The sequence below is a fragment of the Ranitomeya imitator genome, chromosome 2 (assembly GCF_032444005.1).
Source record: "Ranitomeya imitator isolate aRanImi1 chromosome 2, aRanImi1.pri, whole genome shotgun sequence".
Lineage (NCBI taxonomy): Eukaryota > Metazoa > Chordata > Amphibia > Anura > Dendrobatidae > Ranitomeya > Ranitomeya imitator.
This window is the reverse complement of record NC_091283.1, coordinates 278,343,701-278,485,101: the sequence shown is the minus strand read 5'-3', so window position 1 is coordinate 278,485,101 and position 141,401 is coordinate 278,343,701. Positions and strand designations below refer to the sequence as shown.

Genomic DNA, 141,401 nt, shown 5'->3' with positions numbered 1-141,401 from the left:
GGCGACCGCAAAAAAAAAAAAAAAAGTAAAGTGTAATTCTCTGTCCTCTGATGTGATCGAACATCAGAGGACAGAGAAATAGGGGGATTCGGGGACCCTACAATACTCACCTGTGTCCCTGGATCCTCTTCCTGCTCCTCCTGGCCCGCCGGCAGAAGAACATGGCGGACGCATGCCCAGTGCGCCCGCCATCTGTCTCCATCTGCTGGCCGGCAGGAGAACAGCAGTTGGGGCTAAAATTAGGGTTAGGTTAGGGGTAGGGTTAAGGGTAGGGTTAGGGTAGGGGTAGGGTTAGGTTAGGGGTAGGGTTAGGTTAGGGGTAGGGTTAGGGCTAGGGTTGGGGCTAAATATAGGGTTAGGGTTGAGGCTAAATTTAGGGTTAGGGTTGGGGCTAAATTTAGGGTTAGGCTTCTTTCACACTTACGTCGGTACGGGGCCGTCGCAATGCGTCGGCCCGACATACCGACGCACGTTGTGAAAATTGTGCACAACGTGGGCAGCAGCTGTAGTTTTTCAACGCATCCGCTGCCCAATCTATGTCCTGGGGAGGAGGGGGCGGAGTTACGGCCACGCATGCGCGGTCAGAAATGGCGGATGCGACGTACAAAAAAACGTTTCATTGAACGTTTTTTTGTGCCGACGCTCCGCCAAAACACAACTGATCCAGTGCACGATGGACGCGACGTGTGGCCATCCGTCGGCAATACAAGTCTATGGGCAAAAAACGCATCCTGCGGGCACATTTGCAGGATCCGTTTCTTGTCCAAAATGACGGATTGCGACGGAATGCCAAACGACGCAAGTGTGAAAGTAGCCTTAGGGCTAGGGTTAGGGTTGGGGCTAAAGTTAGGGCTAGGGTTGGGGCTAAAGTTAGGGTTAGAGCTGGGATTAGGGTTAGGGTTTGGATTAGGGTTGGTATTAGGGTTAGGGTTGGCATTAGGGTTACGCTTGGGATTAGGGTTAGGTTTGGGATTAGGGTTAAGGTTAGGGTTGTGATTAGGGGTGTATTGGGATTAGGGTTAGGTTTGAGGTTAGGGTTGAGATTAGGATTAGGGGTGTGTTGGATTTAGGTTTATGGTTAGGGTTGACATTAGGGTTGTTTTGGGGTAAGGGTTGTGATTATGGTTAGGGTTAGTGATTAGGATTATGGATCAGGTTGGGATTAGGGTTAGGGGTGTGTTGGGGTTAGGGTTGGAGCTGGAATTGGGGGGTTTCCACTGTTTAGGTACATCAGGGGGTCTCCAAACACGACAGCCAATTTTGCGCTCAAAAAGTCAAATGGTGCTCCCTCACTTCTGAGCTCTGCCGTGCGCCCAAACAGTGGGTTACCCCCACATATGGGGCATCAGCGTACTCGGGATAAATTGGACAACAACTTCTGGGGTCCAATTTCTCTTGTTACCCTTGTGAAAATAAAAACTTGGGGGCTACAATATCTTTTTTGTGAAAAAAAAAATATTTTTTATTTTCACGACTCTGCATTCTAAACTTCTGTGAAGCACTTGGGCATTCAAAGTTCTCACCACACATCTAGATAAGTTCCTTGGGGGGTCTAGTTTCCAAAATGGGGTCACTTGTGGAGGGTTTCTACTGGTTAGGTACATCAGGGGCTCTGCAAACGCAACATAATACCCGCAGACCATTCTATCGAAGTCTGGATTCCAAAACGGCGCTCCTTCCGAGCTCTGCCGTGCGCCCAAACAGTGGTTTACCCCCACATATGCGGTACCAGCATACTCAGGACAAATTGGACAACAACTTTTGTGGTCTAATTTCTCCTGTTACCCTTGTGAAAATAAAAATTTGTGGGCAAAAAGATCATTTTTGTAGAAAAAATGCGATTTTTTTTTTCACGGCTCTACATTATAAACTTCTGTGAAGCACATGGGGGTTCAAAGTGCTCACCACACATCTAGATATGCTCCTTAACGGGTCTAGTTTCCAAAATGGTGTCACTTGTGGGGAGTTTCCACTGTTTAGGCACATCAGGGGCTCTCTAAACGTGACATGGCGTCCGATCTCAATTCCAGCCAATTCTGCATTGAAAAAGTCAAACGGCGCTCCTTCACTTCTAAGTTCTGCGGTGCGCCCAAAAAATGGTTTACCCCCACATATGGGGTATTGGCGTATTCAGGAGAAATTGCGTAACAAAATTTATGGTTACATTTCTGTTTTTACACTTGTGAAAATAAAAAAAATGGTTCTGAATTAAGAGGTTTGCAAAAAAAAGTTAAATGTTCATTTTTTCCTTCCACATTGTTTCAGTTCCTGTGAAGCACGTAAAGGGTTAATAAACTTCTTGAATGTGGTTTTGAGAACCTTGAGGGGTGTAGTTTTTAGAATGGTGTCACACTTCATTATTTTCTATCATATAGACCCCTCAAAATGACTTCAAATGTGATGTGGTCCCTAAAATAAAATGGTGTTGTAAAAATGAGAAATTGCTGGTCAACTTTTAACCCTTATAACTCCCTAACAAAAAAAAATTTTGTTTCCAAAATTGTGCTGATGTAAAGTTGACATGTGGGAAATGTTATTTATTAACTATTTTTCGTGACCTATCTCTCTGATTTAAAAATTTTCGCCATATTTCCGTTTTTTTCATAAATAATCGCAAGTAATATCGAAGAAATGTTACCACTAACATGAAGTACAATATGTCACGAAAAAACAATCTCAGAATCAGCGGGATCCGTTGAAGCGTTCCAGAGTTATAACCTCATAAAGTGACAGTGGTCAGAATTGCAAAAATTGGCCTGGTCATTAAGTACCAAATTGGCTCTGTTACTAAGGGGTTAAGAGGTAAACAATTACCATTTCTCACAGAAATCTCAGACTTTTACTTATAGAAATACTGGATAAATATCATTTCAACATTAGATATAGAAATATTTCTAATTTTATAAAACTGCCTTTTTTTGCATAGAAAAACTTTATGCCTTTCCTTGTTTCATTGTATGCCTTTGCTTGTTTCATTTTATGCATTTCTAAAGTATTGTAAAAATGTAATATGCTGTTGGTGCATGCTGGCAGGACTGTCGGTAGGGTATGCGGCTCTGAAGCCCCCCCCCCCCTCAGGCCTGCCTCCGGTGTCTGAGGTTTCGGTGTCCCGGACCAGAGATCATAATACCGTCCTTGAATTGTGAAGGACACGGCAGCCGATCCTGAGAAACATCCAAGGTGGGAATGTCCCATCATGTCGAAGAGAGTCTGCTAGATCCAGGCCTAGCAGACCAGTGCTGGTGGGTTCATGGATGCCAGCAGGGAGCTGGCCTAAAGGAAGGTCTCGTCTTTTCCTGGTGGGTCGGAGAGTTGTCCCGTCGTTTTTTTGGACAGAACATTTCCAAAACAACCAAATTTGAACAGATCTCTTGGGAGGTAGACTTTAGTCCTCTGTTGCAGAAGCGAAGTACTCTTCTTAACTGATAGGCGCAGAGTAGGACGCACTAGAAAGTTGGCGTGCATGATTGTTCAGGGCGCTGGCGGTGTGGACCGACCACCAGAGAAGGCCTAGACCAAAGCCTGGATATTTTAAGAGCAAGGTCACAGGAGCCTCTGGAAAACGTGGAGGCTGCATGAATAGGAAGGTTTCCTCAGGAGACGTCCACATTGCTCAGGGGAAAACTAGGACACATTTTTCCTGTGTTTTGTTTTTTTTTTAAAGTAGTCCCCTTACTGCCTCGTAGGATATACCAGTCCTTAAGATCACAAATCCTTTTTCGCAGAGCGATGATGAAGATGGGCATGGAATAACCTGGACGCAGAGAGGCGAGAGGGTAGGGCGATTCGTGGCATGAACGGTCCTCCGGGGAACCCCAAACACTCTTGATGTGTTAGGGCCTTGCCTCGTAGACCACAGATGATATGGTAGTGACAACTCTAGGTGGGAGATTAGAGTGACAATTCCACTGTCGCCCTCAAAAGCCATATCTGGGAAGAAAAAAAAAAATTAAAAAGAAAAATCGTTAATAAAAAAACCTCCCAAAACCTAAGGCCTAAACTGGGCTGGGCGGTCCAGACCCATGTCTTCCTCCTACTGACATTAAGTTAAAACGGATTAGCTTCATGCTAGTTGGTGGTGTACCCTCCTCTACAGGAAATACCTAAAAAATTTTTTTGCATAGCATAAGCAGCATACACCCATTTTTTTTTGTGTACCCCAATGAAGCATTAGCTCCCCCACATCAACCAGAAGGCCACACAGCAGAACCTCGCTCCCACAGTCAGAAACCTCCACCTCACATTAACCAGCGGACCCCGCAGGATAAACACAAAGCCCACCAGACATTCCCTCCCACAAGCGTAAATCCCCATATGACGCCCCCTGCCCCCAACCATAAATCCCATCAGACACCCCCCCCAATCGGATGCCACCCCAGCTCAACCCCCCAGCATAAACCCCCATCGGACGTCCACCCCTCCTTCAAGCATTACTCCCATCGTACACCACGCCCACCCAATAATAAACCCCCACCGGACGGCCAAACCCCCACAGGACGTGGACCCCCCCATCCAGCACACACCCCCATCCAGCACACACCCCCATCCAGCACACACCCCCATCCAGCACACACCCCCATCAGACGCGGACACCCCACCAAGCACAAACCCCCCATCGGACGTCCACCCCCGACCCAGCCTAAACTCTTATCGGACGTCCACTCCACCCAGCCTAAGCCCTCATCAGCCTCCCAAACCCAACCCATAAGCAGGTCGCCCCCCAATAAAGGGGATCCCTCCGTAAGCGGCAGGTCGCCTCCCCACGTCCCACCACAGGCAGGTCGCCTCCCCACGTCCCACCACAGGCAGGTCGCCTCCCCACATCCCACCACAGGCAGGTCGCCTCCCCACGTCCCACCACAGGCAGGTCGCCTCCCCACGTCCCACCACAAAGCAGGTCGCCTCCCCACGTCCCACCACCACATCCCACCACAGGGGTCCCCCAATAGCCTGCAGCAGGTCTCCCCCCACATCCCACAAGCAGATAGCCCTCAAATCCCACAACAGGGGTCCCCCCCAATAGACAGGTCACACCCCCCCAAACCGAACCACAAGCATGTCACCCTCAAACCCCACCACAGGTCTCCCCCACTAAAAGGGGTCCACCCCGTAAGCAGGTCACCTCCAAACCCCACCACAGGGGTCCCCCCAACAGCCAGCAGGTGCCCCCCAAAATCCAAGCACAGGGGTCCCCCACAATAGTCAGCAGCAGCAGGTGCCCCCCAAAATACCACCACAGGGGTCCCACCACAATAGCCTGCAGCAGCAGGTGCCCCCCCCAACAGCCCACCACAGGGGGTCCCCCACAACAGCCAGCAGCAGTAGGTGCCCCCCCCAAATCTCACCACAGGGGTCCCCCCACAACATCCCACCACAGGGGTCCCCCACAACAGCCAGTAGCAGCGGTTACCCCCCAAAAAGCCCACCACGGGGTCCCCCACAACAGCCAGCAGCAGCGGTGCCCCCCCAAGAGCCCACCACGGGGATCCCCCACAACAGCAGCGGTGCCACCCCCCAAAAAGCCCACCACGGGGGTCCCCCACAGCAGCAGCGGTGCCCCCCCAGAAAGCCCACCACGGGGGTCCCCCACAGCCCACCACGGGGGTCCCCCACAAAGCCCACCACGGGGGTCCCCCACAGCCCACCACGGGGGTCCCCCACAACAGCGGTGCCCACCCAAAAAGCCCACCACAGGGGTCCCCACAACAGCCAGCAGCAGCGGTGCCCCCCCAAAAGCCCACTACGGGGGTTACCCACAACAGCCAGCAGCAGCGATGCCCCCCAAAAAGCCCACCACAGGGGTCCCCCACAACAGCCAGCAGCAGCGGTGCCCCCCAAAAAGCCCACCACAGGGGTCCCCCACAACAGCCAGCAGCAGCGGTGCCCCCCCCTAAAAGCCCACCACGGTGGTCCCCCACAACAGCCAGCAGCAGCGGTGCCCCCCTCAAAAAGCCCACCACGGGGGTCCCCCACAACAGCCAGCAGCAGCGGTGCCCCCCCAAAAAAAGCCCACCACAGGGGTCCCCCACAGCAACAGCGGTGCCCCCCCCCACAAAGCCCACCACGGGGGTCCCCCACAGCAACAGCGGTGCCCCCCCCCACAAAGCCCACCACGGGGGTCCCCCACAGCAGCAGCGGTGCCCCCCCACAAAGCCCACAACGGGGGTCCCCCACGGTGGTCCCCCACAGCAGCAGCGGTGCCCCCCACAAAGCCCACAACAGGGGTCCCCCACGGTGGTCCCCCACAGCAGCAGCGGTGCCCTCCCCCACAAAGCCTACCACAGGGGTCCCCCACAGCAGCAGAGGTGGCCCCCCCCACAACAGCCGGCAGCAGCGGTGCCCCCCCCACAAAGCCCACCACGGGGGTCCCCCACAGCAGCAGCGGTGCCCCCCCACCACAGGGGTCCCCCATAGCAGCAGCGGTGCCCCCCCCACAAAGCCCACCACAGGGGTCCCCCACAGCAGCAGCAGTGCCCCCCCCCCCCACAAAGCCCACCACGGGGGTCCCCCACAGCAGCAGCGGTGCTCCCCCCCACAAAGCCCACCACGGGGGTCCCCCACAGCAGCAGCGGTGCCCCCCCACAAAGCCCACCACGGGGGTCCCCCACAGCAGCAGCGGTGCCCCCCCACACAGCCAAGCAGGTCGCCCACCACAGGGCCTCCCCCCGAATAGCGAGCAGCAAGTAGCATTTTTTCACTCTGAAACCACTAACCTCCATGTGCCATAGCGTCCACAAGCTAGAATCCTGCTGCTTTACTTTGCCGCCTTCATGAATGCTAGAGTGTATGGGCTCCTTCCAGGTGTGACGTCATTTCCGGGGGCGTGTCCTATCGGGAGGGGGCGTGTTTTCAGTCACATGAAGGCGGCAAAGCAAAGCAGCAGGATTCTAGCTTGTGGACGTCATGGCACATGGAGGTTAGTGGTTTCAGAGTGAAAAAATGCTACTTGCTGCTCGCTATTCGGGGGGAGGCCCTGTGGTGGGCGACCTGCTTGGCTGTGTGGGGGGGCACCGCTGCTGCTGTGGGGGACCCCCGTGGTGGGCTTTGTGGGAGGGGCACCGCTGCTGCTGTGGGGGACCCCCGTGGTGGGCTTTGTGGGGGGGGCACCGCTGCTGCTGTGGGGGACCCCCGTGGTGGGTCACCGCTGCTGCTGTGGGGGACCCCTGTGGTGGGCTTTGTGGGGGGGGGCACCGCTGCTGCTGTGGGGGACCCCCGTGGTGGGCTTTGTGGGGGACCCCCGTGGTGGGCTTTGTGGGGGGGGCACTGCTGCTGCTGTGGGGGACCCCCGTGGTGGGCTTTGTGGGGGACCCCCGTGGTGGGCTTTGTGGGGGGGGCACCGCTGCTGCTATGGGGGACCCCCGTGGTGGGCTTTGTGGGGGACCCCCGTGGTGGGCTTTGTGGGGGGGGGGGGCACCGCTGCTGCTGTGGGGGACCCCGTTGTGGGCTTTGTGGGGGGAGAACCGCTGCTGCTGTGGGGGACCCCCGTGGTGGGCTTTGTGGGGGGTCACCGCTGCTGCTGTGGGGGACCCCTGTGGTGGGCTTTGTGGGGGGGGGCACCGCTGCTGCTGTGGGGGACCCCCGTGGTGGGCTTTGTGGGGGGGGGGGCACCGCTGCTGCTGTGGGGGACCCCCGTGGTGGGCTTTGTGGGGGACCCCCGTGGTGGGCTTTGTGGGGGACCCCCGTGGTGGGCTTTGTGGGGGACCCCCGTGGTGGGCTTTGTGGGGGGGGCACCGCTGCTGCTGTGGGGGACCCCCGTTGTGGGCTTTGTGGGGGGGGGGGCACCGCTGCTGCTGTGGGGGACCCCCGTTGTGGGCTTTGTGGGGGGGGGGCACCGCTGCTGCTGTGGGGGGCACCGCTGCTGCTGTGGGGGACCCCCGTGGTGGCTTTGTGGGGGGGGGGCACTGCTGCTGCCGGCCGGCTGTTGTGGGGGACCCCCGTGGTGGGCTTTGTGGGGGGGGGGCACCGCTGCTGCTGTGGTGGGCTTTGTGGGGGGGGGGGGGAGGGCACCGCTGCTGCTGTGGGGGATCCCCGTGGTGGGCTTTTGGGGGGCACCGCTGCTGTTGTGGGGGACCCCCGTGGTGGGCTTTTTGGGGGAGACTGCTGCTGCTGGCTGTTGTGGGGGACCCCCGTGGTGGGCTTTTTGGGGGGGCACCGCTGCTGCTGGCTGTTGTGGGGGACCCCTGTGGTGGGCTTTTTGGGGGGTGGCACCGCTGCTGTTGTGGGGGATCCCCGTGGTGGGCTCTTGGGGGGGCACCGCTGCTGTGGGCTTTTTGGGGGGGCACCGCTGCTGCTGGCTGTTGTGGGGGACCCCTGTGGTGAGATTTTGGGGGGGACCTGCTGCTGGCTATTGTGGGGGACCCCTGTGGTGGGATGTTGTGGGGGGACCCCTGTGGTGAGATTTGGGGGGGCACCTACTGCTGCTGGCTGTTGTGGGGGACCCCCTGTGGTGGGCTGTTGTGGGGGGCACCTGCTGCTGCTGGCTATTGTGGTGGGACCCCTGTGGTGGGATTTTGGGGGGCACCTGCTGGCTGTTGGGGGGGACCCCTGTGGTGGAGTTTGGAGGTGACCTGCTGCTTACGGGGTGGACCCCTTTTAGTGGGGGAGACCTGTGGTGGGGTTTGAGGGTGACATGCTTGTGGTTCGGTTTGGTGGTGTGTGACCTGTCTATTGGGGGGGACCCCTGTGGTGGGATTTGAGGGCTATCTGCTTGTGGGATGTGGGGGGAGACCTGCTGCAGGCTATTGGGGGACCCCTGTGGTGGGATGTGGTGGTGACCTGCCTGTGGTGGGACGTGGGGAGGCGACCTGCCTGTGGTGGGACGTGGGGAGGCGACCTGCCTGTGGTGGGACGTGGGGAGGCGACCTGCCTGTGGTGGGACGTGGGGAGGCGACCTGCCTGTGGTGGGACGTGGGGAGGCGACCTGCCTGTGGTGGGACGTGGGGAGGCGACCTGCCGCTTACGGAGGGATCCCCTTTATTGGGGGGCGACCTGCTTATGGGTTGGGTTTGGGGGGGCTGATGAGGGCTTAGGCTGGGTGGAGTGGACGTCCGATAAGAGTTTAGGCTGGGTCGGGGGTGGACGTCCGATGGGGGGTTTGTGCTGGGTGGGGTGTCCGCGTCTGATGGGGGTGTGTGCTGGATGGGGGTGTGTGCTGGATGGGGAGGGTTCACGTCCTGTGGGGGATTGGCCGTCCGGTGGGGGTTTATTATTGGGTGGGCGTGGTGTACGATGGGAGTAATGCTTGGAGGAGGGGTGGACGTCCGATGGGGGTTTATGCTGGGGTGGCATCCAATTGGGGTGGGTGTCTGATGGGATTTATGGTTGGGGGCAGGGGGCGTCATATGGGGATTTACGCTTGTGGGAGGGAATGTCTGGTGGGCTTTGGGTTTATCCTGTGGGGTCCGCTGGTTAATGTGAGGTGGAGGTTTCTGACTGGGGGAGCGAGGTTATGCTGTGTGGCCTTCCGGTTGATGTGGGGGAGCTAATGCTTCATTGGGGTACACAAAAAAAATGGGTGTATGCTGCTTATGCTATGCAAAAAAAAAATTTAGGTATTTCCTGTAGGGTACACCACCAACTAGCACGAAGCTAATCCGTTTTAACTTAATGTCAGTAGGAGGAAGACATGGGTCTGGACCGCCCAGCCCAGTTTAGGCCTTTGGTTTTGGGAGGTTTTTTTATTAACGATTTTTCTTTTTAATTTTTTTTTTCTTCCCAGATATGGCTTTTGAGGGCGACAGTGGAATTGTCACTCTAATCTCCCACCTAGAATTGTCACTACCATATCATCTGTGGTCTACGAGGCAAGGCCCTAACACATCAAGAGTGTTTGGGGTTCCCCGGAGGACCGTTCATGCCACGAATCGCCCTACCCTCTCGCCTCTCTGCGTCCAGGTTATTCCATGCCCATCTTCATCATCGCTCTGCGAAAAAGGATTTGTGATCTTAAGGACTGGTATATCCTACGAGGCAGTAAGGGGACTACTTTAAAAAACAAAACACAGGACAAATATGTCCTAGTTTTCCCCTGAGCAATGTGGACGTCTCCTGAGGAAACCTTCCTATTCATGCAGCCTCCACGTTTTCCAGAGGCTCCTGTGACCTTGCTCTTAAAATATCCAGGCTTTGGTCTAGGCCTTCTCTGGTGGCCGGTCCACACCTCCAGCGCCCTGAACAATCATGCACGCCAACTTTCTAGTGCGTCCTACTCTGCGCCTATCAGTTTAAGAGTACTTCGCTTCTGCAACAGAGGACTAAAGTCTGCCTCCCAAGAGATCTGTTCAAATTTGGTTGTTTTGGAAATGTTCTGTCCAAAAAAAAAAAAAAACGACGGGACAACTCTCTGACCCGCCAGGAAAAGACGAGACCTTCCTTTAGGCCAGCTCCCTCCTGGCATCCATGAACCCACCAGCACTGGTCTGCTAGGCCTGGATCTAGCAGACTCTCTTCGACATGATGGGGCATTCCCACCTTGGATGTTTCTCAGGATCGGCTGCCGTGTCCTTCACAATTCAAGGCCGGTATTATGATCTCTGGTCCGAGACACCGGAGGCAGGCCCGGGAAGGGGGGGGGCTTCAGAGCCGCATACCCTACCGACAGTCCTGCCCGCATGCACCAACAGCATATTACATTTTTACAATACTTTAGAAATGCATAAAATGAAACAAGCAAAGGCATAAAATTAAACAAGGAAAGGCATAAAGTTTTTCTATGCAAAAAAAGGCAGTTTTATAAAATTAGAAATATTTCTATATCTAATGTTAAAATGCTATTTATCCAGTATTTTCATACCATGCACTGTCCTCCCTCCCCCACTGCATCTAGTTCATTCTCTGACTTTGAAGCAGTTACAGAAGAAGAAGTAAGCAGGCTCCTTGCATCTTTTCGCCTGACCACTTGCACCAGTGACCCCATTCCGTCACATCTCCTCCAGTCCCTTTTCCCGGCTGTCATCTCTCACCTAACAAAAATATTCAACCTTTCCCTCACTTCCAGTATTTTTCCCTCCTCATTTAAGCATGCCATCATACATCCATTACTTAAAAAACCATCCCTCGATCAAAACTGTGCCGCTAATTATAGACCTGTCTCTAATCTTCCCTTCATCTCTAAACTCCTCGAACGCCTGGTCCATTCCCGTCTTACCCGCTATCTCTCAGATAACTCTCTTCTCGACCCTCTTCAATCTGGCTTCCGCTCTTTACACTCTACTGAAACCGCCCTCACTAAAGTCTCTAATGACCGACTAACAGCTAAATCTAATGGTCACTACTCCATGCTAATTCTCTTGGATCTCTCTGCAGCATTCGATACTGTGGATCATCAGCTCCTCCTCACTATGCTCCGCTCCATCGGCCTCAAGGACACCGTTCTCTCCTGGTTCTCCTCCTATCTCTCTGACCGATCCTTCACTGTATGTTTTGCTGGTTCCTCCTCCTCTCACCTTCCCCTTACTGTTGGGGTTCCTCAAGGATCAGTCCTAGGCCCCCTCCTCTTCTCGTTGTATACTGCCCCTATTGGACAAACAATCAGTAGATTTGGTTTCCAGTACCATCGCTATGCTGACGACACCCAATTATACACCTCTTCTCCTGTTGTCACGCCGACCTTTTTAGAAAACACCAGTGATTGTCTTACCGCTGTCTCTAACATCATGTCCTCCCTCTATCTGAAACTAAACCTGTCAAAAACTGAACTCCTCATGTTCTCTCCCTCTACTAACCTACCTTTGCCTGACATTGCCATCTCTGTGTGCGGTTCCACCATTACTCCAAAGCAACATGCCCGCTGCCTTGGGGTCATACTTGATTCTGACCTTTCATTCACCCCCCACATCCGATCACTGGCTCGCTCTTCTCACCTGCATCTCAAAAACATTTCTAGAATTCGCCCTTTTCTTACTTTCGACTCTGCAAAAACTCTTACTGTCTCACTTATTCATTCTCGTCTGGACTATTGTAACTCTCTACTAATCGGCCTCCCTCTTACCAAACTTTCCCCGCTCCAATCTGTCCTGAATGCTGCTGCCAGGATCATATTCCTCACCAACTGTTACACCAATGCCTCTACCTTGTGCCAGTCATTACACTGGCTACCCATCCACTCCAGAATCCAGTACAAAACTACTACCCTCATCCACAAAGCACTCCATGGCTCTGCACCACCCTACATCTCCTCTCTGGTCTCAGTCTACCACCCTACCCGTGCCCTCCGCTCCGCTAATGACCTCAGGTTAGCATCCTCAATAATCAGAACCTCCCACTCCCGTCTCCAAGACTTTACACGTGCTGCGCCGATTCTTTGGAATGCACTACCTAGGTTAATACGATTAATCCCCAATCCCCACAGTTTTAAGCGTACCCTAAAAACTCATTTGTTCAGACTGGCCTACCGCCTCAATGTATTAACCTAACGATCCCTGTGTGGCCTATTTAAAAAAAAATAAATAAAAAAAACCTATTGTTTTTATTTATTTTTTTAAAATAGGCAATCAGGTTCCTCGCATCATGTTCTCATTCACTTTATGCAGTTAATAGCCCTCTGTGTCTGTACTGCTACATACTTGGGCAGTTAACTGGTTCATGCAGCTTTACATGAACACCCGAGCCTTACACTATGGCCGCTCCGAATAACTAAAGCAATTGTTACCATCCACCTCTCGTGTCTCCCCTTTTCCTCATAGTTTGTAAGCTTGCAAGCAGGGCCCTCATTCCTCCTGGTATCTGTTTTGAACTGTATTTCTGTTATGCTGTAATGTCTATTGTCTGTACAAGTCCCCTCTATAATTTGTAAAGCGCTGCGGAATATGTTGGCGCTATATAAATAAAAATTATTATTATATAGTATTTCTAGAAGTAAGTGAGATTTCTGTGAGAAATGGTAATTGTTTGCCTCTTAAACCAGTTTTGAATGTAAATAAAACATTGCTCTGATTAAGTCTCCACATTGTATTTGTCTTAAATTTCATGCGTAGGGCAGGACAAGCCCATGATGTATCTGTGTAAAGCTAGGTTCACATTGCGTTAATGGGTTAACGCTAACGAACTGCGTTGCACGGCGAAAATGTCGAAATTAACGCCGTGCAACGGGTCCATTAGCGCACCCATTGACAGCAATGTTACTTTTAGCTGAAGCGCATCACTAGCGCATGCCATTTTCGGCACGCGCTAGCAATGTGCCGTTCTTTTGTGACGGACCTCGGACGCTGCTTGCAGCGTCCGTGGTGCGTCCGAGGCCCGTTCCTCTCTACCGCAGATCGGGGAGGGTGAACGCCGACCCTCTAGAAACACTGCGTTAGCGCAATCTGTAGCGCTATGCGCTTAACGGATTGCACTAACGCAATGTGAACCTAGCGTAAGACGTAAGGTGCTATAATAACAACCTTGGGCTGGTTTCACACTATCATTCGGCAGGGCTGTGGATGGCAGCCTTCTTCCTCAGTTAAGCCCCGCCCAATGCCGCACCTCTTCCTTCAGTTCCGCCTACGTCTGCATGCGTCCTGCATCTGCATGCGTCCTGCATACCCTATCTTTAACATTGGGTACGCAGGCCAAGCGGATGCCTCTGCATGTGTTGTTTTAACGCTGCGCCGACCGCAACAAAATGCAACATGTTGCGTTTGGCGCAGTTCAGCGCATCGTCAAAACACGTGCCTGTGTACCCAATGTTAAAGATAGGGGATGCATGCAGACGTAGGCGGAGCTGAAAGAAGGTGTAGCAGTGGGTGGGGCTTAACGGAAGAAGAAGGCTGCCGAACGCTGGTGTGAAACCAGTCTTAGACAGGTAAACCACTTTTGAAACAATGTTCGCTTGTACAAGCATTTAACCCCTCAGTGACGGGGCCAATTTTTCTCTTACCCCATGACGGCACTAACGAGAGAGAGAGGGATCCGCCCTCAGGGACAGGAAACCCACAGGTTAAAAAGGCGGGACCTCTCCTCCACCTCAGTTCGGTTTCCTGTCCCCGACGGGGATCCCACAACTCACCATCCAGGAGTCCAGGGACCATCGGGCCGAGTTCAGGCAGCGGGGGGCCCTGCCACGGTTCAGGTGGATTCCTCCCTGAAGGCGCGTTCCGGGGTCGGCGGGCCTCGTGGATATGCGCGGAGGGGAGGCAGTGAAGAGGTTACCGAGCCTGCCTCTTCTCTTTTCAATGGAGTGGTCGGTAATAGGTAGCGGCGGCTACCTGGAGGTTTCCTCCGCCGGTCCATGAGGCGCACAGGGGGTGGTGACGCCGGTCACCGACAAGCGGCAAGACGCAGATTGCAGCGGCGGCTGCAGAAGCTCCGTCCCTCCTGTGAGCCGGCAAGTAGTGAGCGCGCGCGCGAGGTCCGGCAACTTACTGCGCAGGCGCTGGGGTCACTTCCGGGGTCGGCGCAAGGTACCTCTGGGTAAACCGGAAGTTACCTGGCGCCGCTCTGTCAGCATAAAAAACGGAAAAAAAGGGGCATACCGCTGCTCAGTAATTACCACCATGAGTGGAATAGAGCAGTCGGTGGAAGAAATTTCACAGGCCCCTGTGACAAAGAATCCGAAGGAGCGCCGTTCGTCACGGAAACCTACGCAGCGCAGCAGCTCAGGATCCCAGCGCAGCAGAGGCTCTGGTGGATCCAGGAGGGAGACGGTGGTTCAAGTGGAGGAGGCATCCTCAAAGCCACAGCCGGTATCTTCCTCACATTAGGAGGGTAAGTGACCTCCGTGAAAGTGTATATTCTAATAGGGGTTTATTGTTTCCTAGGGAAAGAAATGCCAAGGGAAAAGTAAACATAAAGTGTGCCCACTTTGTTCAGCAGATTTGCCAGATTCGTGGGTTAAAAAACTCTGTGCGTCATGTATTAAGAACACCATTGATGAGGAGGCACCAAGTTTCACATCTGAATTAAAAGATTTAATTAAAACCCAAGTAGCAGACGCATTAAAAAGCGTAAAAAACCGTAAAAGAAAACATAAAGAAAAATCTCCAGATTACAGCTCCAGCGAGGGAGATAGTACGAGTGGGGATTCTGATAGCTCTACAGCTTCATCATCCTCCTCCGCATCTTCAGAAAGCGGTCGCAACTGTTTCCCAATAGATGAAACGGATGCGTTGGTGAAAATGGTTAGGGCGACAATGGGTCTGGCAGATACTCGTTCCAAAAAATCTGTACAAGATCTTATGTTTAGTGGCCTGGAACAAAAGAAGTACAGAGTGTTCCCATTAAATGAAAAAAATCAAGCCCTTATAAAAAAGGAGCAAAAAAGTACTATTAACACCCAAAAGGAAATACCCATTTGATGACCCAGCCTGCGCCTCATGGGGAAAAGCGCCAAAATTAGACGTCGCCATCGCGAAAGCCTCTAAAAAGTTCGCTCTGCCTTTTGAAGATATGGGGACCCTCAAGGATCCTATGGATAAAAAGGCCGATGTCTTCCTAAAAGGGTCCTGGGAGGCCGCCAGCGGGGGGCTAAAACCCGGTATAGCTGCTACGTGTACAGCTAGAGCACTAATGGTCTGGCTGGATCATTTAGAGACTCAATTAAAAAATAAAACCCCGAGAGAGTCTATACTAGACTCCGTGTCAGCGATGAAAGGGGCCGCTGCATATTTAGCAGATGCCTCAATAGACTCAGTTAGACTGACGGCAAGATCGGCTTCCTTCTCAAATGCGGCTAGGAGAGCATTATGGCTAAAGTGCTGGCCGGGGGACCTGCAAACTAAAGCTAAGTTGTGTTCCATTCCGTGTGAAGGTGAATATTTGTTCGGTCCCACCCTAGACGATGTCCTCGAAAAAGCGGTTGATAAAAAGAAAGCCTTTCCGGGATTCCTAAATCAATCTTATAGGCGGCCCTTTCGAGGAAGGAGGTTCACACAAAGACGCCCCCCAAAAAATCAAAAGGAGGGGTGGGAAGACAGAAAATTCAAAAGAGGAGGTTTCATGTTCAACAAGCCGGATAATAAAAAACAGCCACAATGAGGGTGTGCCCCAGGTAGGAGGGAGACTGACCCACTTTCTTCCAACCTGGGAAAAAATTTCTGGAAGTGCCTGGACTCTAAACATCATAAAGACGGGCCTAAAACTAAGCTTTCACACAATGCCACACAATCAGTTTGTGGTCACACCACGAAGAAAGTCAGAGATCGAGCAGCTGAGCATCCAGAGAGAAGTTCTCAGTCTTCTGGAGAAGAAAGTCTTACAGGAAGTTCCACAACAGGAAGAGACGAGGGGGTTTTATTCTCCACTCTTTCTTCGAACAAAACCGGACGGAACTTTCAGAGTAATTATAAATTTAAAACAACTAAACAGATACCTGGTAATAGAAAAATTCAAAATGGAGACAATAAAATCATGTGTCAGATCCCTTATCCCGTCTTGTTTCATGACTGTTATAGACTTAAAGGACGCATACTATCATGTGCCAATCCATCCGGATTTCCGGAAATATCTCAGGGTTGCAGTAATGATACAAGGGGAACTGAAACATTACCAATACAAGGCTCTTCCGTTTGGTCTAGCCATTGCCCCGAGAGTATTCACAAAATTAATGGCGGAAGTAATGGCCCATATAAGGGAACAAAACATATTGATTGTGCCTTATCTGGACGACCTCCTAGTGATGGGCAGTTCCTCTCTACATTGCAGCCAGCAACTAAACAGAGTGATGGTAGCCCTATCGAATCTAGGATGGTTTCTGAACCTGGAAAAATCCAGGCTTATCCCATCTCAAGTACAGTTGTACTTGGGGATATTAATAGACTCAACAAAGCAAGAGTGTCGTCTGCCGGAAGAAAAAGTATCCAACATGATACATCTAGTGAATCAGTTGAGTATCTCTCCTCTGATCTCTCTAAGGAGAGCCATGTCCATACTGGGGTCAATGACATCCTGTATCCCAGCGGTACAGTGGGCTCAGAGCCACTCGAGAGATCTCCAGTGGGAAATACTAGAGGCGGTATCCCACGCAGGAGGAAATTTAGAAAAGCAATTAAAAATATCCTCTCGGACAAAAACTTCCTTAGCTTGGTGGACAGACCCGTCCAATCTCAGGAGGGGGGTTCCATGGGTATGGCCGGTCTCGATAATCCTGACCACAGACGCAAGCCCTTGGGGGTGGGGGGCCCACCTAAACAGGCAAATTGCCCAAGGTCCTTGGTCAGTAGAAGAAAAAGACCTTACTTCAAACATGAAGGAGCTTTTAGCAGTTCAGTACGCCATCAATCATTTTTTAACTTCCCTCCGTTCCCACCACGTGAGAGTACTGACGGACAACAGGGTGGTAGTAGCATATTTAAACCATCAGGGAGGGACGAGGTCTCAATCCCTAATGAAAGTGACAAATTTCATCATGTCACAAGCAGAAGCCAACTTGTCCTCCCTGACAGCCCTTCACATAAAAGGGTCAGAAAATCAAACTGCAGATTTTCTAAGCAGAACCCAATTAAAACAGGGGGAATGGGAGTTAAATACAAGTATATTCAAACGCATAGTGGATCTTTGGGGGGCCCCGGATATAGATCTATTTGCAAACAATCAAAATCGGAAAACGGAGGCCTTCTGCTCGATAGATCCTCGGGGGAGTCCAGTGGCCATAGACGCGTTGTTAATTCCATGGAAATTCCATCTAGCTTATGTGTTTCCTCCGATAGCTCTAATTCCCTTAGTCTTGAAGAAAATCAGGGAAGACAGAGCCAAAGTGATACTGATAGCTCCGTTCTGGCCGAAAAGAGTATGGTTCCCATGGCTACGCCTAATGTCCATAGCGGATCCATGGGTACTCCCAGATATCCCAGACCTTCTGCATCAAGGGCCAGTGAATCACCCTCAAATAAAAAGTTTGCACATGACGGCCTGGCTTTTGAAAGGGAACTGTTAACAAAAAGGGGGTTTTCTTCAAATCTAATTTCTACCCTGCTGGCCAGTAGAAAACCTATAACTACCAGAGCCTACGGCAAAGTCTGGAAAAAGTTCCTCTCCACGTCAGGAGTTATCCTATCAAATCAGATGCCAATTCAGGAAATCTTAGAATTTCTTCAAAAAGGTTTAGAGAAAGGCCTAGCAACAAATACTCTGAAGGTTCAGATTGCAGCATTGGGTGCCCTTTACAACCAGGATTTGGCGGGGAATCACTGGGTAAAAAGATTTGTTAGAGCATCTACTAGGTCCAGACCAGTTATACATCTCACCGCTTCTCCCTGGGACCTGAACCTAGTCCTTTCAGCACTAACTAAAGCGCCGTTCGAACCTTTATCTCAGGCTTCACTAAAAATAATATCTTGGAAAACCTGTTTATTGGTGGCCCTAACCTCAGCTCGCAGGATTAGTGATCTGCAGGCCTTATCAGCCTACCCACCTCTAACACAAATATTAGATGACAGAGTAATCCTCAAAACTGACCCTTCTTACCTTCCCAAAGTGGCGTCAAAATTCCACAGATCTCAAGAGATAGCGTTACCATCTTTTTGCCCCAATCCAAAAAACAAAAAAGAGGAGGCTCTACACACTCTAGATGTAAAGAGATGTCTAACACACTATCTATCAGCCACAAGGGAGTGTAGAAAAGGGAGGGCTCTGTTTGTCTGCTTTCAGGGACCAAATAAGGGTCACAAGGCATCGAAAGCCACGTTGGCGAGGTGGGTAAGAGATGCCATCAAGATGTCATATACCTCTTCCGGAGAACAAGCTCCGGACACAATTAAGGCCCATTCAACCAGGTCGGTGGCAACCTCTTGGGCTGAACGTGGTGGAGCATCAATAGATCAAATATGTAGAGCAGCCACTTGGTCTTCCCCCTCTACATTCTTCAAGCACTATCAGCTTAATCTATCTTCTCCCTCAGACTTAACTTTTGGTAGGAGAGTTCTTGAGGCAGTAGTCCCACCCTAAAATTTTTCATTCTTTGAAATTCTCTCGTTAGTGCCGTCATGGGGTAAGAGAATATCGTAGTTACTTACCGATAACGGTATTTCTCTGAACCCATGACGGCACCTGTATATTCCCTCCCTTCACGTATGGGTGTCCACACTACTTATAAATTAAGTCACGAGGTGTGCAAAAAAAAAAAAAAAAAAAAATGTGTGTGTATATATATATATATATATAGAGGAGCTTATATAAGTTATACAGTTATATTTTGTTGTGTAAAAATAACCAATTAAGTTACAGCAGAAATTCCCTGCAAGGCTCTGTAAACCAACTGAGGTGGAGGAGAGGTCCCGCCTTTTTAACCTGTGGGTTTCCTGTCCCTGAGGGCGGATCCCTCTCTCTCTCGTTAGTGCCGTCATGGGTTCAGAGAAATACCGTTATCGGTAAGTAACTACGATATTTTAAATCTGACCAGTGTCACTTTATGTAGTAATAACTCTGGAATGCTTAAACATATTCCATTGATTTTGAGGTTGTTTTTTTTCCTGACATATTGGACTTTATGATAATGGTAAACTTGGGCTAATGATAAACTTGGGTTAATATGTTTTGCTTTATTTTGTAAAAATATCAGAAATTTTAAAAAATAGAAATTTTCAATTTTTTAATGATTTTCCCTTTAAGGCCGGAGTCACACTAGAGAGGAATACGGACGAGTGCTATGCGAGAAAAAAAAAATTGCATAGCACTCAGACCAATGTTAATCTGTTGGGCAGCTCCCATCACATTTTTTTTTTTTTTTCACGGCCGTATTATATGTGCGAGTGAAATTGCACTATGCTGCGATTTGCACCGTATATCAGCAGAGAATCCCCAATGAAAGTCTGTTTATGCAAGAAAAACTCATACCACACGGGCCATCAGTGTGACTTGCGAGAAATACGCAACGGTGTCCTTTTAAAGGCTTGCAATTCAGGTGCAGTGTACAGTAAAATCACACTGACAGCTTGCAATAATTACAAATAGTTAATTTGTCAGCTTCTGTCAAATCATTGCAGGATAGGAGACATGGTTTACAAACAGTAAACCATTGCAGAACGGTTAGATTTATATAGGTCAGTGACTAATACGGTTAGTAGTATGTGTCTGTGTGTGTGTAAAATTTGGGACCTGTATGTATTTAATAAAAATGTTTTCACTGAAAAAACTGGCGTGGGCTCCCACACAATTTTCTGTGCCACAGAGGGAAAGTCAGTGACAGGACAGATATTATAGCCTAGAGAGGGACCATGGTTATTGCCACCCCAGAGAAGGTGCATCTGTAAGATGCGCCAATTCTGGCACTCAGCCTCTGTTCTCACTGCCCTGTAGCGGTGGCATATGGGGTAATAAGGGGTTAATGTCACCTTTGTATTGTAAGGTGACAGTAGGCCAGCTTACTAATGGAGAGGTGTCTGATAGATGCCTCTCCATTACTAACCTGTGGGCTTGATGTTACTTGACAATAAAATGGTGACATCAACCCCACAAATCTGAGCCCCACTGCTACAGGGCAAGTGGGAAGAGCGAGGCTAAGTGCCAGAATTGGCAGATCTATAAGATGCGCCATTTCTGGGATGGCTGAGAGCTGATGGTTTTTAGCCTCTGGGGCTGCCAATATCCATGGCCTCTTCACAGACTATTAATATCAGCCTACAGCTATTATAGGGGGACCCCATGTCAATATTTTGTGTCCCACTGTAAAATAGCCAGTTAAGGCTAAGCAAACAGCTGTGAGCTGATATTAGTAGCCTGGGAACCTTTATGGTTATTGGCTCCTTTCCAGAATATTAACATCAGCTGTCAGCTTTCCCTCTGCTGGTTATGAAAATTATGCCGTGCTAGATATAGACACTGACATTCACAGCAGCGCGTCCGCCCCGATGCTCTTTTCTGACTCCTTTCTCAGGCCCCCAAAAAAGTGTTAACTAAGTACCCTTTATTTTCTTGCACTGTAGCCGTTCACTTACTACAGGGTATTCAATCATTGTTTCTGTCCCCCCCCCCCACATAAAGTACGACCACTATCTATATGCCTTTATATACAGCATTCTAGAATGCTGTGTATATATAGTAGGCCCACTGCCTGTATACCCTTATATACAGCATTTTATAAAGCACGACCACTATCTGTATGCCCTTAAGACTTGCCTAGCCCCATACAATGGGCTTCGCTAGTCTTAATCCGGTGCCTTCTCCTCTTCTATCACCGTCCTTCTTTCTTTGAGTCGATGACGCGTCCTATGTCATCCACACGGTGTCTTCCATCGTGATCCTGTGCTAGGCACTTCTTTCTGCCCGTTGCAGTACTTTGCTTTGTGCTCGGCCGAGAAGTGTTCCTGCACAGAAGCGTGATGAGGGAGGTTGTGTGGATGATGTAGAGCACATCATCCACGGGAAGGACTGTGCCGGATGAAGACCAGCGCCAAACATAACACCGGACCACCCCGTAGGTGAGTATAAGAAGTTATTTACATTATGCACATTGGCTTAGGGACATACCGTATATACTCGAGTAGAAGCCGACCACCCCACACCCCCCCCTAATTTTGCCACAAAAAAACTGGGAAAACTTAATGACTCGTGTATAAGCCTTAGGGTGGAAAATGCAGAAGCTACTGGTAAATGTCAAAAATAAAAATAGATACCAATAAAAGTAAAATTAATTGAGACATCAGTAGGTTAAGTGTTTTTGAATATCCATATTGAATGAGGAGCCCCATATAATGCTCCATAAAGTTTATGATGGCCCCATAAGATGCTCCATATTAAAATATGCCCCATATAATGCTGCACAAATGTTAATAATGGCCCCATGAGATGCTCCATAGAAACTTTTGCGCCATACAATGCTGCATAAAGGTTGATGGCCCCATAAGATGCTCCATAGATTTTACTCCATAGATTATGCCCCATGAGATGCTCCACACATTATGCCCCATTTGCTGTTGCTGCGAATAAAAAAAAACAAAAAACACATACTCGCCTCTCTTCGCTCAGGCCCCTGGCACTTTCCACTGCTGCGCGCTGCTCTGTCTTCCATCCTCTGCACTGACTATTCAAGCAGAGGGCGGCGTGCACACTAACTACGTCATCGTGCCCTCTGACCTAAACAGTCACAGCCAGAGGACAGAGCGGCCCGCAGCGGTGGAAAGGGGAGAGGTGAATATCGCGCAATGCTCACCTCCCCCGTCATACTCACCTGCTCCCGACGCGGTCCCTTGCAGCTTCTCACTGTCAGATGGTCTCCGGGAGTCGGCAGCGTCTTCCTATGTTCAGCTGTCACGAACAGCTCATTAAAGTAATGAATATGCATCCATATTCATTAATGAGCGGTTCCACTTGACCGTTGAACAAAGGAAGAGCTGCCCGGAGACCATCGGACATGCAGGGACCGCGCCGGGAGTATGTGACAGCCGCCGCTCCACCTCCCTCGCCGACAATGACTTGAGTATAAGCCGAGAGGGTCACTTTCAGCCCAAAAAAGTGGGCTGAAAATCTCGGCTTATACTCGAGTATATACGGTATGTACGGTACAGCACTGTAGAAGGGTGTGTATAAGGGCATATAGGTTCTGGTGGTACTATATATGGGGAAAACCTGGTGACAGGTTCCCTTTAAGAAACCTATGGAACTAGGTAAAAAATAGCATTTTTTGGATGGTGAAAAACTTGTAATTTAAATATTGATGAAGGCTGAGCTGCAGGTGGTCTGTGTCTCTTCATAAGTTTAAGGCCGGGGTCACACTAGCGTAGAATACGGACAAGCGCTATGTGAGAAAACATCGCATGGCACTCGGACCAGTGTTAATCTATGGGGCAGATCACATCTGTGATTATTTTTTCATGCCGAATCGGCACATGAGAACAATCGCAGCATATATACCTGACAGGGGCCCATACATTCTGATATCATCAGTAATACATACCTGACAGGGGCCCATACATTCTGATATCATCACTAATATATACCTGACAGGGGCCCATACATTCTGATATCATCACTAATATATACCTGACAGGGGCCCGTACATTCTGATATCATCAGTAATATATACCTGACAGGGGCCCATACATTCTGATATCATCACTAATATATACCTGACAGGGGCCCATACATTCTGATATCATCACTAATATATACCTGACAGGAGCCCATACATTCTGATATCATCACTAATATATACCTGACAGGGGCCCATACATTCTGATATCATCACTAATATATACCTGACAGGGGCCCATACATTCTGATATCATCACTAATATATACCTGACAGGGGCCCATACATTCTGACATCAATAATATATACCTGACAGGAGCCCATACATTCTGACATCAATAATATATACCTGACAGGGGCCCATACATTCTGATATCATCACTAATATATACCTGACAGGGGCCCATACATTCTGATATTATCAGTAATATATACCTGACAGGAGCCCATACATTCTGATATCAATAATATATACCTGACAGGGGCCCATACATTCTGATATCATCACTAATATATACCTGACAGGGGCCCATACATTCTGATATTATCAGTAATATACTCCTGACAGGGGCCCATACATTCTGATATCATCAGTAATATATACCTGACAGGGGCCCATACATTCTGATATCATCACTAATATATACCTGACAGGAGCCCATACATTCTGATATCATCAGTAATATATACCTGACAGGGGCCCATACATTCTGATATCATCAGTAATATATACCTGACAGGGGCCCGTACATTCTGATATCATCACTAATATACACCTGACAGGAGCCCATACATTCTGATATCATCACTAATATACACCTGACAGGAGCCCATACATTCTGATATCATCACTAATATATACCTGACAGGGGCCCATACATTCTGATATTATCAGTAATATATACCTGACAGGAGCCCATACATTCTGATATCAATAATATATACCTGACAGGGGCCCATACATTCTGATATCATCACTAATATATACCTGACAGGGGCCCATACATTCTGATATCATCACTAATATATACCTGACAGGGGCCCATACATTCTGATATCATCAGTAATATATACCTGACAGGGGCCCATACATTCTGATATCATCACTAATATATACCTGACAGGAGCCCATACATTCTGATATCATCAGTAATATATACCTGACAGGGGCCCATACATTCTGATACCATCACTAATATATACCTGACAGGAGCCCATACATTCTGATATCATCACTAATATACACCTGACAGGAGCCCATACATTCTGATATCATCACTAATATATACCTGACAGGGGCCCATACATTCTGATATTATCAGTAATATATACCTGACAGGAGCCCATACATTCTGATATCAATAATATATACCTGACAGGGGCCCATACATTCTGATATCATCACTAATATATACCTGACAGGGGCCCATACATTCTGATATCATCAGTAATATATACCTGACAGGGGCCCATACATTCTGATACCATCACTAATATATACCTGACAGGGGCCCGTACAGTCTAGTGTCTTCACCAGTGAGCTGACTACACTGTATGGGCTGCAGTCAGGACCTGGCAGGAGCCCATATATTCTGCTGGTTTTAATAATTTATACCTTGAAGGAGCACATACATTCTAGTGTCATGTATGGGCTGCAGTCAGGGCCAGGCAGCAGCCCATAAAGTCTGCTATCTTCAAGAATATATACCTGACTGCAGCCCATACACTCTAGCATCTTCACAGTGAGCCGGCTAGAGTGTATGGGCTGCAGTCAGGACCTGGAAGGAGCCCATACACTCTAGGCTCAACCCTCCACTATGGCTTTTCTGTGTGCACAGGACCTGTGATGAGGTCACAGGAGGGGAGGAGTCAGAGGTCACATGATCAGGGTCCTCAGGGTATGCAGGACTCTGCTGGTTGCCATGGTGCTGGATGAGGGGAAGTACTGTATATGTGTGGGGTCAGGAGGGGTTTACAGTGTGGATGTAGCAGAGCCGTTTGTGTACGAAGTGTACATTTGCGACGTCTCTTTATTAATCTACTAGCTGAAGAGCCCGGTGTTGCCTGGGCATAGTAAATATCTGTGGTTAGTTATAGCACCTCACTCATACCTCCCAACTTTCGAGGAAGGGAAAGAGCGGCAATTTTTAGGCCACACCTCTGACCACACCCATTTCACAACTAGCCACGCCCCAACCATACCCATTTAGCACTTCTGATCACAATGTTTCGTAAACAATAATTATAAACAAAAAAATATGGCCACACACGACGCTCCATACTGTACAATGGCCACACACGACGCTCCATACTATACAATGGCCCCACACGACGCTCCATACTGTACAATGGCCCCACACGACGCTCCATACTGTACAATGGCCACACACGACGCTCCATACTGTACAATGGCCACACACGACGCTCCATACTGTACAATGGCCACACACGACGCTCCATACTGTACAATGGTCACACACGACGCTCCATACTGTACAATGGTTACACACGACGCTCCATACTGTACAATGGTTACACACGACGCTCCATACTGTACAATGGCCACACACGACGCTCCATATTGTACAATGGCCACACACGACGCTCCATACTGTACAATGGCCACACACACGACGCTCCATACTGTACAATGGCCACACACGACGCTCCATACTGTACAATGGCCACACACGACGCTCCATACTGTACAATGGCCACACACGACGCTCCATACTGTACAATGGCCACACACGACGCTCCATACTGGACAATGGCCACACACACGACGCTCCATACTGTACAATGGCCACACACGACGCTCCATACTGTACAATGGCCACACACACGACGCTCCATACTGTACAATGGCCACAGTATGGTCTTTTTGCCCCCTCTGCGTGGTTGTTTGTAGGGTTTTGTGTTGACCGCAAAGCAATCTTTCCTATCTTCGGTCTGTTCAGTAAGTTGGGCCTCACTTTGCTAAATCTATTTCATCTCTGCGTTTGTATTTTCATCTCAACTCACAGTCATTATATGTGGGGGGCTGCCTTTTCCTTTGGGGTATTTCTCTGAGGCAAGGTAGGCTTATTTTTCTATCTTCAGGGCTAGCTAGTTTCTCAGGCTGTGCTCGAGGCGCATAGGACTGGTCAGGAGCGCTCCACGGCTACCTTTAATGTGGTTGGATAGGATTAGGGATTGCGGTCAGCAGAGTTCCCACGTCTCAGAGCTCATCCTATGTTTTTGGTAATTGTCAGGTCACTTTGTGTGCTCTGAACTTCAAGGTCCATTGTGGTTCTGAATTACCTGTTCATAACACCTCCCACACACACGGCTCCACTCCGTACACCTTGTACACTCGGCTCTGCTCCGTACACATTGCACACACACGGCTCAGCTCCATACACCTTATATACACACGGCTCCGCTCCATACACATTGCACACGCTGCTCCACTCCGTATACCTTTACACACATGGCTCTGCTCCGCACACCTCGTACACACGCTGCTCCGCTCCGTACACCTCATACACACACGGCTCCATACACGTCTTACACACACGACTCTGCTCCATACACCTTTCACACGCTGCTCCGATCCATACACCTTGTACACACACGGCTCTGCTACATTACAGTGTCAGACTGTCACAGGGGCTTTGGTTTAGCCCTTTTTATGCGGGGGGGGGGGTAGCAGCCACAATAGCGTTGTGTTGTCACCCTCTCCCAGGGAGCTGCAGCTGCTCCTCCTCAAATGCACTGACTGGAGACAGACGTGTGTCAGCAGAGGCGTAGCTAGAGCTTTTGCCGCCCGGGGCTGATCCCGAGTTTGGCGCCCCCCCCCCCATCCCCCCCCCCCCCAGCTCAATACACACAAAGGTTACCAAAAATGGTTTTCCTGTTTTGTAGAACTTAAACTGGGCCTAATGGTGTCACCCCCACATGCCACACCTGTGACTTAATACCACCACACCATGACCAGGCCACATAGTGACCGAATAATACTACATACAAGGGACAAATACCACCGCACCATTTCCAGACCACATATTACCACCACATAGTGACTGAATACTACAATACTGATCAGTAATAAAAAAAAAACCACAATACTATCACCATAAGTGCCAGTATTCACAGGAGATCTGTACTTAGTATGCAGTGTCTGTGTAGAGGTAATACAGAGATCACTGGTGACATTATACACAGGACCTCTATATAGTATACAGTGTATAGTGTCAGTGTATAGGTAACACTGACTCACCAGTGACGTCTCTAGGTGAAGTCCTTCATCTTTCATCCAGCACAGACCGCCATCATTCCTTCCAGCCAGGACTCGTTTCTGCAGGAAATAACACAGTTATCTCGAGCTCCGCTTGCAGAACACATTACTTAATTTTTCACAACTTCTACATTACACCACATGAAGAAAAAAAGGTGATATAGTGTCACTCTGCACAGTAACAGGACCGCCCCCCCATTTAAAACAGTATACTCAAAAAATAAAATAAATACATCACTGCAGTAATAATATCCCTTAATTATCCCCTATGGTAATAATATTCCCCACCCTGGCCCCGTTTATCTCATTCCTGGCTCCAGCCATATGTTGTCGTATCCTGCCCTCATGAGTATCCATTCTACCCCATATGATCTCCCCATCCTGCCCCACCAGCCTCCATCGTATCCGTCCTGCCCCATGATCCAATCCTGCCCCGTGTCTCCAATCATGCCCCGTATCTACATTCTGCCCATGCCTCAAGTCCTGCCCCCAGTGTGTCCAGCATATTACCCCCATGTTGTCCAGCAATCTGCCCCAGTGTGTCCAGCATATTACCCCCATGTTGTCCAGCAATCTGCCCCAGTGTGTCCAGCATATTACCCCCAGTGTGTCCAGCAATCTGCCCCAGTATGTCCAGCATATTACCCCCAGTGTGTCCAGCAATCTGCCCTCAGTGTGTCCAGCAATCTGCCCCAGTGTCCAGCCTTTCCCCAGTGTGTCCAGCAGTCTGCCCCAGTGTGTCCAGCATATTACCCCCAGTGTCCAGCATTGCCCCAGTGTGTCCAGTATATTACCCCCAGTGTGTCCAGCAATCTGCCCCAGTGTCCAGCATTGCCCCAGTGTGTCCAGAAGTCTGCCCCAGGGTCTCCAGCATTGCCTCAATGTGTCCAGAAATCTGCCCCAGGGTCTCCAGTATTGCCCCAGTGTGTCCAGCAATCTGCCCCAGGGTCTCCAGTATTGCCCCAGTGTGTCCAGCAATCTGCCCCATGGTCTCCTGTATTGCCCCAGTGTGTCCAGCATTCTGCCCCATGGTCTCCAGTATTGCCCCGGTGTGTCCAGCAATCTGCCCCATGGTCTTCAGTATTGCCCCAGTATGTCCAGAAATCTGCCCCAGGGTCTCCAGTATTGCCGCAGTGTGTCCAGCAATCTGCCCCAGGGTCTCCAGTATTGCCCCAGTGTGTCCAGCAATCTGCCCCATGGTCTCCTGTATTGCCCCAGTGTGTCCAGCATTCTGCCCCATGGTCTCCAGTATTGCCCCGGTGTGTCCAGCAATCTGCCCCATGGTCTCCAGTATTGCCCCAGTATGTCCAGAAGTCTGCCCCAGGGTCTCCAGCATTGCCTCAATGTGTCCTGAAATCTGCCCCATGGTCTCCAGTATTCAGTGTGTCCAGCATTCTGCCCCATAGTCTCCTGTACTGCCCCAGTGTGTCCAGCATTCTGCCCCATGGTCTCCAGTATTGCCCCAGTGTGTCCAGCAATCTGCCCCATGGTCTCCTGTATTGCCCCAGTGTGTCCAGCATTCTGCCCCATGGTCTCCAGTATTGCCCCGGTGTGTCCAGCAATCTGCCCCATGGTCTCCAGTATTGCCCCAGTATGTCCAGCATTCTGCCCCATGGTCTCCAGTATTGCCCCAGTGTGTCCAGCATTCTGCCCCATGGTCTCCAGTATTGCCCCAGTGTGTCCAGCATTCTGCCCCATGGTCTCCAGTATTGCCCCAGTGTGTCCAGCATTCTGCCCCATGGTCTCCAGTATTGCCCCAGTGTGACCAGCAATCTGCCCCATAGTCTCCTGTATTGCCCCAGTCTGTCCAGCAATCTGCCCCATGGTCTCCTGTATTGCCCCAGTGTGTCCAGCAATCTGCCCCATGGTCTCCTGTATTGCCCCAGTGTGTCCAGCAATCTGCCCCATAGTCTCCTGTATTGCCCCAGTGTGTCCAGCAATCTGCCCCATGGTCTCCTGTATTGCCCCAGTGTGTCCAGCATTCTGCCCCATGGTCTCCAGTACTGCCCCAGTGTGTCCAGCAATCTGCCCCATGGTCTCCAGTATTGCTCCAGTGTGTCCAGCATTGCCCCAGCCCCAGACAGTCAGACATAAAGAAAAAAAAAAAAAAAGTAAAATCCTCACCTCTCCCGTTCCCAGCGCAGGTCCGGTGCAGTCAGCGTCTCTCCGGCTCTGCGACGCTCAGGACAGAGAGGCAGAGCGGCGCGCACAGTAGTGACGTCATCGCGCCCTCTGCTCTGAGACGTCGCAGAGTCAGAGGACGCTGCAGCTCCCGGCGCCGCAGGAACCAGGAGAGGTGAGTATAGAGCGGGGGGCGGGGGCGGGGGCGGGACCCGGGGGTGGGGGGAGCTGGCCCTGGTCGTGGCGGCGGACGGCGCCGCCCGAAGATTTAAAGGGGCGTCTTTTTTTTTTTTTTTTTTCATCTTCTTCTCCTGCAGCGCCGGCCGCCCCCAGCATTGTGCCGCCCGGGGCGGACCGCCCCCCCCGCACCCCCTTCCTACGCCACTGTGTGTCATGGATCTCACTCACACTGATCTGCAGATAACACAGCAGTGAGCACTGAGCAGCCGAGGCAAACAGAGGAGGCTGTGAGTGTGTCCGTCCCTCCCTGCTCAGCCCCACTCATTCCAAGCACCATTACACTAGCCAGGCATTATAATTAGCAGCTCCAGTCCACTCACACTGGTCTGCTGCTTACAGTGCCGCCAGCACCCAGGCTGTGTTCGGCTGTTACCACCTCAAACTAGAAGTGAGTCCCCTCTCTCTCAGGAACATGGGGAAGGGGCGTGGCCTAACAAAAGGGGGTGTGGCGGAGTTCTCCTGCTGTCTCCCGGGATGAGAGCGTCCTGCGCTGGACAGCGGGGCACAGAGTCAAATCCGGGAAAGTCCCGCACAAAGAGGGACGGTTGGGAGGTATGCCTCACTTCTATTATTTTCCCATCACGCCTCTCATTTTCTCCCTCACTCCTCCTAACACTTGTCATTTTGACCTCACATCTGTCATTTTCCGATCACTCCACTATTTTTCCTCACTCCTCTCATTTTGTACTCACACCTTTTCATTTTCACCTCACACCCCTCATTTTCACCTCACACCCCTCATTTTCACCTCAGTATATACATGTTTGTCATCTCCTGTAAATAGTATATACCTGCAGTATGTCATCTCCTCCTGTATATTGTATATACCTATGTGTCATCTCCTCCTGTATATAGTATATACCTGTATGACACTACCCGGAAACAGCTGGCGTGCTGGGACCTGGCTGGGCAAGAGGGAGTACCCGTGCCAAAGATACTGCTGGGAAACAGCTGGCGGTGCTGGAACTCAGGGTAAATACAATAAACAGAGTGTAGCCAGAGGCCTAATTGGAACAAGTTTAAAATCAGTAGTAGTGTGAATGTGGACAGAGCAGAAGAAATTGCCAGACCCACAGCAGGGGATCAGCTGACGTTACTGAACCCCAATAACACTGGAGCATGTGTTGACTGTGCAGACGGCACTTCTGAGCAGCAACTGGCGGTGTTGGAGCCCAGTGATTACAGTTTAGGTGGTAGAAACATGAACACAACAGGAGACCTGGATACTGTTGCCAACAAATTATTTAATCTGGAAGAGGACTGGCAAATTCCTGCGAGATCCAGGCCTTGTTCATCTTCAGAAAAGTAAGCCGGTCAATGTTATCGGAGGATAGTCGCATGCGACGGTCTGTTAGTGGCACCACCTGTGGCACTAAAGACGCATTCCGATAGTACACTAGCAGCAGGGCAAGCCAGCACCTCCAATGCATACTGGCTAAGCTCTGGCCATGTATCCAGCTTAGAGACCCAAAACTTGAAGGGGGAAGAGTCATCTGGGAGTACACTGAGAGGGCAAGACATGTACTCTGTCACCATCTGACGGAAACGTTGCCTCCTGCTGACTGGAGCCGTCTGCGATGGTGTAGACATTTGTGGCGGGGACACAAAACTTTGCCACATTTTGGTCATAAATTTTGGTCATACTGGTCTTGCCTTGTGCTAAGGCGCTGCTTCTGCTGCCTCTTTGTGTAGAGCTTCCTCCACTGCCTCGACGCACTGAGCTGCTTTGTAAAGCACTAGCAGCACTGCTCTCGGGTGGAATGGAGAACATGGTGGAATGCACCAGTGTGTCTTGGTACTCCCGCATTTTACGCTCTCGATTCAACGGTGTTATGAGGCTTTGTAAGTTCTCCCGGTAGCGAGGATCTAGGAGGGTGGACACTCAATTATCAGCCGTGTTGAGAATGTGGGCGATGTGGCGGTCGTTTCTTAGGCACTGCAGCATGAAATCAACCATGTGCTGCAGACTGCCAACTGGCCAAGAAACGCTGTCGCCTGCTTGAGGCGTCATCTCTGCCTGCTCTGCATCACCCCACCCTCGCTCTACATACTGACTACTAGAGCATTGTGTAACTCCCTCCTCTGGACAGATGTCTTCCTCCTCCATTGACTCCTCCTCATCCTCCTCACAAAGTGTCCCCTGCCTAGGCCTTTGTGAGGAAACACATTGCGCAGACTGTCCAGAAGCAGATGGCATTTGTCACTGCTCATCCTCCACCTCTTCCAAAACCTCCTCCCTTAGTGCTTGCAGTGTTTTTTTCAAGCAGGCAGATAAGGGGGATTGTCATGCTGACTAGTGCATCATCTGCACTCGCCATCCGCGTGGAATCATCGAAGGCATGCAAAATGTGGTAGATGTCCTTCATAGAGGCCCACTCAGTGGTGGTGAAGTGTGAACGGCGCGCAGTGCGACTTGTTTGCGCATGATGCAGCTGGTACTCCATTACTGCTGCCTGCTGCTCACACAACTTCTCCAACATATGTAACGTTGAATTCCACCTGGTGGGTAGGGAAGGCTGAATCGGCGCTGCAGAGCTGCAATGCGCGATCTTGCCATGCTGGAATGCCGCAAGTGAGCGCACTCTATGCGGACCTTGTGCAGCAGTGCATCAAGATCTGGATAGTACCTCAAAAAACTCTGCACGACCAAGTTGAGCACATGTGCCAGACATGGGATGTGAGTGAGGTTGCCTAGGCCCAGAGCTGCCACCAGATTTCGGCCATTGTCACACACTACCATGCCTGGCTGGAGATTCGCTGGCACAAACCACACGTCGCTCTGTGCCTGATGGCATTCCAGAGCTCCTGCGCTGTGTGGGTTCGATTCCCCAAAGAAATTAATTTCAATACGGCCTGTTGACATTTGGCCATGGCTGTGCTCAGGGCCGGCTCCAGGTTTTCGAGGGCCCCGGGCGAAAGAGTCTCAGTGGGCCCCCCCCCCCCTTTAACACATACCCCGATTTATGATGCACAGATACGGCAGAGAAATGTATAGTACAATGCCAGATTTCACTTCTTACATGAGTGGCAGCTATTGTAGATTCTGCAGTGTATATATACAGGAGGAAAGGTGCTGTGCAGTGTATATATACAGGAGAGGTGCTTTTCTGTTTTGAGTTTTTCTATGAAACAAAGACTTTTCTACATAAACAACGTTGTTTGGTTTTGCGGCCCCGACAGATCTGTGCTACAAAGTAACAGGCGGCTCGGGCATTAATGAGGGACCTGATGCTGAATCCTTTCCACAAACCCTAATGACCCAATTAGTGCCCCGTCATTAGAAGCTCATTAAACGCCTCCCTGTCCTGAGTAGTCATGTACAGTATGGGGGGATCCTGCAGCTCACCCCCTGACTGCTCCATACCATACACTGCCCTCTGTCGCGCTCACTATTATCCTGTGCATTTCTCCGTCATCGTTACCCCATGTTACACTTGTCACCCCCCACTACAGAGTAGCAGAGCAGCCAATGTCACCCCCTCCCGGACCCTAATGGCAGCAGGAAATGTCTGCTCCTCCATTGGGTTGGAACCTGATTTAAAGGGACACTGTCACCTGAATTTGGAGGGAACAATCTTCAGCCATGGAGGCGGGGTTTTGGGGTTTTTGATTCACCCTCTCCTTACCTGCTGGCTGCATGCTGGCTGCAATATTGGATTGAAGTTCATTCTCTGTCCTCCATAGTACACGTCTGTGCAAGGCAAGATTGCCTTGTGCAGGCATCTACTACGGAGGACAGAGAATGAACTTCAATCCAATATTGCAGCCAGCATGTAGCCAGCGGGTAAGGAAAGGGTGAATCAAAAACCCAAAAACCCCGCCTCCATGGCTGAAGATTGCTCCCTCCAAATCCAGGTGACAGTGTCCCTTTAATCAAGGAATAATGTGGATTTGTTGCCGGTGGCTGCAGGGGAAGGGTTAAGTGATGCCATGTCCTTGGTGGGAGCAGTGGCAGCTGCTGGGACCTGGACAGAGACAACCAATGTTGCTGTGACTGCACAGTGTGATATGGAGGAGAGAAGCTGAGACTCCGGAGCAGAAATCACCTACATGCCAGCACTGGGCAGAGTCCCTCCAGTCACCAGCCTGGGGCCACGGGGCCCCAACCTACAGCCCACAGCTCAGATTTATCCATGGCAGCAGCTCCCCTTCCTCCTGGCATCTGGTTAACCCCATTTATGCGGGTCGGATTGTTATCTTTAAGGTTCAGCAATAACCTTCATACAGATGGGAAGGGGTTAAGCTTCTTCCTACCCCACTGGTGCAGGTTTGGTGCAGCATGCATGTATTCTGGGTGAGCTGGGTGGCTGCAGGCTGCACCCCACCAGCTGCTCCTCCAGACATCACCCACACTTTTAGGCAGCGGAGACAGACAGCAGCAGACTGAGCCACAACTGCAACCACTGCTGGATACCATAGCACTCACTCAGGCACTGCTAGGACAGAGCTCCTCCGGAATCTGCCTGATAAACTTCAGCACTGTCTGCAGCCACCCAGGGGGGAGAGCAGAGAACGTGCTCTCTCCGCCCACAATGTCACACTGGCTGCCTTCTGTTAACCCCTATGTGTGCCTGCCTGGCTGCACTGACTGAGGTGGAAGATGCTTGTGTCAGAGCTGGCACATAGGGGTTAAGAGAACGCAGCCAGCAGTGACTTTGTGGGGGGAGAGAGCATGTTATCTCCTGCTCTGCTCTCCCAGCTGTATCTATGACAGCATTAGTGGGCCCCCCTCTCTCCCCAGGGCCCCGGCATTTGCCCGCTGTGCCGGGTGCTGACGCCGGCCCTGGCTGTGCTCATATCGGTCGTAACAGGTAAGCGTTCACGGGTCCAGCGTCGGACTGGAGCACCTTGGGCCCACCAGAGAAAATCATTCTTGGGGCCCACTATGTAGCTACATAGAAATAGATACAAGACCACCAATTGTGCGGTAAAAAGCGCTAATATCAGGGTATAATATAAGGTAGTTCACGTCTTAATAATGTAGCAAGGGTTGAGGTAGCCCCCTCATAAAATATAATGCAGCAGTCCCCTCTCATAGAATATAATGCAGCACCCCACAAAATATAATGCAACCCTCAGGTATGACGCAGTCCCCACCATAGAATATAATGTAGCACCTCATAGGGTATAATGCAGCCCCCCCCCCTCCCCCCATATAGTGGCTTACAATATAGGCAGCAGCAACACAAACCGGAGTGTATAGCCCAAAATATACCCGTCCTAATAGACCCAGCATGGATACTATAAAAGCCTGGCAGAGACCGTGAACGCCACTGAGCTATATAGAGTTATACCAGGGCAGCATCTTTATTATTGTTTACCTGTTTACTTTGTTATATTGCTACTTGTCAGAGTTTGTTCTGCCGTTACCCTTCCTGTTACCAGCGTGAACATCTACATTAATAGTGTCTGGTGACAATTTAGTGAATATTACATGCACAGCCTTGTTCGTTTGGTGTCCCCTACGGTCTATTTTGCTTTTTTATTATGTTATTTTTAAATTTATTTAATAAACACTGATTTTAACCTTTATGGGATCTCTTCTTCTTCCCATATGACAGTATATGGGATTATGTTATACCATTTCACAACTAGTCACACCCATATCCACGTCCCAACCGCAGCCATTTAGCACTGCTGATCACACTGTTTTATATACAATAATTATAAGCAAACAAAAATATAGCCACACAGTGCTCCATACTGTATAATGGCCACACATGATGCTCAATACTGTATAACGGCCACCACACATGATGCTCCATACTGTATAATGCCCGCACATGATGCTCCATACTGTATAATGACCGCACATGATGCTCCATACTGGATAATGTCCATTGGCCACACATGATGCTCCATACTGTATAATGACCGCACATGATGCTCCATACTGTATAACGGCCACACATGATGCTCCATACTGTATAGTGTCCATTGGCCACACATGATGCTCCATACTGTATAACGGCCACACATGATGCTCAATAGGTGCATACTAAAACCCTATGTGGCAAATTTACCTATGCCTATGGTAGATATTTTAGTCGTATTCATCTCTGCCTATTTTAGATTTTTTTTTACCGTTTCATTTTCTTAATTTAGTTTTCCTTTCCACTTCACTCCATTTGAAGCAGAGTAACCAATTTATTTACATATGTATTTATTTGACATAAAGTTGCAATACATGAATGTAGGGGTCAAATTTTTTGGAAACGGAATAACGGTTTTGAGCTCCGTTTTTTTTATTGGAATATGTTCATATTAGTACAACAAAGTTATCTTCCAAGTTTCATTAGGATCTTTTTAGGGATTCAGTAGTTATGCGCCATTTTCTGCCATACCTATGCCCAGTGTGTTATCACGGTTGGAAACGGAAAAACGGTTTTGAGCTCTGTTTTTTTTATTGGAATATGTTCATATTAGTACAACGACGTTATCTTCCAAGTTTCATTAGGTTCTTTTTAGGGATTCAGTCGTTATGCGCCATTTTCTGCCATACCTATGCCTACAGTGTTATCATGGTTGGAAACAAAAAAACGGTTTTGAGCTCCGTTTTTTTATTGGAATATGTTCATATTAGTACAACAACGTTATCTTCCAAGTTTCATTAGGATCTTTTTAGGGATTCAGTCGTTATGCGCCATTTTCTGCCATATCTATGCCTAGTGTGTTATCACGGTTGGAAACGGAAAAACGGTTTTGAGCTCCGTTTTTTTTTATTGGAATATGTTCATATTAGTACAATGACGTTATCTTCCAAGTTTCATTAGGTTCTTTTTAGGAATTCAGTCGTTATGCGCCATTTTCTGCCATACCTATGCCTACAGTGTTATCATAGTTGGAAACGGAAAAACGGTTTTGAGCTCCGTTTTTTTTATTGGAATTAGTTCATATTAGTACAGCAACGTTATTTTCCAAGTTTCATTAAGATCTTTTTAGGGATTCAGTCGTTATGCGCCATTTTCTGCCATACCTATGCCTAGTGTTATCATAGTTGGAAACGGAAAAACGGTTTTGAGCTCCGTTTTTTTTATTGGAATATGTTCATATTAGTACAACAAAGTTATCTTCCAAGTTTCATTAGGATCTTTTTAGGGATTCAGTAGTTATGCGCCATTTTCTGCCATACCTATGCCCAGTGTGTTATCACGGTTGGAAACGGAAAAACGGTTTTGAGCTCTGTTTTTTTTATTGGAATATGTTCATATTAGTACAACGACGTTATCTTCCAAGTTTCATTAGGTTCTTTTTAGGGATTCAGTCGTTATGCGCCATTTTCTGCCATACCTATGCCTACAGTGTTATCATGGTTGGAAACAAAAAAACGGTTTTGAGCTCCGTTTTTTTATTGGAATATGTTCATATTAGTACAACAACGTTATCTTCCAAGTTTCATTAGGATCTTTTTAGGGATTCAGTCGTTATGCGCCATTTTCTGCCATATCTATGCCTAGTGTGTTATCACGGTTGGAAACGGAAAAACGGTTTTGAGCTCCGTTTTTTTTTATTGGAATATGTTCATATTAGTACAATGACGTTATCTTCCAAGTTTCATTAGGTTCTTTTTAGGAATTCAGTCGTTATGCGCCATTTTCTGCCATACCTATGCCTACAGTGTTATCATAGTTGGAAACGGAAAAACGGTTTTGAGCTCCGTTTTTTTTATTGGAATTAGTTCATATTAGTACAGCAACGTTATTTTCCAAGTTTCATTAAGATCTTTTTAGGGATTCAGTCGTTATGCGCCATTTTCTGCCATACCTATGCCTAGTGTTATCATAGTTGGAAACGGAAAAACGGTTTTGAGCTCCGTTTTTTTTATTGGAATTAGTTCATATTAGTACAACAACGTTATCTTCCAAGTTTCATTAAGATCTTTTTAGGGATTCAGTCTTTATGCGCCATTTTCTGCCATACCTATGCCTACAGTGTTATCATGGTTAGAAACGGAAAAACGGTTTTGAGCTCCGTTTTTTTTATTGGAATTAGTTCATATTAGTACAACAACGTTATCTTCCAAGTTTCATTAAGATCTTTTTAGGGATTCAGTCGTTATGCGCCATTTTCTGCCATACCTATGCCTAGTGTTTTATCACGGTTGGAAACGGAAAAACGGTTTTGAGCTCCGTTTTTTTTATTGGAATTAGTTCATATTAGTACAACAACGTTATCTTCCAATTTTCATTAAGATCTTTTTAGGGATTCAGTCTTTATGCGCCATATTCTTCCATACCTATGCCTACAGTGTTATCATGGTTGGAAACGGAAAAACGGTTTTAAGCTCCGTTTTTTTTATTGGAATATGTTCATATTAGTACAACAACGTTATCTTCCAAGTTCCATTATGATCTTTTTAGGGATTCAGTCGTTATGCGCCATTTTCTGCCATACCTATGCCTAGTGTGTTATCATAGTTGGAAACGGAAAAACGGTTTTGAGCTCCGTTTTTTTTATTGGAATTAGTTCATATTAGTACAACAACGTTATCTTCCAAGTTTCATTAGGATCTTTTTAGGGATTCAGTCGTTATGCGCCATTTTCTGCCATATCTATGCCTACAGTGTTATCATGGTTGGAAACGGAAAAACGGTTTTGAGCTCCGTTTTTTTTATTGGAATTAGTTCATATTAGTACAACAACGTTATCTTCCAAGTTTCATTAAGATCTTTTTAGGGATTCAGTCTTTATGCGCCATATTCTTCCATACCTATGCCTACAGTGTTATCATGGTTGGAAACGGAAAAACGGTTTTGAGCTCCGTTTTTTTATTGGAATTAGTTCATATTAGTACAACAACGTTATCTTCCAAGTTTCATTAAGATCTTTTTAGGGATTCAGTCGTTATGCGCCATTTTCTGCCATACCTATGCCTAGTGTGTTATCATAGTTGGAAACGGAAAAACGGTTTTGAGCTCCGTTTTTTTTATTGGAATTAGTTCATATTAGTACAACAACGTTATCTTCCAATTTTCATTAAGATCTTTTTAGGGATTCAGTCTTTATGCGCCATATTCTTCCATACCTATGCCTACAGTGTTATCATGGTTGGAAACGGAAAAACGGTTTTAAGCTCCGTTTTTTTATTGGAATTAGTTCATATTAGTGCAACAACGTTATCTTCCATGTTTCATTAAGATCTTTTTAGGGATTCAGTCGTTATGCGCCATTTTCTGCCATACCTATGCCTAGTGTGTTATCATAGTTGGAAACGGAAAAACGGTTTTGAGCTCCATTTTTTTTATTGGAATTAGTTCATATTAGTACAACAACGTTATCTTCCAAGTTTCATTAGGATCTTTTTAGGGATTCAGTCGTTATGCGCCATTTTCTGCCATACCTATGCCTACAGTGTTATCATGGTTGGAAACGGAAAAACGGTTTTGAGCTCCGTTTTTTTATTGGAATTAGTTCATATCAGTACAACAACGTTATCTTCCAAGTTTCATTAAGATCTTTTTAGGGATTCAGTCTTTATGCGCCATATTCTTCCATACCTATGCCTACAGTGTTATGATGGTTGGAAACGGAAAAACGGTTTTAAGCTCCGTTTTTTTTATTGGAATATGTTCATATTAGTACAACAACGTTATCTTCCAAGTTCCATTATGATCTTTTTAGGGATTCAGTCGTTATGCGCCATTTTCTGCCATACCTATGCCTAGTGTGTTATCATAGTTGGAAACGGAAAAACGGTTTTGAGCTCCGTTTTTTTTATTGGAATTAGTTCATATTAGTACAACAACGTTATCTTCCAAGTTTCATTAGGATCTTTTTAGGGATTCAGTCGTTATGCGCCATTTTCTGCCATATCTATGCCTACAGTGTTATCATGGTTGGAAACGGAAAAACGGTTTTGAGCTCCGTTTTTTTTATTGGAATTAGTTCATATTAGTACAACAACGTTATCTTCCAAGTTTCATTAAGATCTTTTTAGGGATTCAGTCTTTATGCGTCATATTCTTCCATACCTATGCCTACAGTGTTATCATGGTTGGAAACGGAAAAACGGTTTTAAGCTCCGTTTTTTTTATTGGAATATGTTCATATTAGTACAACAACGTTATCTTCCAAGTTCCATTATGATCTTTTTAGGGATTCAGTCGTTATGCGCCATTTTCTGCCATACCTATGCCTAGTGTTTTATCACGGTTGGAAACGGAAAAACGGTTTTGAGCTCCGTTTTTTTTATTGGAATTAGTTCATATTAGTACAACAACGTTATCTTCCAAGTTTCATTAAGATCTTTTTAGGGATTCAGTCGTTATGCGACATTTTCTGCCATACCTATGCCTAGTGTGTTATCATAGTTGGAAACGGAAAAACGGTTTTGAGCTCAGTTTTTTTTATTGGAATTAGTTCATATTAGTACAACAACGTTATCTTCCAAGTTTCATTAAGATCTTTTTAGGGATTCAGTCGTTATGCGCCATTTTCTGCCATACCTATGCCTAGTGTGTTATCATAGTTGGAAATGGAAAAACGGTTTTGAGCTCCGTTTTTTTATTGGAATTAGTTCATATTAGTACAACAACGTTATCTTCCAAGTTTCATTAAGATCTTTTTAGGGATTCAGTCGTTATGCGCCATTTTCTGCCATACCTATGCCTAGTGTGTTATCATAGTTGGAAACGGAAAAACGGTTTTGAGCTCCGTTTTTTTTATTGGAATTAGTTCATATTAGTACAACAACGTTATCTTCCAAGTTTCATTAAGATCTTTTTAGGGATTCAGTCGTTATGCGCCATTTTCTGACATACCTATGCCTAGTGTGTTATCATAGTTGGAAACGGAAAAACGGTTTTGAGCTCCGTTTTTTTTATTGGAATTAGTTCATATTAGTACAACAACGTTATCTTCCAAGTTTCATTAAGATCTTTTTAGGGATTCAGTCGTTATGCGCCATTTTCTGCCATACCTATGCCTAGTGTGTTATCATAGTTGGAAACGGAAAAACGGTTTTGAGCTCCGTTTTTTTTATTGGAATTAGTTCATATTAGTACAACAACGTTATCTTCCAAGTTTCATTAAGATCTTTTTAGGGATTCAGTCGTTATGCGCCATTTTCTGCCATACCTATGCCTAGTGTGTTATCATAGTTGGAAACGGAAAAACGGTTTTGAGCTCCGTTTTTTTTATTGGCATTAGTTCATATTAGTACAACAACGTTATCTTCCAAGTTTCATTAAGATCTTTTTAGGGATTCAGTCGTTATGCGCCATTTTCTGCCATACCTATGCCTAGTGTGTTATCATAGTTGGAAACGGAAAAACGGTTTTGAGCTCCGTTTTTTTTTATTGGAATTAGTTCATATTAGTACAACAACGTTATCTTCCAAGTTTCATTATGATCTTTTTAGGGATTCAGTCTTTATGCGCCATATTCTGCCATACCTATGCCTATGGTAGTTTTTTTTCTAAAGTTGAATTTTTTAAATCTTTTTTTCCTTTCCACTTCACTCTATTTAAATATAAATTAGCGGAGGTTAAACTTTAATTGCGTTTTCAACAAGGCAAACCCATACATTTCTATATAGTAACTTAAAATTTGAAATAAACACTGAATCCCTAAGAAGATCTTGATGAAACTTTGAAAATAAGTTTGTCATTAATATGAACTTTTTCCAGCAAGAAAAACAGAGCTTAAAAATGTAATTCTGTTTTCAACAATGTTAATTCATACATTCCTATATAATAACTTTACATTTCAAATAAACAGTGAATCCCTAAGTATATCTTTATCGAAAATGTTTGCCTTAAGGTACCTTCACACATAACGATATCGTTAAGGATATCGTAGCAACGTCACGCTTTTTGTGACGTAACAACGATCCCGCTAACGATCTCGTTATGTGTGACAGCGACCAACGATCAGGCCCCTGCTGGGAGATCGTTGGTCGTTGGGGAATGATCAGGACCTTTTTTTGGTCGCTGATCACCCGCTGTCATCGCTGGATCGGCGTGAGTGACGCCGATCTAGCGATGTGTTCACCTGTAACCAGGGTAAATATCGGGTTACTAAGCGCAGGGCTGCTATGGGGGCCAGAAAAATACGGATTACACACGGACCAGCAGTGTGACTTGCGAGAAATACGCAGCGGTGTTCTATAGAAAAGCCGGCAATTCAGTGCGGTGTACAGTAAAATCACAGTGACAGGTTAGAATAGAATAGCTATGATAAATGTCTACACATAGTATGTGTGTGTATATATATATATAGATATACTGTATATACACACACACACACACACTAGATGGTGGCCCGATTCTAACGCATCGGGTATTCTAGAATATGCATGTCCACGTATTATATTGCCCAGCCACGTACTATATTGCCCAGCCACGTACTATATTGCCCAGCCACGTACTATATTGCCCAGCCACGTACTATATTGCCCAGCCACGTAGTATATTGCCCAGCCACGTAGTATATTGCCCAGTCACGTAGTATATTGCCCAGCCACGTAGTATATTGCCCAGTCACGTACTATATTGCCCAGCCCACGTAGTATATTGCCCAGTCACGTAGTATATTGCCCAGCCACGTAGTATATTGCCCAGCCCACGTAGGATATTGCACAGCCATGTACTATATTGGCCAGCCATGTACTATATTGGCCAGCCATGTACTATATTGGCCAGCCATGTACTATATTGCCCAGTCACGTAGTATATTGCCTAGCCACGTACTATATTGCCCAGCCCACGTAGTATATTGCCCGGCCACGTAGTATATTGCCCAGCCACGTAGTATATTGGCCAGTCACGTAGTGTATTGCCCAGCCACGTAGTATATTGCCCAGTCACGTAGTATATTGCACAGCGACATAGTATACAGCACAGAGCCACGTAGTATATTGCCCAGTCATGTAGTATATTGCCCAGCCACGTAGTATATTGGCCAGTCACGTAGTATATTGCCCAGCCACGTAGTATATTGCCCAGTCACGTAGTATATTGCACAGCGACGTAGTATATTGGCCAGTCACGTAGTATATTGCCCAGCCACGTAGTATATTGCCCAGCCAGGTTTGTCACATTTTAAAAAATAAAAATATACTCACCTTTCTGAGGGCCCCTTGTAGTCCACGGCAGCTTCCGGTCCCAGGGTTGGTATGAGAGCAGGACCTGCGATGACGTTGCGGTCACAGGCAATATACTACGTGGGCTGGGCAATATAGTACGTGGCTGGGCAATATAGTATGTGGCTGGGCAATATAGTACGTGGGCTGGGCAATATAGTACGTGGCTGGGCAATATACTACGTGGCTGGGCAATATACTACGTGGCTGGGCAAAATACTACGTGGCTGGGCAATATACTACGTGCCTGGGCAATATACCACGTGGCTGGGCAATATACTACGTGGGCTGGGCAATATTCTACGCGGCTGGGCAGTATACTACGTGGGCTGGGCAATATACTACGTGGGCTGGGCAATATACTACGTGGCTGGGCAATATACTACGTGACTGGGCAATATACTACGTGGACATGCATATTCTAGAATACCTGATGCGTTAGAATCGGGCCACCATCTAGTATATCTACATATATATATATGCCTATTCTATGTGTACACATTTATTCTACCTATTCTACTGTAAGCTGTCAGTGTGATTTTACTGTACACCGCACTGAATTTCCGGCTTTTCTCTCTAACACCGCTGCGTATTTTTCGCAAGTCACACTGTTGGTCCGTGTGTAATCCGTATTTTTCTGGCCCCCATAGACTTTCATTGGCGTATTTTTTGCGCAATACGGTGACAAACGCAGCATGCTGCGATTTTCTATGGCCGTAGAAGACCGTATAATACGGATCAGTAAAATACGGCTGATAGGAGCTTGGCCATAGAGAAGCATTGTACCGTATGCAATCCGTATTTTATGAACCGCTCATACGTCCGTAAAACTCGCTAGTGTGAGGTCGGCCTAAGGCAAAAATTTTCGATAAAGATATACTTAGGGATTCAGTGTTTATTTCAAATGTAAAGTTACTATATAGAAATGTATGGGTTTGCCTTGTTGAAAACGCAATTAAAGTTTAACCTCCGCTAATTTATTTTTAAATAGAGTGAAGTGGAAAGGAAAAATAGATTAAAAACATTCAACTTTAGAAAAAAAACTACCATAGACATAGGTATGGCAGAATATGGCGCATAAAGACTGAATCCCTAAAAAGCTCCTAATGAAACTTGGAAGATAACGTTGTTGTACTAATATGAACTTATTCCAATAAAAAAAACGGAGCACAAAACCGTTTTTCCATTTCCAACCGTGATAAAACACTAGGCATAGGTATGGCAGAATATGGCGCATAAAGACTAAATCCCTAAAAAGATCCTAATGAAACTTGGAAGACAACGTTGTTGTACTAATATGAACTTATTCCAATAAAAAAAACGGAGCTCAAAACCGTTTTTCCGTTTCCAACCGTGATAACACACTAGGCATAGGTATGGAAGAATATGGCGCATAAAGACTGAATCCCTAAAAAGATCTTAATGAAACTTGGAAGATAACGTCGTTGTATTAATATGAACTAATTCCAATAAAAAAAACGGAGCTCAAAACCGTTTTTCCGTTTCCAACCATGATAACTCTGTACGCATAGGTATGGCAGAAAATGGCGCATAACGACTGAATCCCTAAAAAGATCATAATGGAACTTGGAAGATAACGTTGTTGTACTAATATGAACTAATTCCAATAAAAAAAAACGGAGCTTAAAACCGTTTTTCCGTTTCCAACCATGATAACACTGTAGGCATAGGTATGGCAGAAAATGGCGCATAACGACTGAATCCCTAAAAAGATCCTAATGAAACTTGGAAGATAACGTTGTTGTACTAATATGAACATATTCCAATAAAAACAACGGAGCTCAAAACCGATTTTCCGTTTCCAACCATGATAACACTGTAGGAATAGGTATGGAAGAATATGGCGCATAAAGACTGAATCCCTAAAAAGATCTTAATGAAACTTGGAAGATAACGTTGTTGTACTAATATGAACTAACTCCAATAAAAAAAACGGAGCTTAAAACCGTTTTTCCGTTTCCAACCGTGATAACACACTAGGCATAGATATGGCAGAATATGGCGCATAAAGACTGAATCCCTAAAAAGATCCTAATGAAACTTGGAAGATAACGTCGTTGTACTAATATGAACATATTCCAATAAAAAAAACGGAGCTCAAAACCGTTTTTCCGTTTCCAACCATGATAACACACTAGGCATAGGTATGGCAGAATATGGCGCATAAAGACTGAATCCCTAAAAAGATCCTAATGAAACTTGGAAGATAGCGTTGTTGTACTAATATGAACTAATTCCAATAAAAAAAACGGAGCTCAAAACCGTTATTCCGTTTCCAACCGTGATAACCCATTAGGCATAGGTATGGAAAAATATGGCGCATAAAGACTGAATCCCTAAAAAGATCCTAATGGAACTTGGAAGATAGCGTTGTTGTACTAATATGAACTTATTCCAATAAAAAAAAACGGAGCTCAAAACCGTTATTCCGTTTCCAACCGTGATAACCCATTAGGCATAGGTATGGAAAAATATGGCGCATAAAGACTGAATCCCTAAAAAGATCATAATGGAACTTGGAAGATAGCGTTGTTGTACTAATATGAACTTATTCCAATAAAAAAAAACGGAGCTCAAAATCGTTTTTCCGTTTCCAACCGTGATAACACTGTAGGCATAGGTATGGCAGAATATGGCGCATAAAGACTGAATCCCTAAAAACATCCTAATGAAACTTGGAAGATAACGTTGTTGTACTAATATGAACATATTCCAATAAAAAAAACGGAGCTCAAAACCTTTTTTCCGTTTCCAACCGTGATAAAACACTAGGCATAGGTATGGCAGAAAATGGCGCATAAAGACTGAATCCCTAAAAAGATCCTAATGAAACTTGGAAGATAACGTTGTTGTACTAATATGAACTTATTCCAATAAAAAAAACGGAGCTTAAAACCGTTATTCGTAATTCTTACCAAAGTGATGATGGGAGAGCCTGGTGTTGCAGCTTGACTTCAGTAAGGTACAGTCACACATAGCGACGCTGCAGCGATATAGACAACGAGCTGATCACTGGAGCGTCGCTGTTTATGTCGCTGTAGAGACGTCAAACAGAACGATGCAGGAGCGATCCAGTGACGTAACGGCGACTCGCTTATTGTTCTCGCTCCATGTAAAACATTGCTGGCGTAGTTGTTTTTGATGTCAAACATGACGATACACGCCGATCTAGCGACCAAATAAAGTTCCGGACTTCTAGCTCCGACCAGCGATGTCACAGCGGGATCCAGATCGCTGCTGCGTGTCAAACACAACGAGATCGCTAACCAGGACGCTGCAACGTCACAGATTGTTGTCGTTCTCGTTGCAAAGTTGCTGAGTGTGACGGTACCTTAAGATATGCCCCAGCCGGCATGTCCACTCTGCATTCTGTGGTTGCTGGGTACTGGATGTGTGAGAGGAGGGTTTATAAACTATCTCAAGGTAGACAATATTAGGCGGATAGGTTCTCATTGCGTTACAGCAATCCGTTTAGCGCTAAGCGCTAGCGGATTGCGCTAACGCAATGTCTTTTTAGGGGTCGCGTTAAATGTCCCCGCTAGCGCTAGCTGCAAGCAGCGTCCGAGGCGTGCCACAAAAGAACGGCACATCGCTAGCACGTGCCGAAAATGGCACGCACTAGCAATGCGCTTTAACATTGCTGGCAAAGGGAGCGCTAACGGACACGTTGCACGGCGTTAATTTCGCCGTGCAACGTTGTCTGTTAGCGCTCACCCGAAAACGAAATGAGAACCTAGCCTTAATATTATCTCACTCAAAACATCCCCCTCCCTCTCTCAATTCAGGTACACAGAGAAGGGAGTTGTAAGGCTATGTGCACACGGTTTTTTTCTATAAAAATGCGATAAAAACGTGAAAAAAATGCTTACATATGGTTCCCAATCATTTCAATGTAATCCGCAAAACTTGTGCAAATGTTGCGATTTTTTTCCGCGAAAAAAAACAAATCGCGGAAAAAAAAGCAACATGTTCATTAATTCTGCGGAATCGCTGATTTACCGCACACTGTAAAAAATCTACCATAGGTATAGACAAATATGACTAAAAAAATCTACTATAGGCAAAATCTACCATAGGCAAAATCTACCATAGGCAAAATCTACCATAGGCAAAATCTACCATAGGCATAGGTATAGACAAATATGACACATAGGGTTTTAGTATTTTCCTGCTCAATACTGTATAATGACCCCCCTCCTGTATGCATGGCTCATCTCCCTCCTATCCCATATACATAGCTCATATTACCCCCCCCTGTATGCATGGCTTATATTCCCCCCTGTATGCATGGCTTATATTCCCCCCTGTATGTAAGGCTCATATTCCGCCCCTGTATGCATGACTCATAGTCCCCCCTGCATGGCTCATATTCCCCCCTGCATGGCTCATATTCCCCCCTGCATGGATCATATTTCCCACCTGCATGGCTCATATTCCCCCCTGCATGGCTCATATTCCCCCCTGCATGGATCATATTTCCCCCCTGCATGGCTCATATTCCCCCCTGCATGGCTCATATTCCCCCCTGCATGGCTCATATTCCCCCCCTGCATGGCTCATATTCCCCCCTGCATGGCTCATATTCCCCCCTGCATGGCTTATATTCCCCCCTGCATGGCTCATATTCCCCCCTGCATGGCTCATATTCCCCCCTGCATGGCTCATATTCCCCCCTGCATGGCTTATATTCCCCCCTGCATGGCTCATATTCCCCCCTGCATGGCTCATATTCCCCCCTGCATGGCTTATATTCCCCCCTGCATGGCTCATTTTGCCCCCTGCATGGCTCATATTCCCCCCTGCATGTCTCATATTCCCCCCTGTATCTGTATGCATGGCTCATATTCCCCCCTGCATGGCTCATATTCCCCCCTGCATGGCTCATATTCCCCCCTGCATGGCTCATTTTGCCCCCTGCATGGCTCATATTCCCCCCTGCATGTCTCATATTCCCCCCTGTATCTGTATGCATGGCTTATATTCCCCCCTGCATGGCTCCACACCTGCTCCTGCTCGGGCGCCGGCTTATGTCCTCCTTCATCCCCCCGTCCCCCCATCCCTCATACTCACCTGTCTTCCCACTGCACGGCCGTGCCAACATCCCTCGCGCTCTGTCCCGACTCCAGGCGGCGGCGCCGGCGCAGCACCTTCTTCCTGCTTGAGCGGTCATGTGACACCGTTCATTAAGATCATGAATATGCGCATATTCATGATATTAATGAGCGGTGTCACGTGACAGCTCGTTCAGGACGAGCTGCAGTGCAGACGCCGAGACCATCGCTGGAGCAGGGTGAGTATTCAAGGCGGGCGGCGGCGGCGAGGGAGGGGGCCCTGGAGCGGGGGAGGCCCTGCCAGCAGGTGTCAGTGCCAGGGCCACACATGATGTTCCATACTGTATAGTGTCCATTGGCCACACATGATGCTCCATACTGTATAATGACCCCCCTCCTGTATGCATGGCTCATCTCCCTCCTATCCCATATACATAGCTCATATTACCCCCCCCCCCGTATGCATGGCTTATATTCCCCCCTGTATGCATGGCTTATATTCCCCCTGTATGTAAGGCTCATATTCCGCCCCTGTATGCATGACTCATAGTCCCCCCCGCATGGCTCATATTCCCCCCTGCATGGCTCATATTCCCCCCTGCATGGCTCATATTCCCCCCTGCATGGATCATATTCCCCCCCTGCATGGCTCATATTCCCCCCTGCATGGCTCATATTCCCCCCTGCATGGCTCATATTCCCCCCTGCATGGCTCATATTCCCCCCTGCATGGCTCATATTCCCCCTGCATGGCTCATATTGCCCCCTGCATGGCTCATATTCCCCCCTGCATGGCTTATATTCCCCCCTGCATGGCTCATATTCCCCCCTGCATGTCTCATATTCCCCCCTGTATCTGTATGCATGGCTTATATTCCCCCCTGCATGGCTCCGCACCTGCTCCTGCTCGGGCGCCGGCTTATGTCCTCCTTCATCCCCCCGTCCCCCCATCCCTCATACTCACCTGTCCCACTGCACGGCCGTGCCGACATCCCTCGCGCTCTGTCCCGACTCCAGGCGCCGGCGCAGCACCTTCTTCCTGCTTGAGCGGTCATGTGACACCGTTAATTAAAATCATGAATATGCGCATATTCATGATATTAATGAGCGGTGTCACGTGACAGCTCTTTCAGGACGAGCTGCAGTGCAGACGCCGAGACCATCGCTGGAGCAGGGTGAGTATTCAAGGCGGGCGGCGGCGGGGGAGGGGGCCCTGGAGCGGGGGGAGGCCCTGGAGCAGGGGAGGCCCTGCCAGCAGGTGTCAGTGCCAGGGCCCACCGGAGGATCCTCCGGTTCCCCGGTGGGCCAGTCCGAGCCTGCACGGGTCCATGTGGAGGTAGACCGTGACGGCTCCTGCAGCGCTGATTCAGAGGAACTGGAGTATGAGGAGGAGTCAATGTGTACAGACTGGATTCCTGCCATCCTTGGAGTTGGCAGAACACGTACAGCGCCACTGTCAAGATCTGTACCCAGCTCCACAACATTTACTCAATGGGCAGTGAGGGAAAGGTATTGTCCCTGTCCATGCTTACTGGTCCACGCATCGGTGGTCAGGTGGATCTTGCTACTGACAGCGTTTAATAGCGCATGTTTAATTTTTCCCACCACATGCTTTTGCAGGGCAGGGACGGCCTGCCTGCTGAAATAAAAGCGGCTGGGCATGTTGTATTGTGGCACTGCCAATGCCATGAAGTTACGGAAGGTGTTAGTCTCCACCAGCCTGAATGATAGCATTTCAAGGGACAGTAGTTTTGCAATGGCAGCATTCAGAGCCTGTGCTCTGGAGTGGTTTGCCGAGTATGGGCGCCTTTTCTCCCATGCCTGTGCTACCGATGGCTGTAGACTGGCCTGGGAGTGTGAGGATGACTGGGAACGTGGTGCTGTGGGTGTAATGACACTGTGTCTCTGTACAACAGTGCCAGAGGTTCCTCCATGGCAATCCTGTGAGGAAGCCGAATCAGCTGACTGTGAGCTGGAGGAAGAGGCTACAACACGAGCTGAAAAGGTGGTAGGTGGCGCTGTAGGTTGCCCTAGGTCTTCAGTGTGTCTTTGTAACTCCACCACGTGCTTGGTCCGCACATGTTTCCACATATTTGTGGTATTGAGGTTGCTGACACTTTTCCCTCTTTTCACTTTCTGATTACACAGCTTGCATTTGACAAAGCAAATGTCATCTGCAAGTGTGTCAAAAAAGGACCAGGTACTGCAAGTCTTGGGAGCACCCGTTTTGGGTTTTGGAAGATGCATGCTCCTAATGGATGCCGAAGTGGAGGCTACAAGCAACCAAGTCTGCCCCCTCCCTCTCCCTCCTTTTTGGGCCGTTCGGGGAATCTCTTCCTCAGAGCTGCTTCCACCACCTTCCTGTACCTCACGCCATGATGGGTCAAGGACCTCATCATCTACACTACCCTCTTCAAACAACTGCTTCTCCTGGGTAGTCTCAACAGTACAATACGCACCAGAAAGTGGCACCTGAGTCTCATCATCAGATGCGTACCGAGGTGTGCTGACCATAGGCACTGGCCCACCCGCCTCTTCAGATTCAGAGAGACAAAGTGGTTGCGCATCTCTGTATACTGCCTCTTCTTCAAATTCTAGAATGCTGCTTGGCTGCCCCCCTCTTTCCAAGCCAAGAGATTCAGAGAACAGAAGTAGAGATGGCTCCTGTCCAGGGCTTTCTGACTGCCTGGGCAACTTGGCAGGTGGAGAAGAGACAGATGGGTGCTCTTCAGTGCTCAGGACCTGAGAGGATCTGGAACTAATTGAAGTCGATGCGTTAGCTGCCATCCATCCGACAACGGCTTTAATTTGTTCGTCCCGCAGCAGTGGGGTATGGCGAGCTCCTACAAAGCTACTCATAAAGGACTGTTCCCTGGTAAAACTGGGGGATGCTGAGTCACTGGTGCCCGCAGCAGGCACAGAATCCCCACATCCTCTCCCTGCAGAAACTCAACGCCCACGACCACGTGCCTTGCTCCCTGCCTTCTTCATCTTGGTAGACTGATAAAGATAGGCAGAAAAGTACTAAGGGCTTAGTGTGCTTATTCCTGAACAGCTGCTAACAGGTATAAGAAACACTAACTTTGTAAAGTGTGCGCTAGACTTTAATATGAGCTAATGTGGCCTACACAACTGTAAAGCGGAGTGTTTGGTGAACTTTATTAACTTTTTTTTTTTTCACAAAAAGACACTGGATGTGCCCAAAGATATAAAACCGATAGCATCACAAACTTTTTGTAGCTATTACAATGCAGGAAGGTAACCTACAATGCAATAGATGAGGCTCCAAAAATATGCTAATACTAATCTGGCTGGGGCTGCAGGGCACAAGGCTGCAGAAAGGCTCCTCTATCTACTCCTATATAGTTTTTTGCAAGCTATCTAGCTGGATACGGATGGAATCACACTAATAGGAGAAAGCAGGAAAAATGAGCAGCACTAATGCAAAAAAGGACAATGTATGAGGCAGTGATGCACGCTGAGCGGACTACACCGGAGGTGGCTGCAGAACACACTACAGCGTGAGCTGCACTCACACACAGAAGACCTTGCAGATAGCTGTGAACAGTGCAGAGAACTGTGCACTAGCGCTGCAAGGCTGCAGAAAGGCTCCTCTATCTACTCCTATATAGTGTTTGCAACCAATCTAGCTGGATACGGATGGAACCACACTAATAGGAGAAATCAGGAAAAATACCGGATTACTTACAGGTAATGCTCTTTTATAGAGCCCACGACAGCACCCACTAGAGGGAGGGGATCCGCCCCTAGGAACAGGAAACCTACAGAGAGATAAAAGGGGTGGCCTCCCCTCGCTCCTCAGTTGTATTACAGAGAATAGGAGGAACCGCCGCCAGGCTTTAGTTAATAGGCTCAGAAATATGTACACATTTACAACCTTACACTATACTGTTCTATTATTTACACCTCACCACAAAGGCACCACGTGCTACTATAAAAAAAGGGAGGGATGTGAATGGGTGATGTCGTGGGCCCTATAAAAGAGCATTACCGGTAAGTAATCCGGTATTTTCTATTCGCCACGACAGCACCCGCTAGAGAGATTTACAGAGACTATAGATTGGGTGGGTTCACCATGTCAAGGACTGATATTTCAAAGGTTAGAACAGAGGTGGAAGATAGGTCTAATCTATAGTGCTTATAGAAAGTACTAGGTAAAGACCAGGTTGCGGCCTTACATATAAGGTCTATTGGCACGTTCGCCTTCTCTGCCCAGGAAGCCGACAAGGCTCTTTTAGAGTGTGCGCCCACATGTAGTGGTGGATCTCCTCCTCTAGCTTTATACGCCAAGATTATGGTATCTCTGATCCAGCGCGATAACGTATACTTTGTGACTCTGGGCCCTTTGTTTTTACCCTGGAAAGACACAAAGAGAGCCCTACTCTTCCTCCAGTCCCTGGTCCTCTAGGGTATGAAGCCTCCCCTCCTCTGTAGTTGAGTGGTCTTTATAAAAAGTAGGTAGGAAGATCTCCTGGGATCTATGAAACCTAGTGGCTACTTTAGGAAGATAGGATGGGTCCGTTTTTAAAATTATTCTGTCAGATGTTACAGATAAAAATGGAGGATCTATTGATAAGGCATGAAGATCGCTCACTCTCCTAGCAGATACCAATGCTACTAAGAACACCGTCTTTAATTAAATATTTTTCAATGAGGCTGTATGAAGAGGCTCGAAAGGGCTCTGTGTCAATGCATCTAGCACCAAAGTTAGATCCCATTGAGGGACCTGAGGTATACGGATTGGTTTTGACCGTTCACATGCAGATATAAAACCGGATGTCCACCTATTGCCTGCAACATCATAATTGAAGAGGGCTCCTAGAGCTGAAATCTGAACCTTTAGAGTGCTTACAGAGAGACCCAACTCAAGACCCTTCTGCAGAAACTCTAATATTGAAAATATAGGGGGCGTGCCCTGGACGGCCATGTGAGCGGACGCTGAGTAAAGAGCTCCCTCGGCCACAAGCATAATTATCCCGAACAGACATTGCTGGCTGCCATAAATCTAGCCTTATCTGGAAGCTGAATCACCCGAGCGTGTAGGAGAGCTGTGGAGACACCCGGAGAGGCTCGCAATGACACAGAGGAGGCAGAGAGATGCGGGGGCAAGAGAGACTGGAGGGCCCCAAGATGGCGCTGAGGCCAGAGCAGAAGCTGAGAAGGAGAATGCTGCCTGTCAGAAGCGCATGGAAGCTGCAGCAAAACTTCAAAGGTCTGCCCGGGTGGTTGGTGGGGAAGAGGCACAAGAGGCTATGGAGGAGAGATCTGAAGGAGAGGAAGAGGAGAAAACTAATGATAGCGCGAGGGGGGCACAGAAGGGGGAAGAAGAAAGTAGCATGACTGCAGCAGGAGAGGCTGAGAAGGAAGTGGAATTGAGAGGGGAGCTGACTATAAAGGACGTCTTTATCCTTTTATCCTCTTGTGACCAGTCCCTGAATGATTTAACCCTTCAGATGAAGGAGGTGAAAGGGGAAATTACACAGATAAAGGCTGCCATACAGAAAATGGATAAACGCATGGGGGAGGTGGAGGAGAGGATGAGTACTGTGGAGGATCATGTGGTTCAACTACAAAAAGCAGAGAGAAAGTTTGCCCAACAGATATCTGAATTGGCAGCAAAAAATGAGGATCTAGAAAACAGATCCAGAAGAAATAACATCAGGATAGTGGGTCTGCCAGAAAAAAACAGAGGGGAGAAATCCTACTGAGTTTATTGAAAACTGGTTGAAGGAGTTTAAAGGGTGGGCGAGAGGGGTTTGATAGCTCAGGTTAAGGAGTAGTATTTTCTTGATGAATGTTCTGTATCATGATGGGGGGCAGTATTAAAATACTGAGTTGAAACGTTAGAGGCCTAGCTGACAAAGCGACGAGCGGTGGTGCTACAATACGCACGACACCGGAGGGCCTCACTGATATGTCTGCTGGAGACACACTTGGTTCGTGAGAGGGTGGACGTCTTACGCAGGCGGTGGTTGCAAAAATCGTATCACTCCACCTTCTCTACATACTCGAGGGGGGTGTCGGTGTTGGTCCCAACAGGGGTGCGCTATGAAGAGATGAAGGTGTATGCTGATGTGGATGGACAGTATGTGGTAGTGAAATGCAGAATGCTTGGTATATTGACGTGTGTGGTGGCTATGTACATTCCTCCCCCTTATTCGAGTAAAAAACTTAGAGAAGTGTTAGAATTGATTGTACGGGGAGATCCGATGCCGCTTTTAATTATTGGAGACCTCAACAATATATGCGATGATTTCTGGGATAAAAACAAAAATACTCAAAAAAGGTCGGAAAGCCATATTACGCCGTCCGGAACATATATTCGAGAGATCGGTATGACTGATTTGTGGAGAGTGCAGCACGTGGGGGAGATGGGATACTCTTGCTATTCTCTGGCTCACGATACTTTATCCAGAATAGATATGGCGCTCGGAAGCAATATGTTTGATTCTATGGTGGGAGAAGTGAGATACTTGCCATGGCCGATCTCTGATCATAATCCAATAGAGGTGGAGTTATGGCCACTGGGGACACAAGCACGGCATAGGGGAGAGTGGAAATTTCACCCTAACCGGCTGAATGGTGTGAGATTGGAGGGCATACAGCGGGAGGTGGAGGAGTTTTTTTAGATTAACGAGGGCAGCTTGGACATACCCACTATATGGGAGATGATGAAGGCATATTTGAGAGGTTTGCTGTTCAGGGACATCAGTAGATGTAAGCGGCGATCAAAACAGGCAGAGAATGCCGCAAGGGAAAGGCTGAGAATTGCTGAAGATGAGATGGCCACACTGGGCACCCCTGAGCCTGGGAAACGGTTAAGAGAAGCCCAGAATAATATGGATAAACTTCTTCTGGAGAGGGCATGGAGGAACAGAGAGTTCCAACGACTAGCCTTTTACCAGGAAGGGGAGGTAGTGGGACATATGCTCTTGCTGGTGGCATCGGCCCAGAGGGGTACACCATTCGTACATTCACTAGAGCCTGTTAACGGTATAAAAGTGTCGGAGACCTCTGAGATCTTAAGGGTCTTTACGGACTTCTACGCGGATCTATACTCCCCTGGTGTGGACCCACATCGGGGACTAACAACGTGGCATTTCTAGAAGGTATTGTCCTACCTAGACTGAGTGAGGAGGATAGGGAAAGTTTGGAGGGACCTATCACGGACGAAGAACTAAGTCGAGCTTTAAGAGCCATGGCAAGAGGTAAGACCCCAGGAGTAGATGGATTGCAGGCTGAAATTTATAAGGAAATGGAGGAAGTGTTGCTACCCAGATTACGAGTAGTTTTGGAGGAGGCTAGGAATGGGGGGATTCTCCCAGCCTCTATGAGGGAGGCCATAATAGTTGTAATCCCGAAGAAAGATAAGGATTTACGACTGCCTGACTCATATCGCCCGATTTCTTTGCTCACAACAGATGTTAAACTTCTTGCTGGGGTGTTGGCGGCCCGATTATCAGGTGTTATTTCTGGATTGATTCATCCAGATCAATCTGGCTTTATGCCGTGCAGGTCCACGGCAGTCAATCTTAGAAGGCTTTTTTTGAATTTACAATTGGGGGCTGATAATGGTGGGCATAGTAATTGCTTCTTTAGATGCCCATAAGGCATTTGACAGTGTGGAATGGGGATACTTGTGGCAGGTATTGCAATTCTTTGGCTTCGGCCCACAATTTGTGTCCTGGGTTCAGCTATTGTACGCGCAACCATCAGCTAGGGTGAGAGTGAATGGGGAGCTTTCTAACATCAAAGGGATACATAGAGGGACGAGACAGGGGTTCCCGCTCTCCCCTCTTTTGTTTGCTTTAGCCGTAGAGCCGCTGGCCGGCAAGATCCGACAGTCCGCTGAGGTCTCTGGGTTTAAATATGGATTGATAGAGGAAAAGATTGCGCTTTATGCAGATGATATACTGCTGTTCTTGAGTGATCCACATGATTAATTGAGTAATGCAATTCGGCTCATCAAGGGATTTGGTGCTTTGTCGGGGCTTAAATTCTAATTAGATTCTATGGACGGGGTAGACTTAAAGTAGCAGAGCAATTCAAATATTTGGGGATACTAATCTCTTTGCCGATCACAAATTACTTACATATGAATCTTACACCGGTGCTGGGAACTCTTAAGGCAAAGGTAGGAGCTTGGTCTAAGTTGCATTTATCTGTTTTAGACCGAAATAATCTCATTAAGATGATTCTGATGCCTAAGATACTGTATGTTCTCCATAACTCACCTATCTGGATACCACGTGTAAAATTCAAATTGATTAACTCTATATTTAGAGGCCTGGTGTGGGGGAGGCAACACCCGCGAATTAGATTGGAGACGCTTCAACGCCCTAAGGAAACGGGAGGCTTGGCTTTACCTAACCCTGAAATATATTTCTTGGCGGCCCAATGTCAGCAGTTAAAGGGCTGGGATCATGAGTCGTCTACCAATGTAGCATAACTTTTGATAGAAAGGGTGGTGAAGAGAAGTCCGGCGGTACAGTGTCTGGAAGATGGATGCCTAGGGATACTGCGGAAGAAATACCCAACATTATTTCTGATATATAAAGTATGGGGGAGAGTTAAATAAATTCACGGGGTTACTTGTCTGACCAGGTTTTCTCCGCTGTGGTTTAATAATAATCTACCGGAGTTTTTGGCGATGGGACAAATACCAGAATGGCAAGCCAGGGGGATCTGGGATGCCTGTCAGATTTTAGAGCGATGGGAATTGAAATCCTTTTCCCAGCTACAGTCGGAATATGGTCTTAAGGCATCTGGGGGGTTCCAATATGCACAAGTACGGCATGCGTTTGTGGCCCATAATGAGGGGGATTGTTTCCAAATTCAAAACGACTTAGTATTAGACTACATCTGTGGAGTGGGGACAACGAGGGGTGCTATTTCATCTCTATATAAGTATCTGCTTCACACTCACCTATTAGAATATCTGATTGGTGCGAGGGCTAAATGGGAAAGAGAGCTGGGTCGTATAGAGGATGAAAAGTGGGAGTCTGTGTTAGAATGGATACCGAAACTATCACTGAATGAGCCGTATAGGCTCTCCCAGCTTCATATTGTACACAGAGTGTATAGATCCCCGGATGTCCTGTATAGAGCTGGGCTGAGATCTGACTCGGAATGCCCTAGATGTAGGAATGATAGTGCTGGAATGTTTCATATGTTATGGTCGTGTCCGAGATTGACTGCTTTTTGGTTGGTGGTTGTAAGCCGGAGAGAAGGGGCATACAGATATGTAATTCCAAGAGAACCTTTGGTGTGCGTGCTGGGGATTTTTCCAGTCCAACCACCATGTAAGGGAGCGAACCACCTCTAAAGTTAGAAAAACTGTCTAATCTAAACGTCCACGCTTTTTAATGTCCTCTTCCAACACAAATTTCTGCAGTTGTCTAGTATGAAATTGTGCCCACTGAACCACAGGAATACATGAAATCAGTGAACCTAGCAAGGACATGGCACTCCTTAGTGACATACTGCGTTTTTCAATGGCTAAGTTCACCTTATTAACTATGGAGGCCTTCTTATCCTCAGGAAGCAAACATACCTGGCCCACTGAATCTAGAAGGAGTCCAAGAAATTTTTGACATGTTACTGGTTGGAATCTGGATTTTTCCCAATTGATAATCCAACCAAGTGTTTGCAGAGAAAACATAATTTCCTCCAACCTTTGCTCACACTGAAGGGGGGATTTACCTATAATCAGAAGGTCATCTAGGTACGGAATGACCAGTGTGTCCTTTAACCGTAGAAAGGACATCACTTCTAATAACAATTTGGTAAATACTCTCAGGGCCATAGATAACCCAAAGGGCATTGTTCTGAACTGTAGATGACGAACCTGACCATTCATTAATACTGCCACCCGAAGAAACTGCTGGTGTAACTGGTGTATAGGAAGATGGTAATAAGCATCCTTAAGATCCAAGACTACCATATAATAGTTTGGAAATACATTTTTTATAGCTGAACGAATGGATTCCATTTTAAATGTTTTGGATCTTATGAAGGTGTTCAATTTCCTCAAATTAATTATAGTTCTGAAAGATCCATCAGGCTTAGTAATCAAACAAGGGAGAGTAAAATCCTTTCCCTATCTGAGATGACGGAACTTCTATTAAAACCTGTTTGGTTAAGAGGGATTTAATTTCAAGTTCAAGTGCTTCCTGCTGTAGCTTGGATTTTAAGGAAGTTAGAAGGAAAGAATCCGGAAGTGTCTGGATAAAGTCTAAGGTGAGGCCTGAAGATACTAAATTTATGGCCCATGAATTAGCTGTTATTTCTTCCATTGATCAACAAATTTTAACAATCTACCTCCTACAGGTAGAATAGGATTAACGGAATGTATCCGCTGGTTTGAAGGGGCGTTTATTGAATAAGTTTCCTTTTTGCCTGAACTCCTTGTTACTCCAGCGGTCCTTAAAGTCTTTTTTCTTGCCAAATGGTGGCTTCCTGAACGCCCTTCTGTAAGAAGGAATAAAGGGATTAGGGAACCCCTTCTTCCTCTCACCCGCCTTGGTGAGTATATAATCCAGAACGGCTCCAAAAAGGTACTCACCACCTAAGGACTGAAGCTCTTCACGGATCATGAAACGCATCTCATTCATTTTGACCGACACCTCCTGCTGCAAGGTATTATTTATACAACTCTGACACAATTTCTTTATATAAGAGTCAGGCAGGGGCTCGATGCATATCGCACACTGCTTGGCTTTGACTTCCCCGCCTTTTTTGCCTAGGAAAATACAAGCAGAAGAGACTACTATAAGCTTCCATGAAGCTGTCTATATACTCACCCGGAAATATAATTATATACCGGCTGCCTGGTTGTTTGATCGGCCTGGGGTGTGGAACGGGTTGACTTTTTCCCCGATTTGTCAGTGGAGTCACTCACTTTCGAGTGTCCACTACTCTTCCTCCTGGTATCACCAACGGGTAAAATTAACTCCTCAGTGACCTCCTCTTGGGACGACATGATAGCGCACACTACCATCTGACGAGATGCATTTTATAATGCAGGCACCTTCACAAAACACACCCTTTCCTGCCGTTTCATCATCATCTTTTTTTTTACCATTGTCCCGTTTAAATCAAGGCCTCACTGCCATGGTGGATAGGATCGCTCAGAAGAATCCAACATGGCGTCTCCCCCGGAAATGGTACTCGCAACACCGGAAGTTTAACCAACTACTTCCGGGATGCAATGCGCGTGCGCCTGCTATGCCGCCGGAGAACCGTGGACACGCTGCATCTGCAGCATCACCGCACCACATGCCGGCTTCCCCATATAACCGCTGACCCTGGAAACACTCACCATGCAGTACAGGATAAGTATACTCCGGCAACTGGTTAAGCGATCACCATGCCATGCACTTACTTTTTGCCACTCAGGCCGGCCGGTCAGGAGCCGCTCTGCACTTTTCAGCAGGGGCCTTACAAACAGTGTCCCAGCAGGGAGCTGTTTGATATCTCACAGCAGGATAACCAGAAGAGGGGGGAGCCAACAGGATCATTTCCCCGACTCTGTTACCGGCTCTGGAGCCCCTGCCGCTCAGCAGAGACGAACAGGCGGCAGTCCAGGTGGGTTTTCCTCTTCGTCCATTGCATCCACTGGAGTCTTCTCTGTGGGTTCCCATCTAGGAACAGGGAACCAACTGAGGAGCAAGAGGGGGCTACCCCTTTTATCTCTCTGTAGGTTTCCTGCCTGTTCCTAGGGGCGGATCCCCTCTCTCTAGTATGTGCTGTCATGGCAAATAGAAAATGAGCAGCACTAATGCAAAAAAGGACAATGTATGAGGCAGTGATTCATGCTGAGCGGCTTACAACCGGAGGTGGCTGCAGAACACACTACAGCGTGAGCTGCACTCACACACAGAGACCTCGCAGACAGCCGTGAACAGCGCTGCAAGGCAAAAGAAAGCTTCTCACACAGCGGTGGATAAAGTAGCCTGGCTAAAGCACAATAAAGCAAATCGCTAGCTCATAACATAGTAACATAGTTAGTAAGGCCGAAAAAAGACATTTGTCCATCCAGTTCATCCTATATTCCATCATAATAAATCCCCAGATCTACGTCCTTCTACAGAACCTAATAATTGTATGATACAATATTGTTCTGCTCCAGGAAGACATCCAGGCCTCTCTTGAACCCCTCGACTGAGTTCGCCATCACCACCTCCTCAGGCAAGCAATTCCAGATTCTCACCGCCCTAACAGTAAAGAATCCTCTTCTATGTTGGTGGAAAAACCTTCTATCCTCCAGACGCAAAGAATGCCCCCTTGTGCCCGTCACCTTCCTTGGTATAAACAGATCCTCAGCGAGATATTTGTATTGTCCCTTATATGCTTATACATGGTTATTAGATCGCCCCTCATTCGTCTTTTTTCTAGACTAAATAATCCTAATTTCGCTAATCTATCTGGGTATTGTAGTTCTCCCATCCCCTTTATTAATTTTGTTGCCCTCCTTTGTACTCTCTCTAGTTCCATTATATCCTTCCTGAGCACCGGTGCCCAAAACTGGACACAGTACTCCATGTGCGGTCTAACTAGGGATTTGTACAGAGGCAGTATAATGCTCTCATCATGTGTATCCAGACCTCTTTTAATGCACCCCATGATCCTGTTTGCCTTGGCAGCTGCTGCCTGGCACTGGCTGCTCCAGGTAAGTTTATCATTAACTAGGATCCCCAAGTCCTTCTCCCTGTCAGATTTACCCAGTGGTTTCCCGTTCAGTGTGTAATGGTGATATTGATTCCCTCTTCCCATGTGTATAACCTTACATTTATCATTGTTAAACCTCATCTGCCACCTTTCAGCCCAAGTTTCCAACTTATCCAGATCCATCTGTAGCAGAATACTATCTTCTCTTGTATTAACTGCTTTACATAGTTTTGTATCATCTGCAAATATCAATATTTTACTGTGTAAACCTTCTACCAGATCATTAATGAATATGTTGAAGAGAACAGGTCCCAATACCGACCCCTGCGGTACCCCACTGGTCACAGCGACCCAGTTAGAGACTATACCATTTATAACCACCCTCTGCTTTCTATCACTAAGCCAGTTACTAACCCATTTACACACATTTTCCCCCAGACCAAGCATTCTCATTTTGTGTACCAACCTCTTGTGCGGCACGGTATCAAATGCTTTGGAAAAATCGAGATATACCACGTCCAATGACTCACCGTGGTCCAGCCTATAGCTTACCTCTTCATAAAAACTGATTAGATTGGTTTGACAGGAGCAATTTCTCATAAACCCATGCTGATATGGAGTTAAACAGTTATTCTCATTGAGATAATCCAGGATAACATCCTTCAGAAACCCTTCAAATATTTTACCAACAATAGAGGTTAGACTTACTGGCCCATAATTTCACTTTTAGAGCCCTTTTTGAATATTGGCACCACATTTGCTATGCGCCAGTCCTGCGGAACAGACCCCGTCATTATAGAGTCCCTAAAAATAAGAAATAATGGTTTATCTATTACATTACTTAGTTCTCTTAGTACTCGTGGGTGTATGCCATCCGGACCCGGAGATTTATCTATTTTAATCTTATTTAGCCGGTTTCACACCTCTTCTTGAGTTAGATTGGTGACCCTTAATATAGGGTTTTCATTGTTTCTTGGGATTTCACCTAGCATTTCATTTTCCACCGTGAATACTGTGGAGAAGGTGTTTAATATGTTAGCTTTTTCCTCATCATCTACAACCATACTTTCCTCACAATTTTTTAAGGGGCCTACATTTTCAGTTTTTATTCTTTTACTACTGATATAGTTGAAGAACAGTTTGGGATTAGTTCTACTCTCCTTAGCAATGTGCTTCTCTGTTTCCTCAAACTGCTCAAACTGTCCCTCAGAACAGCAGCGTCCTGTCCCTAACTGAGTGAACCCAAAATGGCGGCGGCAGCTTTCATAGTGCATCATGACATCATTTCAGCAGCCAATCACAGCCATGCCGTTAGTTATCATGCATAACAGGATGTGCCCATACTTCTTAGGAACCTCATTGGCTGAATAAAATCAAACTGGCTCATTGCATTATGGGAACTTCCGATTCCGGTATGTGATATTCTAAAAGTATCGGAACTCCGATACAGCGAATATCGGTTGATACACAATATTTCAGTATCGGAATGCTCAACACTAGTGTTCATACATATATTTCATGTTCATTCCCCACCTATTAAGCACAGAGAATTTAATATACACCTGTATATATGGGATATGTGTTCATTCCTCTATTATCTACATATATTCCAAGTTCATTTCATGTCCAAGATGTATAAGAAATCTATAATTCCTCTCCATATCTTTGGACCTATAAGTTATGTTCATTCTTTTTATTTATTCCTTTTCTTCTTTCTTTTTAGTTCATGCTATCAAAAGTTTTCACCGGGACGGAGTGGGAGTACTTGTGGTCGGTCATGAGGTACATGGGTTTCAGTCCTATATTCCTGTCCTGGGTGAAGCTTTTATACTGCAATCCATGTGCCAAAATTAAAATAAATGGTTGTAGGTCAGAGGCTTTTGAGCTGTGTAGGGGAACTAGGTCGGGCTGCCCACTGTCCCCTTTGCTCAGTAGCGTAGCTACCGGGGGGCGCCCCGGAGATCAGAAGGGGCCCGCCCAGAGCTAAGCTACTATAAGTGCATCGATCTCGCTGCTCTGCCGCTATGGGGCCCCTGAGCAGGCGGGGGCCCCGGTGCCAGCAGTGGGCCCCCCGCCTGTCATCGCAAGGTGAGCTATATTGGCATCTAACCGTTACAGCTCACCACATTGATGGGAGGAGCGCTGCACTCCTTCTTCCATCATCCCCGTCAGCATCTGGCCTGGCGTCGCCGACACTGACAGCGGGCGCCGGCCAGTGACGTCATCACGCCCGCTGTCAGTGTCAGAGATGAGCAGGAGGTGAGTATTTATTGTGTTTTTTTAATGGGGGCTGCCTTAAACTACAGGGTCTGCCTATGGGGGTACTTATACTACTGTAACAACTCTGCTGGCATCACGGCATGGCCTCTCATCTCTCACACTATCTTACCCACTGCTCCAGATCATGTTGTGGTTTCTGTTTCTTGCCAGCTCCATATTCTGTGCCTCTGCTCTCTGTATGCTTCCTGGCTGTGTTTGCATAGGAGGGCGGCACCTGAACTCTCTGGTTCTTATAGGAATCCGGTGCACCTGTCTAATCTGTTCCTCACCAATTACCAAGAGGCCTCCAGTATTTGGTACAGCTCCACCCAGTGGACTGGGCCTGTGCAATGTGTTAGCTCAGTTTGTGTTTAGCTTCTGAGTTGCCAGGCCTTGCTCTGTGTTACTCCCTCTCTAGAGGCTTTTCTTTTTGCCTTGCCCTGGTCTTGTTTGTCTTCTCCCCTGTGTGAGTTCTTTGGTGTCTTTCAAAAATCGATTTATGGTTAAAACATTTCCCACATTCTGAACATGAAAATGGCTTCTCCCCTGTATGAATTCTATGATGTTTGAGAAGACTCGATTTCTCTGTAAAACATTTCTCACATTCTGAACATGAAAATGGCTTCTGCTCTGTGTGAATTCTATGATGTTGGAGTAGACTTGATTTCTCTGTAAAACATTTCCCACATTCTGAACATGAAAAAAGCTTCTCCCCTCTGTGAGTTCTCTGATGTCTGAGAAGACCTGATTTGTACATAAAACATTTCCCACATTCTGAACATGAAAATGGCTTCTCCCCTGTGTGAATTCTCTGATGAATAACCAGACTGTATTTCTTGTTAAAACGTTTCCCACATTCTGAACATGAAAATGGCTTCTCCCCTGTGTTAGTTCTCTGGTGATGAACCAGATGTGATTTCTTATTAAAACATTTCCTACACTTGGAACAAGAATAGTAATTCTCTACTGTGTGAATTTTTTGATGTTTTACAAAAGATTTTTCAAAACGAAAACTCTTTCCATATTCTAAACTTGAAAATGATTTTTTTGCTTTATGACCAGTTACTTTTTGAATGCTTATTTTGTGACTTTGATTTTCCTTAATAGTCTTTAAAGAATCAGAAGACAGGACCTGCTTGAAAGGATCAGATGAGAGATCATCGCTGGGAAGGGATGATGGTATATCTGGAGTAATGGCATTTACTTTAATTGTATCCTGTGGAATCTCAAGATCATCTGATTTAAAAATTGAAGATGTCAGCTGTTCCTCTTGTATCCTGGTACAGCCATCTGCCAAGAATAAAATCAAACAAATTTTGAATAAAGTATCCTTGACTTATATTTTTGAACTTTTCTACTTAAACTGTCTGTAAAAATAGAAGTTAAGTAAAATACTGATTTACCAAGATATTGACAGCTCACAGGCCAATAGAAAACCTCACAAGATGCACGAGTAGATCTCTGCTTCCCAAATATCGAATTAAAAGCCACCAAACTGTATTGCAGGCAAAAATAATACAATAAAAACTTTAGTCATCTGATATTAAGTCTCCACTCAGGTCCATCATCAGTCAGTGGAAAAACAGGTTTCCACATTATTAATGGCTCAAAGTCTTTTGAAAAGCAACATGGCTTCAATAAACCAATCCAGCAATATCAGCGCTGCTGGAAGGTGCCAGATACAAGCTTGTTCTCCTCTGGTTCAGTCCTCTGTGCTCAGCTCCTGGCTTCTGTTTTAATTACCTGTTGCGACCCGTTTACTGACTACTCTTGCATCTTCTGATTAGGTATTTTCTCTGCCTTCCTGGTTCTGACCCGGCCACCTGAATATTCTTCTTTCCATCTCATGCAACACAACAGAAGGTAAAAATGTGGCCCAAGCCTAGGGGTCTCTGTGTAAGTCCAAATCCATGTATATCCTTTAAAGCAGGGGTCCCCAACTCCAGTCCTCAAGGCCCACCAACAGGTCATGTTTTCAGGATTTCCTTTGCATTGCACAGGTGATGCAATTATTACCTGGGCAAGACTAAGGAAATCCTGAAAACATGACATGTTGGTGGGCCTTGAGGACTGGAGTTGGGGACCCCTGCTTTAAAGGATGATGCGCAATGAAATTCCCTGGAATATGATGAGCAAGGGAATCACTGGGATATGGAAAACGGAGTAGATAGCGCCAATCCTGTTTGTAGTAGCCATGTATTGAGCTGCCAGGTGACCATGAACAGCGCCCCCAATATATTTTGTCTCCAAACTATTCCAGCAAGATTTAGATTCGAATAGCTAAATGGCGCTCCTTCTCTTTTTAAACCCGGCATGTGCCCAGACAGAGGAATATAACCGCATATAGTTATTGCTGGATTCAAGAGAAGTGAGAAAATTATTCGCAAGGTCCATTAGTTTCTTATTACACTTTTTGATGAATTCCAATATTATTGCCACATAAAATAACACATGTCAAATTTGAAATATGGGACCCGATTAGGAAAATAAAACTTGCCGCTGGAAGTGGTTAAATTTAGAGTATTTTGGGAAATAACTACTGTAGTCAAAAACTGAGTATAGACAATAACATCTACTGAAATTATCAAACTCAAATGTCTTCATCAGTAAAACATGAGTAACTAATGGTGAAACTTCTCTGGAATAATTACAGTATGTGGCTTGGTAATCCCCCCATGTTTTTCGGCTGTCTAACAGTCGCAAAACATGCGGCCACAAGAACTCAAACTTGTCATTCAAGAATAGAGAAATTATAGCTTACAGGGAAACAAAATGTTAAACAATTTACTGTATAATAACTGGTATATAAGGCAAAATTTAAAAAGTATTTATTAAAATAATTAGAATTTAAAGTAAACTGTAATTGATTTTTTTTAATATAAAAAAAACTCTCACGGCTCACCCGCAGAGACGAACATGCAGCACGTCTTTGCAGACCGCAGCATGTCAATTTATGTAGTGGAGACTCTTCGTCTCCGCTGGGTAAATTTCCCTTTCGCTATTATCAGATGTGGTAAAACCACAACATCTTCCTAGTCACATGCGTATTAAGTGCGGGAACGCAGCTTACTTCGCATGTGTACTAATGTACATAATGGTGAATCTTATGACAGCCAGAAATACATGACACAGGAAGTGAAGCAAAGCACAGAGAGGTCCTTCCCTTTTTAATAAATAAATAATTTAAAAAAAATGGCCATGGGTCCTCCCATATTAGTTAACCAGCGAGAGTAAAGCAGACTACGGGGACTAGGGTTGAGCGAAACGGGTCGGCCATTTTCAGAAGTTGCCGACTTTTGGCAAAGTCGGGTTTCATGAAACCCGACTAGACCCCTGTGTGGGGTCGGCCATGAGGTCGGCGATCTTCTGAACTGGTATCGGAATTCCGATACCGAGTTCCGATATGTTCAAGATATCGGGAATCGGTATCGGAATTCATATTTAAGTGTAAAATAAAGAATAAAAATAATAAAATATTGATATACTCACCCTCGGACGCGCCCTGGTTCTCACCGGTAGCCTTCCTAAGAATGAGTGCCTGAAGGGCCTTCGATGACGTCACGGCTTGTGATTGGTCGCGTGAGCGGTCACGCGACCAATCACAAGCCGCGACGTCATCTAAGGTCCTTCAGGCGCTAATTCTTAGGAAGGAAGCGTCCGAGGGTGCGTCCGAGGTTGAGTATATTCCTGATAGGAATATACTCACCCTCGGACGCGCCCTGGCTCTAACTGGCAGCCTTCCTTCCTAAGAATCAGCGCCTGAAGGACCTTAGATGACGTCGCGGCTTGTGATTGGTCGCGTGACCGCCCATGTGACCGCTCACGCAACCAATCACAAACCGCGACGACATTGAAGGTCCTTCAGGCGCTCATTCTTAGGAAGGAAGGCTGCCGGTGAGAACCAGGGCACGTCCGAGGGTAAGTATATCAATATTTTTTATTTTGATTCTTTATTTTACACTTAAATATGGATCCCAGGGCCTGAAGGAGAGTTTCCTCTCCTTCAGACCCTGGGAACCATTAGAAACCCAATGCACTGCATTGGGTTTCGTGTTTCGGCCGACCCCGACTTTTCTATAGGATCGGCCGATTTCACTCGACCTGACTTTTGAGAAAGTCGGGTTTCGTGAAACCCGACCCGATCCTATAAAAAGAAAAGTCGCTCAACCCTAACTGGGACTGTTATTTCAGTCTGGTAAGGATCCAATATCCAAGAATCTTACCAGCCTGATATTACCAGGCCGCAGCAGTCTGCTTACCTTGGATGGTTAGCACAAATAGTGGGGTCCCCCTATTTTTGTTAACCAGGCAAGGAAAAAGGAGACAGCTGCGGCCTGGTATTCTCAGGCTGGTGAGGCCCATGGATTTTGGCCCTCACCAGCCTAAAAATAGCAGCCAGCAGCCACCCCACAACTGGCACATCCAAAGATGCGCTAATTGTGGCACTTTACCCGGCTCTTCCCACTTGCCCTGTAGTTGTGGCAAGTGGGGTAATATTTGTGGGGTATATGTCACCTTTGTATTGTCAGGTGACATCAAGCCCATAGATTAGTAATGGAGAAGCGTCTATGATACACCTATCCATTACTAATCCTATAGTTACATGGTAAATAAAGACACATCCAGAATAAAATCCTTTATTAATCTTGATTAATCATATTTACTGCATCGCCTAATCCCTGAATCCCTCAATCTCCTGCAAGCAAAATAAAATAATAAACCAACACAAATACTTCCTGTCCGTCGTAGTCCATTACCGAGTGTCTCACGATGAGTCCAGCTCTGCTACATCTGGATGCCTTTGGCTGATTGGTGACATTATGCCACCATCACTGAGGGTGTTACATCACACGAGCCCTGCTCCCAATCACTGCCAGCTGTACTGTCCGCGCCTTTGGATGTATTGAATATCAACCGGCAGCCAAGGCGGCGGCTGCTCTCTGACTTCCTCGTGATGTTTGATTTGTCCGAAGGTGGGGGATGGTGATGTCAGTGCTGGTTTCACATGATGTAACAACCTCACATGAATCCCGGGGACGCAAGTGCCGACACTGCTGGAAAATGCCATACAGAGAGAACCCATTACCATACCCAGAGTGTGAAAAATGAATTACTGGAAAACCATATTATATGTTATTGACAAATTGTACAAAAAGATATAACAGACAGTCGTATAATTGAATGAGAACGGGAGATTACTTTACAATTTACCATAGTTTTTTGACTACAAAACACTGTTATAGAAAACATTAAAATCCATACAGCAATACCTGCCTATAAGCCCCAAATCAGTAGTGATCAGATCGCTGACTCCAGCCATGTCATGTTTACTATCTATATGGAAAGGTAAAATCGCGATAAAAAACATAGCGGCGATCATGAACTTCTGCGGTCTTCAGGAGTGAATATATTGTTAATATTGGGAAATTTATAAAATCCTGAAGGGCTGAGGACATCCCACCACCCGGCCCACGTGAGGTCATCAAGGAGGGGTGTCTGGCTGTAACTTAGGGTACTGTCTCACAGTGGCACTTTGGTCGCTACGACGGCACGATCCCGTGTCGCTCCAGCGTCGCTCGATTATCGCTCCAGCGTCGTAGACTGCGGTCACACTTCGCAATGCACGGCGCTGGAGCGATAATTTCATGACGTATTTGCGATGTAGAAGTCGTATGGGACAGTCGTACGGTCATGTCACACAGGGGGTGCTCTCACAATTCAGAGCACATTTTGCATAATCTGTGCGTGACGTTGTTCACGAGGGGCGTGTTGTGCTGCTAGCTAACTACACCTGTAGTGTTCTGATAGGCCATTGGTTACTGTGCACACATTGGTTGGAAAAATTGTCACCTGAGCGCTATTGTTCCCGACGCCACCTCAGCTTTCAAAATTACCTTCTTCACTTTGTACTTGGACACTTGGTGGACCTGGACGTCGGATTTTTTATTTCCCAGACTATTCCACGATTTGCACCGCTGCTTCGAAGTTTGTAAAAGCGCTTGGGCGTTGTGGATGGAACGATGTATGGTCGACATGAGCGCTTCGTGCCGCCGCTGAAGCGGATGGTACGCTGTTGTGGGTTATGGTGGGCTAGGGCGTGGTGGATGGAACGATGTATGGTCGGCATGAGCGCTTTGTGCCGCCGCTGAAGCGAAGCGGATGGTACGCGGTTGTGGGTTATGGTGGGCTAGGGTGTGGCAGATGGAACGATGTATGGTCGGCATGAGCGCTTCGTGCCGCCGGTGTAGTGAAGCGGGTGGTACGCTGTTTTGGGTTATGGTTGGCGTAGGGCGTGGCAGATGGAACGATGTATGGGGCGCGGCGGATGGAACGATGGATGGTCGGCATGAGTGCTTTGTGCCGCCGCTGTAGTGAAGCGGGTGGTACGCTGTTGTGGGTTATGGTGGGCTAGGGAGTAGCAGATGGAACGATGTATGGTCGGCATGAGTGCTTTGTGCCGCCGCTGTAGTGAAGCGGGTGGTATGCTGTTGTGGGTTATGGTGGGCTAGGGTGCGGCAGATGGAACGATGTATGGTCGGCATGAGCGCTTTGTGCCGCCGCTGTAGTGAAGCGTGTGGTACGCCGTTATGGGTTATGGTGGGCTAGGGCGTGGCGGATGGAACGATGTATGGTCGGCATGAGCGCTTCGTGCCTCCGGTGTAGTGAAGCGGGTGGTACGCGGTTTTGGGTTATGGTTGGCGTAGGGCGTGGCAGATGGAACGATGTATGGGGCGCGGCGGATGGAACGATGGATGGTCGGCATGAGTGCTTTGTGCCGCCGCTGTAGTGAAGCGGGTGGTACGCTGTTGTGGGTTATGGTGGGCTAGGGAGTAGCAGATGGAACGATGTATGGTCGGCATGAGTGCTTTGTGCCGCCGCTGTAGTGAAGCGGGTGGTATGCTGTTGTGGGTTATGGTGGGCTAGGGTGCGGCAGATGGAACGATGTATGGTCGGCATGAGCGCTTTGTGCCGCCGCTGTAGTGAAGCGTGTGGTACGCCGTTATGGGTTATGGTGGGCTAGGGCGTGGCGGATGGAACGATGTATGGTCGGCATGAGCGCTTCGTGCCTCCGGTGTAGTGAAGCGGGTGGTACGCGGTTTTGGGTTATGGTTGGCGTAGGGCGTGGCAGATGGAACGATGTATGGGGCGTGGCGGATGGAACGATGTATGGTCGGCATGAGCGCTTCGTGCCGCCGCTGAAGCGAAGCGGATGGTACGCTGTTGTGGGTTATGGTGGGCTAGGGCGTGGCGGATGGAACGATGTATGGTCGGCATGAGCGCTTCGTGCCGCAGGTGTAGTGAAGCGGGTGGTACGCTGTTTTGGCTTATGGTTGGCGTAGGGTGTGGCAGATGGAACGATGTATGGGGCGTGGTGGATGGAACGCTGACCGCTGTTTTTGGAGTGGCGTTTGCACCTCTGTGAACCTTTTTTTTTTTATTATTATTTTTTGTTTTTGTCCCCCTTTCGCTGTTGCTGTTTTAAAGTACTCTTTGTCAAACGCCTAACTTTTTTTTGTTATTTTTCAGATGTCTAATCGCGTGGAGTTTATCTGCGATTTCATTGAGATATACCAGTCTTTTCCCTGCCTCTGGAAGATTAAATCTCCAGAGTATTGCAACAGGGAAAAGAGGAAGGAGGGATATTCGAAGCTAATTGAATTTTACCATCTACATGCACCTGAAGAGCAAGCCAACAAAGCTGTTGTTAAGAAGAAAATTCAGGCGCTGCGCACAGTGTGGAGGAAGGAGCTTAATAAGGTCCTGCACACTTCCAAGTCCGGGGCTTCAACGGAAGAGGTGTACGTGCCCAGGCTCTGGTACTTCGAGCATCTGAATTTTCTTCGGGACCAAGAGATGCCACGGACATCTACGTGTTTTCGCTCGTTCGCACCTGTGGAACCGACATTATCAGAGAACCTTGTCGAGGTGGACTCTCAAGGGCAACAAGTAAGTAACTCTTTGCACCACTGGTTCACCAATGTGTCCTATAAATATATATAATTTATAAGCATTTTCTGTTTTATCCATCAGATTATACCATCAATTAGAAGTTATAACATTTTCCTGTACAGATAACTAACCCTGTCGCAGAAAAGTATTAAATGGCGACCTTCATAACCCATTCCATCTAAACTAATTGAAAATAGTATCGCTTCCAGCTACAGATAAGTATTCTTGGTGAAACTATTTCGACCCTAAATTGATAATCAGATTCCCCTAGTAGTCTGAACAGTGGAGTGCAAAGTAATAAATAAATGGTAATGTTAAATAATATTACTAATATAATAATATATTACAACATTTTCGCATGTATACGAATATATAGTTTGAATGCGGTTAGGGTGGTGTAAATCTTTTTTTTTCTGTTTAATAACTTCATTTTTTATTCTCCCCAGGAGGACAGTGCACAGGACAGTGCACAAGACTGTTCGACGAGTCAAATAGTGGAGGCTGCACCTGCCCGGACTCAATGGAGGCAAGGTTCAAGGAAGCGTAAAGCCACCTCTGACGTCTCCCTTGAACTTTTGACACTGGCCAAACAGGCGTTAACGAACAATGTCAGCCCTGCGTTGCAGGGGTTTGGACAGTACATTGTAGACAAACTTTCAAAGATGGACGAGAGGCAAATTATCGCTACTGTTAATAAGGGTTCGGATGGCACTTTGGATGAGCACACGCGCTTGGTTTGTTCCCGGCCAATGGAGCGCCCAGAGTCGGCATATTTTCATGGTTGGCCACAGACACCAATACGCCCCAATGTCCCCGTGTCCCACTTCGGCCCGCCACCCCCTAACTCCTACACGACCATTCCGTCTCACATGGCTTCGCCCATCAGGCACCTTAATGTTAGACATGAAGATTCGGCGTATCACGAATTGTGATACTTTGCTTCTTTACTGTTATGTATTTTTTGGTCTTGTTAATAATGTGTTTGTAATAAAACCTTTTTCTTGAATTTCTATCTCGACAGCTTGATTGGTGGGTCTCGATCACAGAGACAAAATGGGTCCACAGCACAGCATGACGGCAGAAATTAACTTAACAAAGAAATGTACTTTTCAAATAACAAAACATTGAAAATGGAATAAAAGTATATATATATATATTTTTTTTTTTTACAACAAACTTTACAAACAGAGAATAGTTTTTATTTTTGCCCCGCCTCCAACAGTTGGCACATGTCCCTAAGCTTATGCAGCTCCCCCATTGCCACATTCTGCTGCTCCTGAATCCGCGCCAGAGTGTCAAACAGCCTTTCAATTCCGGCTTCTAGATCCTCCATGGTCACACTGCTGTTGGTCAAAAAGCATAACATAAATAACACAGTCGTCTCCCGATACTGGGCTGGGATGACATCAACATACTAGCGTTTAGGATGAAGGAAACCTCTCTGTGGCGGGGGAGTCTCAGAAACTGCCCTTGCTGTCCCGGGTTACATAGAGAGAGGCAGTGAGTGACAATCTTAAGCGTGTTTGAAAATACTTACGTGGCAAGACCTCTTCTGGGGACATATTCTCAGAGTCTGGGGTGGTTCCACAGGGACTCCCATCATGCCTCCGTCCGTGACTATGTGCAGCTATAACATGAAGATTAAAAAAAATTATTTTTATTTCTTATGTTATTCTTGACATTAGAAATGTTGTTAAAAAAAAAAATTAACTTTATCATGAACAATACAATTAACATGGCAAACATACTAGGATGTTGAGGCATTGACCCGGAGGGCACATCTGGATCAGAGGCGGTGTGGGATGCCTCGTGGTGGCGGCGGCGCTGTGTCTTTGCCTCTTTGAAGGAAAAAAAAAAAAACAGGTGCTGTCAGCATATATGGCAAATTTTTGGTTGTCCGCAATTTCGCAGGCTTGGCAGACCATTGAACCCCTGAGCCCACAGACAATGCAGAGTATAACATCACTGTGAAGTGTGAGCTCTATTTTAAATATATGTACATATAATATGCGATTCAAAATTGCATTTTAATCCTTGCCACCAATGGACCTGTATTTTATTTTTTTTTTTGTTATTGTTTGTTAATTAGTGTTACTTGTAAAAAAAAAAAAAAAAGGATATATCTGAGGCGTTGTGGGATATATCGTGGCGGCGGCGCTGTGTCTTTTGCTCTTTGAATGTTAATAAAAAAAACAGTCAGCGTATGCCGTACCGATCCCACGAGGACAGGCAAATAAAAATGCCCTATAAAAGTCCCTGCAGCGTACCGCCCATTCACATTAATCACCCAATTAACACCGTCAGCGTACTATACTCTATGGTACCTGCATACTCACCTCTGCGGATCTCGCGGCGAAGCTCCTGCAGGCGCGCTGGGCATTTAGACTTCAGATCACGCCATTTTTTTTAACAATCTGGGCCTTGCTTCGGGTTATTCCAAACGGCTTCCTGAGGCCCTCAGACACCGCACGCACGACTTCCTCCTTGTGCTGGTTGCGGTGCAGCTCCAGCCCTGTGGTATTGTACTGCAGCTGATCCATTGTGCCAATCAAGAACTTCAGCTCTGGGATGCCCATTGGTGGATCACGCCGTCTGGCAGCCATGTTCAGGATGTCAGGGAACCAAAGCAAGCTAGCACAGGCACGCACGCACGCACGCTGTAACGTACATTCGTCATCACGCCGTCATAGACCTAGAGCGTACATTACGTGCCGCTCCGGCGTTATATAAACATCCATGGAACGGCATTTACTATGTGCGTTCCTTCCGTGCCGCTCAGGCGTAATAAAATGTACATCTACGGACCGGCATAAACAATGAGCGTTCAGACTAGCATAGCCATACACTACACACAGGAGAAACAAGACGCAAAGAACAACTCCAAGATGTCAGAACGTTGATGAGCTAAAAAACGGAAACGCCGAAGGTGCATTTCTAGAGCCGGCGGCACAACCGCGACGCTGAGTATACCGACGTCACAATCGTGATGCTGTGCATAAACGGAAACTCTATAGCGATGCGGATCGCGCGGCAGCACGGCTGAGTCAAGGACCTCCTCGGGGCGTTGCCGTACAGCGTCTTTCAAGCTAAGACAACGTTCTGCTCCTCTGGGGCAGACAGAGCTCCGCTTTTTAGTGAGCAAGATGGATGCCCTGGATTATGAGGGTCTGGAGACTCGCCCTGCCCACCCGAACATCCACAAACAGGAGGTGCTGCGCAGCATTAGCAACATGATGGAGAGGAGGTTTGGTGTCTGCCGCAGTGCACTGCAGCTGCGGAAGAAGTGGGCTGACCTCCGCTACAAAATCCCACAACTTCTTGCTGAGTTGCGTGCGGAGACAAGGCGAGGCAAGTACTAGTATGGGGGGATTGGGAGATGCACGCTGTCAGGAGGGGGGGGATTGGGAGGCTCGCGCTCATGGTTGCCAACTTGTCCTCGAATTCATTGAAAAACATGCCACTTTTTTTTTTAAAATGGACTTATTGTCCGAGAGGAAAATGCGGTGTCCGTGACAAAAATGGTCAGGTAAGGGGTTCCAGAGTCTCCACCACCATCTTTAAATTTTTTAAATGCACGCAATTTTTATGTAGATTGACCAGAAATATTATAGGAGGAGGTTGGCAACACTGCGCGCCCTGACAGGAAGGGGGAATCAGGAGACGCGCGCTGACGTGAGACGCTTCCTAGTGATGAAATAATACGTGTCCCAAGCCAGGCAGACCATTGAACACCAGAGCCCACAGACATGTCAGAGTATAGCATCACTGGGAAGTGTGATCTCTATTTTCAATGTATGTACGTACATCAGGCGTCTCAAAATTTCAGTTTACTCCGTTCCGCCGCCAATGGCCTAGGTTTATTTTTTTTTTTGATCTGCAGCACTCTACATTTGTGTATAAACATTGCGTTTCTTTACTTTATGTGTAGAGAGACGGCGCCGGCAACAGGCACCTGCCATTGCCAACAGGACCACTTCTTCCGCCACCAGCGGCAGCCCACAGCCCGGGACGTCACGTAAGTTTACCATCATTCATTGCAATTTTTTTACTGAATACGGGACATGAGGGTAGCGGAAATATTGTATACATTACAGGCGCAGTAAGGACCAGGCGGCCTACTACACCTCCACCATCATTTCGGACCAAGCGCCCTTGCACCCCTCCACCACCCTCAACACCTCCCTTCCGCAACTCATCTTCCTCCCCCGGGTCGGCGGCCTCCTCCCCAAAAGCGACCATTCTTAAGTGACCAAAACTGCGAGCGCTTCCCAACGGCGTGTTCCATTGTTAACCAGATCTGTTATTTCCTTTTAGCTGCTGCAGCTTTGGCCCGAGCGAGGGGCTGGGAAATGAGCAGCTCTGGTTCTAGAAATGAAGAACCGGCGTCCCTTCTCCGTAAGTATCCAGACAATAGGAGTGGTTATCGGCGGGATGTCACAATTGACAACAAAAACTAAAAAAAAAGAAATAAATAATAATTAAAAAATCTCGCCCTCTGGGACAGGACCAAATTGAGTGTGTTGTAAATTTCAAGGTATGTTCACACATGCTGTATTAGCAGCGGAATCACCGTTTGTTCTCCAACTTCTTCTATCCACAGAACCACCCACCGTGACAGAGCTCCTGGCAAGACAACTGCGCCTGGAGCGGACAGTAGCGCTCCTGCAGGCTCAAGTTCAGCAGCAGGCCCGCACGCTCCGACACCTGTTGGGCCGTGGGAGATAATTTTTATTTTTTTTTGTTATAGTTATTTAAAATTTTGTTTGTATATTGTTAAATACAAACAAATAATGTTACCAAAAAAACAAACAAACAGTCATCGCATTATTTTATGGTTATGGAGCTATAAGGGTTAAAATTTGACCAGCAATTTCTCATTTTTACAACACCATTTTTTAGGGACCACATCTCATTTGAAGTCATTTTGAGGGGGTCTATATGATAGAAAATACCCAAGTGTGACACCATTCTAAAAACTGCACTCATCAATGTGCTCAAAACCACAATCAAGAAGTTTATTAACCCTTCATGTGTTTTAAAGGAATTTTTGAAAGGTTAAAAAAAAAAAAAAAAAAAATGAACATTTACCTTTTTTTTCACACAATTTACTTCAGATCAAATTTGTTTTCTTTTATCAAGGGTAACAGGAGAAAATGGACCCCAAAAGATCTTGTACAATTTGTCCTGAGTACGCCGATACCCCATATGTGTGGGTAAAGCATTGTTTGGGTGCATGGCAGAGCTTGGAAGGGATGGAGCGCCATTTGACTTTTCTATGCAAAATTGACCTATCGCTATGACGTACTATCCCGTCACTGGAAATTAAGTCCCAGGACACCTTGACTGTATAGTACGTCATATGGGATTAAGGAGTTAACCACTTTATATAAAATGAACAACCATGAATAACGGGATTAATACAATACAATTTTATTACACAAAAGAGAGTTGCCTACTCAAACTATTACATTGTTGAAACCAAAGCATAAAATACATATTGTTGAGTTAACGCTAAACATAAAAGTTTGTTTTTATACGGCGTGATCCTGCCAGGGCACAGCTCCAGAACCATTAAAGTACAGGCAGGTTTTTCTCTACAGTCCCTTGCATCGTCTGCTGTCTGCCAGATCCCTGCGCTTGAAGACCTGCAAAATTTTCTTCTTGTGTCCACCATTCCCCGGGCACAATATCTCCGGTTCTTGGGTCCACAGAATCAATAAATGAAGGAAGAGAGTAGGAGCTGGTATCGTGGCATCTCAGGAAGTTATGCAGCACACAGCATGCCAAAACCACTAAGTCTATAGACGGCAGCTTCAAGTTGATAGCTGTGTGGAAAACTCTAAACCGATTCGCCATAATCCCAAAGGCATTTTCGACCACACGACGGGCCCTAGACAACCGGTAGTTATAGATTCTCCGCTCCGCTGTGAGTGTTCTCTGCGCAAATGGCTTCAGCAGATGGGGATGAAGAGGGAAAGCTTCATCAGCGATGAAAACAAAATTGAGGTTTCCTTTTGTGTCTTCATTTTGTGGCAACTGCAGTTGATTGTTCCTCAAGCCTTCCCCAAATGAAGTGTGTTCAAAAACACCACCATCAGAGACTCGACCATTCATGCCAACATCCACATCCACAAACTCATAGTTCGCATTGACAAGGGCCATGAGGATCACACTGAAATATCCTTTGTAGTTGTAGAAAAATTATCCCGAATTGGCTGGATGCGTGATGCGCACATGCTTTCCATCCAAGGCGCCACCGCAGTTTGGAAACTGCCACAGCTGCTCAAAATCGGAAGCAATCTTCTTCCAGTCGTCCGCCGTCTTGGGAAACTGCAAGATGAAAAGGAAACATGTACAAATTAGGAAAAATATATTGTTGTGCACATACACATGTGGACATCCTAGAGTGATTGACGCGCAGAATGGAGTAGTCAAACAAAGTCAACAATCCTGAGTAAGCAGGACTGAGAGGGGTGCTAAACAGTATAACGACATAATATAATCTATAAAATAACGCTGGGAGCAGCAAATTAAAGAACGGTGGCGCAGGATGGGAGCAGCACATGTCAGAATGGAGGCGCAGGATGGGAGCAGCACATGTCAGAACGGGGGCGCAGGATGGGAGCAGCACATGATAGGATGGGGGCGCAGGATGGGTGCAGCACATGACAGGATGGAGACGCAGGATGGGTGCAGCACATGACAGGATGGGAACGCAGGATGGAGCAGCACATGACAGGATGGGGACGCAGGATGGGTGCAGCACATGACAGGATGGGGACCATATACCAATAGAAATGCTCGCCACCCGGGCGTAGAACGGGTTCAATATCGACATAACATATCACAGCAGCAAAAAACAATAGTAGTAAATATACAGTCACCTCCATATAATGCCTTAAGCTCTGCACAATGGCCTCGCATGTCTCCGGAATCATAACGCTCAGTAAAGGCCTTGAAACAGCAGCGGAAAACTGCAAATCCTGAAGAGACCTTCCTGTGGCCAGGAACCGCAGTGTCACCGCCAACCTTTCATCCACGGGCACGGCTGCACGCATCGGCGTATCCCGCCTTTGTATGAGTAGCGTAACAGCAGCAAGTATAATCTTGAAGGATTCCTCTGACATCCTAAGGTAGTTTCGGAAATCATGAGGGTTATTATCACGTAACTCTCTAAGTCTACGTTCACATTTGCGTTTTGCGTGTTTGCGTCGGGCGATGCAGCGGCGACGCATGCGTCATGCGCCCCTATATTTAACATGGGGGACGCATGGACATGCGTTGTGCGACGCATGCGTTTTTTTTGCCGCAAGCATCGGGCGGAGAAAACGCAACAAGTTGCATTTTTCTTGCGTCCAAATTTCGACAAAAAACGACGCATGCGTCGCAAAACGCGTTTTTGCGTGCGTTTTTATTTGCGTTGTGCGTTGCGTTGCCGACGCAGCGGCGCACAACGCAAATGTGAACGTAGCCTTATGAGACCCATGTGTGACAATGTAGATCTTTTCTGCAGCCAGCTCCGGGTCCACATGCGACGTTTTCGTTTTGGACGTCTCTCCTCTAGGGGACGTGCTGCCTCAAACACCAGGGCAGCAGCAACGACAGACCTCTCACCGGAAGTGAGCATACTTCCTACAAAGAAAACAAACGTACAATAAATACACATGCTTACAAAAAAATGTTTTGACCATTGATCTAAATATATATGGTGCTACCGGCATAAACGGGGCAGTCCATCGTGCTACAGCTGTCTACCTGAGGCGCTCTGGCCTACCCTACTCTCCATAAGGAACAATCGTCCACGCTCCAGCGTTAACAGGAGGTATCCTCGTTGAAGCGCACCATCTGCTACGCTGTAGTGTTGTACATACCTCTTGCGGTAAAAGTCTGTAGTTTAAAGTCCAGGGAATCCAGGGATTTAGGAGTTCTGTTTCAAGCAGTTCTGTTTCAAGCACGTGCTCCAGAGAGAAAAGAATACAGCGCTCGACAGCTCCGGTTTTATCGGCCGGGAACAATAGTACTACATCTGTCGAATGAGCGCACAGTATTGTACCGCCCAATCAGCACACAGGAGGTGGAGAATTTGGCGCTCCTATGTATCCAGCTCCTCCACCCATTACATTGTATACAATATCGTGCACACCTACGTTGCACGATGCGATCATGCCGCCACAGCGGGACACTTGACGACGAAAGAAAGTTTCAAACAATGTGCTACGACGTACGATTCTCTGCGGGGTCCCTGATCGCTGCTGCGTGTCAGACACAGGGAGATTGTAAGTATATCGCTGGAACGTCACGGATCGTGACGTCGTAGCGACCAAAGTGCCACTGTGAGACAGTACCTTTAGGTGCTGATAAAAGGTCAAGGCTAATTATGATCTGGGTTCGTATTATAGACGTTGTGAGGAAAATGTATATAATAAGTTTAGTTTCTCTGCCAGCACATATAGGGTGGGCATTGACCCCCCCCTCTCTTCTTTGTGTGTTGCTGGAAGGTGTGAGTGGAGCTTTTCTTCTCAATGCTCTACCCTCCCCCCAAGCCAGAAAGGGTAGTGCGCTTGTAGCAGCACAAATTCTCTCTCCAACTAGAGCCGGTCTGATAGCTTTTTCAAAGCCATGCGGTTCTTTGTTCAGTTATGGTAGGATATTGGGCCAACGATTGGGGCTAGAAAAATAATAAGGATATATTGTGAATCTCCATCGACGGATGTATCGGCCCCTATAAGCACTAGCCTCTAATTCCACCAGGTAACAAAATACAGATTTCTCTGCAACGGATTGTAACTACTAGCCCAAATTTAGTATCTATACAGAGCAAATCTTAATACAAGATGGATGAGGGGTGTGTTAGGACTCTGTCATATTTTCGCTGGAGAATCTGGCAATCATAAGAATGGTTGGAGAAAACTTACAGCTGAGGAAGGGGGAGGGCGATCGTAAATCAACCCCTTTTGTGAGGTCACGAGGCTGAAGTATATAAGCCCCACACTTAACCCAGCCTGCAGTCTGAGTTTTTTTTGCCTGAGGACTGGAACCATACTATGCATTGGGACATTTGGTGAGCTCTGCCCACCAGCATGGTTTTGCCTGATATGAACTGAGAAATAGTGAGTTGTACCTTTTCTTATTTAATCCCTGTTTATTTTATAATTTACCTTGTACATATTTCAATTGTCTCATATTGTATCATCTTTTTATAAACACTGCCATAATTTTAACGGAGTAAAATATATAAATTACTAGTTTTCGTTCTTCCTGCTCTAAAACGTACCTTAAGTCTTCTGAAGTGAATTACGCTGTTTTGGGTTAGCTTCGGACCCGTTTAATCGAAGCTGGTGGCAGCTTACCATGTGCAGGCCTTTGGGTGTCGTAGCGACTGCGGCGTTGCTAATTATTGTTCCTGCCTGAGTGGGAGTAGTTTATTGCGTTGCTGCAGCGTGCCCAATAGCCAGTACATAGCAGGCAGCGTTTCTGGCGACTAATTAGCCTAGGTGCAGTACCTAATCTGACCTGAGAGTAAGGGGGGCACCAGAGAGCTGCAAGTTTCAAGGGGAACTGTAAGTGGGATATACATAAATCCCTGCAGTTCGTGGTATATTGAAGAGCAGTGGGATACCTAGAATAAGCCCCTGCTGTAAACTAAGAGATCAATAGCCTTGTGTGTGTTTTTTCATCACATTGTGGAGTGGAGGGATAACCAAGATAAGCCCTCCTGCACATGTGATAGCCGTCTGTTGGCCTAAAGTCACCCCGATCCGTGACGTGGGGGTGACAGTCACGGTGTGAATCGTGACATACGTACTATACATACACACACGCATATACACACAGATACACATACATATACCATGATACATACACGTACTATACATACAGACACGCATATATAGTATATATATATATATAAACATACCGTACATACATAGATACAAATACATATACTGTCATACCTACACAAACCGTACATACACACACACACAGTATATACATACACAGTTGTATACACAAAGTATATACACACACCGTACACAGATATACATACACATATACTGTACATACAGGCACATAAACATACATATATACATACAATTATATCGCACATACACAGATACACACAGACATACAGATATACTGTACATGCATACACAGAAGACTACACAGATACACATACTGTACATACACAGATGCACATACATACATAAACAAGCGCATACACACACACAAACATACATACTAATCTTGTATATCGGGGGATCAGATGAGCCCTGGAGGTCAGTTCAGTTGGAGAGGGCTGCAGAACCCACTGTGGGGGATGGGGCACAGAGCAGACAGGACTGATATCACCCCCTAGTGCCGCCCTGTTGTCCCATGCAGTGAGCTCCTCCGCCATCTCTTCCCTGTGAGGAGATGCTGCAGCCTGCCGAGAACAGAAGAGTGGAGGGAGCAGAAGACACACTGTAAAGGTACCTTCACACATAACGATTTCGTTAACGATATCGTTGCAACATCACAGTTTTTGTGACGTAGCAATGATCCCGCTAACGATCTCATTATGTGTGACAGTGACCAACGATCAGGCCCCTGCTGGGAGATCGTTGGTCGCTGGGGAATGATCAGGACCTGTCAATCGCTGGACCGGCGTCACACACGCAAAACAAAGTGCAAAACAGTGCAAAAATAAAGTGCTATTGTGAACAAAAATCCTTGCTATACTGCTCCCTATGATCACAATACCTGCCTAGCCGCGGGGGTTGGCACCCTACTGTACGGCGGTAATGGCGCCCCCACTCCACGTCGGCTATCCCTAGAGATTCCCTATGGGTAACTATAAAGATTGGTAGGAAAAAAAAAAAAATTTATTATATATATATATATATATATATATATATATATATATATATATATATATATATATATATCTTATTGCTCAATGGATGTATATATAAATGAAAGAGCAGCAGATATGCTGATAAATTCACACACTAGCTCTCATGTAGACTAGGCATATATCATAAGATGAAAATACCGGATTACGTACCGGTAATGCTCTTTTATAGAGCCCACGACAGCACCCACTAGAGAGAGGGGATCCGCCCCTAGGAACAGGAAACCTACAGAGAGATAAAAAGGGGCGGCCCCCCTCGCTCCTCAGTTTTACAGAGAATAGGAGGAACCGCCGACAAGTTTTAGCTAACAGGTTCAGGTATATACATATATACACATATTTACAACCTCATATTATATCTTTCTAATATTTACACCTCACCAAACAAGCACCATGTGCAACTATATACAGAAAAGGGAGGGATGTGAACGGGTGCTGTCGTGGGCTCTATAAAAGAGCATTACCGGTACGTAATCCGGTATTTTCTATTCGCCACGACAGCACCCACTAGAGAGAATTGCAGAGACTATAGACTGGGTGGGTTTACTGAGTCAAGGACCGATACCCCAAAAGTTAGATCAGAAGCAGAGGATAGATCTAATCTATAATGCTTATAGAAGGTATTTGGTGAAGACCAAGTTGCAGCCTTACATATAAGGTCTATTGGCACATTCGCCCTTTCTGCCCAGGAAGTCGACAAGGCTCTTGTAGAGTGCGCTCCCACATGCATTGGAGGATCTTTCCCTCCAGCTTTATACGCCAAGATTATGGCCTCTCTGATCCAGCGAGATAATGTGTTCTTTGTGACTCCGGCACCCTTGGTTTTACCCTGGAAAGACACAAAGAGAGCCCTACTCTTCCTCCAGTCCCTAGTTCTCTCTAAATAGGCTAGGACAGACCTTTTTACATCTAGGGTGTGAAGTCTTTCTTCTTCTGGAGTTGAGTGGTTCTCATAAAAGGTGGGTAACAAGATCTCCTGGGATCTATGAAAGGTAGAAGCCACCTTAGGGAGATAACAAGCATCTGTTTTTAAAAGTATCCTATCTGATGTTACCGTTAAAAAGGGAGGATCTATAGATAATGCATGGAGATCGCTCACTCTTCTGGCAGAGACTAATGCCACTAGCAAAACAGTCTTCAAAGAAATGTTCTTTAGTGAGGCTGTATGGAGAGGCTCAAAAGGTGGTTGTGTTAATGCATTCAAAACTATCGAAAGATCCCACTGAGGAACCCGAGGAATGTTAATTGGTTTTGATCTTTCACAAGCGGATATAAACCGGGATATCCATTTATTTCCTGCAATGTCATGATTAAAAAGAGCTCCTAATGCTGAAACCTGCACCTTCAGAGTGCTCACGGAGAGCCCTAATTCCAGCCCTTTTTGTAGAAATTCTAATATTTGAAATATAGGAATCTCAGAGGAAAATTGTGTAGTATGAAATTGAAGGAATTTCCTCCAAATTCTAACATTAATCCTGGTAGTTGAAGGTTTTCTGCTCTTCATAAGAGTATCGATTAACCCATTAGAAAACCCCCTGAGATTTAGTAACCGCCTCTCAAACTCCAGGCAGTTAAGTTCATGCCCTTTGCCTGAGGATGGAGGAATGGACCCTGAGAGAGCAGGTCCTTGGACTGAGGCAGAATCCATGGATCTGACACTGACATCACCCTCAGCCATGAGAACCATGGCCTCTTGGGCCAAAATGGGGCTATCAACAGAACTTTTGCGCCCTCCTCCCTTATTTTTCTTATTACTATAGGTAATAGATTCCATGGAGGGAAAGCATAGGCCAGATCGAATGTCCATGGCGTCTGGAGGGCATCGAGTATGTCTGGCTTGTCCTCCCTGTTTAGAGAGGCAAACATCTTGACTTGACGGTTGGCTCTTGTGGCAAACAAGTCTATTTGAGGAACACCCCATCGAGCTGTTATTGCCTTGAAAATCTTCCTGCTCAGCATCCATTCCCCTTGATGAAGACTATGACGGCTCAGGAAATCGGCACGAAAGTTGTCTGTGCCTCTGATGTGTACTGCCGATAGTGATAGTAGATGACCTTCGGCTAATTCCATGATGTCTGATGCCACCTCCCTGAGTTTGTCCGACCTTGTACCTCCCTGATGGTTCAGATACGCCACTGCAGTGGTGTTGTCTGAGAATACTCTTGTATGAGAGCCGCTGAGCTGGGGAAGAAAGTGGAGAAGGGAGTAATATACCGCCCTCAACTCCTTGACATTCGAGGAATTATTAAGATCTGAGCTGGACCAAAGATCCTGAACCCATTGATCCTGAAAATGTGCCCCCCAGCCTTCAGGACTAGCATCTGTGGTCACAACACTAGAAGGAGTGATTACCCATAGAACCCCCTTTGAAAGATTATTCTGATCCAACCACCACCTAAGGGAGTGTAATACTTCCGATGTTAGAAAAACTGTTCTATCCAAACATCCTCTATTCTTAATGTCCTCCTCCAATACAAATTTTTGTAGCTGCCTAGTATGGAACTGTGCCCACTGTACCGCAGGAATGCACGATGTTAGAGAGCCTAGCAATGACATGACCTGTCTTAGTGACATACTACGTCTTTTTATTGCTGAGGACACCTTATCAACTATGGAGAATTTCTTATCCTCAGGCAGTTTACAAATCTGGTCAACGGAATCCAGAAGGAGCCCAAGGAATCTTTGACACGTTACAGGCTGAAGTCTAGATTTTTCCCAATTAACTAGCCAACCCAGGGATTGTAAGGATATGACTACTTCCCGTAATCTCTGCTCACACTGTAGGGGGCTCTTTCCTACAATCAACAGGTCATCTAGATATGGAATGACCAAAGTATCCTTTACCCGTAAAAAGGACATTACTTCTGATAGTAACTTAGTAAAAATCCTTGGGGCCATAGATAACCCGAAGGGCATTGCTCTATATTGTAAATGACGAATTTGCCCCTCTATACAAACTGCTACCCGAAGAAATTGTTGGTGTGAATTATGAATGGGAATATGGTAGTAAGCATCTTTTAGATCCAATACTACCATGTAACAATTTGGAAATAGATTTTTTATAGCTGAACGAATGGATTCCATTTTGAATGTTTTAGGTTTTATAAAGGAATTCAGCTTCCTCAAATTGATTATAGTTCTGAAAGAGCCATCCGGCTTACTAATCAGGAACAAGGGAGAGTAAAAACCTCTCCCTATCTGGGAAGATGGAACCTCTACTAGGACATGTTTGCGTAGGAGGGTTTTAACCTCGGTTTCAAGTGCCTCTTGCTGAGGCTTGGATCTTAAGGTGGTAAGAAGGAAAGAATCCGGAGGAGTTTTAATAAAGTCTAGTGTGAGGCCTGAGGATGTTAATTTAATAGCCCATTGATTAGTTGTTATTTCTTTCCATTGATGACTGAATTGTTTTAGTCTTCCCACCACCGGAGGAATATCACTGATGGAATTTATCGGTTGGCTTGAAGGGGCGTTTATTAAACAGATTTCCTTTTTGTTTGAAATCCTTATTATTCCACCTGTCTCTGAAGCCTCCCTTTCTTCCGAATGGTGGCTTCCTGAACGCCCTTCTGTAAGACGGAATAAAGGGATTAGGGAATCCTTTCTTCCTCTCGCCCGCCTTAGTGAGAATATCACCAAGGACTGTGCCAAACAGGTACTCACCCTGACAGGGTATGGAACATAATTTGGATCTTGACTGGGCATCCCCCTTCCAGTTTTTTAACCATAAAGCCCGCCGAGCCGTATTAGCGAGATTAGCTGTCCTGGCCGCCAGGCGGAGGGAATCAATTGAGGCATCTGAAATAAAAGCCGCAGCACCTTTAATCAAAGGGATAGATGCCCTTAATTTTTCTCTAGATACGCCACTTTTAATCTTCTGATCCAGCTGATCCAGCCAGACTAGCATTGATCTGCCAGTACATGTGGCTGAAATAGCCGGCTTGAATGCCGTGACACAGGCCTCCCACGATTTTTTAAGGAGTGCGTCTGATTTCCGGTCCATAGGATCTGATAAGGAACCTGCATCCTCTACTGGTAAGGAGAAACGGCGAGATGTAGATGCAACTGCCGCATCGACTTTTGGTATCTTGGCCCAGGTATTCAAATCCTCATCATCAAAGGGGTAGCGCCTCTTACAGGATATTGGGACCAACCCCTTTTGACCTCTACTCCATTCTTTTTTAACGAGATCTTTTATGGCCTGATTTATTGGAAATACGTGGCCTTTCTTCTGAGAAAGACCAGCGAACATAACTTCTTGTGGCGTCTGGGGTTCTTTTGATTCAGACACCCCCATCGTATTTCTCACTGATTTTACTAGGTTGTTTATGCCCTCAGTTGGAAAACAGACGAAGTCCTCTTCCTCTGAGGATTTAGATTGCTGAGAAATATCAGAGTCGACCTCCCCACTCTCCGCTGATGTGTCAGCTCTAGGAGAGGATGTTTTCCTCCTTCGTTTCTCCATATTTACTGAAGAAGTAGAACCACCTCCCAACGACTGGAGTTCTTCCCGAATTATGAGACGTATCTCATTCATTTTAACCGATTCCTCCTGCCGTAAGGTGTTGTCTATACATGCCTGACACAGACTTTTAAGATAGGAGTCAGGCAGGGGTTCGGTACATATGGCACATTGTTTGTGCTTACTCTTCCCCGTCCTCTTTGCCTAGAAATAATATAAGCAAAGGAATCAATATAAGCTTCAGTGAAGCTATATACGCACTCACCCAGCGTAATATTTATACCGGCTGCGGAGATGCCTTAGCTTGGGGTGTGGAACGGGAGGATTTTCTTCCTGATTTATCAGTGGAGTCACTTATTTTAGAGTGTCCACTATTCCTTTTCCTGGCTTCACCACTAGGGACTAATGGCTCTTCCATAGGGTGCACCCTGACCTCCTCTTGGGACGACATAATGGCACACTGACTGCCTTAACTGACTACACTTTATAGTGTAGTAATGTACACACCCCTTGCTTTGTCTCCACTTTTTTTTTTTTTTTTTTTACTTACAGATCTGGCGTTTAGAGTAATGGCACCGCATGGGGGAATCCAATATGGCGGTTCCCCCGGAAATGACCTCCAACACCGTGCCCCGGAAGTTCCTCTCCATTTCCGGGACGCCGACCCTACTGCGCATGCGCCCGCGTCCTGTATGCCGGGAGACGCCGCTGCCTGCTGCATCCCACCATGTCACCTCTTACCTTGGAGGGACAGGAGGGCCTCGTATCGTGGAACCGTCTCACCGCTGCTCAGACGCACACCGGAGGACGTCGCACCAGTTACCCGCACTGTCGGCGTCTCCACAACGGTGTCCCAGCAGGGAGACCGTTGGATAACTTCAGGCTGCCTGTCAGCCGCACCAGATGAGGGGGGAGCCCGCAGGATCATTCCCCCGACTGTCTACCTGCTTCTGGAACCCCTGCCGCTCAGCAGAGTCGTACAGGCGGTAGTCCAGGCAGGTCTTCCTCTTCCTATCCATAGAGTCTTCTCTGTGGGTCTCCATCTAGGAACAGGAAACCAACTGAGGAGCGAGGGGGGGCCGCCCCTTTTTATCTCTCTGTAGGTTTCCTGTTCCTAGGGGCGGATCCCCTCTCTCTAGTGGGTGCTGTCGTGGCGAATAGAAAAAACTATATACACAAATCATATGGGAAATATCCTTAATGAACCTCAATACATAGTCATGCTTTGATGTTGCACACAGTTAGAGGTCACATATATAACTAATGCCTTAAAAGTCCCATATTCAGGCAGTCTCTGCATATTGTACCGCAGTAGTCTAGCAGTGTATGCATGTAAAAAAGCCACTAAGCAGTAAGCAAGGAAAAGATACTCATCGTTCAGAAGATGTCATAATGCGCCTCATTATCCATTGAGCAATAAGATATAGATAGATATATATATATTTTTTTTTTCCCCTGCCAATCTTTATAGATACCCATAGGGAATCTCTAGGGATAGCCGACGTGGAGTGGGGGCCCCATTTCCATAGTACAGTAGGGTGCCAACCCCTGCGGCTAGGCAGGTATTGTGATCATAGGGAGCAGTATAGCAAGGATTTTTGTTCACAATAGCACTTTATTTTTGCACTGTTTTGCAATTTGTTTATCTGTGTCTCTCACCCTGTCCAATTTTTGAGCCCAGCATCATTACGGGCTATATCGGCTGTGAACTTACCTTTACCCAATCATTTCTTGTTGAGTAATTGGAGGCCCAAATGTGACACGTGTGTAGGGCATCAACAGGAGTATTAGGGTTAGCCGACGTTGAGTGGGGGCGCCAATCTCGATTGTGTATAGGGTGCCAACCTCCGCTGATAGGCAGTGGTCATTGAGGGCCCCTTGGTAGGGCAACGTAGAGAGCACGGTTGTTTGTAGTATTATGTTCATGGTTGTTTTATGGATTCATGTAATTAATAAAATAGGTATTGTTATATATCTTTTATGAGCATAGGTTGATTGTGTTAGAACAGAGACAGCAGCCAATGAGCACTCTCCTCAGTCTGGTGAGGAAAATGTTCATTGGCCAGCGTCTCTTCCGGCATGACACGCCCCCCTTTTGAACCTCTGCACTCCATGCAGTTCTCTCCCCAGCTGATGTTGGCATGATAACAAGAGGGAGTGAGAGGGGCCCGATGCTACATGATACTGAGTCTGCCTGCAGGGACCACCCTCCACCTCAGAGAAATGGCATCGGCGGTATATCAGCCCCTGGCTGGGGGCCCCTAGGGCAGTGGGGGCCCTAGGCAGCTGCCTAGTCTGCCTGCCCCCAACGCCAGCCCTGATGGCTAGAACAATTTCGGATCATTCCCCCATGAGTGTAATAGTTGAGGGAGTGGGATCTGTACCTGCTAGGGGTTGCATGTGGAGGCTGAATCCGTTTTGACTACACCTCATTGACTTAGATAGACACATAGGGGGGACATTAAGGAATATTTTAAAATTAATGCTGGGACAGCTTCGGTATTAATGGTATGGGAAGATATGAAGGCTTATTTCAGAGGGCTCTGCATTAAAGAGATATCCCGAGTCAAGGTAGAAACGGTCAGGAAGGATCAGATGTTCATAGAGATTTGGAGGAGGCGGAGGAGGCATTAATCAACGATCAGTCCCCAGAAGCACAGGGAAGGTTGAAGGTAGCGCAGAATAGAGTATGTCAGATGGCAATGAGAAAGGCGGAACGTAGGAGAATGTTTCAAACTGCTAACTACTTTGAGGACAAGGCGGGCCATCTTTTTTTTTTTAATCAGATATTTTTTATTAAAGTTTTCAGAACAGAATTTTCACCAAACTACCCCACAATCTTTCCCCCATTCGCAACCGCTCCCCCCCACCCAACCCAGGTCCAATGATAAAATATATCATAAGAAAAGTACAGACATAGATAAGGCACATATCCCAAAGCACCAGTCATGGAGTACAACTAAATCACTTTCAGGGTGATATAAACAGGGTGTCACAAGAATAAACTTACAGACGGTAAGCTCGGAACATTCAACCATCCTGCCCAAATTTTCTCAAACACTGCCGGTCTACCCCGTTTAAGATAAATGGCCTTCTCTCTGCATAGTATGAGGTTTAGCTTATTTACATATTCTTTCCTCGTGGGAACTTTATCTGAGATCCAGTGATATGCTATTAATTTTCTAGCAGTAAAAAGCATTCTGGCAACAGCTATTTGTGAATAATCATCTCCTCCCGCCTCCTCAACATATCCAAGCTCACAGACAATAGGATCTCTGGGAATATCCTGCTCTGTGGCCATATATATTAAGTTGAGAACCATAATCCAGAATATTTATATACAGGAACACGTCCAGTACATATGTAGGATATCTGCATTATCGAGCGTACACTTGGGACATTTTGAATTTGGCCTTAGACCCAAATCAAACAGCGACTAAGGGTACCGTGACACAGTGGCATTTTGATCGCTACGACGGCACGATTTGTGACGTTCCAGCGATATATCCGTGACGTTCCAGCGATCTCGCTGTGTCTCACACGCTCCTGCGATCAGGGACCCCGCTGAGAATCGTACGTCGTAGCAGATCGTTTGAAACTTTCTTTCGTCGTCTAGTGTCCTGCTGTGGCGGCATGATCACATGGTGTAACAAAGGTGTGCACGATATTGTATACGATGTGCGCATAGTAACCAACGGCTTCTACATCGCACATATGTCATGAAATTATCGCTCCAGCGTCGTACATTGCAAAGTGTGACAGCAGTCTACGACGCTGCAGCGATATTGTTACGATGCTGGAGCGTCACGGATCGTGCCGTCGTAGCGATCAAAATGCCACTGTGTCACGGTACCCTTAGGAGTCCTATAAACCCTATAGATGATATATATTTGAGACAGACGGTTAGGCTCACTTAGCGACAACTTAGGGATCATTTGCATTATTGACTCCCATTGATCTACCGAAATCCCCCCACTTGTTCCCATTTCGCTAATGCCGTCATCGGGTGACCCAATAGCACCCTCGAGAGGAGCTCCCCATACACAAATGAAATTAGTCCCCTTGTAGATGCCTGTAAACCGAGCCTATTAATAACAGTATCATGATGTATAATAATAGGGTGTATATGAGTCTGCATTATATAAGCGTGTCTTACTTGTAAATACTGATAAAATACAGAATGCTGAAGTGAGAACTCCTTTCTTAAGTCCTCAAATGATTTAAAGACACCCCCATCTATCAGCTGTGAGAGCCACCAGATACCCACTCGTCGCCATTGCGCAAACCCCTTCAATGTCCTCAATTGCGGCAGGTATGGATTATCCCATATAGGGGTATACCTCGTGAACCCATTAATTCCTCTTAAACTTTTAATTTTACCCCACACTTTGACCATAAGCATTACCGTCGGAAATGTAGACACCCATGGTTTAAATTTATTCGCCTCTAACTTAGACAATAGGGGACCCCGACCCCCAGAAACTGAAGAATCCCTCGACCTCCCCCCATTTCCACAGTTGTGTCCTCCATTCTACTTGCCAAATGTTGACAGTGGGAAGATAAAACAAAATATAGCTAAGGGTTAGGCAAAGCCAACCCTCCCTCCTCCTTACTCCTTTGTAAGTGCTCTAACTTAATTCTCGCACCCTTTTTCAACCATATAAGTTCCCTAAACAGTGCATTAACTTTAAAGAACCTATTTTGGGAAAGCCAAATTGGGGATTTATGAAGAACATATAAAAGCTGAGGTATAATCACCATTTTCAACAGGTTCACTCTCCCAACTATTGACAAATGTAACTTAGTCAAGGCCTTAATCTTCTGTTTAATCCTGGCCACAAGCGGGGAAAGATTTAAGCATTCATAATCTAATATGTTGTTTGATACATTGATACCCAGGTATTTAAAACATGACACTACTGGCACCTGTGGAGCTCTAACCACAGTTGGGTCTAATGGTAAAATAGCAGACTTTTCCCAGTTTATGGCCAAACCCTATATAGCCCCAAACGCAGCAAAAAGTGACATTTCTCCATTGAGCGATCCGTCAGAGTCAGCCAAAAACAGGAGAATATCATCGGCGTAGAGAGCCACTTTCTCCTCTAATGTCCCGTACCTAAACCCCTCAATTTCTGGGCTAAGTCTTATCCTCGAAGCCAAAGGTTTCACCGCCAGGGCAAAAAGCAGCGGAGACAGAGGGCAACCCTGTCTCGTACCCCTATACAGACTGAAGGGCTCAGATAACAGTCCATTCGCTCGTATTCTTGCCGACGGTTTTGAGTACAAAAGCTTAATCCAACCAATAAAGCCTGGACCAAAACCCATGCACTGAAGCGTAGCAAACAGGTATTTCCATTCCACGCTGTCGAATTAATTAGCGACATCAAGCGACAGAACTGCCCTCCTCCCCACATTGTCCGCCCCCACTTGCATATTGAGATATAATCTTCTAACATTTAGGGCCGTTGACTTACAAGGCATGAATCCCGTCTGATCCGAGTGTATTAGAGATTCCACGACTTTTGAAAGACGGATGGCCAACACCATTGCTAATAGCTTAACATCTATTGTCAGAAGGGAGATTGGTCTATACGAGGCCGGGAGGGTAGGATCATTATCTTTTTTTGGTATAACAGTAATAATAGCTTCCCGCATAGAAGGCGGAAGGACCCCAAGCCCGAGGCTATCGTTAATTGTAGTCAATAATATTTGGAGTAAAACCGACTTATATTTTTTTATAGACCTCCACTGGTATACCATCCACCCCTGGTGTTAGGGCTAGCGGAACGCACCGAATAATAGGACAGATAGAGTATGGTGCGTTCGCAGCCCGGGGTCCACCGTGCAGAGATGGAACCTGCTGCCAAGCAATGACGACTATATGGCGGTACAAAGTAAATACACACACGGGTTAACCTCACCCTGTGTGAAGGAAGCGAACCCTACTGCGTCACAGGGCCGCGGTACCGCACCAAGAGCGCGAGCAAGGAGTCTCTGTACTCAAATCCTGTGCCTTGGGATTGAGTTCTTAGACCTCATGCGCTCGACACCGCCACTGGGGTATCAGAGTGACAGCATTAGAAGCACGAGAGTGCATGCAGTGCCGCACTGGCGAACGCCACCAACCACCCAGGCTTGGGTCAGGAAAGCGCTGTGAAAGCACACGGCGCCGCACTGGCGGTCAAAGCAATAAGACGCTGTATTGTGTGTTTACGTGCTGATGGCTAAGTCGGGCGCTAGATAGCAATCCTACATTCGCGACCAGTCAACAACACTAGGAATGGGAATGATTAGGAGCTTTCATCCATCGACATACATCCATCAACACACACACACACACACACACACACACACAAACACACACACATTATCAAGTCTATACTAGCGCATGGCCGTGCGGTCATGCGCAGCTTATATAGTTGCAGCACGTTCAGGACCTTCCAATAAAGGACCAATGGGAAGCTGCTACTGAAGTTTTGCCCTTTCAGGACCTTCCTGGAGGACCAATGGGATGTGCTGCAGTACCTGAGCATGTGACCCTCGATCTCCAACGGGAGATCTTGCCCTGGGCATGCTCAGAAAGAGAAAAGCAGGACTTAGCCCCAAAAGCATCTGCTCGCCGCTGCCCAACACTGACATCAATGGCAGAAGCAGGAAAAGCAGCAGTAACTCTTTGTACAGAGTGAGACTGAGCAAGACGTTGGGACCGACGTCTCCACTGAGCAGACTCCACTGCGGCTGGAGAAGAATGGGAGACCGCAGCGGAGATGGCTCGAGATCCCCCTTGTGCAGAAGCGGGAACTCGACACCTAACATTACCCCCCCCCCTCCTAGGGCCCCCACTCCTTGGACCTCGCTACGCTCGAAGGCAGCAATGAGCTGTGGGGCCCGAATGTTTTCAGCAGGCTCCCAGGACCTGTCCTCTGGGCCATAACCCTTCCAATCCACCAGATAGAACTTTTTGCCACGTACCACCTTGCACCCCAAAATAGCGTTCACCTCGTATTCGTCCGTAGACGAACCCGATGTCCCGGCAGATGACTCGGAAAACTGGGACATGTATACGGGTTTCAAGAGGGACACATGAAAGGTGTCGGTGATACCCAAGCGTGGAGGAAGGGCCAGACGGTAGACCACAGGGTTAACCTGTTCAAGGACCTTGAAGGGACCCAAATAGCGAGGTGCAAACTTAGTGGACTCAACACGCAGCCTGATGTTACGGGCGGAGAGCCACACTAAGTCGCCAGGAGCAAAGGTCGGAGCGGGGCGCCGATGAGCATCGGCGGAGGACCTCATTCTCTCCTTGGAGGCCCGAATGGCATCCTGAGTGCGGTCCCAAATGTCCCGTGCCTCCACAGCCCAGTCTGCCACCCTGGAGTCAGCGGAAGACACAGGCATGGGCACAGGGACACGCAGATGCTGGCCGTAATTTAGGAGGAATGGAGTCTGACCAGTGGAGTCGGCTACGGCATTGTTAAGCGCAAACTCTGCCCACGGTAGCAAGGATGCCCAGTCATCCTGCCTGGCAGAAACAAAATGTCGTAAACATGTGACCAAGGTCTGGTTGACCCTCTCTACCAACCCATTCGTCTCGGGATGATATGCCGAAGAGAGATTCAACTCAATACTGAGTAGACGACAAAGCTCTCTCCAGAATCGAGACGCAAACTGGGGACCCCGGTCACTAACAATTTTGTCTGGCATACCGTGTAGGCGAAAGATATGTTTGATGAACAAGACAGCCAAAGCCCGTGCAGAAGGTAGCCGTGGAAGAGGCACCAAGTGCACCATTTTGAAAAAATGGTCGGTGATCACCCAGATAATGGTGCAGTTACGAGACTTGGGTAAGCCCACCACAAAGTCCATCCCGACCATCTCCCAGGGCCTGTCCGCCACCGGCAGAGGGTAAAGCAAACCAGCTGGCCGTTGCCGAGGGGACTTGTTCTTGGTGCAAGACACATGCCCGAACATATTCTGCGACATCACGAGCCATATGCGGCCACCAGTATGTCCTCGCCAGTAACTCAGATGTCCTTTTGGAACCAAAATGTCCACCCACCCTGGCAGTGTGCGCCCAAGAGAGAACCTCCGGTCGCAAACTGGATGGTACAAAAGTCTTGCCCGGAGGCACAGACTCTAGCGAAACCAGGGCCACAGCTCTCAAGCTCTCGGTGGGGACAATAAGCCGAGGCTCCTCTTCCTCCTCCGCAGATGACACAATGGAGCGAGAGAGAGCGTCGGCCCGAATGTTTCTCTCCCCAGAAAGAAAATGGAGTGTGAAATGAAACCGGGAGAAGAATAAGGACCATCTGGCCTGGCGAGAATTCAACCACTGGGCTGTCTGCAGGTACACCAAATTTTTATGGTCTGTGAAAACTTGGAAGGGAAAACGAGCTCCCTCCAAGAGATGTCTCCACTCCGAGAAAGCCAACTTCATTGCTAGCAACTCCCTGTCCCCGATGGAATAATTCCTCCCTGCTGGTGAGAAGGTCTTAGAAAAGAAGAAGCAAGGATGCTTCCGACCTTGAGCATCCTTTTGGAAGAGGACCGCTCCAGCACCAACAGAAGAGGCATCCACCTCCATGATAAATATAGTTCTTACCGATAACGGTATTTCTCTGAGCCCATGACGGCACCACGGAGAGAGGGGATCCGCCCACCAAGGACAGGAAACCTACGGATAAAAAGGCGGTACCACTCTCCTGCATCAGTTGTTTACATAGATAATGATGGGAGACTACTAAGACATTTGTAAAAATTTTAACTGTTTAGCATAACAAGATACCGCGTGACTTTAAATTATAATAGACTATGGCACTATTTCCATGTGTGCACCCATAAGTGAAGGGAGGGAATGTACGGGTGCCGTCATGGGCTCAGAGAAATACCATTATCGATAAGAACTATATTTTTCTCTGATCGCCCATGACGGCACCACGGAGAGAATTACATAGATAGTACATTCAGGGAGGGACCACTGCCTCCAGAACCCTTTTACCAAAAGTAAGGTCTGAAGAGGAGATTAGGTCCAATCTATAGTGCCTATAGAATGTGGATGGTGAGGACCAGGTAGCAGCTCTACATATCTGGTCTATGGAAGCTCCGGCCTTCTCCGCCCAGGAAGTTGCTACTGCCCTTGTTGAGTGAGCTTTAACCTCCCCGGGAACGGGCATCCCACTTGCTGAGTATGCTAGGCTGATGGCGTCCGTGATCCATCTTGCTATGGTGGCTTTAGATGCTTTTTTCCCCTTCCGGGGACCCTGGAAACACACAAACAGAGAGGAATCCTCCCTACTCTCTCTAGTGACTTCTAGGTAATGTAAGAGACATCTCCTTACATCTAGTGTACAGTGGGGCAAAAAAGTATTTAGTCAGACAGCAATAGTGCAAGTTCCACCACTTAAAAAGATGAGAGGCGTCTGTAATTTACATCATAGGTAGACCTCAACTATGGGAGACAAACTGAGAAAAAAAATCCAGAAAATCACATTGTCTGTTTTTTTTATCATTTTTTTTGCATTTTATGGTGGAAAATAAGTATTTGGTCAGAAACAAACAATCAAGATTTCTGGCTCTCACAGACCTGTAACTTATTCTTTAAGAGTCTCCTCTTTCCTCCACTCATTACCTGTAGTAATGGCACCTGTTTAAACTTGTTATCAGTATAAAAAGACACCTGTGCACACCCTCAAACAGTCTGACTCCAAACTCCACTATGGTGAAGACCAAAGAGCTGTCAAAGGACACCAGAAACAAAATTGTAGCCCTGCACCAGGCTGGGAAGACTGAATCTGCAATAGCCAACCAGCTTGGAGTGATGAAATCAACAGTGGGAGCAATAATTAGAAAATGGAAGACATACAAGACCACTGATAATCTCCCTCGATCTGGGGCTCCACGCAAAATCCCACCCCGTGGGGTCAGAATGATCACAAGAACGGTGAGCAAAAATCCCAGAACCACGCGGGGGGACCTAGTGAATGAACTGCAGAGAGCTGGGACCAATGTAACAAGGCCTACCATAAGTAACACACTACGCCACCATGGACTCAGATCCTGCAGTGCCAGACGTGTCCCACTGCTTAAGCCAGTACATGTCCGGGCCCGTCTGAAGTTTGCTAGAGAGCATTTGGATGATCCAGAGGAGTTTTGGGAGAATGTCCTATGGTCTGATGAAACCAAACTGGAACTGTTTGGTAGAAACACAACTTGTCGTGTTTGGAGGAAAAAGAATACTGAGTTGCATCCATCAAACACCATACCTACTGTAAAGCATGGTGGTGGAAACATCATGCTTTGGGGCTGCTTCTCTGCAAAGGGGCCAGGACGACTGATCCGGGTACATGAAAGAATGAATGGGGCCATGTATCGTGAGATTTTGAGTGCAAACCTCCTTCCATCAGCAAGGGCATTGAAGATGAAACGTGGCTGGGTCTTTCAACATGACAATGATCCAAAGCACACCGCCAGGGCAACGAAGGAGTGGCTTCGTAAGAAGCATTTCAAGGTCCTGGAGTGGCCTAGCCAGTCTCCAGATCTCAACCCTATAGAAAACCTTTGGAGGGAGTTGAAAGTCCGTGTTGCCAAGCGAAAAGCCAAAAACATCACTGCTCTAGAGGAGATCTGCATGGAGGAATGGGCCAACATACCAACAACAGTGTGTGGCAACCTTGTGAAGACTTACAGAAAACATTTGACCTCTGTCATTGCCAACAAAGGATATATTACAAAGTATTGAGATGAAATTTTGTTTCTGACCAAATACTTATTTTCCACCATAATATGCAAATAAAATGTTAAAAAAACAGACAATGATTTTCTGGATTTTTTTTTCTCAGTTTGTCTCCCATAGTTGAGGTCTACCTATGATGTAAATTACAGACGCCTCTCATCTTTTTAAGTGGTGGAACTTGCACTATTGCTGACTGACTAAATACTTTTTTGCCCCACTGTATGTAGATTTTGTTCCTCCTTATTTTTAGGATTGGGACAGAAGGAGGGAAGAGATATCTCTTGAGACCTGTGAAATTTTGAAGCCACTTTCGGGAGATATGCTGGGTCTGTTTTTAAAACAACCCTATCCTCTAGAAATTGTGTGTGAGGAGGCCTGGCTGAAAGGGCCTGTAAGTCGCTGACCCTACGGCAGAAGTAAGGGCGACTAAAAGAGCTGTCTTGAGGGATAGCGTTTTTATTGTAGATTCATGTAATGGTTCAAATGGAGGACTAGTCAGGGCTTTAAGGACCAAATTTAAGTCCCACTGAGGAACCACTTTTACTGGCAGAGGCCTAGATCTTCCTGCCGCCCTAATGAATCTAGAGACCCACCTATTTGAAGCCAAGTCAAAATTAAATAGAGCACCTAATGCTGCCACATGGACTTTTAGGGTACTGGTGGCTAACCCCATTTCCAACCCGTTTTGCAAGAACTCTAAAATGGCATTAATAGGAATTTCTTTCCCTATTTTAGCGCCTGAAACGGACAGGAACTTTTTCCATATTTTGCCGTACTGTTTTGTTGTAACCGGCTTCCTACTTTTCAACAGAGTTGAAATTAACCCTGAAGAGAACCCTCTGCTTTCTAATATTTTCCTCTCAAGAGCCAGGCTGTCAAGTGTAAGTTCTTGACCCGCGGATGATAGATTGGGCCCTGTGACAACAGATCCTGTAGGTCTGGCAATACCCAAGGGTCGGATATCGACATCTTTCTCATCCATGAGAACCAAGGTCTCTTCGGCCAGAACGGGGCAATTAAGATGACCAACGCCCCGTCCTCCCGAATCTTCCTCAGCACTGCTGGAATCAAAATGAGAGGAGGAAAGGCATAGACCAGATGATGACCCCAAGAAATCAGGAAAGCATCCAGGGCTACTGGGTTCCCCATGGGAGATAGAGAGCAAAAGGCGGCTACTTTTTTGTTTAAATGGCTCGCGAAGAGATCTATTTTGGGAACCCCCCATTTCTGAGTGATCTGGGTAAATATGCCTAGATTTAGTTCCCATTCTCCCTGTTTTAGGCTGGAACGACTGAGGAAGTCTGCCTTGTAATTGTCTATCCCTTTTATGTGTAGACTTGTCAGGGATAGAAGGTTGTTTTCGGCTATCTGAAGGATCGAGTTGGCCACTTCCATTAGACTTTTGGAACGGGTACCCCCCTGATGGTTTATATACGATACTACCACCTGATTGTCCGACATCACCCTTACATGGTGAGATTGAAGGACCCCCAGGAATTCCTGAAGGGCAAATTTCACTGCCAGGAGTTCCTTCATATTGGAGGAATTGTTTGCAAGGGACGGGGACCAAATGCCCTGAGCTACAAGGTCGCCCAGATGAGCCCCCCACCCTGAGGGGCTTGCGTCCGTTGTTAGGACCTTTGATATCGGGATTACCCATGGAACTCCCTGGGAAAGATTTTCCTGCAATGTCCACCAAGTTAGAGAGAGATTGGTGCGAGGAGACAATGTTAACCGCCCGTCTAAATGCTCTCCTAGGCGGATTTGCTCGGACAGTAGCTGCCATTGGAGATCCCTCGAATGTAGTTGGGCCCACTGGACTGCCGGGATGCAAGAGGTCATAGAGCCTAACAGTGACATGCCCTGTCGGAGAGTTATAGAGGGGAGAGATTGTACTCTTGATGCTAAGCTTTTTATCTTTTGTAATTTGCCCTCTGGGAGCCGGCATTCCATTTTTCTGGAGTCTAGAGTGAGACCTAGGTACTCCTGAACCTGAGAAGGCACCAGTTTGGATTTCTCTAGGTTTATTAGCCAGCCCAGGTTTTTTAGAGATTGAATCACTAAATCTAGCTGATTCTTGCAATGTTGCTGGGAGGAGCCTATCACCAGGAAATCGTCCAGATATGGAACGATCAGGGTGTTTTCTTCCCTGAGGTGAGCCATTACCTCCGCGACCAGCTTTTTAAAAACCCTCGGGGCTATTGCTAGGCCGAATGGAAGAGCTATAAACTGGAAGTGTCTTAGGACTCCCTTGATGTGGATTGCCATTCTGAGGAATCTCTGGTGATCCTTGTGTATTGGGACGTGATAATATGCGTCCTTCAAGTCCAGGACCACCATGAAGCACTGAGGAAACAGCATTTTGATTGATGACTTTATCGTTTCCATTTTGAATGCTTGAACCTCTAAGTAATTGTTTAGATTCTTCAGATTGATAATGGTCCTGAAGGAACCATCTGGTTTTTTCCTCAGGAATAGAGGGGAATAGTACCCTTGCCCTTTCTTGAGGGGGAACTTCTACGAGTACTCCTTTTTTTACTAACCCCACAATCTCGTTTTCTAGAGTTAACTGTTCTTCTGCTGAGGATCTGGTAGATGTTACCTTGAAGGAGGGACGAGTGTTATGTTTGCTAATGACAGGTGTTATGAAGGCAATCCAGAAACACAGTGTGCTTAGCGATCAGAGCGCACACAGTGATCTGACAAATACCCAAAAATACAAGAACGAGCTCTGAGACGTGGAAACTCTGTAGACTGCACACCTGATCCTATCCTAAACACAACTAAAAGCGGCTGTGGATTGCGCCTAACAACTACCTAGGCAACTCGGCACAGCCTAAGAAACTAGCTAGCCTGAAGATAGAAAAATAGGCCTGACTTGCCCCAGAGAAATTCCCCAAAGGAAAAGGCAGCCCCCCACATATAATGACTGTGAGTAAGATGAAAAGACAAAACGTAGGGATGAAATAGATTCAGCAAAGTGGGGCCCGATATTCTAGGACAGAGCGAGGACAGTAAAGCGAACTTTGCAGTCTACAAAAAACCCTAAAGCAAAACCACGCAAAGGGGGCAAAAAAAAACCACCGTGCCGAACTAACGGCACGGCGGTACACCCTTTGCGTCTCAGAGCTTCCAGCAAAACAAAAGACAAGCTGGACAGAAAAAAAGCAACAAAAAAGCAAAAAGCACTTAGCTATTCAGAGCAGCAGGTCACAGGAACAATCAGGAGAAGCTCAGATCCAACACTGAAACATTGACAAGGAGCAAGGATAGCAGCATCAGGCGGAGTTAAGTAATGAAGCAGTTAACGAGCTCACCAGAACACCTGAGGGAGGAAGCTCAGAAGCTGCAGTACCACTTGTGACCACAGGAGTGAATTCAGCCACAGAATTCACAACAGTACCCCCCCCTTGAGGAGGGGTCACCGAACCCTCACCAGAGCCCCCATGCCGACCAGGATGAGCCGCATGAAAGGCACGAACAAGATCGGAAGCATGAACATCAGAGGCAAAAACCCAGGAATTATCTTCCTGAGCATAACCCTTCCATTTAACCAGATACTGGAGTTTCCGTCTAGAAACATGAGAATCCAAAATCTTCTCCACAATATACTCCAATTCCCCCTCCACCAAAACCGGGGCAGGAGGCTCAACAGATGGAACCATAGGTGCCACGTATCTCCGCAACAACGACCTATGGAATACATTATGTATGGAAAAGGAGTCTGGGAGGGTCAAACGAAAAGACACAGGATTGAGAACCTCAGAAATCCTATACGGACCAATAAAACGAGGTTTAAATTTAGGAGAGGAAACCTTCATAGGAATATGACGAGAAGATAACCAAACCAGATCCCCAACACGAAGTCGGGGACCCACACGGCGTCTGCGATTAGCGAAAAGTTGAGCTTTCTCCTGGGACAAGATCAAATTGTCCACTACCTGAGTCCAGATCTGCTGCAACCTATCCATCACAGAATCCACACCAGGACAGTCCGAAGACTCAACCTGTCCTGAAGAGAAACGAGGATGGAACCCAGAATTGCAAAAAAATGGAGAAACCAAGGTAGCCGAGCTGGCCCGATTATTAAGGGCGAACTCAGCCAACGGCAAAAAGGACACCCAATCATCCTGGTCTGCAGAAACAAAACATCTCAGATATGTTTCCAAGGTCTGATTGGTTCGTTCGGTCTGGCCATTAGCCTGAGGATGGAAAGCCGAGGAAAAGGATAGGTCAATGCCCATCCTACCACAAAAGGCTCGCCAAAACCTTGAAACAAACTGGGAACCTCTGTCAGAAACAATATTCTCAGGAATGCCATGCAACCGAACCACATGCTGAAAGAACAAAGGTACCAAATCAGAGGAGGAAGGCAATTTAGCCAAGGGCACCAGATGGACCATTTTAGAAAAGCGATCACAGACCACCCAAATGACTGACATCTTTTGAGAAACGGGAAGGTCAGAAATGAAATCCATCGAAATATGTGTCCAAGGCCTCTTTGGGACCGGCAAGGGCAAAAGCAACCCACTGGCACGAGAACAGCAGGGCTTAGCCCTAGCACAAATCCCACAGGACTGCACAAAAGTACGTACATCCCGTGACAGAGATGGCCACCAGAAGGATCTAGCCACTAACTCTCTGGTACCAAAGATTCCAGGATGACCAGCCAACACCGATCAATGAAGTTCAGAGATAAGTTTTAGTCCACCTATCAGGGACGAACAGTTTCTCTGCTGGACAACGATCAGGTTTATTCGCCTGAAATTTTTGCAGCACCCGCCGCAAATCAGGGGAGATGGCAGACACAATGACTCCTTCCTTGAGGATACCCGCTGGCTCAGATAAACCCGGAGAGTCGGGCACAAAACTCCTAGACAGAGCATCCGCCTTCACATTTTTAGAACCCGGAAGGTACGAAATCACAAAGTCGAAGCGGGCAAAAAATAACGACCAACGGGCCTGTCTAGGATTCAAGCGCTTGGCAGACTCGAGATAAGTCAAGTTCTTATGATCAGTCAATACCACCACGCGATGCTTAGCTCCTTCAAGCCAATGACGCCACTCCTCGAATGCCCACTTCATGGCCAGCAACTCTCGATTGCCCACATCATAATTACGCTCAGCGGGCGAAAACTTCCTGGAAAAGAAAGCACATGGTTTCATCACTGAGCAATCAGAACCTCTCTGTGACAAAACCGCCCCTGCTCCAATCTCAGAAGCATCAACCTCGACCTGGAACGGAAGAGAAACATCTGGCTGACACAACACAGGGGCAGAACAAAAACGACGCTTCAACTCCTGAAAAGCTTCCACAGCAGCAGAAGACCAATTAACCAAATCAGCACCCTTCTTGGTCAAATCGGTCAATGATTTGGCAATGCTAGAAAAATTACAGATGAAGCGACGATAAAAATTAGCAAAGCCCAGGAACTTTTGCAGACTTTTCAGAGATGTCGGCTGAATCCAATCCTGGATGGCTTGGACCTTAACTGGATCCATCTCGATAGTAGAAGGGGTAAAGATGAACCCCAAAAATGAAACTTTCTGCACACCGAAGAGACACTTTAATCCCTTCACAAACAAAGAGTTAGCACGCAGGACCTGAAAAACCATTCTGACCTGCTTCACATGAGACTCCCAATCATCTGAGAAGATCAAAATGTCATCCAAGTAAACAATCAGGAATTTATCCAGATACTCACGGAAGATGTCATGCATAAAAGACTGAAACACAGATGGAGCATTGGCAAGTCCGAACGGCATCACTAGATACTCAAAATGACCCTCGGGCGTATTGAATGCAGTTTTCCATTCATCTCCTTGCCTGATTCTCACCAGATTATACGCACCACGAAGATCTATCTTAGTGAACCAACTAGCCCCCTTAATCCGAGCAAACAAGTCAGATAACAATGGCAAGGGATACTGAAATTTAACAGTGATCTTATTAAGAAGGCGGTAATCAATACACGGTCTCAGCGAACCATCCTTCTTGGCTACAAAGAAGAACCCTGCTCCCAGTGGTGATGACGATGGGCGAATATGTCCCTTCTCCAGGGATTCCTTCACATAACTGCGCATAGCGGCGTGTTCGGGCACGGATAAATTAAATAATCGACCTTTAGGGAATTTACTACCAGGAATCAAATTGATAGCACAATCACAATCCCTATGCGGAGGTAGAGCATCGGACTTGGGCTCTTCAAATACATCCTGATAATCAGACAAGAACTCTGGGACCTCAGAAGGGGTGGATGACAAAATCGACAAAAATGGAACATCACCATGTACCCCCTGACAACCCCAGCTGGATACCGACATGGAATTCCAATCCAATACTGGATTATGGGTTTGTAGCCATGGCAACCCCAACACGACCACATCATGCAGATTATGCAACACCAGAAAGCGAATAACTTCCTGATGTGCAGGAGCCATGCACATGGTCAGCTGGGCCCAGTATTGAGGTTTATTCTTGGCCAAAAGGTGTAGCATCAATTCCTCTCAATGGAATAGGACACCGCAAAGGCTCCAAGAAAAACCCACAACGTTTAGCATAATCCAAATCCATCAGATTCAGGGCAGCGCCCGAATCCACAAACGCCATGACAGAAAACGACGACAAAGAGCATATCAAGGTAATGGACAGAAGGAATTTGGACTGTACAGTACCAATGACGGCAGACCTAGCGGACCGCTTAGTGCGCTTAGGACAATCAGAAATAGCATGAGTGGAATCACCACAGTTGAAACACAGACCATTCAGACGTCTGTATTCCTGCCGTTCAACTCTAGTCATAGTCCTATCGCACTGCATAGGCTCAGGTTTAACCTCAGGCAGTACCGCCAAATGGTGCACAGATTTACGCTCGCGCAAGCGTCGACCGATCTGAATGGCCAAAGACAAAGACTCATTCAAACCAGCAGGCATAAGAAATCCCACCATGACATCCTTAAGAGCCTCAGAGAGACCCTTTCTGAACAAAGCTGCCAGCGCAGATTCATTCCACTGAGTGAGTACTGACCATTTCCTAAATTTCTGACAATATACTTCTATATCATCCTGACCCTGGCACAAAGCCAGCAAATTTTTCTCAGCCTGATCCACTGAATTAGGCTCATCGTACAGCAATCCGAGCGCCAGGAAAAACGCATCGACACTACTCAATGCAGGGTCTCCTGGCGCAAGAGAAAATGCCCAGTCTTGAGGGTCGCCGCGCAAAAAAGAAATAATCAAAACCTGTTGAATAGGATTACCAGAAGAATGAGGTTTCAAGGCCAGAAATAGCTTACAATTATTTTTGAAACTTAGAAACTTAGTTCTATCTCCAAAACACAAATCAGGAATAGGAATTCTTGGTTCTAACATAGATTTCTGATCAATAGTATCTTGAATTTTTTGTACATTTATAACGAGATTATCCATTGAAGAGCACAGACCCTGAATATCCATGTCCACACCTGTGTCCAGAATCACCCAAATGTCTAGGGGAAAAAAAAAAGTGAACACAGAGCAGAAAAAAAAAAAAAATGTCAGAACTTTTTCTTTCCCTCTATTGAGAATCATTAGTTTGGCTCCTTGTACTGTTATGTTTGCTAATGACAGGTGTTATGAAGGCAATCCAGAAACACAGTGTGCTTAGCGATCAGAGCGCACACAGTGATCTGACAAATACCCAAAAATACAAGAACGAGCTCTGAGACGTGGAAACTCTGTAGACTGCACACCTGATCCTATCCTAAACACAACTAAAAGCGGCTGTGGATTGCGCCTAACAACTACCTAGGCAACTCGGCACAGCCTAAGAAACTAGCTAGCCTGAAGATAGAAAAATAGGCCTGACTTGCCCCAGAGAAATTCCCCAAAGGAAAAGGCAGCCCCCCACATATAATGACTGTGAGTAAGATGAAAAGAGAAAACGTAGGGATGAAATAGATTCAGCAAAGTGGGGCCCGATATTCTAGGACAGAGCGAGGACAGTAAAGCGAACTTTGCAGTCTACAAAAAACCCTAAAGCAAAACCACGCAAAGGGGGCAAAAAAAAACCACCGGGCCGAACTAACGGCACGGCGGTACACCCTTTGCGTCTCAGAGCTTCCAGCAAAACAAAAGACAAGCTGGACAGAAAAAAGCAACAAAAAAGCAAAAAGCACTTAGCTATTCAGAGCAGCAGGTCACAGGAACAATCAGGAGAAGCTCAGATCCAACACTGAAACATTGACAAGGAGCAAGGATAGCAGCATCAGGCGGAGTTAAGTAATGAAGCAGTTAACGAGCTCACCAGAACACCTGAGGGAGGAAGCTCAGAAGCTGCAGTACCACTTGTGACCACAGGAGTGAATTCAGCCACAGAATTCACAACAGACGAGGGTACCTCTTGAATGTTAACCTCAGTCCTGATTCTATGATGTTTAGGATCCAATGACTGGAGGTGATCTTTTTCCAGGCTGGGAGAAAGAGAGATAATCTCCCTCCCACCTGGGGTGAACCTTCATTGTGGAGGTTTCTTGCTGTCATTGAGGTTTTTATTGAAGATAAATCCTTTATTTTTATTTTTCTTATCATCCCACTTCCCCTGGCCTTTCCCTGGGTTCTTACGGAAAAACCTCTTGTTCCGAAAGGGCTTCCGATAAGAGGGGAGACCCAGAGAGGGGAAGGACTTTTTCTTGTCCCCGGCTTTCTCTAAGATGTCGTCTAGAGTCGACCCAAACAGAAACTCCCCTTCACAGGGGATGGTACAGAGTTTCGTTTTCGTTTGTAGGTCGCCTGGCCAATTCTTAAGCCAGAGGGCGCGCCTGGCCGCATTAGCAAACACTGCTGCTCTGGCGGATAGCCTGATGGAGTCGGCCGAGGCATCGGCTAGGAAGGCCGCAGCCCCCCTCATTACGGGTAATGTATCCAGAATTGAGTCCCGGGAAGTTTTCCCCTTTAACTGACCCTCTAGTTGGTTCAGCCAGATCATCAGGGAGGGCGAAGTGCATGCAGCTGCAACTGCCGGCTTCAGGCCTCCTCCCGCTGCCTCCCAAGAGCCCTTGAGAAATGCATCTGCCTTTTTGTCCATTGGGTCCTTCAGAACCCCCATGTCCTCAAACGGGAGGGCGAATTTCTTTGAGGCTTTAGCAATTGCCACGTCTAATTTCGGGGCCTTCTCACAAAAGGAGCACGATTCTTCCTCGAAGGGGTATTTCCTTTTTGGAGTTAAGAGAGTCTTCCTCATGGGCTTTTTCCATTCCTTCTTAATTAGGGCTGCAATTGCTTCGTTAAGCGGAAAAGCTCTCCTCTTTTTCTGTTCTAGGCCTCCAAACATAATGTCTTGTACTGTTTTTTTAGGATGGGAGTCTACCAACCCCATGGTGCTTCTTACTGTCTTTATGAGGCCATCAGTATCCTCTAGTGGGAAACAGTTATGTCCCCCCGAGGAAGAAGTAGATGATGAGGATGAGTCGGAGGAGACGGAGGACGCTGAACTCTCACTACCACTTTCGGATTTTGAGGCTGGAGATGGAGACCTATGCCTGGTCTTTCTCCTTTTTTTTCCACTTTTTAGTGACCTAAAAGTGTCCTCTACTTGTTCTTTAATTAGGCTCTTAAGATCTGAAGCAAACCCTGGAAGGTTTTCAGACACAGTTTGTTGAATGCAAGTATTGCATAGTCTATTATCACATGTAGGTGGAAGGTCCTCTCTACAGATGGCGCAACTTTTGTGTTTAGTTTTAGCTACGCTTTTCCTCCCCTAAAAAGAGACAAATAACAATCTTACTGTCTCTGACATTCACGAAGATCCACTTACCACCTCCAGGACCCATAAATACCGATTGGGGGTTCTCTGCCTCTGGCTTTTCCCCCGACGCCGTACTGGACTCCTTACTGTGTTGAGACCTTTGGCGTTCTTTGCTGGTGTCCTGGTGCCCTTTCTGCTGCCGCCTTTTTTGCTGCTGCTGCTGCTGTGGCGATACTGCAGGTGGAGGTGATTCGGGCGGAGGTGATGCTGGGTCACTCATACTGCTGCTGGTCTGCGTGCCTTGAACTCGGCTGAGTTGTCGCTCCTATTCCCCTTGAAGCTCCTGCCTATTACTGCAGAGCCACCAAGAGGATGAGGGTTCTACTATTTGAACCCTCCCGCCGCTTCCCTGCACCTGCGCAGTAGCGACTGATCATAGAAGGAGCGGTCGGCGCCTGCGCAGTAATCCGACTCAAAAACACGCTCTAGCGGTAATCCGCGCCGTCCGACCGGAAGACCCCCCGGCGCCTGCGCAGTGCGCATCAAGCGCCCCGCCGAAACATACCGGCGGCTTCAGAAGCACCCCCGGCGCCTGCGCAATGCACACCAAGCGCCCGGCTGGAGCCACGCCGGCGCCTGCGCAGAGCGCGCCCCGGCCAGAAGCCCCGCCGGCGCCCACGCAGTGTACACCAAGCGCCCGGCTGGAGCCACGCCGGCGCCTGCGCAGAGCGCACCAAGCGCCCGGCCGGAAGCACCGCCGGCGCCTGCGCATACCGGCGCTCTGCAGACCTCGCGAGACCAGCTGGATACCGGGCCTGCGCACAGCAGCGCCCGGAAGCAGATATGGCGCTGCTGACCGGCACCCCCGGTCCTAGCGCAATACCTGCACGTCTGATGGCGATGCAGTGTGCAGACTGACGCTTGATTTAGGGAGGGTCGCGCTGCACCTCCCGCAACCACAGAGGGACCCCCCTGGATGTTGCCGCTGCTGCATCTTACCTGGGGAGGTGACCGCGAACTCCTTGTCACCTCCCCCGCACACCCTGTCGGCCCACTGGCTCCCAGCGGTGGCGCTTCGGGTCACCACCCTAGCCGAGGCAGAGGGACCCCAGCTGCCTGAATCGGACTGGTTGGCCCCGGATCCAACGACGAACTGGTAAGTCCGTAGGTCTCCCATCAAGGACAGGAAACCAACTGATGCAGGAGAGTGGTACCGCCTTTTAATCCGTAGGTTTCCTGTCCTTGGTGGGCGGATCCCCTCTCTCCGTGGTGCCGTCATGGGCGATCAGAGAAAAATGGCTTATCAACATCGGGGCGATGTAGGATGGGAGCGCTAGTGAAGTGTGACTTTATGGAGTTAAAGGCCTTGGAGACCTCCTCAGACCACAATTTGGGATTTGCCCCCTTCTTGGTGAGGGCAACCAAGGGAGCTACCAAAGTTGAGAAGTGTGGAATGAACTGGCGATAATAATTAATGAACCCCATAAAGCGCTGCACCGCTTTAAGAGAATGGGGTTCCTGCCAGTCCATCACAGCCTGTAGTTTGGCAGGATCCATAGCCAATCCCTGGGCAGAGATGATATAGCCTAGGAACGGTAAGGACTCCTGCTCGAACATACACTTCTCCAACTTGGCATAGAGGGAGTTTGCCCGTAGGAGGTCGAAGACTTTGCAAACATCTCTCCGGTGGGAGTCAATATCTGGAGAGTAGATGAGAATATCATCCAGATAGACTACGACCGAGGTGGAAAGCATATCCCGGAAGATGTCGTTCACAAAGTCTTGGAAAACGGCTGGGGCATTACAGAGCCCGAAGGGCATCACCAGATATTCATAGTGCCCATCCCCGGTGTTAAAAGCAGTCTTCCATTCATCCCCCTCACGGATGCGAATCAGGTTGTAAGCACCCCGCAGATCTAATTTAGTAAATACCCTTGCTCCCCGAAGCCTATCGAATAGCTCAGATATCAAGGGCAAAGGATACTTATTCTTAACGGTGATAGCGTTAAGACCCCTGTAGTCTATGCATGGATGCAATTACCCATTCTTCTTCTGCACGAAGAAGAACCCTGCCCCAGCAGGTGACACTGACTTCCTAATGAATCCTCTTGCCAGATTTTCCTGGATGTACTGTGACATTGCCTCCGTCTCCGGGAGAGATAACGGATAGACTCGACCCAGGGGAGGCTCAGCACCAGGCAAGAGATCAATAGGACAGTCATAGGGGCGATGAGGAGGAAGGGTCTCCGCTGCCTTTTAGGAGAACACGTCTGCATAAGACCAATACTGCTTGGGGAGAGAGGATAGATCTGCGGGTATCTCTGTAGTAGCAACCTAAACGCACTCCCTCTGACACCTACCCCCACAAGATTCGCCCCATCCCAGAATTCTGCCAGAGGACCACTCGATATGGGGAGAGTGGTACCGTAGCCAAGGCATTCCCAACAGGACCTCATCAATTCCCTCAGGAATGACGAGCAGAGAAATAATCTCCTGATGAGATGGCGACATGGACAGAGTAAAAGGGATGGTCTGGTGTGTTATCTGTGAGGGCCTGGTCGACCCATTCACCACTCGTACCGTTACTGGTTGAGCTAGCATAACCAGGGGTATTGCGTGACGTTGGGCGAAGGCAGAAGACATAAAATTGCCCTCCGCCCCAGAATCCACGCAGAGCTCTACCGAGAGGGAGAATGAGCCTATAATAATTGTCCCCTTAAAGGACAATTTGGAGGCAAACGTCGCCGTGTCTAGTGTACCTCCACCTACTACCACTAGACGCTGACGTTTCCTCGACCGCTGAGGACACCTGGTGGCTAGATGCCCTGACTTCTGGCAAACATGACAGACCTTGAGTGCACAAGCGGTCCGGGACTTAGATCCCGCTTGTGGCACCTCCATGGCCTCATGTGACTCAGGAACCAGGACCGGAGATTCAAGAGGTTTGGCGAAGGTAGGAGCCAGCCGAAACCTCTGCCTACACTGGGCTCGCTCTAACCTCCGCTCGTTAAAACGGAGGTCAATTCGAGTAGAGACAGTTATTAACTCCTCCAGTGTGGCAGGAATCTCCCTAGTGGCCAGAGCGTCCTTAATGTGATCAGCCAGGCCCCTCCAAAATATGGGGATAAGGGCTTTATCCGACCACTCTAGCTCAGAAGCTAAAGTGCGGAATTGGACGGCAAAATTACTGACCAAGGACTCACCCTGAGTGAATGCCAGCAGTTGTAGAGCAGTATCATGGGTGACTTGAGGTCCTAAAAAGACCTGTTTCAGAGTGCTCAGGAACAGCGGAGCACTCTGCACCACATGATCGCCACGCTCCCACAGTGGATTCCAACGCCCTGTCCGACAAGAGAGACACTATAAATCCCACCTTAGCCCGCTCTGTGGGAAAACGTGCAGCCAGGAGCTCGAGGTGAATAGAGCACTGACTCACGGATCCCCTACAAAATTTGCTATCACCAGAAAATTTTTCTGGCAGCGGGAGGCGAGATAATGTCGGAACAGGGGTGGCAATGGACAAGGTTGCTGCAGCCACGCTAGCAGCCTGTACAGCAACTGCGGTAACATCCACAGCTGAGGTTGAGCTCTCGAGAGCCGCCAACCTACCCTCCAGCTGCTGGATATACCGCAAGGATTGCTGTTTGTCCGTCATTACTAGCCAGACCCTGGCGCTAGTATAAGGTTAGGGCTAGTGGAACGCACCGAATAATAGGACAGATAGAGTATGGTGCGTTCGCAGCCCGGGGTCCACCGTGCAGAGATGGAACCTGCTGCCAAGCAATGACGGACTATATGGCGGTACAAAGTAAATACACACACGGGTTAACCTCACCCTGTGTGTAGGAAGCGAACCCTGTTGCGTCACAGGGCCGCGGTACCGCACCAAGAGCGCAAGCAAGGAGTCTCAGAACTCAATCCCAAGGCACAGGATTTGAGTATATAGACCTCATGCGCTCGACACCGCCACTGGGGTGTCAGAGTGACAGCATTAGAAGCACGAGAGTGCATGCAGTGCCGCACTGGCGAACGCCACCAACCACCCAGGCTTGGGTCAGGAAAGCGCTGTGAAAGCACACGGCGCCGCACTGGTGGTCAAAGCAATAAGACGCTGTATTGTGTGTATACGTGCTGATGGCTAAGTCGGGCGCTAGATAGCAATCCTACATTCGCGACCAGTCAACAACACTAGGAATGGGAATGATTAGGAGCTTTCATCCATCGACATACATCCATCAACACACACACACACACATTATCAAGTCTATACTAGCGCATGGCCGTGCGGTCATGCGCAGCTTTATATAGTTGCAGCACGTTCAGGACCTTCCAATAAAGGACCAATGGGAAGCTGCTACTGAAGTTTTGCCCTTTCAGGACCTTCCTGGAGGACCAATGGGATGTGCTGCAGTACCTGAGCATGTGACCCTCGATCTCCAACGGGAGATCTTGCCCTGGGCATGCTCAGAAAGAGAAAAGCAGGACTTAGCCCCAAAAGCATCTGCTCGCCGCTGCGTAACACTGACTTAAATGGCAGAAGCAGGAAAAGCAGCAGTAACTCTTTGTACAGAGTGAAACTGAGCAAGACGCTGGGACCGACGTCTCCGCTGAGCAGACTCCACTGCGGCTGGAGAAGAATGGGAGACCGCAGCGGAGATGGCTCGAGATTCCCCTTGTGCAGAAGCGGGAACTCGACACCTAACACCTGGTGATTTGTTATTAGATATAGTGTTCAGAGCCTCTTCCAGCTCATCTAAACCCAAAGGTTCATCTAACAAAGCTCTATCCGCATAAGAAAGTTGCGGGAGCCTGGCGGCTTCTAGAAAGTCTGCAAGCTCTTCGGTGGAAGCCCCAAAATGAGAGGAATACAAGTTAGTGTAAAAGGCCCTCAAAATCCTTAGAATTCCTGGTAGATCTGTGATAAGTGTCCCATCCCCACCACTGAGCCCAGGTATGAACGAGGACCCTTTTTGTGCTGATGTTATAACTGAAAGTAGGTGTCCCACACTCTCTGCACTTTCAAAGAATTGGGTCGATTGGAACATACGTTTCTGCGCGGCCACCTCTGGAGTCATTTTGGTCACTCGTGACTGAGCATCCTTAAGTCTCCTCCGTGTATTAGGGGTGACCTGCATTGAGAAAGCCTGTTCTGCAGCCTCCAACTCCTGAAGTACAAGTTTAGATTTTTGTCTTGAACTAGACTTAATCTTTGAAATCTCACGAATAAACATACCACGCAAGCATGCCTTCAGAGTCTCCCACACCACCAGACTAGAGGCTGAGTTCTCATTAACCCCTTCATGACCCAGCCTATTTTGACCTTAAAGACCTTGCCGTTTTTTGCAATTCTGACCAGTGTCCCTTTATGAGGTAATAACTCAGGAACGCTTCAACGGATCCTAGCGGTTCCGAGTGTTTTTTCGTGACATATTGGGCTTCATGTTAGTGGTAAATTTAGGTCAATAAATTCTGCGTTTATTTGTGATAAAAACGGAAATTTGGCGAAAATTTTTAAAATTTCGCAATTTTCACATTTTGAATTTTTATTCTGTTAAACCAGAGAGATATGTGACACAAAATAGTTAATAATTAACATTTCCCACATGTTTACTTTACATCAGCACAATTTTGGAAACAAAATTTTTTTTGTTAGGAAGTTATAAGGGTTAAAATTTGACCAGCGATTTGTCATTTTTACAACGAAATTTACAAAACCATTTTTTTTTTAGGGACCACCTCACATTTGAAGTCAGTTTGAGGGGTCTATATGGCTGAAAATACCCAAAAGTGACACCATTCTAAAAACTGCACCCCTCAAGGTACTCAAAACCACATTCAAGAAGTTTATTAACCCTTCAGGTGCTTCACAGCAGCAGAAGCAACATGGAAGGAAAAAATGAACATTTAACTTTTTAGTCACAAAAATTATCTTTTAGCAACAATTTTTTTATTTTCCCAATGGTAAAAGGAGAAACTGAACCACGAAAGTTGTTGTCCAATTTGTCCTGAGTACGCTGATACCTCATATGTGGGGGTAAACCACTGTTTGGGCGCACGGCAGGGCTTGGAAGGGAAGGAGCGCCATTTGACTTTTTGAATCAAAAATTGGCTCCACTCTTTAGCGGACACCATGTCACGTTTGGAGAGCCCCCGTGTGCCTAAAAATTGGAGCTCCCCCACAAGTGACCCCATTTTGGAAACTAGACGCCCCAAGGAACTTACTTAGATGCATAGTGAGCACTTTGAACCCCCAGGTGCTTCACAAATTGATCCGTAAAAATGAAAAAGTACTTTTTTTTCACAAAAAAATTCTTTTAGCCTCAATGTTTTCATTTTCACATGGGCAACAGGATAAAATGGATCCTAAAATGTGTTGGGCAATTTCTCCTGAGTACACCAATACCTCACATGTGGGGGTAAACCACTGTTTGGGCACATGGTAAGGCTCGGAAGGGAAGGAGCGCCATTTGACTTTTTGAATGAAAAATTATTTCCATCGTTAGCGGACACCATGTCGCGTTTGGATAGCTCCTGTGTGCCTAAACATTGGAGCTCCCCCACAAGTGACCCCATTTTGGAAACTAGACCCCCCAAGGAACTTATCTAGATGCATATTGAGCACTTTAAACCCCCAGGTGCTTCACAGAAGTTTATAACGCAGAGCCATGAAAATAAAAAATAATTTTTCTTTCCTCAAAAATGATTTTTTAGCCTGGAATTTCCTATTTTGCCAAGGATAATAGGAGAAATTGGACCCCAAATATTGTTGTCCAGTTTGTCCTGAGTACGCTGATACCCCATATGTGGGGGTAAACCACTGTTTGGGCGCACGGCAGGGCTCGGAAGGGAAGGCACGCCATTTGGCTTTTTAAATGGAAAATTAGCTCCAATCATTAGCGGACACCATGTCACGTTTGGAGAGCCCCTGTGTGCCTAAACATTGGAGATCCCCCAGAAATGACCCCATTTTGGAAACTAGACCCCCAAAGGAACTAATGTAGATGTGTGGTGAGGACTTTGAACCCCCAAGTGCTTCACAGAAGTTTATAACGCAGAGCCATGAAAATAAAAAAAAAAAATTATTTTCTCAAAAATGATCTTTTAGCCTGCAATTTTTTATTTTCCCCAAGGGTAACAGGAGAAATTTGACCCCAAAAGTTGTTGTCCAGTTTCTCCTGAGTACGCTGATACCCCATGAGTGAGGGTAAACCACTGTTTGGGCACACGTCGGGGCTCAGAAGGGAAGTAGTGACGTTTTGAAATGCAGACTTTGATGGAATGGTCTGCGGGTGTCACGTTGCGTTTGCAGAGCCCCTGGTGTGCCTAAACAGTAGAAACCCCCACAAGTGACCCCATTTTAGAAACTAGACCCCCCAAGGAACTTATCTAGATATGTGGTGAGCACTTTGATCCCCCAAGTGCTTCACAGACGTTTACAACGCAGAGCCGTGAAAATAAAAAATCATTTTTCTTTCCTCAAAAATGATGTTTTAGCAAGCATTTTTTTATTTTCACAAGGGTAACAGGAGAAATTGGACCCCAGTAATTGTTGCGCAGTTTGTCCTGAGTATGCTGGTACCCCATATGTGGGGGTAAACTACTGTTTGGGCACACGTCAGGGCTCGGAAGTGAGGGAGCACCATTTGACTTTTTGAATACGAGATTGGCTGGAATCAATGGTGGCGCCATGTTGCGTTTGGAGACCCCTGATGTGCCTAAACAGTGGTAACCCCTCAATTCTACCTCCAACACTAACCCCCCCACACCCCTAACCCTAATCCCAACTGTAGCCATAACCCTAATCACAACCCTAACCACAACCCTAATTCCAACCCTAACCCTAAGGCTATGTGCCCACGTTGCGGATTCGTGTGAGATATTTCCGCACCATTTTTGAAAAATCCGCGGGTAAAAGGCACTGCGTTTTACCTGCGGATTTTCCGCGGATTTCCAGTGTTTTTTGTGCGGATTTCACCTGCGGATTCCTATTGAGGAACAGGTGTAAAACGCTGCAGAATCCGCACAAAGAATTGACATGCTGCGGAAAATACAACGCAGCGTTTCTGCGCGGTATTTTCCGCACCATGGGCACAGCGGATTTGGTTTTTCATATGTTTACATGGTACTGTAAACCTGATGGAACACTGCTGCGAATCCGCAGCGGCCAATCCGCAGCCAAATCCGCACAGTGTGCACATAGCCTAATTCTAAAGGTATGTGCACACGCTGCAGAAAACGCTGCGGATCCGCAGCAGTTTCCCATGAGTTTACAGTTCAATGTAAACCTACGGGAAACAAAAATCTCTGTACACATGCTGCGGAAAAACTGCACGGAAACGCAGCGGTTTACATTCCGCAGCATGTCACTTCTTTGTGCGGATTCCGCAGCGGTTTTACAACTGCTCCAATAGAAAATCGCAGTTGTAAAACCGCAGTGAAATGCGCAGAAAAAAACGCGGTAAATCCGCCATAAATCCGCAGCGGTTTAGCACTGCGGATTTATCAAATCCGCAGCGGAAAAATCCGCAGAGGACCAGAATACGTGTGCACATACCGAAACCCTAACCCTACCCCTATTCTAACATTAGTGGAAAAAAAAAAATTTCTTTATTTTTTTTTTTTTTGTCCCTACCTATGGGAGTGACAAAGGGGGGGGGGTCATTTATTATTTTTTTTATTTTGATCACTGAGATATAATCTATCTCAGTGATCAAAATGCACTTTGGAACGAATCTGCCGGCCGGCAGATTCGGCGGGCGCACTGCGCATGCGCCCGCCATTTTGGAAGATGGCGGCGCCCAGGGAGAAGACGGACGGGACGCGATCTTTCCATGACGCCACATAGGCATCATGGGTCGGATTGGCACTGACTTTCATGACGCCTACGTGGCGTCATGGGTCGGGAAGGGGTTAAACCAAAGGAATTCCTGTAAGTCAGAGGTGAACATATCAGTCTTATCCACTAGCTGCAACCAAAACGGATTTAAGCGCCACAGAGGCCTAGCCCGTGACCCCACGTCATCCCCCTTGATCACAATGGACAGGGGTGAATGGTCCGACACTGTCCTCGGCAAATATTCAACATTTTTAATTTCCCCAGGATGAGACCATCCCCCAAGGCCAGATCGATATGAGATAAGGAAGTAAAAGTAGGGGAAAAACATGAATACTGATACACCTCGGGATTCCTGCATCTCCACAGATCAGCTAAAGCTAGTTCTCGCAGGAGCGCCCCAAATGGTGTGCAATTACCTTCCGGTTTTATAGTTGCATGATTACCTCTATCCCAATGGGCATCTAGAATATTGTTGAAATCACCCACCACTAAATATGGGACCCCTGGAAAACCTCTCAAAATAGTAAGGATTTGATATATGATCCTACTATTATATGGCGGAGGAATATATAAAGATATAAGTACCATTGTAACTGCAGACAAGGTACAACATAAAATAACAAACCGCCCCTCCTCGTCCACCACCACTTGATTACATGAAAACTGAGCACCCCGTTTAATTAGTATACTAACACCTCTGGAATACAGGGAATAAGTGGAGTGATATCACGCCAATATCTATCCCTTATCTAGAATATTGAGTGTCTCTCGGGTAAGATGCGTCTCCTGCAGACAGATTTCCGTTGGTTTATGATCCGCAATAAAAAGGAAAAAAAAAAAAGCCTGTCTTTTTACTGGGGACTTCATCCCTCTAACATTCCAACTAAGAATCCTATCCTCCCCCATAACTAGTAGTTTTAATCATACACAACAATATCCAGTTAATCCTAGCCAAACCTATTTTGACATATGTGCACATATCAAAAGGACCTAACAAAGCCCCATTCCCTCCCACCCTCCTAACAACCCATCCCAACATAACTTTAACCCCTTTCTGACATATGACGTTCTATCCCGTCGAGGTGGGGTGGGCCGGTATGACCACCGACGGGATAGTACGTCATAGCGATCGGCTGCGCTCACGGCGGGAGCGCGGCCGGGTGTCAGCTGACTATCGCAGCTGACATCCGGCACTATGTGCCAGGAGCGGTCACGGACTGCCCCCGGCACATTAACCCCCGGCACACCGCAATCAAACATGATCGCGGTGTGCCGGCGGCATAGGGAAGCATCGCGCAGGGAGGGGGCAACCTGCGGGCTTCCCTGAGACCCCCGCAGCAACGCGATGTGATTGCTGTGAGGTCTCCTACCTCCTCCTTGCAGGCCCGGATCCAAGATGGCCGCGGCATCCGGGTCCTGCAGGGAGGTGGCTTCACTGCGCCTGCTCAGAGCAGGCGCCGGGAAGCCAAGAGAAGTGCACGTCAGATCGCTGATCTGACAGTGCACAGCAAAGTGTCAGATCAGCGATCTTACACTATAACATGATGCCCCCCCTGGGGCAATGTTATAGTGTAAAAAAAAAAATCTATATATATATATATATATATATATATATATATATATATATATATATATATATATATATATATATATATATATATATATATATATATATATATATATATATATATATATATATATATATTTTTCTTTATTTTTTGGTGGGAATTTTTTTACATTTTTTTTTTTGTGTGTAAATATATATATATATATATATATATATATATATATATATATATATATATATATTACACACAAAAAAAAAATGTAAAAAAATTCCCACCAAAAAGTAAAGAAATGTATTTATAGGAGGAATATTTTATCTAAATAAAAAAAAAAAAAACAATAAAAGTACACATATTTAATATCGCCGCATCTGTAACGACCCCACCTATGAAACTATATCACTAGTTAACCCCTTCAGAGAACACCGTAAAAAAAAAAAAAAAAAGGCAAAAAACGCTTTATTCTCATACCGCCAAACAAAAAGTGGAATAACACGCGATCAAAAAGACGAATATAAATAACCATGATACCACTGAAAACATCATCTTGTCCTGCAAAAAACGAGCTGCCATACAGCATCATCAGCGAAAAAATAAAAAAGTTATAGCCCTCAGAATAAAGCGATGCAAAAATAATTATTTTTTCTATAAAATAGTTTTTATCGTATAAAAACGCCAAAACATAAAAAAATTACATAAATGAGGTATCGCTGTAAACGCACTGACCCGAAGAATAAAACTGCTTTATCAATTTTACCAAACGCGGAACGGTATAAACGCCTCCCCCAAAAGAAAATCATGAATAGCTGGTTTTTGGTCATTCTGCCTCACAAAAATCGGAATAAATAGCGATCAAAAAATGTCACGTGCCGGAAAATGTTATCAATAACAACATCAACTCGTCCCGCAAAAAACAAGACCTCACATGACTGTGGACCCAAAACATTATAGCTCTCAAAATGTGGTAACGCAAAAAATATTTTTGCAATAAAAAGCGTCTTTCAGTGTGTGACGGCTGTTAATCATAAAAATCCGCTAAAAAACCCACTATAAATAGTAAATCAAACCCCCCTTCATCACCCCCTTAGTTAGGGAAAAATATTAAAAAAAATGTATTTATTTCCATTTTCCCCATTAGGGTTAGGCCTAGGGTTAGGGTTAAGGCTGCAGTTAGGGTTGGGGCTAAAGTTAGGGTTAGGGTTGGGGTTGGGGCTACATTTACGCTTGGCAATATGGTTGGGATTAGGGGTGTGTCAGTGTTAGAGGTGTGGTTAGGGTTACCGTTGGGATTAGGGGTGTGTTTGGATTAGGGTTTCAGTTATAAATGGGGGGTTTCCACTGTTTAGGCACATCAGGGGCTCTCCAAACGCGACATGGCGTCCGATCTCAATTCCAGCCAATTCTGCGTTGAAAAAGTAAAACAGTGCTCCTTCCCTTCCGAGCTCCCCCGTGTGCCCAAACAGGGGTTTAGCCCAACATATGAGGTATCAGCGTACTCAGGACAAATTGGACAACAACTCTTGTAGTCCAATTTCTCCTGTTACCCTTGGGAAAATACAAAACTGGGGCCTAAAAAATAATTTTTGCTCTGCATTATAAACTGAAGTGAAACACTTGGGGGTTCAAAGTTCTCACAACACATCTAGACAAGTTCCTTGGGGGTTCTATTTTCCAATATGGGGTCACTTGTGAGGGGTTTCAATGTTTAGACACATCAGTGGCTCTCCAAACGCAACATGGCGTCCCATCTCAATTCCAGTAAATTTTGCATTGAAAAGTCAAATGGCGCTCCTTCCCTTCCGAGCTCTGTCATGCACCCAAACAGTGGTTTACCCTCACATATGGGGTATCTGTGTACTCAGGACAAATTGACCCCAAAAGTTGTTGTACCATTTTCTCCTGTTACCCTTGGTACAATAAAACAAATTGGAGCTGAAGTAAACTTTTTGTGAAAAAAAGTTAAATGTTCATTTTTATTTAAACATTCAAAAAATTCCTGTGAAACACCTGAAGGGTTAATAAACTTCTTGAATGTGGTTTTGAGCACCTTGAGGGGTTCAGTTTTAGAATGGTGTCACACTTGGTTATCTTCCATCATATAGACCCCTCAAAATGACTTCAAATGAGATGTGGTCCCTAAAAAAAAAAAAAAAAAAAAAAAAAGTGTTGTAAAAATGAGAAATTGCTGGTCAACTTTTAACCCTTATAACTCCCTAACAAAAAAAATGTTGGTTCCAAAATTGTGCTGATGTAAAGTAGACATATGGGAAACGTTTCTTATTAAGTATTTTGTGTGACATATCTCTGTGATTTAACTGTATAAAAATTCAAAGTTGGAAAATTGCAAAATTTTCGCCAAATTTCCATTTTTTTCACAAATAAACGCAGGTACTATCAAAGAAATTTTACCACTATCATGAAGTACAATATGTAACGAGAAAACAATGTCAGAATCTCCAAGATATGTTGAAGCGTTCCAGAGTTATAACCTCATAAAGGGACAGTGGTCAGAATTGTAAAAAATGGCCTGGTCATTATCGTGCAAACCACCCTTGGGGGCAAAGGGGTTAAATTGTATTGGATTCATCACACAGAAGAAGCATATTCTCCCTTCTGGAATAGATAAAACCCGAACACCAGGCGTTTAAGTTCCCATCTCGCCCCCCACATTTTACAGGATAACACCCCACAGCACAAGGCGACCATCTGAGCACAGAGACAACTTAAAGTGTCCTCCATTTCTCTTCTTAAATGTTGTTCATTCAGATCCAACCAATCAGCTGCCTCCATAGCGTTCAGAAAAAAATGAGATTTATTCCCAGCCTCGACCCGCAATTTAGCCGGGAAAATCATTGAGTATTTCAGGCCAAGAGCCCTCAGCCGTTTTTTGATATCAACAAATTTTGCTCTCATTTTCTGCACTGTCGGTGAGAAATCCAGATAAAATCAAACTATAGAACCATCAATAGTTAGTTCAGGGTGATCTCTTGAGAACCGAAGAATGTTGTCTCTGTCTCTGTAGTGAAGTATTTTAGCCAAAATAGGCTTTGGTGGATGGCCGAGGGGAGGGGGACGGGCCGGGATCCTATGAGCGCGCTCCACCACGTATAAGTGGGTCAGAATGTCTGGTCCAACTTTCTCCTTTATCCAGGCCTCAATAAAAGTAGTAGGATTTTTGCCCTCGCATCGTTCTGGCACACCGACAATGCGGACATTATTGCGCCTGGACCTGTTCTTCAAATCATCTGTTTTGTTCCAAATCGCAGCAATATCTTTCGTGATCTCCTTATTGTGCTGCGCAGACGCAGAAACTGTATTTTCAACCACACCAACTTTTTTTTCCAATTGCCCAGTTCTGTCCTTAACTGTGTGGAGATCATGTTTTACATTTTGCGTTGACTCCTGTAGAAGCCCAACTGAGTGACACATTAGTAATGGCTGATCCACACTGCATAACAGCCACCAGCACGTCCTTTATAGTGGGCTCAGCAGGACCCTGCAGCTTCAGCGCTGTCAGCTGCTTCTTATTTTGTTCCACCAGCTCTCCCCAGCTAGCCAGTGCCTCCTGGTTCCTCTGCCCTCCAGCACTTTCAGTCTCCTCCTCCCCCTCTTCACTCATCCCCAGCTCTGTACCTTTTCCTCCTGTGTCCGGATCTTTTCCAGCTGCTTGGGGACATTCCTTCTCCAATTCCTCCACTCGGGCATATCGCTGCAGACGAGCCGCTACTTCTCTGTTTCTGGCTGCACTATCAGTCTCTACATTTGCCAGACCACGTGCTGAAGCGGCGGTGCCATCTTGGGAACCAGAGGCTATCTCTCCTGTAATCCTCTTTTGACCTTTTATCGGCATGTTGCACGCCTGTAATGCTCCCACGACGGCCCGACGACCTCCACCAGTCCCCAGGGCCTCTCCACAGGGCCTCTCCTGTTATGGTCTGGTGATTAAGGAGCGACATGTGACTAGCTCTGAGCAGGTGGGAACTATACTGACCGCAGTCCCTAAGCTCAACACAACACTAGAAGTAGCCGTGGGATGCTCCTAACTCTGCCTAGGCATCTCGTCACAGCCTAAGAGCTAACTACCCCTAAAGATAGAAGCAGGAAAACTATCTTGCCTCAGAGAAAATCCCCAAAGGATAGATAGCCCCCCACATGTAATGACTGTGAGAGGAGAAGGAAATGACATACGTAGTATGAAACAAGATTTAGCACAGGAGGCCACTTCTAGCTAGATAGGAATAGTACAGGAAAGAGCACTGTGCGGTCAGTAATAAAACCTAGAAAAAGTCCACCGCAGAGAAATGGAAAAAAAAACTCCACACCTAACTAAATGTGTGGAGGGCAAACTCTGCTGCCCAGAGCTTCCAGCTAGCTGAATAGATCCATACTAATAAACTGGACAAATGAGCAAAAACAAAGACAGTACTGAACAACAAAGTCCACAATACGTGAACTGCAAAGGACAAGCAAGGACTTAGCTTTGCAGAACTGGTCAGAGTGTCAGGAAAATCCAAAGAGCAATGACTCCAGGCTGGAACAATTGACAACTGGCATTGAATGAGGGCTAAGGCCAGACTAATATAGCCGAGCCCATAAGACGATCAGTGAAAACAGTTGCAGAAGCTAAATCCAAGAAGCAGCCATACCACTCAAAACCACAGGAGGGAGCCCAAGAGTAGAACTCACAAAAATACTACTTACAACCACCGGAGGGAGCCCAAGAGCGGAATTCACAACACTCTCCACAGATAATTACTGGCTGTGCTGTGGGGATTTAGCAGCGGTAATTAACTAGGATATGCGGGAGCTCTGCAGGCACAGGTCCTCCTCACATACCGCTAGGCCACGCCCCTCCAAGGCGGGCCATCATCTTTCAAGAATATTGGCGGCTCAGAGAGACTCCACACATATAGTCGCTTTGAAGAGAAAGGATGGGAAGGACTATACTGGTTGCAAAGCAATTTTGGAGGTGACGATGGAGTATTACTCGGATCTTTATAAATCACGGGTTCAGCCAACGATGGAGGAGGTGGATGGTTTCTTGGCAGAGGTACAGCTCCCCAGATTCTCAGAGGCAGATCGGGGTCTTCTTGAGGAGCTTGACACCGCACTGGCCTCTATGCCCAATGGAGGTGGTGTATAAAAAATATAAAGAGGTATTGCTTCCCGCTTTGTTGGAGGTGTATGCTGTTGGTCTGGTGGAGGGGGGAGTTGCCGCAGTCCATGCGTGAGGCAATAATTGTAGTGTTGCAAGAACAGGGTAAGAATCCGGCTTCTTATCGCCCAATTTCGTTATTGACGACAGATATTAAAATCTCGGCCAAGATATAGGCTAATTGTCTTAACAAGGTGATAACGACACTATACATCGGGACCAATCTGGATTTATGCCCAACAGTTCTACAGCATGTAATCTTAGACAATTATTTCTTAATATGCAGGTAAAGGCGGACAATATGGGTCGGAGGGTTGTGGTGTCTAACACTAAGGCATTTGATAGTGAGGAGAGGCGGTATTTGTGGGCGGTCATGAAGGCTATGGGTTTTGGCGAGAGATTCATAAGATGGGTGCAATTGTTATATGCGTCTACACGAGCCAGGATAAGGGTAAATGGGCTCTTGTCAGGGGATTTCCGTTTATATAGGGGAATCCGGCAGGGGTTACATAGTTACATAGTTATTAAGGTTGAAGGAAGACTATAAGTCCATCTAGTTCAACCCATAGCCTAACCGAACATGCCCTAACATGAGTTAGGTAAGGGAGTTATTTTCATTAAATGAAAATGTATTAATAGGTTTTGTATTCATTGTAACTGTCTGGAAATTGTGTCAGACTGTTTCTGGCGTGTCATATGCTTTAATAAAAACTACGTGATTTAAAAGAACTACACGACTGATAAAGCAGCCACAGCCGGTGACTGAGAAGAATCTGTGACTTCTCTGCATTTAGTGGTCACTACTCACCTGGGTAGTCATATGTAGGAATCTCCTCTTTACACCGCTCATCACCCCTCACATATGTCTCTGTAGTATTAATATGGGTCAGATCTTCACCCTGAAACAAATATTGTAAAAGTCACCGACAGATGGAGAAGTCACATCTATGATCAGCTCTAATCCTGCCATCTCCACTGTTCTCATTACACAAGTATAAAACATATAATACTGGTGGATAAAACAACACTGAGCACAAGACCTTCACAGCCGTCTACACATCATAGGGGAGATCTCATGACACCTTCTCTCCATCTACCTGATGATCCTGAGGAACATTGGAATCTTCCTGTTTACAGTCGGGCGGAAGAAGAGTACGGGGACTTCTCTCTGGTGTTGTCCTCTTACTGGACAGATCTGGAGGAAGCACATACAGGGACTGAATTCATTCTTTAAATACAGATAATTATAGGCCGTGTGTATTTAGTCCTGTCTATTACTTGGTGATGTCAGGGGCTGGGGAACCTCCATCATGACGTCCTTGTACAGATCTTTGTGTCCTTCTAAATACTCCCACTCCTCCATGGAGAAATAGACAGCGACATCCTGACACCTTATAGGAACCTGACACATACAATGATACCGTCATCCCCCCGATCCCTTCATAGTGTTACTGTATAATAATAATAATTTTTATTTATATAGCGACAACATATTCCGCAGCGCTTTACAAATTCTAGAGGGGACTTGTACAGACAATAGACATTACAGCATAACAGAAATACAGTTCAAAACAGATACCAGGAGGAGTGAGGGCCCTGCTCGCAAGCTTACAAACTATGGGGAAAAGGGGATACACGAGAGGTGGATGGTAACAATTGCTTTAGTTATTCGGACCAGCTATAGTGTAAGGCTCAGGTGTTCATGTAAAGCTGCATGAACCAGTATGTAGCAGTACAGACACAGAGGGCTAATACTGCATAAAGTGTATGAGAACATGATGCGAGGAACCTTTTTTTTTTTTTTTATTATTATAAATAGGCCACACAGGGATCGTTAGGTTAATGCATTGAGGCATTGAGACATTGTATAATGTCCCAGCATTCCCAGCAGTGTCACCTCTCCAGTCAGCAGCTCAATCATCTTGTAAGTGAGTTCTAGGATCTTCCGGTCATTGAAGTTCTCATGTATCAGGTGAGGTAGAGGCCTCGTGAATGGGCTCAGGGGCGTTCTCCATCCCTCAGACACCAAGTCCTGACAGAGCTCACTAGAGGTCTTCTTCACTACCGTGTAATCCTGGTTATGTAGAGACACATGAATAAATCTCACTACAGACATTTCCAGAGTCCTCACCTCTCCAGTTCTGTCCATCTTATTCCCATAGATAAGAATGATGTAATGTGACATCATCAGAATCTCTCACCTCTCCAGTAAGACGGAAGAGGATCTCTAGGGTGAGGTGTAATATTCTCTCGGCCATCTGGTCCCTGTCCATATCCATCCTTGATGATTAAGTCAGAAAAATTGTCTCAATATACAAGATGTCCACTGAGAGGATCTGATATTGCAGGGAAATGAATAAGAAGAAAGTGAGCCAATGTAACATCATAAAGGAAGACAACAATGTGAAACATATCAGGAGATAGAACGTGTAGATGTTGTATTCTCTAGTCTTATACGGACTGGAACACAAGTTGAATTGCTGACTAAGACATGTCCTCCATGCTCCCAATCACTGGCTAAGTTGGCCATTGCATCAGCAACTTATTGGCTGTAGGAATCACAAGTTTGTTGGGACTGACCAGGATGTGCTGCAAAAGAGCGGAGAAGATGGAGGTCTGCTGAGACCAGCTGTGACTGTGAAAAGTCATCATGTCATCTAGACAAGATGGAGATCGAAAGAAAGACGACCAGAGAAGATGTAATCCATAAGATACCTGGATGCAAATGATCATTGTATAGTCCGCAGTATGATGAATGGCTGCTAATAACAACTCCATGTACTCCCGCCTCGATTACTGCAACACCCTCCTCTGTGGCCTCCCCGCTAACTCCTTTGCACCACTGCAGTCTGTCATCAACTCTGCTGCTCGGCTAATCCACCTCTCTCCTCGCTACTCCCCTGCTTCTCCACTCTGCAAATCCCTCCACTGGCTGCCAATTCCCCAACAAATCCAGTTCAAACTACTAACACTGATCTACAAAACCATCCACAACCTGCCCCCTCCCTATATCTCTGAACTAAACTCCCACTATCTTCCCTCACGTAATCTTTGATCCTCCCAAGACCTTCTACTCTACTCCACACTTATTCGTTCCTCACAGGACCGCCTCCAAGATTTCTCCCGAATATCTCCCATCCTCTGGAATTCAATGCCTCAACACATCCAATTATCCACCACACTCGGATCCCTCAGACGGAACCTGAAAACCCATCTCTTCAGGAAAGCCTACAGCCTGCAATAACCATTCTGCCGCCTCACCACCCACCCAAGCTGCCGCCTCACCAACCACCAGTGCTGCAGCACCCGACCTCCTGTCTCTTCCCCATTATCCCGAAGAATGTAAGTCCGCAAGGACAGGGTCGTCTCCCCTCCGTACCAGTCTGTCATTGTAAATTTGTTTATTGTTAACGATATCTATAACCCTGTATGTAACCCCTTTTCTCATGTACAGCACCATGGAATTAATGGTACCATATAAATAATAATAACGTATCTTCTTACCATTTTTAAGGACATAATGGAAGTTGTAGGGTTGTAAATTCATGCAACACAATGGTTTATGGGGCTGAATAGAGATTACAATTATTGTACTAAGCTTCGTTCTTGTATTCAAGAACTCTTGGTTCTGGTCAGGTATTCATATACTTGTGGTGGTTCTGGTGACGTAGTCAAGTACTGATAGAGGTTCTGGTGATGTATCAATTTAATGATGATGGTTCTCGTGGTATAGTCAAGTACTGATGGTGGGTCCGTTCATGTATTCATGTACTGATGGTGGTTCAGATAAATACCTCGTATTTTGTTCACTGGTGTATGTGTGCCTTGTTTCACTGTGCTTTGTTCTACTGCTGCATGACCTAGGACCGTGCTCTGTGATCCACTATCTTACTGGGATTTTGATCCCTGGACATTTAACTGATGATTTTTTATCACCTATGACGTACTCTCCTGACCTCGGACCTTTTGATCACCCAGCCTTGCGGGTTGTCCATGAGGAGTGACTAGCATCACACATATACAGTGTATGGGGGGATGGAGGTATTGTTGGAACATTATACTGATGGTCAACTCAGTCGAGGGGTTCAAGAGAGGCCTGGATGTCTTCCTGGAGCAGAACAATATTGTATCATACAATTATTAGGTTCTGTAGAAGGACGTAGATCTGGGGATTTATTATGATGGAATATAGGCTGAACTGGATGGACAAATGTCTTTTTTCGGCTTTACTAACCATGTTAGAGCATTATACTGCCTCTGTACAAATCCCTAGTTAGACCGCACATGGAGTACTGTGTCCAGTTTTGGGCACCAGTGCTCAGGAAGGATATAATGGAACTAGAGAGAGTACAAAGGAGGGCAACAAAATCAATAAAGGGGATGGGAGAACTACAATACCCAGATAGATTAGCGAAATTAGGATTATTTAGTCTAGAAAAAAGACGACTGAGGGGCGATCTAATAACCATGTATAAGTATATAAGGGGACAATACAAATATCTCGCTGAGGATCTGTTTATACCAAGGAAGGTGACGGGCACAAGGGGGCATTCTTTGCGTCTGGAGGAGAGAAGGTTTTTCCACCAACATAGAAGAGGATTCTTTACTGTTAGGGCAGTGAGAATCTGGAATTGCTTGCCTGAGGAGGTGGTGATGGCGAACTCAGTCGAGGGGTTCAAGAGAGGCCTGGATGTCTTCCTGGAGCAGAACAATATTGTATCATACAATTATTAGGTTCTGTAGAAGGACGTAGATCTGGGGATTTATTATGATGGAATATAGGCTGAACTGGATGGACAAATGTCTTTTTTCGGCCTTACTAACTATGTTACTATGTTACTATGTTACTGTGTGGGGGAATGGCTGTACTGTGAGAACCATAGTGACCTATGATGCTTTGATCACAGAACAAGGCTCCATAGGTTGTACTATGATGGTGAACGAAAGATTGTCTCTTGTCTATATTCATTTAATTCTCTCTTTTCAGGTTTTTCAGCTTGCCATTTTTGGACAAGGTTGGATTTCGTAAACTCCTGAAAACCAGCATGGATTTTTAATAAATTATTTCAATAATTTGGTGAACTAGGGGGTAGGGGAATTGTTTTTTAAAAATGAAATATTTTTCTGAGTGTTTTTGTCTTTCAGTAATGGGAAGGGGCCAATATCCAGGGAACTTGCCAGCCTGATATCAGCCCCCAGATGTCTGATTTAACATGGCAGGTTATTAAACAAGGAAAAAAATAATGGCATTCTGTGAGAACTTCTTTGGGCTTCTGTCCTCACATCCTGCAGTTGTCTGAATGGATCTAATGTGGACTTGGGAACCAGCGAAGCCGCATTCTGTCCACAGCTGTTACATCACTGTTCACACCACAGAGACCCCAAAAGAGTCCGCTGAAAAGGTTAATGCCCCCCACACCTAGTAATGGAGAATCACCACATACTTCCACCCGCAGAGCCGCACTCCACATAGAGAATAATGGAGCCTCCAGCACCGACCGCCACCCACAGAGCCGCACTCCACATAGAGAACAATAGAGCCCCCAGCACTGACCTCCACCCGCAGAGCAGCACTCCACATAGAGAACAATAGAGCCCCCAGCACCGACCTCCACCCGCAGAGCCGCACTCCAAATAAAGAATAATGGAGCCTCCAGCACCGACCTCCACCCGCAGAACCGCACTCCACATAGAGAATAATGGAGCAGGCTCCAGCACCGACCTCCACCCGCAGAGCCGCACTCCACATAGAGAATAATGGAGCCTCCAGCACCGACCTCCAGCCGCAGAGCCGCACTCCAAATAAAGAATAATGGAGCCTCCAGCACCGACCTCCACCCGCAGAGCCGCACTCCACATAGAGAATAATGGAGCCTCCAGCACCGACCTCCACCCGCAGAGCCGCACTCCACATAGAGAATAATGGAGCCTCCAGCACCGATCTCCACCCTCAGAGCCGCACTCCACATAGAGAATAATGGAGCCTCCAGCACCGACCTCCACCCTCAGAGCCGCACTCCACATAGAGAATAATGGAGCCTCCAGCACCGACCTCCACCCGCAGAGCTGCACTTCACATAGAGAATAATGGGGCCTCCAGCACCGACCTCCACCCGCAGAGCCGCACTCCACATAGAGAATAATGGAGCCTCCAGCACCGACCTCCACCCGCAAAGTCGCACTCCACATAGAGAATAATGGAGCCTCCAGTACCGACCTCCACCCGCAGAGCCGCACTCCACATAGAGAATAATGGAGCCTCCAGCACCGACCTCCACCCACAGAATAATGGAGCCTCCAGTACCGACCTCCACCCACAGAGCCACACTCCACATAGAGAATAATGGAGGCTCCAGCACCGACCTCCACCCGCAGAGCCGCACTTCACATAGAGAATAATGGAGCCTCCAGCACCGACCTCCACCCACAGAATAATGGAGCCTCCAGTACCGACCTCCACCCGCAGAGCCACACTCCACATAGAGAATAATGGAGGTTCCAGCACCGACCTCCACCCGCAGAGCCGCACTCCACAAAGAGAATAATGGAGCCTCCAGCACCGACCTCCACCCGCAGAGCCGCACTCCACATAGAGAATAATGGAGCCTCCAGCACCGACCTCCACCCGCAGAGCCGTACTCCACATAGAGAATAATGGAGCCTCCAGCACCGACCTCCACCTGCAGAGCCACATTCCACATAGAGAATAATGGGGCCTGCAGCACCGACCTCCACCTGCAGAGCCGCACTCCACATAGAGAATAATGGAGCCTCCAGCACCGACCTCCACCTGCAGAGCCACATTCCACATAGAGAATAATGGGGCCTGCAGCACCGACCTCCACCTGCAGAGCCGCACTCCACATAGAGAATAATGGAGCCTCCAGCACCGACCTCCACCCGCAGAGCCGCACTCCACATAGAGAATAATGGAGCCTCCAGCACCGACCTCCACCCGCAGAGCCGCACTCCACATAGAGAATAATGGAGCCTCCAGCACCGACCTCCACCCGCAGAGCCGCACTCCACATAGAGAATAATGGAGCCTCCAGCACCTACCTCCACCCGCAGAGCCGCACTCCACATAGAGAATAATGGAGCCTCCAGCACCGACCTCCACCCACAGAGCCGCACTCCACATAGAGAATAATGGGGCCTCCAGCACCGACGTCCACCCGCAGAGCCGCACTCCACATAGAGAATAATGGGGCCTCCAGCACCGACCTCCACCCGCAGAGCCGCACTCCACATAGAGAATAATGGAGCCTCCAGCACCGACCTCCACCCGCAGAGCCGCACTCCACATAGAGAATAATGGAGCCTCCAGCACCGACCTCCACCCGCAGAGCCGCACTCCACATAGATAATAATGGAGCCTCCAGCACCTACCTCCACCCGCAGAGCCGCACTCCACATAGAGAATAATGGAGCCTCCAGCACCAACCTCCACATATAGAATAATGGAGCCTCCAGCACCGACCTCCACCCGCAGAGCCACATTCCACATAGAGAATAATGGAGCCTCCAGCACCGACCTCCACCCGCAGAGCCGCACTCCACATAGAGAATAATGGAGCCTCCAGCACCGACCTCCACCCGCAGAGCCACACTCCACATAGAGAATAATGGAGCCTCCAGCACCGACCTCCACCCGCACTCCACATATAGAATAATGGAGCCTCCAGCACCGACCTCCACCTGCAGAGCCACATTCCACATAGAGAATAATGGGGCCTGCAGCACCGACCTCCACCTGCAGAGCCGCACTCCACATAGAGAATAATGGGGCCTGCAGCACCGACCTCCACCTGCAGAGCCACATTCCACATAGAGAATAATGGGGCCTCCAGCACCGACCTCCACCCGCAGAGCCACACTCCACATAGAGAATAATGGAGCCTCCAGCACAGACCTCCACCCGCAGAGCCGCACTCCACATAGAGAATAATGGAGCCTCCAGCACCGACCTCCACCCGCAGAGCCGCACTCCACATAGAGAATAATGGAGCCTCCAGCACCGACCTCCACCCGCAGAGCCGCACTCCACATAGAGAATAATGGAGCCTCCAGCACCGACCTCCACCCGCAGAGCCGCACTCCACATAGAGAATAATGGGGCCTCCAGCACAGACCTCCACCCGCAGAGCCGCACTCCACATAGAGAATAATGGAGCCTCCAGCACCAACCTCCACCCGCAGAGCCGCACTCCACATAGAGAATAATGGAGCCTCCAGCACCGACCTCCACCCACAGAGCCGCACTCCACATAGAGAATAATGGAGCCTCCAGCACCGACCTCCACCCGCAGAGCCACATTCCACATAGAGAATAATGGGGCCTCCAGCACCGACCTCCACCCGCAGAGCCACACTCCACATAGAGAATAATGGAGCCTCCAGCACAGACCTCCACCCGCAGAGCCGCACTCCACATAGAGAATAATGGAGCCTCCAGCACCGACCTCCACCCACAGAGCCACATTCCACATAGAGAATAATGGGGCCTCCAGCACCGACCTCCACCCGCAGAGCCGCACTCCATATAGAGAATAATGGGGCCTCCAGCACCGACCTCCACCCGCAGAGCCGCACTCCACATAGAGAATAATGGGGCCTGCAGCACCGACCTCCACCTGCAGAGCCGCACTCCACATAGAGAATAATGGAGCCTCCAGCACCGACCTCCACCAGCAGAGCCGCACTCCACATAGAGAATAATGGAGCCTCCAGCACAGACCTCCACCCGCAGAGCCGCACTCCACATAGAGAATAATGGAGCCTCCAGCACAGACCTCCACCCGCAGAGCCGCACTCCACAGATATGGCTGCTCTGTGCGCACAGGACCTGTGATGAGGTCACAGGAGGGGAGGAGTCAGGGGTCACATGATCAGGGGCCTCAGTGTATGCAGGACTCTGCTGTGCTGGTTGTCATGGTGCTGGATGAGGGGAAGTTTCTGTGTGGGGTCAGGAGGGGTATAGGCTATGTGCACACTTTGCAGATTCCACTGCGGATTTTTCCGCAGCGGAATTGCAAAATCCGCAGTGAAAACCCATCGCGGTTTTTACTGCGGATTTATCGCGGTTTTTACTGCGTTTTCTTCTGCGGATTTTCAACTGCAGTTTTCTATTGGAGCAGGTGAAAATCCGCAGAAAAGAAGTGACATGCTGCGGAATGTAATCCGCAGCGTTTCCGCGCGGATTTTTCTGCAGCATGTGCACAGCGTTTTTTGTTTCCCATAGGTTTACATTGTAATGTAAACTCATGGGAAACTGCTGCGGATCCGCAGCGGTCAAATCCGCTGCGGATCCGCAGCAAAATCCGCAAAGTGTGAATATAGCCTTACAGTGTGGATGTAGCAGAGCCGTGTGTGTACGTGTGTACATGTGTGCCAAAGAAGAATGGTCTCAAATTCCAGCAGAGCATTGTAAGAAACTCATTGATGGTTACCGGAAGCGGTTGGTCGCAGTTATTTTGGCTAAAGGTTGTGCAGCCAAGTATTAGGCTGAGGGTGCCAATACTTTTGTCTGGCCCATTTTTGGAGTTGTGTGTGAAATTATCAATTTTTTGCTTCATTCTCTTTTGTGTTTTTTCATTATAAACAAAAAGTAAAGCTTAAAACAGCAGGGACAAAGACGCTCCCCACAGAAAAGCCACAACCAAATGGTGAGCCCGCTACCCACATATACTATATGAGACAACTATCCAGACTAAAATTAATGGGTATGAAAAGGGAGTAATAAATACCCCAATAAATATAAATAAGCCCCTGAATACCCACAGATCGAACAGAGCAAAGGCGTGTATTGTATTGAACATAATGATCCGAGCACATAATATGAAAATATCGTAAACTATACAGCCCCCATACAGGAACATAGCGAGCTGGGACAAAAGATGACTTCTTTCTTTAACATGCCTCTGTCGTCCAAAGATAGTAGTCACAATGTCCATATTTGCAGGGTGACCCTTAATAAGGGTAGACTTCACAATAACCACCAAAAAATGTTGAACGAAACTATGAATAGAGTAGGGAGAAGACTATAATTATTGAAACCATATATACATATTCTACCACTACATGCGGTGGTAATTAGTAGTCACCCAGGGCTTTTCTGTGGGGAGCGTCTTTGTCCCTGCTGTTTTAAGCTTTACTTTTTGTTTATATACCGTTTCTTACTAGTACCTGTGTGCGTACGGCGCGCATGCGCTGTGGTGCCCCGTGGGGAAGCGCTCTTCGGATGTGTCCTGTCGTCTTGGTTACATGCCCGGTCACATGACCGGAGCATGAGCCCGGATGACGCGCACACTGAGCACGGTCCCCTCGGTGACGCCGCAACATGGCGCCGATGCGCATCAGGGTCCACTACATAAGGGCTTCAGCAGCAATGTTACCTTACCTCCTGACGAAGCTGCCTTTGCAGTGAAACGCGCGTCGAGGTGCGCTCAGTCTGTACGACCCCTCTCTCCCTGGTTCAAGAATGACTACAGGTATATATTACTCTTAGCTGAGACCTACTATCACACAGCTGGCTACTATTGTGTCCACACTGACAGGCTGTAGGGTACTAGTATTGTTACATATCCTGTGGGTCAGCTGCATTATCAGCATAACAAGGGAGTTATCATCATATAATGGTCATTTAATACCTGACATATGGTGTTTGTAGGGGGGTCTTATCAGCCTGCAGCTTTTGTTCTGACCTTGTAGTTGTTGACTGTAACGTCTCACCAGTTTGTCATATTGTTTGTATGTATTTTATACTTTTTGTAATAAAATTTGTGGTTTTTAGCATTTATACTTTTTGATCAAGTGTCTTCATAGTCCTCTATTGGTGTGTAATACACAGAAAGTATCACACTGGAGAGGATTAGATACATGGCTCAGCAGACAGTATCACACAGGATAGGATTAGATACACGGCTCAGCAGACCGTATCACGCAGGATCGGATTAGATACACGGCTCAGCAGTCAGTATCACACGTGAGGATTAGATACATGGCTCAGCAGACAGTATCACACAGGATAGGATTAGATACACGGCTCAGCAGACCGTATCACGCAGGATCGGATTAGATACACGGCTCAGCAGTCAGTATCACACGTGAGGATTAGATACACGGCTCAGCAGACAGTATCACACAGGATAAGATTAGATACACAGCTCAGCACAGTATCACACAGGATAAGATTAGATACACAGCTCAGCACAGTATCACACAGGATAGGATTAGATGCACGGCTCAGTAGACTGTATCACACAGGATAGGATTAGATACACAGCTCAGCAGACCGTATCACGCAGGATAGGATTAGATACATGACTCAGCAATCAATATCACACAGGATAGGATTAGATACATGGTTCAGCAGTCAGTATCACACAGGATAGGATTAGATACACGGCTCAGCAGACAGTAACACACAGGACAGGATTAGATACACAGCTCAGCAGTCAGTATCACACAGGATATGATTAGATACACGGCTCAGCAGACAGTATCACACAGGATAGGATTAGATACACGGCTCAGCAGAGTATCACACAGGATAGGATTAGATACACAGCTCAGCACACCGTATCACACAGGATAGGATTAGATACACGGCTCAGCAGACAGTATCACACAGGATCGGATTAGATACACGGCTCAGCAGTCAGTATAACGCATGATCGGATTAGATACACGGCTCAGCAGACAGTATCACACAGGATAGGATTAGATACACAGCTCAGCAGACAGTATCACACAGGATAGGATTAGATACACGGCTCAGCACAGTATCACACAGGATAGGATTAGATACATGGCTCAGCAGACAGTATCACACAGAATAGGATTAGATACACGGCTCAGCAGACAGTATCACACAGGATAGGATTAGATACACGGCTCAGCACAGTATCACACAGGATAGGATTAGATACACGGCTCAGCAGACAGTATCACACATAGGTGAGGATTAGATACACGGCTCAACAGTCAGTATCACACACGGTAGGATTAGATACACGGCTCAGCACAGTATCACACAGAATAGGATTAGATACACAGCTCAGCACAGTATCACACAGGGTAGGATTAGATACACGGCTCAGCAGACAGTATCACACAGAGGTGAGGATTAGATACACGGCTCAGCAGTCAGTATCACACAGGGTAGGATTAGATACACGGCTCAGCACAGTATCACACAAGTTAGGATTAGATACACAGCTCAGCACAGTATCACACAGGGTAAGATTAGATACACCACTCAGCACAGTATCACACAGGATAGGATTAGATACACGGCTCAGCACAGTATCACACAGGATAGGATTAGATACATGGCTCAGCACAGTATCACACAGGATAGGATTAGATACACGGCTCAGCACAGTATCACACAGGATAGGATTAGATACACGGCTCAGCACAGTATCACACAGGATAGGATTAGATACACGGCTCAGCACAGGATCGGATTAGATACACGGCTCAGCACAGTATCACACAGGATAGGATTAGATACACGGCTCAGCACAGTATCACACAGGAGCAGCACAGAGGCCTCCCCTTACCGGATTCAAGTTAGTCTGCAGTTAGCTATTAGTTATTAGTTAGCTATTCGATTTTCCATGCATGGTGAATTATACATAGAGTGGATATTGTTTGGGTAAAATTTTGATGAGGACTTTGAGACGTTTATTTTGACTACTTGTGGTCCTGGGTTATTCAAGTAAATCGCTTATGTCGCGCATAATCAAACGCACTCAATTCAATTTGAAAACAGGTACCCTTGACCACTAGTACTCAAAATGAACATATCAATGTCCTGAACAATATTTACCAAAAAAAATATCAACTCTATGTGTAGTTTTGAAGTTATTCACGTAAATCGCTTATGTCGCGAATAAACGCACTTAATCGTACGTAATTTCAATTTGAAAACAGGTACCCTTGACCACTAGTACTCAAAATGACCAGATCAATGTCCTGAACAATATTTACCAAAAAAAATATCAACTCTATGTGTAGTTCAGAAGTTATTCACATAAATCGCTTATGTCGCGAATAAACAAATGCACTTAATCGTACGTAAGTTCAATTTTAAAACAGGTACCCTTGACCACTACTACTCAAAATGAACATATCAATGTCCTGAACAATATTTACCAAAAAAAATATCAACTCTATGTGTAGTTCAAAAGTTATTCACGTAAATCGCTTATGTCACGAATAAACGCACTTAATCGTACGTAAGTTCAATTTGAAAACAGGTACCCTGCACCACTACTACTCAAAATGACCAGATCAATGTCCTGAATAATATTTACCAAAAAAGATATCAACTCTATGTGTAGTTCTGCAGTTATTCACGTAAATCGTTTATGTCGCAAATAAACAAACGCACTTAATCGTACGTAAGTTCAATTTGAAAACAGGTACCCTTGACCACTACTACTCAAAATGAACATATCAATGTCCTGAACAATATTTACCAAAAAAAAATATCAACTCTATGTGTAGTTCTGAAGTTATTCACGTAAATCGCTTATGTCGCGAATAAACAAACGCACTTAATCGTACGTAAGTTCAATTTGAAAACAGGTACCCTTGACCACTAGTACTCAAAATGACCAGATCAATGTCCTGAATAATATTTGCCAAAAAAAATATCAACTCTATGTGTAGTTCAGAAGTTATTCACGTAAATTGCTAATGTCGCGAATAAACAAACGCACTCAATCGTACGTAAGTTCAATTTGAAAACAGGTACCCTAGACCACTAGTACTCAAAACGAACATATCAATGTCCTGAACAATATTTACCCAAAAAAAATATCAACTCTATGTGTAGTTCAGAAGTTATTCACGTAAATCGCTTATGTCGCGAATAAACAAACGCACTTAATCGTACGTAAGTTCAATTTGAAAACAGGTACCCCTGACCACTAGTACTCAAAATGACCAGATCAATGTCCTGAACAATATTTACCAAAAAAAATATCAACTCTATGTGTAGTTCTGAAGTTATTCACGTAAATCGCTTATGTCGCGAATAAACAAACGCACTTAATCGTACGTAAGTTCAATTTGAAAACAGGTACCCTGGACCACTACTACTCAAAATGAACATATCAATGTCCTGAACAATATTTACTAAAAAAAATATCAACTCTTTGTGTAGTTCAGAAGTTATTCACGTAAATCGCTTATGTCGCACATAATCAATCGTACTCAATCTAACAAATTTTGTCCCAAAAATTCAGAACTCTGTGTATTTTTGAAGAATTATACAAAATATGCTAACTCCACATGTGAAACATTTTATAGGTACCTCACTGTTTGCTATCACAACTTACTTGAAGTAACCCACTTAACCCACTAATCTATGTTCAATTCAAGGGTTGTTGAACAGATGCTAAGTTTGTGTGTGAAATTACACATAATAAAGTTTTATGTCATCAAATTATTTATATGTAATTGTATCGTCATTCTTAACCTTTTTTAACTTTACATAGTGGTTCTTGTGTAGACATGGGGGTCAGTGGGTGCTCTCGTCCGCTGTCCCGACCGCCTTTACAAAGACATCATGGACCATGGCTCATCCCAACTGAACGCCCGACCTCCTCAACAGTGGGTGGAACACTACTCAGACAACAGAGGGTGAGGGAATCACAATATTAGGACTTTCTTGGATCTCCAAACAATTAATGGCATATATCACACAACCAGCAAAACACAAAATGTAACAGGCAACAGTTTCTCACCCTTCCACTGGCTCCCCAGGGATTATAATATCCGTTCATCAGAGCTTCCAGAGCTACTTACTCCAAGCCAGCAGCACCCCGCTTTCGGCGGGCACCCACTGAGAACGGAATAATGCCAGATTTAGGAAGCTGACTGAGTACCGCAAATTCTGTAGTCAGGTGACTGGATTGTCCCAAGCTGTATACCATCCTTATGTAGTCTTTGATATCTCAGCCGAATCCTTGCATTCGATGCTGAAGTCCATGTAGTCTTATAATCCATGTTCGGTTATGGCCTGCCAATCGGATCCGCAGATCAAAAATTGGTAGCATGCAGCAAGAGAGACTTGGTCACTGGACAGTCCTTCTATACCCCTGAGCTCTCAATTCAGACTTGGGGCTTCATGATTGGTGGAATAAGAGTGGGCTAGATTGGCTAGATTCCAAGCCGCAAACATAATATCCTTAAGGTACCTTCACACATAACGATATCATTAACGATATCGTTGCTTTTGGTGACGTTGCAACGATATCGTTAAGGAAATCGCTATGTGTGACAGCGACCAACGATCAGGCCCCTGCTGGGCCATCGTTGGTCGCTGAACAAAGTCCAGAACTTTATTTCGTCGCTGGATCTCCCGTGGACATCGCTGGATCGGCGTGTGTGACACCGATCCAGCGATGTCTTCACTGGTAACCAGGGTAAACATCGGGTAACTAAGCGCAGGGCCGCGCTTAGTAACCCGATGTTTACCCTGGTTACCATCCTAAAAGTAAAAAAACAAACAGTACATACTTACCTACCGCTGTCTGTCCCCGGCGCTGTGCTCTGCACTCCTCCTGTACTGGCTGTGAGCGTCGGTCAGCCGGAAAGCAGAGCGGTGACGTCACCGCTCTGCTTTCCAGCCACTGTGCTCACAGCCAGTACAGGAGGAGTGCAGAGAAGCAGAGCGCCGGGGACAGACAGCGGCAGGTAAGTATGTACTGTTTGTTTTTTTTACTTTTAGGATGGTAACCAGGGTAAACATCGGGTTACTAAGCGCGGCCCTGCGCTTAGTTACCCGATGTTTACCCTGGTTACCGGCATCGTTGGTCGCTGGAGAGCGGTCTGTGTGACAGCTCTCCAGCGACCAAACAGCGACGCTGCAGCGATCCGGATCGTTGTCGGTATCGATGCAGCCTCGCTTAATGTGAAGGGGCCTTTAGTACTAATGACAGCGATCCGTGACGTTGCAGCGTCCTGGATAGCGATCTCGATGTGTTTGACACGTAGCAGCGATCTGGATCCTGCTGTGACATCGTTGGTCGGAGCAGAAAGGCCAGAACTTTATTTCGTCGCTGGATCTCCCGCAGACATCGCTGAATCGGCGTGTGTGACGCCGATTCAGCGATGTCTTCACTGGTAACCAGGGTAAACATCGGGTTACTAAGCGCAGGGCCGCGCTTAGTAACCCGATGTTTACCCTGGTTACCATTGTAAATGTAAAAAAAACCAAACACTACATACTTACATTCCGGTGTCAGTCCCCTCGCCGTCAGCTTCCCGCACTGACGTCACCGCTCTGCTTTACGGCCGGCCGGCGCTGAGACAGTGCAGGGAAGCTGAGACCGGAGTGTGAGTATGTAGTGTTTGGTTTTTTTTACATTTACAATGGTAACCAGGGTAAACATCGGGTTACTAAGCGCGGCCCTGCGCTTAGTAACCCGATGTTTACCCTGGTTACCAGTGAAGACATCGCTGAATCGGCGTCACACACGCCGATTCAGCGATGTCTGCAGGGAGTCCAGCGACGAAATAAAGTTCTGGACTTTCTGCACCGACCAGCGATGGCACAGCAGGATCCTGATCGCTGCTGCCTGTCAAACTCAACGATATCGCTAGCCAGTACACTGCAACGTCACGGATCGCTAGCGATATCGTTCAGTGTGAAGGTACCTTTTAGGCATGAAAATATGTGTGGTCTGTTGTCATGTTTATAGTCTTTGTGATAGGGAATGTTGTCCATTGTAAAGGTTACGTAATAACATTACATGCACTTACATTTAAATTATAACCCTAATGTGGCACACTGAGCACTTAAAAAAAACATTACATACACTTACATTAAAATATTACACACCTGTGCCACTCTGAACACGTAATAAAAATATAAATCACCTGGTTAGCTTGGTAATACAAACTTGAGATTTCATGAAAACAAATTAAGTGTTGTGTCTGTCATTGTCCATTAGAATGTTTTTTTTAATTTCCTAAGTAACCCAAGTATGTTTCCATGAAAATGATAAATGGCACAGAATAATAATCTTTGGGTCTCAATTGGTCATTAGTGAAATTACCGTATATACTCGAGTATAAGCCGACCCGAGTATAAGCCGACCCCCCTAATTTTGCCACAATAAACTGGGAAAACTTATTGACTCGAGTATAAGCCTAGGGTGGAAATGCAGCATTTACCGGTGAATTTCAAAAATAAAAATAGATCATTATTTCCCCATAGCTGTGCCATATAGTGCTCTACACCATTCATATTTCCCCATAGCTGTGCCATATACGGTGCTCTGCACCGTTCATTGTGCCCCATAGATGTGCCATATACGGTGCTCTGCACCGTTCACTGTGCCCCATAGATGTGCCATATACGGTGCTCTGCACCGTTCATTGTGCCCCATAGATGTGCCATATACGGTGCTCCGCACCGTTCACTGTGCCCCATAGCTGTGCCATATACGGTGCTCCGCACCGTTCATTGTGCCCCATAGATGTGCCATATACGGTGCTCTGCACCGTTCACTGTGCCCCATAGATGTGCCATATATGGTGCCCTGCACCGTTCACTGTGCCCCATAGATGTGCCATATACGGTGCTCTGCACTGTTCACTGTGCCCCATAGATGTGCCATATACGGTGCTCTGCACCGTTCACTGTGCCCCATAGATGTGCCATATACGGTGCTCTGCACCGTTCACTGTGCCCCATAGATGTGCCATATACGGTGCTCTGCACCGTTCACTGTGCCCCATAGATGTGCCATATACGGTGCTCTGCACCGTTCACTGTGCCCCATAGATGTGCCATATACGGTGCTCTGCACCGTTCACTTTGCCCCATAGATGTGCCATATACGGTGCCCTGCACCGTTCACTGTGCCCCATAGATGTGCCATATACGGTGCCCTGCACCGTTCACTGTGCCCCATAGATGTGCCATATACGGTGCTCTGCACCGTTCACTGTGCCCCATAGATGTGCCATATACGGTGCCCTGCACCGTTCACTGTGCCCCATAGATGTGCCATATACGGTGCTCTGCACCGTTCACTGTGCCCCATAGATGTGCCATATACGGTGCCCTGCACCGTTCACTGTGCCCCATAGATGTGCCATATACGGTGCCCTGCACCGTTCACTGTGCCCCATAGATGTGCCATATACGGTGCTCTGCACCGTTCATTGTGCCCCATAGCTGTGCCATATACGGTGCTCTGCACCGTTCACTGTGCCCCATAGATGCTCCACATAAATCTCTGCCGCCGCCGCTGCTGCTGCAATAAAAAAAAAAAAACACATACTCACCTCCCTTGATTGCAGCTCCCGGCGTCTCGTTCCGGCGCCTCCATCTTCCCGGCGTCTCTGCTCTGACTGATCAGGCAGAGGGCGCCGCGCACACTATATGCGTCATCGCGCCCTCTGCCTGAACAGTCAGAGCGCAGACGCCGGGAAGATGGAGGCGCCGGCCGGGAAGATGGAGCGACGCTCGGCGGCTGGAACGAGGACAGGTGAATATGCTATACTTACCTAGTCCTGGCGATCCTCGCGCTGTCCCTCTGCCTGGTCTTCGGTGCCGCAGCTTCTTTCTCTATCAGCGGTCACCGGCACCGCTGATTAGAGGAATGAATAGGCGGCTCCACCCCTATGGGAGGTGGAGCCGCTTATTCATTTCTGTAATGAGCGGTCCCACGTGACTGCTGAAGAGGGGAAGAAGCTGCAGCACAGAAGACCGTGGGACGGCAGGGACAGCGCGAGGATCGCTGGGACTAGGTAAGTATGCCTCAGCGCCCTCACCCCCTCACCCGCCGACCCTGCCACCCACCTTGACTCGAGTATAAGCCGAGAGGGGCACTTTCAGCCCAAAATTTTGGGCTGAAAATCTCGGCTTATACTCGAGTATATACGGTAATTAATTTGACTTATTTCATAGGGGAAGATAGTTCAATCTGCTTTCTATGTTTATTACATTGTTTGTTGAATATGTTAAAGGATATACCTTAAATCACAGGTTATAAATTTGCACAAAGAGGAGAGTGTTAGGCTGCCGTCACACTAGCGAGTTTTACAGACATAAGAGAGCAGAAAATACGTCCGTAAAACTCGCCAAACAAACGGCACAATTATTCTCTATGCCCCTGCTCCTATCTGCCGTATTTTACTGATCCGTATTATACTGGCTTCTACGGCCGTAGAAAATCGCAGCATGCTGCGTTTGTCACCGTACTGCGCAAAAAATACGCCAATGAAAGTCTATGGAAGCCAGAAAAATACGGATCACACACGGACCAGCAGTGTAACTTGCGAGAAATACGCAGCACTGTTAGAGAGAAAAGCCGGCAATTCAGTGCGGTGTACAGTAAAATCACACTGACAGCTTACAATAGAATAGGTAGAATAAATGTGGACACATAGAATAGGTGTATATATATATATATGTCATTGAGACACATATATGTATAT

The 141,401-nt window shown here is 46.9% G+C and overlaps 1 protein-coding gene across 1 annotated transcript; it reads right to left on the bottom strand.

Moving 5' to 3' along the window:
* Positions 1-63,027: 63,027 nt before the first annotated feature.
* LOC138666407 (zinc finger protein 586-like) lies at positions 63,028-126,169 on the bottom strand. The gene is made up of 6 exons (XM_069754632.1): positions 123,213-126,169; positions 123,032-123,129; positions 122,743-122,833; positions 72,323-72,412; positions 72,112-72,201; positions 63,028-63,914 (listed from the first exon to the last, which is right to left on the bottom strand). Exons 1-6 carry the CDS (start codon positions 123,343-123,345, stop codon positions 63,028-63,030), a joined length of 1,389 nt encoding a protein of 462 aa, XP_069610733.1. The 5' UTR covers positions 123,346-126,169.
* Positions 126,170-141,401: the final 15,232 nt, after the last annotated feature.

Coding starts and splice junctions, on each gene's coding strand:
- LOC138666407 (XM_069754632.1), bottom strand. CDS start 123,345: ATGTGTCAGGTTCCTATAAGGTGTCAGGATGTCGCTGTCTATTTCTCC. Junction 122,834..123,031: donor ATGTTCCTCAGGATCATCAG/GTAGATGGAGAG, acceptor TATTTGTTTCAG/GGTGAAGATCTGACCCATAT. Junction 63,915..72,111: donor CCCAGAAGAGGTCTTGCCAC/GTAAGTATTTTC, acceptor TATTCTTGGCAG/ATGGCTGTACCAGGATACAA.